Raw genomic sequence first — 144,179 nt, 5'->3', positions numbered from 1 at the left:
AATTAACTTTAGTAAACAATGTAGTATTATTGTATTGTGTACGAACGTTGGTACTATACTATGTACTAACGAGAAATCGTAGCACGATGGGTGTAAATCATTGCACAATGCTTCATATTCATAATCTAGACTTTATATGAAGATTCACAGCAAAGGAAGACATAGGAGAAGAAGAATAAGAGATGGAATGACCTTAATTGGTGATGTGGTGTACACGTGAATTTATAATTTAATGTATGTGTAAATATTTAATCAAATCATCATTGGTTCATGACAAAGACCGAAGTTGTTAAGAGAAGATAAATTCAATTTTTTTTTTTTTAGTTTTATTGTTTTTAGGGTTTATCGTGACAACACATTATACTTTCAAAAATCCAAACAAGGGTCTACTTATTTTTTTATTGAGCTTTGTCCCATTGTTTTTGCTTTACTAGTATTTTAAAAATATCCTGGTCTAAAATCTAGTATTTTATATAAATTCTTGGTCTAAAATGAAAACAAGGTTTTGGTAAAGATACAATTCATTTAAAAGTGGGTGGGGTCAACAACTATGCACACGACCCAACAAGGTTGCTTTAAATAGAAAATTACATCATCTTACTACTATTTGACATGATACCCATTACCCAATATGAACACAACGACATGGTCACTAAAAAATGAATGCAATATTTGAACTTTGAACAAAATTAATTGGAGATATTTTTCACGTTTTGTTGTGCTCCTAATTTCTTTATCAATTAAAAAAAAGTCATGCTAACAAGTGTTTTAAGGGTGTTGTTTAAGAAATTTACAACATAAAATTATGTCTTGAACAATGTTACTTATTTTAATTGTTTAAACAATATTTTAACAGCAATATTTTCTTTAAAGAAAATGAAAAAAAAAAGATGGTGTTCTTTGAAACATGAATAAACCATGCAATTTGACTACAATAAAATATTTACTCAAAAAAAATGACTACAATAAAATATATTTTTGCACAATTAAAAAAAATTTACACTTTTTGTTTAAAAAATCATTTTAATCTAAACAAACATAATTAAAATAAAAATCAAAACAAACACGAGGAAAATTCATTTAAAATGTATTCAATTCAACAAAACAACTCTCATGGAGGTCTTATAACAACAAACTCAATTTATAAAAATATTTATAAGACCCGATCAAACATGTCATCCACAAGAAAATTCTTGTTATGAGAAAAAGATTGGATAAGTTATAATTTTATCTTTACTTTGAGCATAAGATAAGTTTTTCATGGAGTGAATGTATGGAAATAAATCTTATCTTTAAACTTTTAGTTTGAAAGGAAATCTTATCTTTAAACTTTTCCAATGTTTTTTTTAACAAACAAAAATGGAATATATTAACACCGTAAACGTAATTGCTGCAGCACAAGGTGTGCCCTAACAATCACGGAAAGAAACACAGTCCAATCAATATTACAAAATAGTCAGTCTATACCCATACAAACGAGCGGGTTCGACCACCAATTATGAGTACCAAAGCTAAAAACAACATTACTAGCTTTCAACCACCACAAGGAATATGATTTTTAACATATGCGGTAGAGAGCTTTGTTTATTCCTGAAAATTCTATCATTCTGCTCATTCCACAAAACCCAAACACACAAAAGCCAAATAAGGTGAAAAAACGAGCGCCGCGATCTCAAACCACCTGCATAATTAATGAATTGCAAGAAATGTTTGAAATAACCTGAGATTCGACCCCAACCATGCCAAGCCAAGACCGAACCAACGACCACAACGCACCAAAATACGGACAAGACAGAAACAGATGATTGACATCCTCCACATGCCCACACCCATCTATAAAATTTTCCAATGTTTATTAATCATTTAATATAAAATTTGTAAGATAATACCAAATGTATTTTTTTTTTTGTTGAGGGAACCAAATGTAATCTTAAACTATCAAAATTACGAACAAAAATTGCTTTTAAAATAGACATGTATTTAAAGACAGAATGAATACTTTTTTACTAAATGTAATTTTAAACTATCAAAATTACAAACAAAAATTGCTTTTAAAAACGATTTGTATTTAGAGACAGAATGAATACTTTTTTTTGAAGTCTACTTAATTAGTTTTATAAAAAAAAGGCTTCTTAATTTGTTTTTTTTACTGGTCTTTCTAAATTTGTTTTATTTTATAAGAGTTTTATATTTATTAGAGATTCAATTGCAAAAATCAACAATCTAACAACCCTATTCAATGATTCAACAAACAAAAACAATATTCAACGTTTCCTTTTAATCCTAATGGTCGTCTTTTATAAACCCCTTTATTTTTCTTTTTCTTTTTTGGTGAATTAATAAACCCCTTTCTATTTCTCAACACTCCCATTTTTCTCAAAATTGGGTTAGTGCATCATTATAGAATATTATACAAAAGAAAAATATATATCTCAAACAAGTCTTTGCACTGAAAAGTTGGTCCATGCTTAATCAGTTGAACAAAGAAGCATTGAAACATTTAAACTACAATAAATGTTATGGACCAATTGCCATTCAAAACTATCTTTTGACAAATTTATTATAAGATTGCATAAATTCCCATCCATTCTCAAACCAGGTTCCATGATTTGACTGAACCACTTCATTCCCTCTTAACTTGGAAAGTCAAGCACAAACAATATTTTCATACCCTTAGGCTTTGTTAACTACCCAATGCACAAGTGGTGGGATTAGCATTTAGTATTTTTGAAACATATCTTTAATGAAAATTTAAGTTAAATTGAAAAAAAATACCTTTAGGTGTGTTTGATTTGCTAAAAATGAATGACAAAACATGACAACTTCAATTATAAAGTGTTTGATTTGTAAAACTAGTTTTGGGACATGACAAACTGGAAGCAAGGGACAAGACAAAAACAGAGATTTGTGTCCCTCACTAAACCACATCACAACTTTTTGTCTCACGTAAAAGGTACTTAAAATACAAATATAACTTTTTGTTGACAAAAACTCGTATAAGATGAAAAATTATTCAATACCGTAAAAATTTGTCGTGTGTTGTTCTATCTTATGTTGTGTTGTTCAGTCTTGAGTTATTCTTTCGGATACATACTCTTTAGTAAATCAAACGCACTCTTAGCCTATTTAAAATGTGTGCCTTTATTAACTAATACAATTTGTTTCACTTAATGCGAGCTAATTTTCTGTTTTTGAATCTTGCATGCTTCCTTATATTGAAGACAATTTGACCAAACAGTTGATCTCAAGTTGTTAATGAATTTCAGTTAAGAATAAATCTTTTAGAAGAATCGAAGTTCAAAATCTAACTTAAAACAATCAATGAACATATTTATTTATCTTTTCAATCAAATTTTGGATTATCGATTTTTTATTTTATAGATATAGGAGATTAAGACCAAAAAATATCGAAGAGAATTTTATTTGATTAGTCATCAGATAAAATGCATAGTTGCATAGGCATGCATTTTGAATCATACTTTGCTATTCTTTTGAGACTTTTAAACTCAACAACATGGTTGGTACACAAGACCATATGCTTTGCTATTAAATGGAAATTCCAAGTGTTGTACAATATAAACTATAATGATATCTTTTACTTTTTCTTCCTTTTCACATTTTCCTTGTCTACAATTATTAATTATTTCTCTCTCCATGTATATGTATTGTAATTATTAAAAAAATAAAATATCATACCAAGTGTGTAGTTACTTTGTAAAAAAAAAATGGTTTATAGCATAAAAATAAGAAATTTTTTTGTACGATTCATAGTCACTGATAAGTCAATATGTCAATCAAACGAAATGATAGAGACCTACCTTTTAAGTTAGACACAAACATTTATTGTATTGCGATTGAGAAGTGTTTGGACATCACCCTTGAAGTACCATTCATGTGTCATATTAAAAAAAGAATATAAGTTTTGAGCATATAGTTACTTAAGATTACTTGTTATATAAGATAGATAGTTGACTAATTTGTACTATCTTTTTTAATTGTATCTCAGTTCTTTTATCATAATACAATAAGTTTTAACAATTTTCTTTAAAGATCTTAAGTTTAAAATCATAATACAAATGAATTATAATCGTCATACAGTCAGACGGACGCAAAATTAATTGAATTTTGTTATCAAATATCGCGTGTTCTTTATTTGCGTTTTGTCATTTCTTTATTCGTTTGCACTAAGATTGTTGTTTCAACAAAGATTGTCACAAATGCATTAAATATATTACTCTTAATCAGCAAGATAGGAATAAATGAGCTTATCCAAATAACCTAAAAGATAAAGAATGACCAACATGACTATGTTCTTAGTCACCACAAAATAATACTAAAAAACTCAAAAGCATACAAAGATTTTGATCAATTCTGTCGTTGTTAGGCTGATAGAAGACATGTTTTTGGAAAAGCTATGGGTTCTACATTTTTCCATGGATAACTAAGAGAATGTTGACATCAAATCTTTGAACAACGGTAGAATAGAATAAACTAACCCATAAAACCTAAATTCTGTTTTGTCTTTTACCCACCCTCTTTATAAACTCTAACTTTTTTCGTAGAAAGACGAAATAATAAAGTCATTATAAACTTACATATAAGTGGAGGTGCCAAAATTTAAATCTCGATCATGATGTTTGACCTAACACTTTCGGTATTTTACCAATTGAGCAATGACTTGTGGACATAAACTCTCTAACTTTAGTTGCCCTCATTCATTTCCTCAAACAACCAAAATCAAATTGCCTCCGGTCCGGTCGTTAAATTTCCGCATTCACACAATCACCACATCAGAGATTGTTGAATTAAGATATACAAATTTCAATTAAATTTTTTTAAAAAATAAAATCCTAATTTGAAATCCACCAAATTTTATTTTGATCAAATGGTCACCGATATGATAATTGCGTGAACTTAAAATTTTAGCAGTGACACAGAATACACTTAGAATAATCTTCCTTACAATAATTATTGACAAAACAATTATCAAATCAAAATTAACTGTTCAAATAAATTTCTATCATCTTAATGAAATACAAAAATAAACAAATACCAAACATTTCTCTTCTTTCATTTTTTCCTACATATGTATGAAAGTAGTAAAAAATAATAGGGAAAAAAATGAAGGAAACTTAACTATTGTGTCAATTATAATTTTAAATGGCTTTGATATATCTCTCTAAGTATATTTTGACAACTTTTTTTTTTTTTGTAATACCAAGAATTGGAATGAATCAAGTTGTAACTATCCTCGTAACCACATTAAAACCGACACTTCTGATCGAAAGTATGTTTGGTATTGGATATTTAATAGCATGGTGTCTAACACTTAATAACTTCATTTCAACCATAAGGTGGTGGCGGATGGCCACTAGTATCGGACCACGTTGACGGCGGTAACTCTGTTCCACCGCCACGGCCACCACCAGGCGGTCGGTTTTCCGGTGGCCGGAAAAATCCCATTTGTTGACTAGAATACAGGGGAAATGAAGCAGAGGAGGATGAAAGTTGAGTGGAAGGTGAAAATGAAGGTGTTGATGGTAACATATTAGAATTCATAGAAAGTGATGAAGATGATGAAGATAACAATGAATGTGATTGTAGTGCAGCCATTTGTGAATTATAATACCATTGTTGAACCAAATTAGAAGCTTGTAATTGTTGTTGCTGCTGCATTTGTTGTAGTTGAAAATCACCGGAGCTTTGAAGAATATGAGAATATTCCAAATAGTCTCTGATCATGTCAGAGGTTCCTTGAACCGGCGGCTGCGGTGTTCCAGAAGGAACCGCAGTGGCCGGAAAAGACTGAAGTTGTGGTTGTTGTTGCGGCGGTGGCGGCATAATTGATCTAACATTTTCAGGGAAGTTGAGTTTTGCTCTGCTTCCTCTGAATCTCAATGCAGCTTCATCATAAGCCCTAGCTGCAGCTTCTGCTGTATCAAATGTTCCTAGCCATACTCTTTGTGCTTTGTGTGGATCTCTTATTTCTGCTGCCCATTTTCCCCATGGTCTTTGTCTTACTCCTCTGTATCGTCTCCTTTGCTCGCCGGAGTCTTCGAATGACGCGGCTGATGCTGCCGAGGTGGCTATGGTAGTACTTGTGCGAGCTTCTTCGGTCACTGAAATTGGATAAAGATTATAGTTTGATTAGTTTTATGATATTTTGTTGATGAAAATGTGTAGAAACAATAGTTTTCTTGCAAAATATTACGTAATAATAAATGAATCAGAGACACGTCAACACCAATAATAATTTGAAGAAATGAACTAATAGAACGTAGTTACATGTGTTGGTGTTAACTCAGAGTCAAACACGAGACATACTTTTGATTAGCAGTGTCGGTGCTAACGTGGGTTTAATGGTTATGCATGGAGGACTATGGTCTTGCAACATTATTGTATTATAAGGAGCTTAATAAAAAAGACATGAGTAAAATTCAAAATGATTGTTGAGTTATTTATAGAACAATTATTTTGTTTGTTTTGATTTAGTTAGAATGGAAGGGCAAGGTATGGAATTATGATTTATGACAAAATGTTTAGATTGAAGAAAAAAATTGAAAAATGAAATATGTTTGATGCATGCAGTATAAGATAGAAATGATATGCATAAGATAAGAGGTGAATAGTGAATATACTTGATACATATTCATTCTGCATGGTTTATTAACAAAAAAGTTGGTGTTATATTAACAAAAATAGAAAAATTAGCTAGATAAGTTTAAAATAATCCTAATAATGATGTTCACCATTTTTGGCTTTAGATAAAATTGAGGGATCAAAATATAAAACATTGAAACATCAAGCTTATATAAACCAAGTGATGAATATGTGCAAACAATAATGATTTGTGATCAAAAAATGAATGAAAAATGAGTTGAATCATCTACGACTGCAGTATGGTGTTGTAGCTGTGATAATCGTTAGATTTTAAGAGATAAAATCTAACTGTTCTCATAACCATGACACCATACCGCAGACGTAGACGTAGACGATGGAATTAAGAAAAAGTATGAGATAGAAAGTGCACCTGATGATAATGATGGTGAGGATGATGATTCTTGAGAAGGTACCATAACAGATCTAAAGAGTCTAGGAGGAACAACAGGTTGTGTTATATACTGATTAGAAGAACCACTACTTTCTTCATCACGCCCTCTTTTTTGACCACTCCATGATCCAGAATTCAAAACAAAACTAGAACTTGAAGCATAAGAAGAAGATGAAGCATTTCCAAAACTTGATATCAAAGGAAAACCACTCCTTTGAATCCATTCATTACTACTCATTTGATTAGACCCTGATGATGCAGCATGTGTTAGAGCTGAAACCATTTCTGATAACTCTCTATCACCATTATACCCTGAAACCATTTGGTCAAAATCTAATGATTGTGATGCATTAGAACTTCCACCATCGTCGCTACCACCACCGTTGTGATCGTGATCGCCGCCTTCGCGCTTCACCGTGTACCCGGTGAACTCACCTGAACCTCTTTGATGCGCCACAGTTAACAAGGACATGAAAAAAAAAAGTTGTTAGGTTTGTAAAATTTTCTTTGAAGACCCTTTGAAATGTTATTGAGAATAAAACTATCTAACACCTTATTTAAATACTCTTTGAAAGGAATAAAGTATAGTAATTAACTTTGTACAAAAGAGAACATGTGTTGCTTTATTATTTGACACAATCTAACATGAGGTGCTAAAATAAAATATCAGCCCCCGTTTTAATAGTATATATTTTAATAATACCACTCTTCCTATTGTTGTCTCCTTATTTATATAATCTTGTTTCCACTTTGTACATAGATACACACCCCCTTGGTTTTCTTATTAAATAAAAAATCATGGTGCACAAATTCTCTTTGGTTTTTCCAAAATATATAAAAGTGAAATATTTATTATTTCATTTTTTTACACCGTCAACAAATTACAACCAGTCATTTTGCAGGTTTAAATAGAATTTGCAAAGTTTATGGTTGTCTGATCAAGATCAGACAGATCAAATTTCAACCTCAAAATTTATATTAAACAAAATAAAAATACATTTAAAATTTGAAATTGTCTAATTCTTTTTTTGAAAAGCTAAATTAGCTCATTGAGGAGAATCGAACTCGAACATTTCAGAAGAAACACATTCTCAGGTCCCAAGTGAATACCATCAGACTAATTTAAGTGGGTCCAAATTTAAAATTGTCTAATCTTGATCAGACAATTACATGTATTAGGTACCGTGTTGACTATATACAATAGCAACAACCCAACATCTAATTTATATTCTTTTAAAAATAATTATCATTAAAGTTGAATATTTTTAATAATTTGACGGTTATGGTTGATTGACGATGTAATATTTTTTTATACCAGATGTGTGTATGAAGTAAATTTGAGGTTTTTTTAGCATTTTAGTGAACATTGTATGCGGTTCGCCGCCTCTAAGATTTCGGTATGTATGTTCACACTTATATAAGAATAATGAATTGACTATGCAAATAAAATGCAAAATGGAACTATCCAAGCAAGTAACACCTAGTTGCAGAGTCTTTTGGCCATTCGTGTAATTTGTCGGTGACTTTTTTAGAGATAGAGAGAGAAGGAAATCATGTTTGAATTGATATGTCTAAGGAGTCAAAAACAATTTGTTTATTTTATACTTTATATATGTGTATGCTTATGTAATGTTTTTTATTTTATATTTGAGGGGGACCTTATGTAATGTTCCTATCCTAAAATAAATATGCTTTTATATACCGACAAGGTAACTTTTTAGTGGGTTATTATCTTTGGGATTAAGTTATTCATGATTAGACCGTAAAACTTTTGTTTTGTGGATATTTTTGTGTGAAATGGCTTATAAGATTAGAATGGAATGAGTTGCAACTTACACAAGTTTGGTAAGAGAGCGCAATTTGCATGATTCACTAGTAAAATTTAAGTTTGTTTTTTTACAAGTCGGTCTTTCTATTTTGTTTATAGGGTCATGTTAACCAGTGTCCTCAGAGCAATGGTTATTTTAATTTACAAATAGAAATTTTGCCTTGAAGTAAGATGTTACTTTTGATAAAGTAATGATTACACAATTTTTTCTTATTATAAGACCCGACGTCTCACTTAAGACCTCAATTTTAAGTGGGACCCACATTTTTTTAATATTAAAAAAATTGAAATGTACTTATTAGGTACTACTATTGAAAAAAATATAAATGAATAACGTGTACACTTGACATCCATTTAAGTACCAAAAAATAGATGTCTCCACGGTGGATGCTTCAAGTTTTTAAGTTTTAACAGTTGTACCAATTCATTTTTTTTACAAGAAGAAGCTTATTGTATTTCATTTAAAATAAGAGTAGAGATACAAGATGGAAGCTTACTATGAATATGGAAACTAACATGACTCGGAGCCATCCTAGCAAAACTATGAGCGACTTAATTGGCTTGTCTCCGAATAAACTTAACATCAGAGGTTGTTAAATCAGAAGCTAACAGACGTCTACAATCATTTATCATTGCATTGTGATTAGAAACAACACTTTTACCACCATAAAGACGGTCAACCACAATTTTTGAGTCAAGCTCAAAATCTACAATACACAACCGCATATCACACATCCATTGAAGTGTTGATAATAAGCCTAGAGCCTCCCCCAAATTAACATCAATGAGTGGTGTCAGCCATTCAGTTTTGGCAAGCACAAAACGACCTTCATCATCTCAAATACACATGTCAAGGCCAACCCGATTCAAAAAAAAAGGAGAAAGAAATGTCTACATTACATTTGTATGTGTCGAGACTTGGTTTGTGCCATTTCAAATCTCCCTGCGTATGGGAATGCCTCGTAGTATGATTTCGAATATTTTGGGCATTCATCCAACTAGTAAGAAAAGACCCCGCACGTTCACAAATAGATTGAGCTGATTCAATGATATTATTCCAAACCTTGTTATTGCGATGCGTCCAGATACTCCAAAAGGTCATACCAAAAACTTGCATTTGTTGCTGATCCAAAAGTTGTAATATAGCAAAAACATTAGTCGGGAAGCTTGCAGCAGGATCAAAGACATTCATTAAGAGATTCCATAATGCAGAGCGCTGCCAACAAAACACACTTTTAATGCATATAAAAAACAAATGAGTACTATCTTCATCACCATCTTCACACACGGTGCACTGATCAGTACACTGAACATTTTTTACTGCAATCGAGCTCTCGTAGATAAACAATTGCAACATGATGTATCAATTCATTATTTTGTTTTGATTGATACCAATTCATTATTAGTAAGTTAGTGTTTTACTTATATTAAAAAATGTTCATATGGCTTGTCTTCCCGTTCTCATCCATTTTAGTTACATATTTACGTGCATAACTATTAAATAATCTACTTGAAAGAATGTTTTATTGCTCAACATCAGCTCTAGACCTGAGTTGACAAGAAATGAGACCACAGTTTTAGATAAAATCTAGGGGAAAATCATGTCAATTTTTTTAATATTATTTTGACAGATTAGAGTTTTTTTTTCTCTTTCAGAAAGAATATTATTTTGATAGATTAGAGTTGTAAGTTGTAACTGTTATTTTGATATAATTTTGATGAATTAAAGACAAGCAGTGGAGAAACTTGTCCAAAATATTATGGGGAGCATCAGGGACTAACAAAAATATTATAATTGAAATACATGAGCTACACTTGGGTTTGAAAAAAGAAAATAAACTTTAAGTATTTATTAAACTAAACACACAGATCATATATTGAATAATTTTATTTTCTAGACTTCACTACGAAAGTATTTGAAGAATTTGAATCACCTTAAGAAATTACCTTTTATGTTGAAATTCCATCAAATTTATAATTCAAACAAAATAATTTACTAAGAAGAATTTGAATTACCTTAAAAAAATTACATTACCTTTAAAATGTCTTCCAATTACATTAGAGTTAGTAAGTTTTGTTCTGGACTGGCCTATAGCTCAATCCAACTCCGCTCGGGTCCGACCTGAGTCCATTAAGTAGGCGACACCATATGTTGGACACACCCTAAAACTCGTCAGATCACACTACAAGCCAAGGATGGTCACGAGATCCGGGAGTTACCCACACCCACGCAGACCGAGGATAACTCGTCCAAGGCCGAGAGTTACCCACATCCATACCTGCAAGTATGATTGTCGGCTTAAAGCTTTCCAGCTAAGCCCTACCAAACCACTATTTTTACCCAGGCCTTAGCCTTGGATCAGGTATGACACTTCTTGCCCTAAATTGTGACGCACCTCTTGAACCTCCCCTGATTTAGACGTCGGAATACATGCAGATACACAATCCCCCTTTGTCTCACCGGGAACTGGCGAACAACTTCAATGAAGTCATCACCTCACCTCACCTTATCTCATCTCAATTGAATCAGGCAAACGTCGGATAGTCTGGTGGCTCAGTCCCAACAAAGTGCAGACCTAGGCAGCTCAATCATCCTTTTCGATCCGACCATATCAAACATATAAAAAATATCTTTTTTTTATGGGTGTCATTGCACATTCCCGTTCTTCTTTTATAGATAAATAAAATAGTCATTAATAAGACGATAACCTAGAGTTTAAACCTCGATCACAACGGCCAACCATTTTCATTATTTTTATAACACTATTTTTATAAGTTGAGTTATGAGTTGGATATATCTCCTCCTCTTAATTTATATCCTTTTCCACGGAAAATAAAACTTTCTTTTGATATCAAATATAGTAAATGAATCTGGTTCAACGACTTTGTTTACATTTCAAACATAAAAGATTTACTTGACAGTTGAGACACTAACTTGACATAGAATTATTTGAAAAACTACATTAATTCAAAAGTTAAAATAAATGTCATTGTATGAATGTCCACCTATATTTCCTAATGGTTAAGAAACTAAATGTCATTGTATGTATGGTCAAAACACGGCTCTCATAATTCAATCTAGAAAATCATTGTTCTCATCATATACAACAAGAATCAAACAGGACCCATACCTATATCTAATTTATAATTTTTCAAATTTGGTTGAATATTTGTCACTATTTTTTGGTAGTATGTGTTTGTTAAATATTCATGTAACACATTTATTCAAAAAGAAAAAGTGTAACACTTCCAAAGCCGGTTACTGAGGCAAGGTCAACTCGTTTACTAAGTCACCACATTACGACAGTGCCATTTTGTCAGTGTCATAAATATCTCAAGTAATCAACCCTTACGAATGTGTGTCTTAAGTTTTTTGGGATTGATATGGGATAAATTTTGGAGTTGGAGGGGGTCTTCTATTTAATTCTCTTATTCTTATATGAAAGGATTCTAGAAACTCAGTTTGATCGGAATGTAACGAAAGTATGATCAAGAATTGTTTCACTTTTTTTTGAAGGATTGTTTCACTTAATAATTAAATTCAGGTTCTTTTATATAATTTGTTAGTATTTGGTTGAGTTTATTAATCATCTGAGTTCAATTTTTGTTTGAATACTTAATAGATTACTTTCTCCATCTCATATTAATTGTCCTTTTTGGATGGTGTGTGGTTCTAAAATTAATTAATTGGGTTGATTTCAGTATTAAAATTAATATAATCTACTAAAACACATTTGTTAATTATAATTAGTTGAGTAATTAATCCCTCAAAAAAATAGTTAAGTAATTAAGTAGAGTAAACTTTAATAACTAAATGTTTATTTGTTGAAAATAATAATGTTACATTGATACTATATTAAAGTAACAATTATTTAAAAAAAATGTGAAAATGACAATTATTTTTTTTTTTTGAGGGAAAATGACAATTATTATGAAATTGATTTAGTAGAAAATCTAAATGAGCAATTGGTTTATGTTCACTCATTGTATGCTTGAACTCGGTGTGGATACATACAACTACAATTAATTACAACAACGAAAATGACACAGAAATAGATTATTTTTGGTCTTTATTGTTCAATCATCCCTCATGTGTTTATCCAACAGCTGAGAATTCATAACAAATAAATAAATAAATAAATAAATAACGGCAGTTTTGGAAAGAGAGAAAAACATAGATGAGTGGTTGAGATGATGGCAGGACAGACAGCAACAAAGAAAGTGCACGAAGGATCCAGATCCGAAAATGACACTCAGTTTTTTTTTTTTTTTTGAGGTTATGACACTTGAAGTTATCATCCGATTTAAATTGTACAAATAATTCATTTACTACAGTTTAAATATAATAGTCTTTCTTGACCAAAAAATAAAAAATAATAGTCTTTTTAATTTTTAATTTGTATGCACAAACATTCACGAGCGAAGCTAGAAGGTGTTCCGGCGATCCACAAGAATAGAAAAACAACATTCAAACAACAAAAAGTAAAGTAAAAAAAAAAAAAAAAAAAAAAAAATTACTTCACGAAACTAGAATATTACACTAAATAACATAAGGTAATAAAATTGTGTTATGCCTAAATATTGTCAATCTCTTGTTGTAAAACAAAAATTGGGGTTCATAGTCATAAAATGTTACCGAAAAACAAAATGAAAATGCAACAAGAACATAACTTAATTAAAGATTATCATTTATATATTAAAGATTAATTACACATTAATAGAAGGTAAGCGAGTATCAAGATGCGTCACTAAGCCTTTTTGGATGGTAAAATTAATCCTCGTAAACACAACATTCATGGACCTAGGAGTCATGACATTATTGTGCATGACCCTTTGAACTCTATGTAGAAGGTCAACAGTCTTTGGTGCTAGAGGTCAAAAGTATTAAAAACAAATAGTATAAAAACATGTTGATTGTCAGAACACGCTTTCTCATGTTTGACCACTTTGTTTGGCGTAGATTCTAGGGCTGCATGTCCTACCGTAAAAGCCTCGACCCCTAATCTCACGAGCGGTGAAACGCCGATCAAGTTCACACATGTCTGTTTTCCTCCTACCCATCTGTATACCATAACATCCGCAGACCTAAGTGTTAATCTTCTATCTAATGGGTTAGTCCGGAAGTTCACATGGGTCTCCTTCTTCATTGATATTCACGCCCGCCTGAATATATCAAAAAGGACATCCCTGACAAAGTCATGTCTAAACCCAGGAAGCTCCTTACAAAGATTTGCATGCTCCCCAAAAGTATTCAGGCACGCCTTACGAAAAACATGACTCACCTCATCAATAGAAAATAGTGGCATCATAAGACGATATATAAGGATAGTATGGTAATCCACTGGTGACATATGATGAGCTAACCTATCAATCGGGATAGCTAGAAGAAAATCCTGAGCATGTGTTGCTTGCAAACACTCTAAAATTATCTTCTATCTAGTGGTAGTGGTCATGTCAAACTTAACTTACATATCTTGAACACTTATACTAAAAAGGGCACTTTCCAAAACATGTTGTGCTTGAGGAGGGACGGTGTCTTTACAAGTAAAACTGCTAATGTCAAAATATGAAATTGTACCAAATTAACGGTACAACAAATGGAAAGTAACTTCAAAATCAAGTTCAAGAAAATAAAACTTAAAAATCAATCTAAAAACTATGACCCCCAATTCAACGCTAATTAATAAATATAATCATCCACAACAATTCAAAATACACACTTTTTTCCACCTAAAACCTCTCATTGTTTAATCTCTGCATGGACACAAATATAAATGCATAGTATTTGGTCACACACACATCAAAAACCTTTTTTTCAAAAGACTAAATCATTTTATTATCAAGTTTTTTTTTATTATTAGAAAAAATATTTTTATGTGTGTGCGCCTAAACATTGTACATTTATATTTGTGACCATGATAGACTTTCTCTCGTAAGAGTATACCACCAAGAAAAATACTTCTATAATCACAAACCTAAATGTAAGAGTATACCACCAAGAAAAATACTTCTATAATCACAAACCTAAATTAAAGTCATTTAGACACACACTCTTAAAATACGTATCATTTAACTATTTTAAGAATACATATTATTTTATTATTTTCTCTTTCATGCTTTTTACATTCATGTGAATGTGTCTAAATGAGAGTAAATAGTCAATTACCCTCCTAAAATTGTAACTTTCGTAAAAAGTTCTCTTGAATTTTACAAATCTTCAAAAAAAAAAACCATGAAATCGTCAAGTGTCTGTCAATTACCCCCTTCTGTTAATTTTCTCCGTCCAACATGCTGATGTGGCCGTTAATTACCCACGTGCCACTGCCACATGACCTGAAAAGTAATTGACTATATTTTTTTTCTGACGTAGCATGACTTTTCTGACCATGTGGCAGTGTCACGTGGGCAATTAACAGACACATCAGCATGTTGGATGGAGAAAATTAACAGAGGGGGATAATTGACAGACACTTGACGATTTCAGAAGGATTTTTGAAGTTTTGCAAAATTCAAAAGGGTTTTTGACGAAAATTACAATTTCGAAGAGGCAATTGACTATTTACTCGTCTAAATGAGTTTTATTTATGTTTATGTTTATGTTTAAGCAAGTCTACCTTTACCGCCAATATCAAACTAATTCAAACAATCTTTTCGATCACCTCAAATCAAGTACATATAAAGAAGAAAAAAAAATATGACCACTTCGAGGTGGTGGGTCTCCCATTTTATTTTTTGATTTTGTTATGGGGTCAGGCCGTTTTATATCTCTAGCCATTGAACCTGAACTTATTCTCTCAATTCAAAGCCACCAAAGGTACAAATTAACGATCCCGTTCGCACTATATTTATTTTGCGGATTTTGTGAAAAAGATGTATATAAGCACATTTGTGCTTATCCATGTCATATTCTCCAACCTTTTTCCTTTTTGTGCTCTTATTCTTTTTCTCTACTCATATATCTTAATTAATTTAGGGTTAATTAAGTAAATAGTCCCTGTAAATATTTAGAATTTTGTTTTTAGTCCCCATAAAATAAAATCACACTTTTCAGTCTCTATAAAAATTTTCATCAGCATTTTTAATCCCTATAAAATTTTTCCATCGGCATTATTAGTCCCTGTAAAAATTTCCATCAACATTTTTGGTCCCTAAAATGCTTAAGGAAAATGTTACAGGGACTAAAAAGTGTGATTTTATTTTGTAGGGACTAAAAACAAAACTGTGAATATTTATAGGGACTAAAAACTTAATTAACCCGTTAATTTATATAACACCATGTGGTACGATTTTGTTGTTTTCTTATAGGCGAAAGAAATCTTAGTAATTTATAGTTAAATGAAGGGTAAGTAAAATCCGACCAATAATTGTTTCACATAGATACATACATAGTTTTCATAAACAATTTGTTATTTGATGAAGTTTATTAACCAATTAAACCTGATTACTTAATTTTATTTTATATATCTAAACAGTAAAATGTAAGAGAGTTATATGTAATACAAGTTAGAAAGAAAATAGAGTTTTCTTAATTGTCGACTTAATTTTGTTTTCTCATTATGATTATCACGCTAATATGAAACCTATAGAATGATGTGCTTTCCTTTTGAACAATTTGTTTTTGATGAAGTTTATTAACTACTTGAGTCCGATACTTGATTTGTTTTAAGGGTCATGTTAACTTGTGTTCTTAGGGCACAAGTTAAGGAGCTTAAAAGAGAATTAAAAAAATAAATTTTATATTAAAAATATAACTTTTGAAACTTTTAAGACACTAAATGCACAATTTCTAAAAAAAAAACTTCCACATTTAGTTTTTTAATTTATTCATCAATGGCACAAGTTAAGTTTTCTCTTTTTTATTAGAGTTATGGTTACGAGTGTTATAAAGACACTCTTTAAGGATTCACAATTAAGAAATAAATTATTTAAAAAAATGTAATATCCCCTATGTCTTTCTAATACATTAAATGCATAGTTTTCAATAAAAACTAAATATATAAAGTTGTCAAATAGTACTCTTAAGACACACATTAACATTTTTCTTCTTAATATATATATATATATATATATATATATATATATATATATATATATATATATATATATATATTAAAAAGTTTCAGAGTTATCTCTAATCCAAGTTTAAAAGAAAATACAAAGTTTTCTTAATCGTCGGCTTAATTTTGTTTTCTCATTATCATGCTGACATGAAACCTATAGAATGATGCTTTTCTTGAAATGAAAGACATAGAGGATACATGCTTTTAAATGTTACACTCTAAAAGATTTGCATCTTAATTTTTTAATCATCAATGTCATAATCAACTGTTTCAAAAATCTGACTTTGTCATTATGTAAACTTTGGTGGTGTTTCTTCCTTGCGCATCTTGTGCGATTGAAAACACCTTTGAGTATGTGTGTGTGTCTATATATATATATATATATATATATATATATATATATATATATATATATATATATATATCATTTTGATTTGTTAAAAAAAAAACAAATTTCAAGCCAGTGAACTATAATATAAGGTGGTGTTTGATTTACCACGAAAATCTTGCGGTATAAAAGTTTGAGAGAACTTTATCCATAGTCGGACCTGAATTGCTTATTATAACTGTTCCACGTTATTTCACAAAGTATGCAATGTCGGCCACATAAATATTATCCAACGATTCAGATTTATACAATCAGTTTCACACAGTTTTAATTTTAACCTTGATTTCTGATCGAACTGTCTGTAACTGTTATTACGTTAACGCAGTTACTGCGTGATATCCGCTTCCATCCATAATCATACAAAAAGTGGTATTAACCTTTAGCTGGGACCATGGAGGGTCTAGTGAAATTTCGATGACGACAAACTTAAGATGTGGAAGAGTGGATCAAAAGTATTCAATTTCAAAACCAACTTTTATGTCTTAACGTTGCTAAACTTTTGCCACGTTTTAACATTTGAATGGTTCGTATGACATTGGAGGTGCTTAACTTTAATTTCTTTTCATTCATGTTAAATGTGGAAAGGTTGATACTTTGCACGTGTTAATTTTTTCAGTTTTTCAAAGACTTGGAATTAGATTGCAACAATATCTTATATTATGATTAAGATTTTAAGCATATAAATCACGAGTATCAATCTTCACCATCAAGAGTTGTTTGGTCACAACTCCAAATCATTTTGATTTGGACACACATTAGTGAAAAAAGTTTAAAGAAAAATAAATTAAATAATATATATTTTTGAAATAACTAATCTATATATACATGTTTATGTAAGTGTGTTCATTGTTATGTCTTTTAGTGTTTTTGGATATTTATTTCGTTGCCACTTCTGATTTTTTTTGGACTCTTCAACAATCGGTATCAAAGTATTTGTTAGACTCGATGGAGGAGCGGGAATGGAATTTGTGTGATCAGACTATTGATTTGACTGACAATGGAGATATTGTTTTGAAATTCAAGTGTGGGTAGATAAAGTCTCACATCAACTATAAATGAAGCAAATGTTGAATATAAGATAAAAGGAGTACATATATCTAATGTCTTAAGGTTTTTGGTAAAAATATCATGTCAGTGTCGCTTAGTGTTATTGTACATTTAACCAATTGTCGCTTTCACCATTCCTTAGACTCCCCAATACTAAGATATTTTATTTTAGTGATTGTGTTCAAGCAAGTGTTGCACATACAAATAAAACCGGTAAATGGTTGGCATAATCCGCATTAAATTCAACTTCAATTCCAATTTTGGTACATTTTTAATTTTTTATAAAATTTCACTTAATTTTAAAATTGTGTTCAAGCAAGTGTTGCTCCAATCTTCACATACACACACCAAATTAATCCGCCATAATTCAACGTCAACTCTAATTTTGATGTCATTTTAAATTTTTGTTTAACTCTATATAAAACTTTGATATAAGTTTCATCTTTTAGCTACAATAACATTGTCGTAATTTTGAGTTCATATCTACCGTCGCTAACTTTTGTTGAGTTTAAGTTGTTTTGGTTGTTGAAGGCTTCGAGTGTGGGTGGCCTTGAGCTGAAGCTTTTCCTTTTCAACTCTAGTTTTGATGTCTTTTAAATTTTTGTAAAGCTTCACATAATTCTATATAAAATTTTAATGTAACTTTTATTTTATTAAGAGATAGACAAACATCTGTTAGCTATAACAACATTGTCGTATGTTTTCCTTCAAGAAAAAAACATTGTCGTATGTTTGTTTACAAATTCATGGCTATACGTCAACTCATATTGCGACAAAAAGTTACAAATGGAATGGAATGAAGTTGTTTTTTGGTTACAATGGAATGAATTATGTGTTTGTGTAAAAACAAATAAATGGTCTTCGTAAACTTAACTCAGTTGGTAAAAACAATATATAATATATCTAAGGTCTGAGATTCAAATTTCCGACCACCATAAAAAAAAAAATTAATTTGTCTTTCGGCTCCTCCTCATTCTTTTCTAAGTACGGTCTAAAGTACTTTCCTTTACTAAAATCGTGGTATCCTTATTTATTAATTTTGTTACGTCTGCAGCAACTTAACTTAATTTTTTTTCGCTCATTTGTTGTATTAGGTTTGCAATTATTTAACCTAACAAATTCCATCTAAAAAAAATGCAATGCACACCAATTTCATTCCTATCGTCTTGCCTTTTTTTTTGAAGAAAATATTTTCTACACTTATTTGATGCTGCACGTTTGTTCTAGAAACTATGAGCATATCAATGATCACGTTTGATGCCTTCTATTTTATACTTTTTTTTTTATTTTTGTTGACAATTTTTTGTACGCTTTCTTATTTAAGGAAATATTTTGTACACTTATTTAATACTAAAAAAATGGATCGCACCAATTTCATTCATATCCTCTTGCCTTTTTTTTTTTTTTTGCTATCCTCTTGCCTTTTTCTTTTTGACAATATTTTGTACACAATACTAGAAAAATTCATCGCACTAATTTCATGCCTTTTTTTTTTACATTCTTATTTATTAATTTTGTTACGTCTGCAGCAACTTAACCTAATTTTTTCCAGCTCATTTGCTTTATTAGATTTGCAATTATTTAACCTAACAAATTTCATCTAAAAAAAATCCATTGCACACCAATTTCATTTCTATCCTCTTGCCTTTTTTTTAAGAAAATATTTTCTACCATATCAATGATGTTAAAGATTATTTATTGGTCTCTATTATAGTCGAGAAAACTCGTGCGACGCACGGGTCAAAAGTCTAGTTTCTATTAAATAAAAATAAATAAAGAATTATAACCTTTCTTAGGTTACATTAATTAGTAGTCAAATTAACTGTCGTTACCATTCTTACAATGCTACACCTCTGATCCATTACACTAACTAGTAGTTATATAGACCATGGTCCAAATTAAGAGCATGTTAAATTTGTTTAATTATTTAATTAAGTGAACTTGATCAACTTATGTCCCATATTAGTCCCCTCAAAGAATAAAAGTTTCTATAAAATCGGCTAGAACGTGACAAATGTTCCCTCAAAGAATAAAAGTTTCTCTTTAACACATTCTAAGCCTAAATTAACTATAATGGGTGTTATATAATCCAAAAAAATGTTTAATAAATTTGAAGTAATCAATGTTTCCAAGCGTGCAAATTATAAGAAACTTTTTGACTAGAGGGCTGGTCTAGTCTTGGATTTGAGTCCCTCAATGTCTTTATTTTTATTTTTTATATGAAAATCAATGAATCTCTCTGTTTCTTTTCTCAAACAAAGTATCTATCCACCTAATATATTGAGGGTGTGTTTAATCCGTTAAACATGTAAAACAGTAAGTATTAGACAGAACTACATAAGACATAACAAGACAACACAAACTAAAAAAGTATAGGACAAACTTTTATGATATTGATTAATTTTTTTCTCATATACGATTTTTAGTGAACAAAATGTTATTTTGGTATTTTAGATAACTTGTATGTTGAACAAAAAGTTGTATTATGGTTTAATGAAGACAAGAATTTCAGTTTTTATCATGTTGCTTGCCTCCAACTTACTCTGTTTCTGAAATAGTTTTACAAATTAAACACCGTACAACTGAGTTGTCAGACCTTTCCTTTCATTTTTTAGCATATCAAAAACACTCCAAAAAACTCTTTTGTTTTATTTTTTGTGGAGATGTGTCTGTTTTCGGTACGTTTAATTTAAAAGTTATCAATAATCAATAGTGTGTGTGTCTATATATATATATATATATATATATATATATATATATATATATATATAAAGTAAGGTTTTTTATGTCACGTGTCACTTCCACATTCATTCTCAATATTTTTATTACTTTTTTCTATTTTTAAAAATCAATATTTTATTTAACATAAATATCTCAACAAACTTTTGATCTTTTGCACTCAGTATTTTTTTAAATTTTTTATTGAATTTCTAATATTTATGTAGCAGAAATATCTCAACAAACTACACATCAATCAATCAATCAATCAATAGTATAGTATATATATAAAGTAATGGTTTTTATGCCACGTGTCACTTCCACGTTCATTCTCAATATTTTATTATTTTTTCGATTTTTAAAAACCAATATTTTATTTAACATAAATATCACAACAACATTTTGATTTTATCCACTCAATATTATCTTTAAATTTTTATTTAATTTCTAATATTTTATGTAGCAGAAATATCTCAACAAATTACACATAATACTTTCAACAAAGTTTACTTATACGATCTTATTTTAAATTTAAATAAATTCAATATAATATACTGACACTTGTATTCGTGTACACAAACTTATAAAACTTATTTAATATCTAACCCGGGCAACGCCGGCTCTCTAAACTAGTATATATATATATATATATATATATATATATATATATATATATATATATATATATCAATAGTATATATAAAGTAAGGTTTTTTATGCCACGTGTCACTTCCACATTCATTCTTAATATTTTTATTATTTTTGCTATTTTTAAAAACCAATATTTTATTTAACATAAATATCTCAACAAACTTTTGATCTTATGCACTCAGTATTTTTAATCTCAACAAACTACACATCAATCAATCAATCAATAGTATATATATAAAGTAAGGTTTTTTATGCCACGTGTCACTTCCACATTCATTCTCAATATTTTTATTATTTTTTCTATTTTTAAAAACCAATAATTTATTTAACATAAATATCTCAACAAACTTTTGATCTTATGCACTCAGTATTTTTTATCTCAACAAACTACACATCAATCAACCAATCAATAGTATATATATAAAGTAAGGTTTTTATGCCACGTGTCACTTCCACATTGATTGTCAATATTTTTATTATTTTTTCTATTTTTAAAAACCAATATTTTATTTAACATAAATATCTCAACAAACTTTTGATCTTATGCACTCAGTATTTTTTATCTCAACAAACTACACATCAATCAATCAATCAATCAATAGTATATATATAAAGTAAGGTTTTTTATGTCACGTGTCACTTCCACATTCATTCTCAATATTTTTATTATTTTTTCTATTATTAAAAACCAATATTTTATTTAACATAAATATCTCAACAAACTTTTGATCTTATGCACTCAGTATTTTTTATCTCAACAAACTACACATCAATCAATCAATCAATAGTATATATATAAAGTAAGGTTTTTTATGCCATGTGTCACTTCCACGTTTATTCTCAATATTTTTATTATTTTTTTATATTTTATTTGACATAAATATCTCAACAAACTTTTGATCTTATCCACTGAATATTTTATTTAATTTTATATTTAATTTCTAATATTTTATGTAGCCAAAATATCTCAACAAACTATATATAATACTTTCAATATTATCCATTAAATCTTCCTTCTTCTTCTTCTTTTTTTTAGGAAAAGAAGTTTCAATTAGTTATTATATAATCTTTTAGCACCATATTATTCAATTAGTTTTTTCATTGTGGGAAAAAAGGTTTAGGTTTGTTTTTTTTAGCTATAAATAAATGAGATTTTGTTAATCACCAAAATCACATATTTTGAGCAGAAACCGAAACTCAAACCTTCTTTTGATCTAAGCTTTTTTTTCCTTCATATTTAACAAACACCTATACTATCGTTTCTTCTACTTATGCTTAGATTGTTTTTTTTTTCTTTTTCCTTTCAGGTCCTTGAACTATTGTTTATGGTATCCATTACAAACACCTACGAATTTCAGGTCCTTGAACTAACACCTATACTATTGTTTCTGTTTCAGGTCCTTGAACTAACACATATACTATTGTTTTTTTTTTCTTTTTCCGATTCAACAGGACCGCTCTTCTCTCCATTCTTATTCATAATTCATAATTGAGTTTGTGGCATCCATTCCTATTTTGTATTATTATTATTATTATTATTATTATTATTATTATTATTATTATTATTATTATTATTATTATTATTATTATTATTTCACCAGTTCCGTAGTTTAGCAATAGGTATTTTTGCATATGTTGATCTTTTATGTTGTTTTGTGCATGAACCCAGTATAGCGGACATTCATAATTGGTGCGTGCCGTTATAGCAATAGATATTGGCATCCATTCATAACTGGTGCATGCCAATATAGCGGACACCGTGAACCCAATAGTGTATAGGAATACACAGTCGTTTCTAAATAACAAACCAATCACAGTCGTTTGTATTTCTAAATAATTATCAATATCAATCAATCAATAGTATAGTATATATATAAAGTAAGGTTTTTTATGCCACGTGTCACTTCCACGTTTATTCTCAATATTTTTATTATTTTTTTATATTTTATTTGACATAAATATCTCAACAAACTTTTGATCTTATCCACTAAATATTTTATTTAATTTTATATTTAATTTCTAATATTTTATGTACCAAAATATCTCAACAAACTATATATAATACTTTCAATATTATCCATTAAATCTTCCTTTTTTCTTCTTCTTTTTTTTAGGAGAAGAAGTTTCAATTAGTTATTATATAATCTTTTAGCACCATATCATTCAATTAGTTTTTATGTTTGAGGAAAAAAGGGTTCGATTAATTTTTATTTTTGATAAAAAAAAGGTTCGATTAGTTATTATGTTATCTTTTAGTAGCATATTCTAATGTAAATGTTAATTATAAATAAATAAATTTTTTTAATCGCATATTTACATATTTTGAGCACAAGCAGAAACCGCAAACCTTCTTTTCATCTAACATTTTTCCTTTTTCAGGTTTGCCAAACACCAATTTTATTCCCTTTCAATATATTTTTTTCTCTCATACGCATGGGCCACGAAACAAACCCATGACCACATGTTTAAAGGGACTTAAAACTCTTACCACTTGGACTAATTCATTATTGATTTTGTTACACTTATCATTCTTGCGTTGGACATTCATCTCATCATTTATATTTATTTTTAAGATATTATTATAATTGTAAATTTAAATAAATTCAATCTAATATACTTACATTTGTATTCGTGCACACAACTTATAAAACTTACTATTTAATATCTAACCCGGGCAACGCCGGGTCTCTAAACTAGTATATATATAAAGTAAGGTTTTTTATGCCACGTGTCACTTCCACATTCATTCTCAATATTTTTATTATTTTTTCTATTTTTAAAAACCAATATTTTATTTAACATAAATATCTCAACAAACTTTTGATCTTATGCACTCAGTATTTTCTTTAAATTTTTATTGAATTTCTAATATTTTATGTAGCAGAAATATCTCAACAATCTACACATAATACTTTCAACAAAGTTTACATATATGATCTTATTTTATGATTAAAAGACTCCAATTTTTTTATTTGTTTTTAGGAAAAGAAACTTCAATTAGTTATTACTAATCTTTTAGCACTATATCATTCAATTAGTTTATATGTTTGAGGAAAAAAAGGTTCGATTAGTTTTTTTTGTTGATAAAATAAAGGTTCGATTAGTTATTATGTTATCTTTTAGCAGCATATTCTAATGCAAATGTTAACTATAAATAAATAAATTTTCCTTAATCACATATTTACATATTTTGAGCACAAGCAGAAACCCCAAACCTTCTTTTCATCTAACATTTTTCCTTCTTCAGGTTTGCCAAACACCAATTTTATTATTTCTCATACATATACTTTGATATATATATATCAAAGTAGACTACTCCCTAAGCCCAAAATAACTAATCTATTTTACCAATTTTCATGGATTAAAAAAATTATAAATGAAAGGGAAAGAAGAATACTTTTACTAAAATATGCTAATCAAACATACATACATATGTAAAGTGAAAATATTGAATTTAAAGTGATACAAGTAAAATTAATTAGAAAGTATGATTGAAAACAATATTCAGATTTGTATTTCAATATATTTTATAAAAATTGATTACTGTGATTCTGACATACTTATTGTGATATTTGATTTCTCCGTATGACTCTCTAATTTTTCTTTGAGATAAGAAACTTTTGCCTTGAGTTGATTTAGTAGAATTTTGCTATTTTGGCCGTAGAGAGTGAGGATTTGCCCTTGACTTTTCACCTTATTTTCTGTTGGTCTCAATCTCATAGCAAAATTGGTTTTAGACAGGTTCGACAGTGTTTTCTTTATAAAATTCAAATTAAACCGTTAAAATTAGTCACTGTATTTTTGTTATTAGTGAGTGAAAATGGTAAAAAAAATAATTTATAAACCACGAAAAAAATTATATTTCAGTAAAAGATAATATATTTTAGGCCAAATACCTCCCTGGGTCTTTAAGTTTCATTTTTGTTTCAGACCGGTCCTTTATATTTCTAAGGTTTCAGATAGGTCCTTTAAGTTTCGAGTTTGTTTCGGATAGGTCCTTTAAGTTTCTAAGGTTTCAGATAGGTCCTTTAAGTTTTGAGTTTTTTTCGAGTTTGGCTTAACGGACAGATCAACTTTGGCTTAACGGAGGTTGATAGAAAGGACATATCTGAAACAAACTCGAAACTTAAAGGATCTATCTGAAACCTTAGAAACTTAAAGGTCTTATCCGAAACAAACTCAAAACTTAAAGGACCTATCTGAAACCTTAGAAACTTAAAGGACCTATCCGAAACAAACTTGAAACTTGAAGGACCCGGGGAGGTATTTGGCCTATATTTTAATTTCATTCTTTATAATAATGTTTTTTAAACAAGGGTAAAACTTAAATGTAAAAGTTTTAACTTATTCCTTTGAATGAAAATTTATTAATTAACATTATAAATTACTAGCGAAAAGACGGGCACTCACGTACCCGTCTTTCCACTTTTTTATTACGATAAAATTTGAAAATTATGAACGGTGTTTTTATATGAAATTTTGATTTTGATTAAAAATATAAATATAAATGTTTTTTGCTTTTAAGCTATAACAAATCAAACTAATCATGATTATCTATTTCAATGACATCAACAAATAACAAAAAAATATAATCTACATTCTTATTTTTCTAATGACACCAACAACAATTTTTATTATAGAAAAAGTTTTTTAAGGGCATAATTGGGATAATGAAAAAGTAAGTATCGATATACTCATCTAATTTGTTACACTTTTTAAATGATAAAGGAAACAAAGTAGACATATATATAATCATATCATCTTTAAAAAAAATATAATCATATCGTGTTTGTTACATTTTTATTTTAATACTTGAATTTACTCTTATCTATTTGTTATACGTGTTATTCGTATTTGAAAAGAAAAAAAGTCAGTCTAAAAAAGACAAAACGTGCTATTTTCTTTATATATCCAAACAAAGAAATGAATTTTAATCCATTTACTTCACTATATTCCTTTCGAATCTATTCCGCTCGTTGGTTTTGAAATATCCAAACATAGCCAAAAGAAATATATTAGTGAAGTATTTTTTTTTTTTTGGAAGAGGCTAAAAACATATTAGTAAAGATTGATGTGAAACATCTTTTATTTTGTTTATTTTTTGACATTAATTTTTTTATTTTATTTTAAATACTAAATATTTGATTTTCACCATATGTGAATCAATACAATTGTAAAATAGTTACTAAGTTACATCTTTAAGTTTTAGCAATTATTTTATATAAAAAATTGTTGGCTTAATTGCACTTTCCCCCTATCTTTTACCAATTGTGCGATTTTGCACCCCCCTCTTTTTTTTTTGAGCGATTTTGCACCCCATCTTTTTGCCCCCTTTCTGATTTTGCACCCCATCTTTGAGTTCAATTGCACTTTTGCCCCCTATCTTTTTGCTAATTGTGCGATTTTGCACCCCTCTTCTTTTTTTGAGCGATTTTGCACCCCATTTTTTGCCCCTTTCCCCCTCTTTTAATGATGATTTTGAACAAAACACAGTTGGCAAAAGATGGGGTGCAAAATCGCTCAAAAAAAAAGATGGGGTGCAAAATCGCACAATTAACAAAAGATAGGGGAAAAGTGCAATTAAGCCAAAATTGTTTTACAATTATTATTGAACTATAGAATTCAGTCAGAAGAAGACATGCAAATTGCACTCTAATTTTTGTTGACAAGTAAGTTCTAAAAAATACTATAGAGGTGGAGGCATTCACAAATCAATTATCCCTAAGAACTTATTTGTCAAACAAAATCAATTATACCTTAAGTCATGATGGATTATGCTTTATGAAAAAATATGCACGGAGAAGCACAATTTTGACATAGATTATGCTTTGATGAGGTAATTAGAGGAATAAAACCCATAGTAGACTTACCTTAATGACCATATGAGTATCATGTCAAATAAATTAATCTACTTGTAATCACATTTTTAACATTGGCTGCCTAATTTTGATTAATTGTCTTTTTGTGAGGGCCATTTGACTGAGTATGCATTTACTATTCAATTTAAACTTGAACAAACTAATACAGATGAGAATATCTAGAAGAAATCCAAGTATGAGTCATCCACATCTTTAGTATTCAAAATCTACCATGTGACAAGAATGTGAATAATAATATGATGATGCCATATTCTTTGGAAAAACAAATTAAAAGTCTCTAAATTATACAGTGTGACAAGGAAAACAAAGTGAATAATTTGACGGATTTGTGACTAAAATATCAAAAGTGATTAAGATATTCCTTTAGACAGTTTTAATATTTCATTGCTCATTACTAATTATGTTTTACATCAAACCTGTTTAATAATATTAATATTTCCCTTAAACATTGTTAATATTGATATTTAAATACAACTATAATATAGTCTTCAAGAGAATTTTTTTTTTTTGAAGAGGCTAAAATAGAATATATTACTAAATTAAAGTGTTTTTTCTAACACAAGATGTACTAAGGAGAAGACAACAAAGTCAACAGAGTATTTACAAGCAGAACTTGTACAAAAATAAAAACAAGAGAATATTTCTTTAATCCATAAATTGTTAGGGACATAGCTTGTTGCCTGTTGGCATTTTATTCCTATGTAATTTTCTTAAAACTCCGATGTTACAATATAAAAAAACTAATTCAAGTCAAACCCATTTAATTGAATCAAATTTTTAAATGAATTATCCAAACTGAACTATATGTAATTTTATTTTTGAATTTAATTAATTTTTGCTTTAAAACCAATAAAGAACCTTCAAGGTACCTTCCAAGAGGTCTTTGGATGGTGGTGAAGAGTGACTTTTGGACGTAGGACCTTCATCCGTATAAATCTTCTTCTCCATATGGCGTGGTGTATCTGCACACACTCTGACACTTAAGTCAGGAAGCGCCATGGGTGATAGAGATATTTAGAGTAAAACGTGCAGGTATATGGACTAATGCCATGAGTAAAAAGTGAAGGTATATCTAGACGGGATATGATTAGGAATGACACCATTAGAGAGAGTGGGATTAGCACCATTAGTAGAAAAGTTGGTGGAAAATAGGTTTAGATGGTTTAGGCATCTAGAGAGAAGACATGTAGATGTCTTCGTAAAAAGAGTAGATCAGATGGAGGAGAGTCGGGTCAAAAGAGGTAGAGGAAGACATAAGAGAACTAAACGAGAAACTATTAAAAAAGATTTAGAGGTCAATAAGTTGGATCTAAATATGGTTTATGATAGAACACTATGACGTAAGTTGATCTATATAACCGACTCCACTTAGCGAGATAATGCTTGGTTGTTGTTGTTGTTGTTGTGGTGAGGTGTCTAACTTTAGGCGTATTAATGTAATAAAAATGATTTGAATTTTATTATAATCCAAACGAAGTTAATGAAAAATATGTTGGACGACGAGAAGCTATGGGAAAAGAAATTCTATATGACAAAAAAACTTGTCTAATAATTGTCATTTCATCGTTAGTTTATAACTTATTTTTAAAACGTCATTTCAAATAGAGTTTGAGCTCATAGCTAATAACATATCGTTTTTCTTTCATTTTCATCTTTGTTATTTTACCTAAAATCCATTTTTACCCCTTTAAAATTTAGTGTTACTTTTATTATTTTTACTCAACATTTTAAACCTCTTCTTATACTTGGTAGTTAGAAGTGGAAACACTGAATTTGTCCCAAAATGGAAGGAAACACAGACATTACGATTATGCTATCCATGGAGAAATCTTCGATGCGAGCTGATTCGAAGGGCGAGAATCCGAAACCTGTTCATCATCGTATTCCCAATTTCGTTGCTGCTTCTCATAAGGTAACAATAAACGTAATTCAATTTTGTTTCAACACGTTTTAGGGATTCCATGTGTTCAATCGAATTATATTATTCAATGATTTCTGTATCCGACACTGATACAGACGCATGCGATTACATTTAATTTTGTCAGTTTTCTTAAATTACTATCAGTGTCGATGTGTCAGTGTCAGTGTCATTGTTATGTGTTCGGTTGCCGTGTCTGTGTATGTCAGTGTTTCATAGTTTTGAAGTGAATAAAATTTTGTTTTCAAGAAATTGTTGGTGGAGAAATTTGGTTCTACATTTGTAAAATGCTAAATTACTTTCCCAAATTGAATAACATTAATCAATTCATATTAATTTATATGCAAATGCAGTGTTGTTTCTGTTAATTGATGACGGCATAGAATGTGATATGAGTGTAATTTTCATTGAAGTTGTTTGTAATATGGATACCTTCACTTTCTTTTTAAACTCGGTATCCAGTCGGGGACCAAACCCACCGTCCGTTAGCAGGACCCAATTGAAGTTAGAACAAAGCTCTGTATGGACTGAACCGACACATGAATTTTTGACACTGGGGATTCAAAATTGAGACCTAGAGAGGAGCAAACTTCTATGTCTCACTCTCATGCCAACCCCTAGGGGTTTAGAATACCTTCATCTTATGAGCTAGCTTTTGAACGTGAGATTCAAAGTTCATTTAATAATTTGATTTGTATTAGAGATCTAGAAAAAAAGGTATATAAATGAATTATATATGCTCATAATAGAGGGGTAACCTTGGCGCAACCGGTAAAGTTGTTGTCATGGGTTCAAGTCCTGGAAACAGCCTCTTGTGTAAAAAACAGGGTAAGGCTGCAAACAATACAGCAAATGGTGGGACCCCTTCCGGGACCCTGCGTATGCGGGAGCTTTAGTGCACCGGGTTGCCCTTTTTTATGCTGTGTAAAAAACAGGGTAAGGCTGCAAACAATACAGCAAATGGTGGGACCCCTTCCGGGACCCTGCGTATGCGGGAGCTTTAGTGCACCGGGTTGCCCTTTTTTATGCTGTGTAAAAAACAGGGTAAGGCTGCAAACAATACAGCAAATGGTGGGACCCCTTCCGGGACCCTGCGTATGCGGGAGCTTTAGTGCACCGGGTTGCCCTTTTTTATGCTCATAATAAGTAGGAGATTATGCTTATACTCACATTCAGAGGCCATACACAACTGCACCAGTGGCCCAATTTGATGTAAACGGGCTGGCTTAAACTTCATTGTGTAAAATTCAGATGTTTACAAGTTGTGAACAAACACGATTACAAGGGTTGTCGAAATCACCACATTATTTTAATTAGAGGATTTTATAAGTTGTGAACAAATGAGGAGGATTTTATATTATCAAGAAAAATGAACTCCCAAAGCTTTCCCCTCTTAACATCATCTATCTCTTCCACTTGCTCCTTTCTTTTTTTCCAAACCCCTCCCTTCCCTTCCCTCCAAACTCGCAAACTATGCCCAAGTAAACTTGAGGAGAATATATAGACACATCTGATAATGGATAGTAGTAGCTAAGTTTTTGAGAATCCTCATTCTGTTGATGGCATGGTGTCTTTAATCCTTCGGTTTTGAGGACAAGATAGTCCTTTGTGATATCATGTTTCTGTTAATGTAATAGTTGACAATTTGATGTGAATTTTTGAGTCTTTATCATGTTGGATGTCAAGTTAGAACATGCAAGACCTTTAGAATTATGAAGGTATGACTATGATGGTTTTTCACTGAAATTATGCATCCTACTGTCGGAATAAGTTGTCTAGATTTTGTATAATTTGTTGTGGATAGTTCTCTGTTTTACTAATTTAAGTTCGGTGAAGTTGTACAAAGCACCGACACAAAGACAGGCACGATACTGACAAGTCGATACTGGTAATAATTGGAGATAACAAATTAATTGAATGTAATCACATATGAAATCAAAGTTATATATTATATTCAATCTTGGTTCTCTTTTAACTTATTATCAATATGCGCGTAATCACAAACAGGTTTTTATCTATGTAATTGAGTCCAATATGTTAACTTTAGGTACCATCAAGGAAGCATGTACTCATGTTGGTATTGCCAAATATGGACGACCAATTGGATTAGATGAAAAGATGAAGGTGGATCTTATTGTTATTGGATCTGTTGCCATTGACCCGACAACTGGTGCTCAATTGGGAAAGGGAGAGGTACATTTAAATGCCCTTTTACATTTCTTATGTTTATGTTTAATAAATCTCATGTTCATTTCCTATTATTCATCAAAAGGATAGAAATACAAAATTAGATTATATTTCACTGGAAACCTATGTGAATAGTGTTGTTTAGATGTCAAGTTAAATTGCACTATGGTTTTACGAACTTACAACTACTGGGTGATCTAACTCGGATGTAAAATCAGATTCAGGTGGGATCTCTTGTATCGGTAGGCCTCACTTAAAGACCGGCCCAACCTTTAGACAAGTAAAAAGACTTTAGGCCCACCAATATTTTAGCTTAATATACATGTGTAGTGTTAGGTAGCCTAGGTAAAAAATGGCCTCTAGCCTTATGGTTAAGGTCTAGCATTGTGGATTCGAATCATATATGCTTCTTATGGCCTTATGTTAATGTCCTTTGGGCCTACAAGTATGTTGGGCCAGCTCTGCCTCACTTCTAGAAATATGAAATTAGATTATAGTTCCTTTGCAATTTGTGTGATCCTGGGTAGAAAAGTTTACTTTTGCACGGTGTTTCACCTGCTTGTTTAAATATTAAAATTTTCTAGCCAATTAGTTCATAGCTCACAAACACAATTAAAATTTTCCAACCAATTGATACATGAGTAATGCTGAATATAGCGAAAAAGCAGATAGCAAGTTTGTCCCGAATGACGATGCACCATCCATTTGCATTATTATTAATAATTGAGCTTCTCTCTTTTGTACCAAAAAAATTGAGCTTCTCTATTTAAATGACGAGTTTCTCTCTCCACTATTATTTCACGCCTTCTTTAGTCTAGAAGATCGTGACCACTTAACCTCACATCACCGGTGACGATTCCGTGGTAGCTGCCATCACCTGCAAACTTGACTCACCTCTCGTGTATTTTGAAGTTGCTCTTAGTGCTTATGAAACCGCATCTAGTTGGGTTAAACTAATTATATAGCTTCATATGTGTGCAAGTAGATCGAGTTAGACAATGGTTTAAAAGGTAAGGTAAACTTGGAATGACGGTGTGACGGTGGATTTTTCATTCTTGAAGACATGTCTTTTTTTTTCTTTTTCTTTTTGATAAAACGCATGGTCTGTTTTTAATAGTAGATATAAAGAAAAAAAAAATATATAATAGTAAGGGTATTCGTGATGTTCGCGGGAGAAGCTCTTCATGAGATATAACATTACTCTTACTACATATCTCAGAAGTGTACTTGTAATTTCTTACTTCTCTAGACATTATTTACCAATAGTAATTGTAGATAATAGTTGATCTAGCGGATGAATGACATTTTGGTTGAGCAATTAGAGTTGTGAGGTGAAATTCTGCTAACTCATAGGTCTAATTTATAGTAACCATAATTAATTTGTCCAATAATTTAGTACCTTTTTTTGATATGGAAAACGAAACGGATCCAATTAATTTGATTTGAGTTTAATTAGACCTTGTGAGCTTAGCTCAATTGGTATGGACAATGCATAAAAATATGCAAGGTCCGGGGTTCAAACCCCGGCCACCACCAAAAAAAGACAGAGGGTTTAATTACTAACCAATTCATCTCCAATTTTTTTAAGACCAATTTGATATGCCCAACATAAATTTTTGATGTATAAAAAACAAATTTTATTTTTTAAATTTTATATATTTCAAATGATTAATAATCATTACACGTTGCATTATGAAAATTAATTGCAACCGATCTCTCTTGACCAATTTTATTTCACAATATTTAAAACATTAAAATATAAATTATGACATTGATTTGTATCCATCTTTGTTAAAAAATAATTATTCAATGTTAGCAAGCATTAACTCAATTTGTTTTTAAAAAAAAACAATAAACTAAAATTAGATCAGAAGAAAAGTTTTAGAGCGGAATAAACTAAAATGAACTCTGTCTTTTATAAATTAGCCTAGATGAAAAGTTTTAGCTTATGAACGAAATGTTTTGTTCAAAGAAAACTTGCGATCTTCTTCTTCTTCCCAAAATTCACTTTTTTTTTTTTCAAATTTCTTTTCTTTCTTTCAGTGGCAAAGAAATCAAGTTCTTCTTCCCAAAATCCAAAACAACAATATGATAAACCCTCCTGTTCCTCAAACTCGAGCTAGAGGATCTTCACTCTCAATGACGAAATCTTTATTCTCAATCGCTTATTAGATTTCAAATCCGAAACGGGTCAAAATACTGACAAATTACACTACTTTTTATAACTCCTTTATTTATGGAGTTGCTTAGTGTGAAACCCACACAAAAGCAACTTAGAAAAAGGATCTGGAAGTTAAAACAAAAATATGAGAAGATTAAGAAGGAGGAAAACAAAAAATTTCCTCATGGATCCTATAATGTTTTTGAGAAGAAAATATTTGACCTTTCTCACATGATTTGGGGACAAGACAATGAAGAAAAGAAGGAAAATGATGCTTGATGCTAAGAAGGAGGAGCTAGAGTCTGTTGTTGTTGTCGATAAGGAGGAGTCTACAAATAATGATAAAATGAGTTTTTCTAGATTGAGGGAAATTTTACAGGAAGGGATGGAGTTGATTGGGGAATCGGATCAGGTAGAGTTGGATAGAATGTAGAAGGAATTGAAAGTTCAAGAGATGTAATTGACTTTGGAGCATGCTCAATTAGTTAAGGACTCGACTGACACCATTTCTAAGGCATTGCAAGGATCGTCTTCGTCTTAGATAGGTAAGAGCATGCAGGATAGAACAATTGTTGTTAGTGAGGTTTTGATCACTAACTAAACATCACTAACTAAACACTAGTAACTAAACATCACTAACTAAACATCACTAACAACAATTGTTATATCCTGCGTGCTCTTACCTATCCAAGACGAAGACGATCCCTGCAATGCCTTAGAAATGACGTCAACAAGTCCTTAACTAACTGAGCACACTCCAAAGCCAATTCCATCTCTTGAACTTTCAATTCCTTCCACATTCTATCCAACTCTACCTGATCCGATTCCCCAATCAACTCCATCCCTTCCTGGAATATTTCCCTCAAACTAGAAAAACCCATTTTATCAGTATTGTAAACTCCTCATTATCGACAACAATAGCAGACTCTAGCTCCTCCTTCTTTGCATCATTTTCCTTCTTTTCTTCATTGTCTTGTCCCCAAACATGTGAGAAAGGTAAAGAAATTTCTTCTCAAGAACATTATAGGATCTAGTAGGAAATTTTTGGTTTTCCTCTTCTTCATCTTCTCATATTTTTGTTTTAACTTCCAAATCCTTTTTCTAATTTGCTTTGTGTTGGTTTCACACTAAGCTACTCCTTAAAGGAGTTATAAAAAGGAGTGTAATCTGTTATTGTATTTTGACCCGTTTCGGATTTGAAATCTAAGAAGCGATTGAGAATAAGAATTTCGTCATTGAGAGTGAAAATACTCTTACTCGTGTTTGAGGAAGAAGAAGGTTTCTCATGTTGTTGTTTTGGATTTTGGGAAGAGGAAGAACTTGATTTCTTTGCCATTGGAAGAAATAAAAGAAATTTAGGAAAAGACTGGATTTTGGGAACAAGAAGTTGATTTCTTTTCTCGTGAGTTTTCTTTGAACAAAACCTTTCGTAAACTCATAAGCTAAAACTTTTCATCTAGGCATTTATAAAAGAAATAGTTCTTTTTAGTTTATTCCCTCTCTTAACACTTTTTATCTGAACTGATTTTAGTTTATTTTTTGTTTTTAAAAACAAATTGAGTTAATGCTTCCTAACTTTGATTAATTAATTTTTAACAAATATGGATACAAATCATGTCATCATTGATATTTTAATGTTTTAAATATTTTTAAATAAAATTGGTCAAGAGAGATCGGATCCAATTAATTTTCATAATGCAACGTTTAAAGAATATTAGTCATGATGATAAAAGGATCATTTGAAATATGTAAAATTTTAAAAATAAAATTTGTTTTTTATATATCAAAAATTTATGTTGGTCATATCAAATTGGTCTTAAATAAACCAAAGATGAATTGGTCTTAAATAAACCAAAGATGAATTGGTCTTAAGGTTATGGAATCCATCGAAGCAACATCAGCAAGGTTTCCTTCAACGAGGCTGCCGAGCCATGGATAAATCTTGGAGACCTGCTCATCATTGTATTCCCAATTGCGTTGCTGCTGATAAGGTAATAATAATACAAAACTCTTTAATATAGATTTCAAACTCAATTAAATTTTGTTTTCAACAAGTTTTTGGGATTCCATATGTTCAAGCCGTGTCTTAGAGTCGACGTGTCAATGCCACTATTATGTGTTCGGTTGCCGTGTCCGTGTTAGTGTCAGTGTTTATAAAATGCTAAATTACTTTCCCAAATTGAATAACATTAATCAATTTATTTTAATTTATATGCAAATGCAGTGTTATTTCTATTAATTGATGACGGCGTAGAATGTGAAATGAGAAGTTGTTTGTAATATGGATACCCTGATTATTTTTTTAAAACTCGGTATCCAGTCGGAAACCAATCGGACCGTCCACTAGCACGACCCAATTGAAGCCAGAGCAAAGCTGTATATGGATTGACCCGACACAAGAATTGTTGATTTTGGGGATTCGAAACTGAGACACAGAGGAGCAAACTTTAGGTCCCAAACCTTCACCACCAGGCCAAACCCTAGGGGTTTAGAATACCCTCATTTTATGAGCTAGCTTTCCTCATTATGTTGATGGCATGGTGTCTTTAATCCCTATGTTTTGAGGACAAGAAAGTCCTTTGCGATATCATGTATCTGTTTATGTAATAGATTACGAATGTACTTCTAAAGGTATGGATTCTACATCTTCTCATAAGTTGACAATTTAATGTGAATTTTTGACTCTTTATCATGTTGGATGTCAAGTTGCATCTAAATTTTTTATTATTAAAACATGCAAGACCTTTTGAATTATGAAGGTATGACCATGATGGTTTTTCACTGAAATTATGCATCCTACTGTCGGAATAAGTTGTCCATATTTTATATAATTTTTTGTGGATAGTTTTCTGTTTACTGATTTAAGTTTGGGGTAATTCTACAAAGCACCGACACAGACATACCCACTAGACACGGCATTTTTTTTTTTTTGAAGGACACTAGACACGACATTGACAAGTACTGGTAATAGTTGGAGATAATGAATTAATTGAATGTAATCACATATGAAATGAGAGTTCTAGATTTTATTCAATCTTGGTTCTCTTTTAACTTATTATCAATATCCGCGTAGATGGAAAGAAGTTGTTAACTCCTCAACAACGTTTGAGGACAGGTTTTTATCTATATAATTGAGTCCAATATGTTAACTTTAGGTACCATCAAGGAAGCCAATACTCATGTTGGTATTGCCAAATATGGACGACCAATTGGATTAGATGAAAAGATGAAGGTGGATCTAGGTTATGTTTCACCGGCAACCTATGTGGATAGTGTTGTTCAGATGTCAAGTTAAATTGTAGTATGGTTTTACGATCTTACAACTACCTGGTGATCTAACTCGGGTGTAAAATCAGATTCTGGTGGGATCTCTAAGATCGGTCGGCCTCACTTAAAGACCGGCCCAACCATTAGGCAAGTAAAGGAAGGACTTTATGCCCGCCAATATTTTAGCTTGATATACATGTTTAGTGTCAGGTAGCTTAGGTAAAAAAATTGCATGTAGCCTTATGGTTAAGGTCCTTATGTTTAATTTAACATTTTGGATTTAAATCAATATATGCTTCATATTTTTATTTACTGTTTTTCCTCTTATTTTATATTGTAAGGTTAAACTGTGATGACCTATAGTTAATGCCTCACGTTAATATTTTCTTTGGGCCTATAAGTATGTTGGGCCGGGTCTGCCTCACTTAATCGCCAATCGGCTTTTGATCGGTGTTTCACCTGCTTGTTTAAATATTATAAAACTTTCTAGCCAATTTCATAGCTCACAAACACGATTAAAATTTTCTAACCAATTAATACATGAGCAATGCTGAATATAGTGAAAAAGCGGATAGTGAGTTTGTCCTGAATCATGATGCACCATCGACTTGCATTATTTAATTATTAATAATTGAGCTTCTCTCTTTTGTACCAAAAAAAAAAAAATTAGCTTCTCTCTTTAAATGATGAGTTTCTCTCTCCAATATTATTTCACGCCTTCTTAAGTCTACAAGACCATGGCCACTTAACCTCACTTCGCCGGCGACGATTCGATGGTAGCTGCCATCGCCTGCAAACTTGACTTACCTCTCATGTATTTTGAAGTTGCTATCAGTACTTATGAAATTGCATCTAGTTGGGTTAAACTGATTATATAGAGCTTCATATGTTTGCAATTAGATCAAGTTAGACAATGGTTTAAAAGGTAAACTTGGAATGACAGTGTGACGGTAAATTTTTTGTTCTTGAGGACGTGTATTTTTTTCATTTTGATAAAACACATGGTCTGTTTTTAGATGTTCGCGAGCGAAGCTCTTCGTGAGATATAGCATCACTCTTAATACATATCTCAGAAGTGTAATTATAAATTTCTTACTTCTCTAGACATTATTTACCAATAGTAATTGTAGATAATAGTTGATCTAGCGGATGAATGACATTTTAATTTGTTACTGCACTTTGAACTTGAATGTTCCTTCAACTAAGAGAGGACTGCATTGCAGGGATTTACTGAATATCGTATGCTGCGGTATATGGGAGCTATTCATGATTCAACACTAATGGTTACATCTGGTAATTTTGGTTTCTGCTTTTGTATCTTTTAATTAGTCATTCCTTCAACGGCTTCTCAAAGATGATTTAATGTACATTCAGTATTCATGCTCCTTCCATGCTTCAATCAAGTTCATGAAACCACAATATTTTGTTTTTAAAAAGGAAATCTTTCTCTTCTTTACAAGGGTAATTTACCCTAGATAGTGTATATTAATTGTGTTTTACATCACATGATATTCTTTAAGATTGTAACCTTTATTACGTAAAATCGGTTAGGCTTTTGCTAAAAAAGAAGTAGAAGATATTTGTTAAATTTAAAATTTATTGATATGTAACACTATGAGAACTACCCTTACAGTGCGTGACTGCCAATTGGTGGATGATATTCCAGTCGAAAAGCTGTTAATCCATGATGTATTAGCGGATATTATGTACTCCAACTCACGTCGTTTTCAAACATACATCCATTCCAAAGCCTCAAGGTTGGTGAAAAATTTCTTGAAATACTTGTACTGTTATGTTTTTTCTGAAGTTTTCTCAATAGGTATATGGACCATAGTAAAGTAACTGTTATGTTGTCTCGTTTGTGTAGCTCAGTTGGTAGCTAGTCGCAGGGACATTATTTGCAAGGGCCGGGGGTCGAACCCCGGATTCCCCAGACTTAAAAGCATGTGAATCTAGTCACTAAGTTACTTGACCAAAAAAAAAAAAGTAAAGTTATAGTTAAATATAATTATTATTTCATTTAGATATATCATTTAAATTTATTTCTTTTTGTACATAATCTAAATTTGAATAGAATATAAATTATGAAATTAATTTGTTCAATGTATTTTTTATTTTTTTGACAGCGTGGTTCAATGTATTAGAAAGTCTGTTTTTCTTACGTTTTTATAATAGGTATATGGTTCAAGAGTATATTAACTCTTATGGTTAAATACAATTATTATTTCATTTAGATATAACTATTTCAATTTATTTCTTTTTGTATGGATTCAAAGTTTGAATAGAATATAAGTTATGAAATAAATGATTCAATGTATTTTATTTTTGACTACATGATTCAATGTATTAGAAAGTTGTCCTCATTGCTACAACCTAGTCATTTGGTTGTGCCTGTGCGGGCATTTTATGTGGAACTTCGGGTTCAAACCCGGGTCGCCACATTCCCCTCCCCGTGCGTGTATGTTTATTTGTGTATGTGGTGGCCACTAGGCCAACAAAATAACAAAAAAAGATATTATAAATAGCTTTTTAATACCCTAATCTCATAAATTTGGACCTGGATTCACTGCTGTGATATTTTCACCCAATTTGACGTTGTAATAGATCTCGACTGTTTATTTGAGATTGAACAGTTTAGATTTGAACCTTGGTTTCACACATAAAAAGAATCTCCTCTGTTTGCTTTGGTCAGATGGGTCGAAGCTGAACGATGTTCGATGAAATTCAAATCACAAGTTTTGGGCCTTGTGAGTAAATAAAGTTTTGGGCCTTGTATTGGGCAAGAAAAATACGACAGCATAAATAGCACGAGTAACAAACAGACACACTCTCTCTCTCTCTCTCTCATCAGGCAGCAGCTCTCTTTGTATCTCTCTCTCCTCAGGCAGTAGCTCTCTTTGTATGTATCTCTCTCTGGTTGCTTTTCTGCGTAACTGTCTCATTTTGTACCAAGTACTAAGATAACACCTTTTTGATGAATTGTTTGCGCCCTTTTTTACAAATTATAGATCCCCTTTTGCTGTGTATCAATTTTTTTCACCATTTATAGATTCATTTTTCAAATTGGCATTTGAGTTTTTCGTAAGTTGAATTGAGTAGCACATAAAGTTTGAAATTATATTCGATTAGCACTTTTTGAGAAGCTTCAAGATTTTATATAATTGAATATTGATTTTCTGAAAAATCGGTTTTGAAGATTAATTGCTATGATTCATATGTGCAGCTTTTTGTTTCCCTTTTATTAATTTGTGTTTTGAAGTTGGAATTGTGTTATTGAGTTTCATTGTAAGCATTTGTATGTTTGGATAAAATGTTGTTATTAAATTGTAGGGTTTGATCATTAATACTACCATCTGTGCATGTTTGGACGAACTGTGAGATTGAAAAATCATGCTAAGCCACTGTAATTTTGTGAAGCTACAAAGTGTAGCTTTGGCCAAAATCACGGTGGCTCATTGTGTTTTTGTCAATTTCACCGCTCATCCAATGTGATTAATGAGCTGAGGAAATCCGAATGAATTTTAGGGTTGAACCTTTCAAAATTAACATAATCACTAATTTATTAGTTTTTGTCGGTCAATCTATTGATGAGTTGAGGGATGTTGAGGGAATTCTAACTTAGAGGTTTTTTTTTTACAGGTAATTTGAAATGGCTGAACATTCAAAGGTCATTCACATTAGAAATGTTGGACCTGAGATAGCTGAATACCCATCTCTCTTTTTGTTTATGGTTTTTTAATATGATCATGTCATGGATTCACTTGATCAACCCGATTATGGTCTGATCTGTGTTTTTTTGTTAATATTTACTCTTGTATGCGAAAGAAAGAAGCTAGTTTAGATCCTTATTGATATTGTAATCAGTTCTATATTTCTTTTTTATGAAATTAATTGAAACGGTTTGTGCGGGCTCTGATTTGATCTATATTTAGGCTATGTTTATAAAAGAAAGCTGCAAAATCATGTCTGTAGATTATATTCTGTTGACATAATTTGAAGTTTGATTTGATCTAATTGCTATGTTTATGAAAGAAATCTGCAAAATCATGTCGGTAGATTATATTCTGTTGACAGAATTTGATGTATCTTGTGATGAATCATAAAAGATTTTAAATCATGCGATATTTGCATAAATTGGTGCAATCATGTGTCCTTGATATGAATGTACAGTTCAAAATTTTCGTTAAACTTCTTCCTATTCTTCCTTCTGTTTGCCAATTTTTATAATATAAATTGAAAATTTGTTAAATCGTACATTCATATCAATGACATAGAATTGCATCAATTCATGCACATCACTTGAATGTCAGTGATACGGATATATGTTTCATCTTATTCATCATCAATATTATTCTTGTTGCAGAACGATTTGCTTCTGCTGTTTCAGCCTTTTGGAGTCATAACAAAGCTTATGGTGCTGCGTTCCAAAAATCAGGTTTTCTTTCATTCCTTCAAATGATTTTTTTTGGTTTTTCTCTGACTCTTACAAATAGAACTCACAGATGAATTGTTTCATCTTTCTTGCAGGCCCTTCTCCAAATGCAGAATATTCCTTCTGCAATTAGGGCTGTAGAATTTTATGCAAATGCTCAACCAAGCATAAGGTAAACACAGATTATTTATTTCTCTTTATGCAACTTGACTACTATTTTGTTAACTTGGTGTTGGACTGCATATTTTTGGTAATCGAAAAGTACTATTCAATCCCATTGATGTTAAGTAATTGCAGTTTATGTAACTTACGTAATTATTGTTATGTTTCATTCAAGGGGGAGAAACCTTTATGTCCAATTTTCCTCTCATCGAGTAATAACGACAACGAATCAAAGTCAAGGCCGAGAAGATGAGGTTGGTTTTATTTTGGTTTTTCTTTATTCCAAAAATATATACCTTTTTGGTTGTGGAAAAAGAGGAGAATCAATTAGCCTTTTTCTTTTGGCATTTGTATTATCCATAATATTTTACAGTTATATAATCACATTATTTTCCATATAATGGGTTTATTGTTAAATTTTCTCTTTCCGTATATCATGTATCTTATACTTCTCTATTTATTCTCGTTTTTTCTATCTCTTTTCTTTCTCTATGCGGTCTGCGGTCGCCAACTCTTCGGATGCTCAGCCAAATCGAATTCTCTTGGTTACAATTCATCAAGTGTTGTATCCTATGACTGTGGATGTGCTACATCAAGTATTTTCTCGCCATGGAGATGTGGAAAAGATTGTAACATTTCAGAAGTCAGCTGGTTAGATTCTCTCAGATTTATTTCTTTCTCTATCTTTCTTTTCTTGTGAAGAGCATTTGAGATTATTATGCTACAACTTATTTTGAAACATATCAATATTTTTTTATCTTTCTGTAAATAAACAGGAAAAATTTATTTTCAAACATATTATGTTTTCTTGTTTCTGTAATATATGTCATGAGAAAAATCAGTCACAAATATTATGTCATTACACGCGTCAATTTTTAAGAATCAAGAATATACTTTTCAATAAGATTTTGACGAAAAACTTGGGTGAATGGCCAATAATATTATTTTGTGACACATCATGATGAACCATTTTGTGACATCAAGCAAATTCCTTATCGTAATGGATGAAGATTATCGTTATGTAGGGTTTCAAGCTCTCATTCAGTATGAGACTCGTCAGAGTGCTGTGACTGCCAGAGGTGCATTGCAGGTTGTTTTGCGATTACATGAACTTCATGCTTTACTCTTCTTGTTAATTCTGATATTGTTTTTTCTGAATGATGATGATTGTACTTTTGGAATTTTTGTAGGGACGCAATGTTTATGATGGTTGCTGTCAGCTGGACATTCAGTTCTCAAAGTAAGTTAAAGTTATCTCTTCCTCAGCAATTTCATTTTATATATTAGTTTTGGGTGTGAGTTGGAAAAACTAAAGTTCCACGTTGAAATGAGCTACGGCCAAAATATAATAGTGGATTTGGAGAATTTTGATGTGCTCCTTTTCTGGCTCATTTTGTATCCCTCTCACTGTTTATGATGGTTGCAGCCTTGATGAACTACAAGTGAACTACAATAATGATTGGTCAAGGTGATTCAATCGTTTTTTTTTAGTCAACGTGATTTATCTTTTAACATCGTATTCATCGTTACTGAGTTTATTCTTCGTTTCTTCAGGGACTTCGCAAACCCAAATCTGCCCACGGAGCAGAAAGGCCAATCTTCACAAGTACGTTCTATGTGAATTTTTTATAATCTATTTTTTTTTAATCTTTGTCAACTTCATTCTAATACTATTTTCATCTTCTATGAGATAGTCTGGTTATGGCGATGAAGGGATTCAAGGTTCTGGACCTAGACAAGGTGCTAAATATTTTTATTTTCTCGGGTTGATTTGTTTTGTTTGGTTATTGCGGTCATTTGTTATATATTAATATTTTTTTCATTTGCTTTTTACAGCTGGATCCTCACAGGTGGGTACTTTTCACGCTTAGTTGAAATCGCCATATGCAATTATTGATACCTGGTTTAATATATGAAGAAGTTGCTATCAGTTTGCATCTTACAAGAAATGTGTAACAGTTTATGTCTCTTAATTTTCTATTTTCACCAAGTTATTAAAAATCTGAACATGCTGAATACCTAGTTTTCCTAATGCCTTCCTTTTGAGAGTCCTAAATTTTAAGATGGTTTAGAGCCTATCTGAGAAGGGGAGCCTCGGCGCAACAGTATAGTTGTTGTCATGTGACTTAAATTTAAAGGTCACGGGTTCATATCTTGGTGGAACTTCTTCCCGGACTTTGCGTACTTAGGGGGAGCCTGCCCTTTTATTAGAGTCGGGTCACACTCCAAATGTCCAGTCCTGGCCACGAGGGGTTTGTTGAGAGTCCCAAGTTGGATGTAATATGACTCGGAAATGAGTTTATACGTCTTTCATTTTACAAGTCAGTTTTGTAGGATTGAGTTAGGTCCAAACGAAATTGAGTCTCCCCATTGGCAACCAATTGTGGGAATTTAGTTTTTCTTATTTTTGACAATAAATCTAGATGGGGACTGATGTTTTATTCCTTTCTTATTTTAAATATATTTACGTGCAGTCGGCTGCACGGATCTGGTTTTTTAAGGAAATAATTAAAGAGGTAATAATTCTTAAAAATGTTTTTAGGGACAAAAATATTTAGAAGCATTTTTTTTTCTCATACTGGGGTTTGATTCATAGGGAGGTTTTTATTGAGCTTTCTGCATCGTGAAACTGTATTGCATATTCTTTGATTTTGTGATTAAATGACATTATTACTTTATAAATACATTACTATAATTTTTTTGTCTGTAAATCAACTGTAGATACACATTTAATAAATTTATAATATTTTCATCCAATTTGTGAGAAATGACATAGTACTGTGCACTGCACATGCACTTAAAATGTTTTGTTTAGCTTAATTGAAAGATTTCCATTCTAAAGATTTTAATTATTAGACGTTTTAAACACATAGGTTAATCCCTCCACATACTTATCAACGTGTTTTGAATTATAGATGGACAATGCTCAAGCAATTGAAGCTGCCTTCGGGGGAGATTTGCCTCCTGGAATAACTGGAACAAATGAGAGGTGTACAATTCTTGTCACAAATCTCAATCCTGACGTAAGTACATTTGCTTGGAACTTTTCATTCTGCAAGAAAGTTGTCTCCCTTTTATTTAAATGTTTGTTTGAAATTTTGTTATTTCAGAGAATCGACGAGGGCAAACTGTTCAACTTGTTCTCTATTTATGGGAACATTGTCAGAATCAAAATTCTCCGAAGTAAACCAGATCATGCACTTGTTCAGATGGGAGATGGTTTCCAAGCTGAATTGGCGGTACACTTTCTGAAGGTTAGTTTCATGCATATCTTGGTTATTAGATAATGTTTATACTAGATCTTGTGATATCTTTTTAGTCGTGCCTGCATATTAGAATCTGAGTGTGAATGTGCAAAATTTAATCTGTTTGAAACCGTGTAGTTTGATTGATATGCACTCCTGTATTTATTAAGATGCATTCAGTTCGGCACTTAAGAATTATTGACAGTTGGCAGCAACACACTCGACACAATACAGTCACTGATTTATATAATGTACTTGTACTACATGAACACAATATTCACACTATATATGCAAATACACGATACTCTAAAACATGAGAAAATTATTATATTTTTCTATTTTTGTTAGAAGATATTACGGCCATTAGTATTATTGTTAGTGGGATTAGGCATGTACAATTACTTATACTTCGGTTGTGCTAATATTAGCCATCTTTTTCTATCTTCTCCTTTTTCTGTCTAAACCCTTTTGTCACAATGTTGTCATAATCGCGATTTATATCGCAAGATCATGCAATTCCATGATCTCACTCAAGCCTGGTGATCCAGATTGCTTTTAGAATCGTTTTCTACTGAGTTTGTGGTGAAAATGCAAAAAATCTCACAAATATCTTGCGACCTTGTTTTTGCCTGCTCTGGAAGAATCAGAGAAAAGATGGCACAGTGAACCTACTAATGGAGGTAGGTGGTTGGGGAGGAAAGAAAGCTATTACCATTTTGTTGCTTGACTTGATTCAAAAACTGAGTGGGTCTTTTTTAAAACTTTTTTCCCTTTCTTTTTTAATAATATTTTTACTGTTGTTTTCTGTTCTACATCAACATTGGTTTGGGCTGTTTTACTCGTGAAGGCCCATTAATTAAATAAGTATATAATGATGAATTAATTTAAAAATTTCCCTAACCATATTAAATTAATTTTCTTTATAAAATCAATTAATAAAATATTTCTTAACTCTACAAATAATTTTCTTATTTCCTTAAATCAACCATATTTAATGGAAAAGGAGTTAACTTAACGTGTGTGTAATTTTTCGTTTTGGTAAGACCTTACTTTCACACCATCCAAACTCCCAAACTCTCAAAGCCTTTCTTTCCCCTCCCCTCCCCTCCAAACTCCCAAACAAAGCCTAAGAGGGAAGATATGAGGAAAAAAAAACGAGGAATAAAGAGATAAAAGAAGATGAAGAGGAAGAAAGATGAGAGGTTAATGGTTGAAAAATTAAAATGAGTTCAAAGGTACTTTGTCAAATTGTAAGTGATTGAAATTTTCTGAGGTGTAACTAGAAAAATCAATTAGATTTGATAAGGGCTATTCTAGTTAAGTTGTGAGCGGCCCAATTTTGGATCTTTCTATATCCTAAAATGTCATAAACTCGGGTCGAGTTAAAAGTATGCTCCTTTCCGCAATCAAGCCCTAATAGTTGTTACAGAACTTGTTGCCTTCCTAAGCCGAAATTAGGGTTTTTACATTCGAGTGAGTCTTCATCTTCTCATCTTGAAACTTGTTGATAAGCTCTATTTTCTTCAAAATTGCCAACGCTTCCGCTGCTAGAACTTCAAGGAACCCAAACATTTCCCAGGTTGCAGTTCTAGAATCGTGTCGTTTTCCTACAATAACACCATACATAGTCCCCATCTTCCCTCATTTGATAGCTTCGTGTTTTACATAGATATTTCAGGGTTGTCATTTCTTTTCATATCTCGATTACGATTATGTTGAGTTATGATTCTGTTGGATTTTAATAATATTTATAATGTGATGATCAATATTATGCAGATCTGCTTTCTTTGGCACGGAATCTTTGCACCTATTATCATCGAGTTGGTATTTGTTTAGAAAGTTTGAAAATGCGGCTAATGAGAGAAATTTAGGGATGTCTCAAAAGTGACATAGAAATTTAATTTAGTTCATACCTGTATTAGCCGCTTTTTCAGATTTTCTGAACAAATACCAACTCGATGATAATAGGTGCAAAGATTTCGTGCCAAAGAAAGCAGATCTGCATAATATTGATCATCACATTATAAATACTATTAGAATCCAACAAAATCGTAACTCAACATAATCGTAATCGAGATAACAAAAGGAATGACAACCCTGCAATATCTATGTAAAACACGAACCTATCAAATGAGGGAAGATGGGGATTGTGTATGGTGTTATTGTAGGAAAACGACACGATTCTAGAACTGCAACCTGAGGAATGTTTGGGTTCCTTGAAGTTCTAGTAGCGGAAGCGTTGGCAATTTTGAAGACAATAGAGCTTATCAACAAGTTTCAAGATGAGAAGATGAAGATTCACTCAGATGTAAAAACCCTAATTTCGGCTTAGGAAGGCAACAAGTTCTGTAACAACTATTAGGGCCTGATTGCGGAAAGGAGCGTACTTTTAACTCGACCCGAGTTTATGTCCTTTTAGGATATAGAAAGATCAAAATAGGGCCGCTCACAACTTAACTAGAATAGCCATTATCAAATCTAATTGATTTATTCTAGTTACACCTCATAAAATTTCAATCACCCACAATTTGACAAAATACTCATTTTAATTTTTCAACCATTATCCTCTTCATCTTCTTTTATCTCTTCATTCCTCGTTTTTTTTCCTCTTATATCTTCCCTCTTAGGTTTTGTTTGGGAGTTTGGAGTTTGTGGGAAGACCTTACTGTCTCACATTTTACAATCTTAGGCATCAAATCAAAGCATTTATATTTGATTAAATGGATTCGTAAAGTTCCACATTTTAGTGATTTTAGGGGTATTCAAAGTTCTTAGGCATTGATAAAAGCATCAGTAATATTATTGACGACTGTGGTCAGTGAGTTAACAACATTCACACCATCCAAATTCAGTCCTTTTGGACCAGACATCAGTATTTGAAAAGTCACGGTCAACAAAGAACTTGTTGCATTTTTTCTTGACCCATTTATATTTGTAGAATAGGAAATGTTTTGAGCATTGGAAAGAGATTGACTATATTAGAGTTGAAAAATCATGAAGAAAGAAATGACATCGTTGATTAATCTTGACCATTGATGGAAATCTTTAACTCCGGTATGTTAAAAGGAGAAAACACAACATAAGATCCCAAAGGATTTATGAAGTATTCTTGAATGATCACCACAACATTTGGTGGAGGAGGTTCCATAGGCTGTATACATGAATTATTGACAATCAAGTTAATAATACCGAAAGCAATAATTCATGTAAGTAGCCTATGTTGTGGTGATCATTCAAGAATACTTCATAGATCTTTTGGGATCCTATGTTGTGTTTTCTCCTTTTAACACACCGGAGTTAAATATTTCCATCAATTGTTTAGATTCATCAACACTGTCACTTCTTTCCTTAGGATTTGTCATCTCCGACTATAATCTGTCTATTTCCAATGCTCAAAACGTTTCCAATTCTACAAATATCAATGGGTCAAGCAAAAACACAACAATTTCTTTGTTGACCGTGGCTTTTCAACAATTGATGCCCGGTCCATAAGGAGTAAATTCGGATGGTGTGGATGTTGCTGTTAACGCACTCTGGCCACAAACGTCAATATCATACAAAGATGCTTTGATCGGTGCCTAAGAAATTCTTTGAATACCTTAAAGATCAATAACATGTGGAAATCTGCACATCCATTTAATCAAATATTAATGATTTGATTAATTTTGCAAAACCTAAGATTGCAAGAGGATAACAAGATTGTAAAATCCTACCAAATTGATAAGTTACACATCCATAACATAAACTAAATTAACCTTTCTCCATTTAAAAGTAGTTGATTTGTAGAAATAAGAAAATTATTTGCAGTTAAGTAATATTTTATTCAAAATTATTTGATTTTATCAAGAAAATATTTAATTAATTTAATATAGTCAGAGAATAATGGAATTTATAATTCATCATTCTTTACTTAATTTACTATTGGGCTTTCGTTTTTGCTCAAGCTACTGCATAACAAAGCAGTAAAAAATAATTAGAAAAGAAATTAAATTTTTTTATTTAAAAAAGCCACTTGAATTTAGATTCAAGTCATAACATAATAGTAATGAGTTCCTAAAATAAATGTGTTCGGACCAAAAAGCCCTGTGACCTCAAACAGTAACCATGACTGGAGTCTTTATTACTCCCATTAGCTGCCAACTTTTTATCAGCAGCAGCACTGTGACATCTTTCCCCAACTTCTATAGAGAAAGCACTGTGGTCACCGCATCTTCCTCTTGTTTGAGTTTCATCTGTTCGGAACTCTGTTGTGCTTACCGGTTGCTGTTGTTTTGACAGTCTCCCCACAAATATCTTCTCTTCACCTAGTCGAGACCTGTTTCTGTGTGTGTTGAGTATTGTTCGGTACCTTTTCTTTTGTTATGTAACTTACTTGGCGGGCTTTGTTTTCGTCCCGCTCCCGCACATGAAGTATATCATTCCTTCTAATCTTATGCTTCTCTATAAATTGTAATATTTCGGAGAACAGTTTAGAGGTCACAACTATTATAGAGAACACTTACATATCAACAGACTGAAGTGTTGATAGTTTCCATATTAAGTTTTGTTGTCGGCAGTTTAAGAATTCATCCCAAATTGCCCAGTAATTTGTACAATATTAAACGATATGAAGAAATGTTGAAGAGAAAATATATCACATTTTGGTTTCAAAGTTCTGTTGTAGTAGTGAGTCTTAAGTTCAGTTTTTGACATTTCGTTCACTCCAGACACTTACAATTGACTGTTCGTACCCTAATCATGCCGTTTCTGTGTCTCCAGTACTGAAATTGTTTTCACTTTCCCACCATAAATATTTCCCTTGTAATTGAATTTGTTTTAACTTTCAATTTCAAGTGTTAGTGGATATATCTTGACACCTTTGTATGTTGCACGCAACAACAAAAAAATGGAGAAATCTATTTTGTGATTGTTTATTCTAATGATATTTTACAATTGGATAGATTGTGTGCTAAAAGTATGTGCTTCATTTCATTTCATTGATATATTTATTTAATCTAACTCTATTGTTATTGTTGCTTTTAGATTAATTTGTTTTTTTCTGCTCAAATTGATCACTACAACTTTTTCAATTTCAAATATAGGGTGCCATGTTGTTTGGAAAACATTTGGAGGTGAACTTCTCAAGGTCTCCAAACATAATCCCAGGTGCTGACACACATGAATACACAAAGTCAAATCTGAATCGGTTCAACAAAAATGCTGCTAAAAACTATCGGTATTGCTGCTCGCCGACAAAGATCATCCACATGTCAACTCTCCCACAAGACATTATTGCAGAGGAGATTGCCAGTCTTTTGGAGGAGCATGGAACCATCATCAACTGCAAAGTCTTTGAGACGAATGGGAAAGGCAAGCCCTTGTTCAGTTTGAGTCCAAAGAGGAGGCATCTGAGGCCCTAGTTTGCAAGCATGCAAGTTTAGTTTCTGGCTTTGTGGTCCGCATCTCCTTTTCACAAGTGCAAAATATATGATGCGATGCACTTTGGTAAAGAGCAAAGGAATTCTATTGTATTTGGTACAAAGGATTCTGAATTTTAGAAGGATAATTTTTATGCAGATAATCCCATCTTCATTGGTTGTGGATTAAATTATAAAAATCTGTTTGTGACTTTTACTCTTTCTTCTCATCTCCATTGCCTCTATAAGTTCTTTTAAGTTAGATTCTGACACAAAGGAGTCAGGATCCATTGACACCAGATGTCAAACTTTAGTTTGACACCAACTCTCAACTGTCTATTTTATTTAATCGAAAGGCTCGTAATTGATTCATGTTTCTATTTCATGATCATCTTTTTTCTCAATCGCATGCTATTTTTTATTTTCCTTTTTTATCATTGGAAACGTTTTTTCAACATGACTCATGCTATTCCGTCTTCTCTTCTGGATTTTTTTTTTCTCTCATCTAATTCTTCTATGGATCTCGTCCCCTTTTGGATTATTCCTCTATGGATCACGCATCTAATTCCTCTATTAAAACGATTATAATTCCTTTACGGATTCCCTCTTAGGTATTTTGAATGGGTTTGATTTTGTTTGTGGGATTTTAGGCATGACATTTGGGTTTCTGAAATTACCATTTTATTGATAAATCATGACTATGAAATGAAATAGAATGTATTGGAATAAAGCATAATTCTCATTTAGTATTTCAATTCTCAAATTCAAATTCAAACCCGTAAAGAATATAACAATGGAGAAGAAGTTGTCATTTTCATTTGAATCTAGAAAACCGATGACGAAGAGGGAGGAAATAATCTGGGAAATAACGAATAATCAATACGAGAAAAATATCGAAGATGACACTTGAATGGAGTTATGCAAAAATAAGATAAGCAAATATTCAGGAAAGTAATGACCATGTTAGATTTTGACCGAGTAGATATGAGCCTTTGATTAAATAAAAAAGACGGTTGAGATTTGGTGTCAAATTGGTGTCAACAGAACGGATCCCAACTCGAAAAACAGTTTCACAATTATTCAACTATGGAATTCCGATCACAACAATATATGTGAATTACACTCTAATTTTTTTTGACAAATGAGTTCTAAAAAATACTTTAGAGGTGGAGGCATTCACAAATCAATTATCCCTAAGAACTTATTTGACATAGATTATGCTTTGATGAGGTAATTAGAGAAATAAAACCCACAGTAGACTTACCTTAATGACCATATGAGTATCATGTCAAATAAATTAATCTACTACTTGTAATCACATTTTTAACATTGGCTGTGTAATTTTGATTAATGGTCTTTTTGTGAGGGCTATTTGACCATGCCTTTAATATTCAATTTCAACTTGAACAAACTAATGCAGATGACACTATCTAGAAGCCATTCAAATATAAGTCATCCACATATTTAGTATTCACAAGTGAATAATAATATGATGATGCCATATTCTTTGGAAAAACAAAAGTAGCTAAATTATACAATGTGACAAGGAAAACAAATGAATAATTTGTATTTGTGACTAAATGAATAATAATTATATCAAAAGTGATTAAGCTATTCCTTTAGACAGTTTTAGGGCCCGTTTGTTTGGGTTTTTTTTTATTTAAAAAATCTATTTTTTTAATTAAAAAATCACTTTTATTTTTATTTTTGTAGTGTTAGTTTTAGATTTAAAAAAAAAACCATTTTGTTAAAAAAATCATTTTTAGTCTCAAGATGAAAAGCTATTCTAAGTAGCTTTTCCAAAATCTTTTTTTTTTCCTAAATACAAGGAACTCAAGTGTAAGAACTTGAAATCATAAAAAAAAAATGATTTTTTATATTAGTAAACAAACTGAAATAGCTTTAGATTTTTTAAAAAATCTCTAAAAAAAATTATTTTAACTCAAAATCTATTTTTTTTTAAGTTGAAACAAACGCACCCTTAATATTCCATTGCTCATTACTGGTTATATTTTAAATCAAACTTGTTCAATAATATTAATATTTCCCTTAAATATTATTAATATTGATATTTAATTACTATTATAATTTAGTCAGCGGATTAATTTTTTCATCCAAAAATGGTTAGTGGTGTAGCTGGTTGAATGTTTCCGATTTATTCCTTTGTAATTTTCTTAAAACTCCGACGGTAAAATGTCAAATACTAATTCAAGTTAAATCGCATTTAATTGAATCAAATTTTTAAATGAATTATCCTGTAATTTTATTTTTGAATTTAATGAAATTTTGCTTTAAAACCAATAAAGAACCTTGATTGTGCCGAGCCAGGAAGTCCCTAAATGGTTTTGAAGAGTAACTTTTTGGATGTAGCACCTTCGTCCACATAAATCTTCTTCTCCATATGGGGTGGTGTACGTGCACACACTTTGACTCTTAAGTCAGTAAGCGCCATGGGTGATAAAGCTATCTAGGGTTAAAAGTGAGTGTATCTTGATTAATGCCACGAGTTAGCATTTATAGGTTGGGTTTAGCCTTTTGGTCCTTGGAGAGTTGTCCTTGAGGGACACCTATGAGCAAATTATAGGAACCCAACATTGGATCCGGTCCTAGGCGGTCTAGATCTTTTCATAAGACCTTGATCCATTGATATTTAGGGTGAGTCCAGGTCATGTTCCCCTTGTGTATTAGTTGTGAAGGATACTCATGTCCTATTAAGGATCGGGCCTTGACCTAGTTTGAAAATGTTGCACCCTAAGATATTAGCCGATGGAGCCAAAAGATAGCTTGTCTCCACTACTTCGAAAGTCTAGCATGTGTAAGCGATTTAATCCCCAATTTGATCCACATGCCATCAAACCCAACAGTGCATGTGTGATGTCGCCGTGTCCATATGTTACAAGGCTGTGGTGATGTGTCCAACTTTACGTGTATTAAGTATGGTTATCTTAGCCCAGCTTTAGGCACATTAATATGAAGGTGAGAAAAACACAAGAAAGGGGGGTTGAATTGTGTTAGCTTTTTCTTCTTTTTAAACTAAGTCCAATGTTCAGAGTCTGATAGTGTTCAGCATCAAAAATAAAGTTCAGAGTCTAATGCAGCAGATAAAGTAAAAGAGAGAGAGAGAGAGAGAGAGAGAAGAGAAAGACACAAAGCAATTATACAGGTTCCTTCCACAATCTGGAAGAAGTCCTATCCCCCTTGCACTTCCAAGGAGAGTTCACGTAAATCAATATCTGATTACAAATGCTCAAGCACACAAGCAAGAGACTCCGAAATACTCAAGCACACAAGCAAGAGATTTCCTATGCTCAAGCACAAAAGCAAGAGATTTCTAGACAAACAAAATTACACAGAAAAATGTTTGAGGTTAAACACTTGATATACAATCAGTGGTGTTCACAATAAAAATTAGATAAGACTCTAGAATTTCTAAGATATGAAAGTTAATAAGAAATTCTTAGTGAACTTTGATGTGCAACAATTTCAGCAGAGTTTTGACACTGGTAAATTGTTGTTTAGTCTCTTACAATCTTCAAGTCTTCACTCCTTTATATAGAGGTGTGAGAGATACATTGATGATTGCCAACACATCAAAAGAGTCGCTGTTGAATAAATAGATGTGTCTTCAGAATAACAAACTTTAACAAACTGCAGCTACTTGGCTTCAGACTCTGGCAGTCAGCTTCTGATGGTCTTCAGAGTCTGGTAGTCTTCAAACTCTGTCTTGCAACATAAGCTTCCTTTGCTAATCCCATTGCTCTCTTTTGTTCTTTTAGAACCAATACTTGAATTTAAGACTTATAATTTTTTGTCTATGGTCCTGCACACTTGAACAAATATTAGCATATCCAATTGACTTTTTTAATACCTTCTTATCATCAAAACTTAAAGGTGGTAGTGTTAAACACATTTTGTTCCAACATAATATGGTAAAAATGATTCGGATTTTATAATAGTAAGGGTCTATTTGGTAAGATAAATAAGTTAGTTTATATTTGATAAGGTCATATGACCAAAATACATGTTTGGTAACTTCCATTTCACTATAAGTTTATAACTTATTTTTCAAACGCCATTTCAATTAGAGTTTGAGTTTATAACTTATAACATATCATTTTTCTTTCATTCTTGCCTTTATTATTTTACCCTTTTATAATTTATTATAACTTAAAGTAGAGAGGTAATAGTTATTTTAATCCCTGAATGTGTAACAAGTAGCCACAATAGTTATTTCATGTATCAAAATTTTAAAATAATCTCTAATTGTGTATTTCGTTAGTCAAAATAGTCCTGACTAAAATTACCCAACAAGTAAATAGAGGTCGGGTTCAATAGCATCGAAGACGTAATATAGAAAGAAGGAAAAAAAGAGACAGAACAATATAGAAAGAAAAAACAAGAAAGAAAAAAAAAATATCGTGTGAAAGTGTTTCATCGAAATAACTACCTGGCACCACCAGAATTTTCCTGTAGCCACCAATCACCGAGATTTTAACCCGAATTATTTAAGGACCCGAAAATGAGTTAAATGGGTCGGTCAGAAATGGAGAGAGAGCACGCTAGGTTTAGGAATGTGTAAAGGCAGTAGTGATGAGAATGCGAAATGAAAAGGTGTAATTTAAGTTGTGAACCTTACCTAACTACTCACCCATTTATTTTCCTTTATAACTTTTTTATTTTTCTCTTCAAAACAAAACTTTTGGAAATTTTATTGCTCCATAATGTAGAAAGAAGGAAAAAATAATTACATTTATATATATTTATATTATCGGTGTTAAACCGTTAATTTTACCGAACATCGTTGAGTTTAATTTGTTTAGCTTATATCATTCATCACCATAAACTATTAATTACTCTCTCCGTTCCTTTCTAATTGTCACTTTTTGATTTTTTACACAAACGAAGATAATAAATGTAACATACGAAAATAAATTTTCAGGGTCTCTTGGTAAGATAAATAAGTTACTCCAAAAAAGATGTAACTGTTGGTGACTTATACGATGAATGTCACTTTTTGAAGTGAATAAAATTTTGTTTTCAAGAAATTGTTGATGGAGCAATTTGGTTCCACATTTATAAAAGGGAAATGTTAACTTGTGCCCTTAAGGCACAAGTTAATGAAACAAATATAGAAATAACTCATTGTAATGTGTGCATTACATTTAATCTTTAACTTTTTAATAAGTTGAATGCACAAAATTTTATAAAATATTTCTTTTTTTAGGTTTCTTAATATGTGCCCTAAGAGCACAAGTTAACACTACCCTTTATAAAATGCTAAATTACTTTCCCAAGTTGAATAACATTAATCAATTCATATTAGTTCATATGCAAATGCACGGTTGTTTCTATTAATTCATGAGGTCGTAGAATGTGAAATGAGTGTCATTTTTATTGAAATTTAATAATAAGGATTTCATCATTGAGAGTAAATATACTCTTAAGCGAGTTTGAGGAAGAAGAGTGTTTCTCATGTTCTTCTTCCCAAAAGTGAACAAAACCTTTCGTTTGCTCTTGAGCTGTTCATCTAGGCTAATTTATAAAAGAAAGTGTTCATTTTAGTTTATTTCCTACGTAAAACTTTTCATTTGATCTGATTTTAGTTTATTTTTTGTTTTTAAAAACAAATTGAGTTGATGCCTGCTAACTTTGATTAATTATTTTTATCAAATATATGTATACAAATCAATGTCATAATTGATATTTTAATGTTTTAAATACTGTGAAATACAATTTGTCAAGAGAGATCGGATCCAATTAATTTTCAAAATGCAACGTTTAATATTAATCATGACGATAAAAGGATCATATGAAATATGTAAAATTTAAAAAATAAAATTTGTTTTTTTATATCAAAAATTTATGTTGGTTATATCAAATTTATGGGTATGTGTTATTTAAGAGGCTACACCAAAGAGCAAGTAAATTCAATGAATAAGAAGCTTATCCATTGTTCTAGATTTTTTTTTTAAGCTTTTTGGTATGGTGATAAATTCCCAAAAACATAGATAAATGATCAAAGGAATAGATGAAGTACTAATTTTTCGTATTGATTAAGTAATTTTTTGTGTACAAAAATGATCTGAATCTCTTCTTTCATACATGCCTTCAAAAGTTGAGACATTGATTCTTTTGCTTTGATTTTGTAAAGTAGAATTGATTTTGCTTGTAGAATTGATTTTGCTTGTAGCTACAATTTATAGTTTTTGACTTCTACAATTGATTTTAACTTTAAATTCATTGCTAAATCCACTTTTACACCAATACATCCAAATATAAGTCACTTACATTCAACTCACTTTTATCTAGAATCAATTTTACAAATCAATTCACTCAAATTAAATTCTTGTAAAAGCTGAACAAAAACACACTTAGTCCAACTTTATTAATATGGTAAAAAAGATTCGAATTTTATAATCCGAACGAGCTAAAATGGAAAATTATGAGGACGACAAAAAGTTGCGGAAAAAAGAAATTCTTATGTTGTGTTTGACAAGACAAATTAGCTAGCTTATAACTTATAAGCTCATATAACAAAACAAAAAAAGACCTGTTTAAAAATTGTCATTTCATCACAAGCTTGTAACTTATTCTTCATATGCTATTTCAAACAACATCTGAACTTATAACTTATGACATAATTTTTTCTCTTTTTCATTTTTACGATTATTTTTTATCTAAAACCCCATTTTACCCCATTTGTATTATTTTATTTTTTCTCTTTCAAAAAAAGAAAACAAATAAGTTGACACAAGAATTAAGGTAACAGCAGCAAGGCTTCCTTTAACAAGGCTGCCGAGCCATGGAGGAATCTTGGAGACCTGTTCATCATTGTATTCCCAATTTCGTTGCTGCTGATAAGGTAATAATACTACAAAACTCTTCAATAGATTTTAAACTCAATTAAATTTTGTTTTCAACAAGTTTTAGGGATTCCATGTGTTCAAGTCATGTATCTAACACCGACACGACATTATGTTGTCATTTTCTTAAATTACTATTAGTGTCGACGTGTCAATGCCACTATCATGTGTTAGGTTGCCGTGTCTGTGTCGCTGTTTCATAGTTTTGAAGTGAATACAATTTTGTTTTCAGGAAATTGTTGGTGGAGTAATTTGGTTTGGTTCCACATTTATAAAATGCTAAATTACTTTCCCAAATTGATTAACATTAATCAATTGATATTAATTTATATGCAAATGTAGTGTTGTTTCTATTAATTGATGAGTGCGTAGAATGTGAAATGAGTGTTATTTTCATTAACGTTGTTTGTAATAGGGAATTGGGATACCCTCAATTTTTTTATTTAAACTTGGTATCCGGTTGGAGACCAATCCCACTTTTCACTAGTAGGGCCCAATTAAAGCCAGAGCAAAGCCCTGTAGAACTGACCCGACACAAGAATTGTTGACATTGAGGATTCGAAACTGAGACCTAGAGAGGAGCAAACTTTAGGTCAAACCCTAGGGGTTCCTTTCTTGCTCTCGGTTCCACCCAGTGCCGCTACCCACCTCTACTCTGATCTATTCCTATAGCCATAGATCATAGTTTCTAACAGTCGTCATAAAACGTTGGAAGGCCCATGTGTCTCGGGTACCCAACCGGTAGATACTGCGTAGATGGTAGCGGTACTGCCGCAAGGAGAGTGCCCTACCTCTCGGATAAAAAACTATACCTCTTATCCGATGGCGACGCAATACCCGAGTCGGAATGAAGCCGCTATGAATCAAAGCGGCTTCAATTAGCCTATCTATCTCGCTTTGAACCGAGATAGTATCGCTAATTCGAATACCCTCATCTTATGAGCTAGCTTTCCTCATTCTGTTGATGGCATGGTGTCTTTAATCCTTATGTTTTGAGGACAAGAAAGTGTAATTATAAATTTCTTACTTCTCTAGACATTATTTACCAATCCCACTTTGAACTTGAATGTTCCTTCGACTAAGAGAGGACTGAATTGCAGGGATTTGCTGAACTTGAATTGCAGTATAGGGGAGCTTTTGTAGAGAATAGTTCCCTCAACTATTAATGCTTTTGTAACTTTTAATTAGCCATTCCTTCAAAGGCGTCTCAAAGATTCATGCTTCTTCTCTAGATAATCACGGTTCATGAAACCACAATATTTTGTTTTTAAAAAGGAAATCTTTCTCTTCTTTACGAGGATAATTTACCCTAGATAGTTTATATTATTTGTGTTTTACATCACATGATACTCTCTAAGATTCTAACCTTTATTATGTTAAAAACGGTTATGGTTTTGCTAAAAAAGAAAATGCAACAGCGGGATAGCGCATAGCGCTATGACCGCTATTTGATGACTTTTTTTGACAATTTACGTAAATAATACTATAAATTATAAACAGAAATATATGTAATATAAAATTAAATATAACATTCAAATCTCATGAAACATTCATAAATCATACAAAACACCCAAATCTTATGAAAACTTTTACTCATGAATCATTTGTAAATCATACAAAACACCCATATTGTAACGCCCATACTAAACTTATCTAGAATATTTAGAATGTGCGTTAAATTTAGTACTAGGTATATTAAAATTACAATAATAAAAATTTCGACTGAATAAATATATACATCACTGCAGGATCGTACATTTGCTATCTGAATACATGTCTGGAACTGTAATGAATAATCTGAACTAGTACAACGCGAGCATGTGAAAATATATCATTCAGCCTCCTGTATTGTCTCCTTGCCACGTACAACCTGCTGATCTGAAATAAAATAAAAGGGATTGGGGTGAGACGGGATGTCTCAGTGAGTTCCACCTATCCTAGGCTGTAGGCAATCTCAGGGAACCTATGATCGCCTTCTGTCTCTAAACTCAACCCTTTTTGGGTTTATACAGTTGTGTTATGCATAACTGAGCGATCGGGGGATAACTAGGATCGCTATTTGAAATACTGATTCAATCCTGATATTAATGCTGAAATCATACTCATAACTATAGTCATAATATCTGCCATATTATGTTATAAATGTTAGCGTTGAACAAACAATATTATCTGAATTGATTTTACGGAACAAACCCAGGTGGAGTAACCCCGGAATTTATTCCACTGCTAACCGGTAATAATTTCAACTGGCGGGAACCCAACTGACAGGGATACCGGACTCCTCTGATTATCGTGGGGTCATCCTCACGGATAGTGCCCGTTCCAACTGGCGGGAACCTTTCGTATCCAACTGACGGGATAGCGAAAGCCACAGCTTAAAATGTTTTAATATTATAAACTGAACTTATTCTTATGAATACGAAATAATCTCAACTCCACTACTAACGGGGAGTTAGAGAGTCATAACTTAACTGATAAATTATATTTATACATCTGTATATAATTCTGTAACATATATCTAATATGACATGTTCTGTGCATAAATCTTATACTTTTACATGCTCGCGTTGTACTAGTTCAGATTATTCATTACGGTTCCAGACATGTATTCAGATAGCAAATGTACGATCCTGCAGTGATGTATATATTTATTCAGTCGAAATTTTTATTATTGTAATTTTAATGTACCTAGTACTAAATTTAACGCACATTCTAAATATTCTAGATAAGTTTAGTATGGGCGTTACAATTTGGTATCAGAGCAGGTCGATTCAGATCATGCCTTGGGTCATTAAGTTACAACTAAGGTAGTGGGGCCATTGGGTTGGGTAAATGTTCTAGTTGTTGTTGTTAGTTGAGCCTGATCAACTCAATTTAGCATTCGACGATTAGAACGGATGCCTGAGAGATGAATAGAACCTAGGAGGAATGAAGCATAAGAAGAAGGAAGTTAGGGTGTTACACATATCTTATTAAAGCTTTCAAGTCTCTAACGTAATATCAAAAGTCTTAATCAAAATTCAACATAGTAGTCAATCTCGGGTAGCGGTGCGTAGAGGCCGACCTCAAAAGTGGGATAGCAAATAACAGTATGACAAATATCAGTCACCGATATTATATTATTTTTTGAACAAATTACATGAATAATGGTATAAAGTATAAACAAACTTGCATAATTCTAAAAAAAAAAAACTTATATTTACTATAAAATTAAATATAACACTCAAATCTCATGCGACATTCATAAATCAAAACACCAAAAAACAAAAGATAGAGGAAAAAATAAAAAAAATCATAAAATAAGAGAAACCATAAAACAAAAGAAAAAAGATGAAGAAAATAAGAACAGAGAAACCATACAGCAGAGTCGATTTGGTTTTGAAAATCCCCAAAATGCCCTAAAATCAATTTAGAAATTTGGAAGCCATACAAAATGTTTTAAAAATGGTTTTAAAAATCCCCAAAATGCCCTAAAATCAATTTAGAAATTTGGAAACCATACAAAATGTTTTAAAAATAGTGTCAATTTGAAAATTTTCAACTCAAATCAAATAGTGGTTGAAGCGGCCATCGCCATCCGCTCCGTTCCGCTATGCCGTTATATGAAGCGGCCACTATCTCATTCCTCACCGCTACGACGATTAGCGTAGCAGTTCATCACCGCTACGTGCGGCCGCTATAGCGCCGCCATTGACTACTATGAGTAAAGTAACTGTTATGTTGTCCTGTTAGTGTAGCTTAGTTGATAGCTAGTCGCAGGGACATTATTTGCAGGGGACGGGTGTCGAACCCCGGATTCCTCACACTTAAAAGCATGTGAATCTAGTCACTAAGTTACCTGACAAAAAAAAAGTAAAATTCTAGTAAAATATAATTATTTTTTTATTTAGATATATAATTTAAATTTATGTCTTTTGGGTACACAATCTAAATTTGAATAGAATATAAATTATGAAATTAATTATTCAATGTATTTTTTATTTTTTTGACACGTGATTCAATGTATTACAAAGTCTATTTTCTTACGTTTTTATTATAGGTATATGGGTCAGAGTATATTAATTCTTATGGTCAAATATAATTATTATTTCATTTAGATATAACTATTTCGATTTATTTCTTTTTATATAGATTCAAAGTTTGAATATAATTTAAGTTATGAAATAAATGATTCAATGTATTTTACTTTTGACAACATGATTCAATGTATTAGAAAGTTGTCCTCGTAGCTACAACCTAGTAATTTGGTTGTGCCTGTGCGGGCATTTTATGTGGAACTCCGGGTTCAAACCCGGGTCATCACATTCCCCCTCCCCGTGTGTATGGTTATTTGTGTATGTGGTGGCCACTAAGCAAACAACAAAACAAACAAAAAATATTATAAAGGCCCTAATCTTACAAAGTTTTTTTTAACTTTTCAAGATTTTATTTTATTTTCTTGAAATAGTTCTTTAAAACCCTATTCTCGTAAATTTGAACTTGGATTCACTGCTGTGATATTTTCACTCAGTTTGATGTTGTAATAGATCTCCACTGTTTATTTGAGATTGGACGGTTTAGATTTCAACCTTGGTTCCACGCATTAATAGAATCTCCTCCGTTTACTTCGGCCGGATGGGTCGAAGATGCAACAACGTTCGATAAAATCCAAATCACAAGTTTTAGGCCTTGTGAGTAAAAAGAAAAACTTTTTGGGCCTTGTATTGGGCAAGAATTTACAACAGCATAAATAGGGGTAGCACTTTGGTGCCATTAATGGTACCGTGCCATTAAATTTGGGCCACACAAACACATTGTCATTGCATCTGGGTCACACAACACATCTATCTTGGTGCCATTAATGGCCCAGATTTAATGGCACGGTGCCATTAATGGCACCAAAGTGCTACCCCATAAATAGCACGAGTAACACACACACTCTCTCTCTCTCATCGTAATCTCTCTTGCTCTCTTTTTGCTTTTCTATTTAACTGTCTAATTTTCTAATATACAACCTTTTTGATGAATTGTTTGCGCCCTTTTTTACAAATTATAGATCCCCTTTTGCTGTGCATCAATTTTTTTCACCACTTTAGATTTATTTTTCAAATTGGCATTTGAGTTTTTCATAAGTTCAATTGGGTAGCAAATAAGTTTGAATTTTTATTCGATTTGCAGTTTGTTTGAGAAGCTTCAAGATTTTATATAATTGAATATTTATTTTCTGAAAATTTGGGTTTGAAGATTAATTGCTATGATTCATACGTGCAGTTTTTTTTTTTTTTTTCCTTTTATTAATTTGTGTTTTGAAGTTGGAATTGTGTTGTTGAGTTAGCATTTGTACATTTGGATAAAATCACGCTAAGCCACCGTAATTTTGGGAAGCTACAAAGTGTGGCTTTTGCCAAAATCACGGTGACTCATTGTTTTTTGTCAATTTCACAGCTCATCCAACGTGATTAATGAGCTGAGGAAATCTGAATGAATTTTAGGGTTGAACCTTTCAATATTAACATAATCACTAATTTATTACTTTTTTCCGGTCAATCTATTGAGGAGTTGAGGGATGTTGAAGGAATTCTAAGTAGAGTTTTTTTTTTTTTTTTTTTTTTTTACAGGTAATTTGAAATGGCTGGACCTTCAAAGGTCATTCACGTTCGAAATGTTGGACCTGAGATAGCTGAAGTAAGATCTCTAACCCATGTCTCTTTATGTTTGTGGCTTTTTAATATGATCATGTCATGGATTCACTTTATTTATGATATTAATTGTAACAGTTTGTGCATGTTCTAATCTAGGTATATAAAACTTAGGTGGATAGTATTAACTTCAAAAGTTGCTTGTTCTCTTCGTTATTAATTGCTAAGTTTATAAAGGAAATCTGCAAAATCATGTCGGTAAATTATATTATGTTGACACAATTTAAGTTTGATTTGATCTGATTTTGCAAGCTAGCAATTCGTATGTATTATATCTTGTGATGAATCAAAAATGATTTTAAATCATGCGATATTTGCATAAATTGGTGCAATCATATGTCCTTGATGTGAATGTTTAATTAAAAAAAAATGGTTAATCTTCTTCCTATTCTTCCTTCTATTTGCTATTCATATTGTAGAAAAATATATGGGTGATAATGTTCTAATTTATTATGAAGAAAAAGGCTCCTTTTATAGGAGAGAAATACAAAGTCAACTCCTTTATTTTAGGAGTAATATAATGACTCATAACTGATATTAAACAATAAAATAAATAATATTAATTAAGAAAAATTTCAACATCCCCCCTCAAATTGGTGCATAGATGTCAATTATGCCCAACTTGATGATCAAGTATTCAAATGTTGTTCTTACCAAGATTTTAGTCAATATATCAGCGGTCTGTTGATTGGAAGGGACAAACGGCAAGCAGAGAATACCAGAGTCTATCTTTTCTTTGATGAAATGACGATCGATCTCGATATGTTTTGTATGATCAAGTTCAACAGAATTATGAGCAATGCTTATAGCTGCCTTGTTGTCACAATACAATTTCAATGAGAGTTCTACCTCTATCTTCAGTTCCTTCAAGACTCTGAGAATCCACATACCTTCAAAAATTCCTTAAGTCATTGCTCTAAACTCAGCTTCAGCACTACTTCTTGCAACTACTCATTGTTTTTTGCTTCTCCAAGTCAATAGGTTCCCCCACACATATGTGCAATAACCTGAAGTTGATTTTCTATCTATAATGGACCCTGCCCAATTTGCATCAGTGAATATTGCCACATTTTTATCATTGGCCTTCTAGAAGAATAAACCTTTTCTAGGAGTTGCTTTTAAGTATCTCAAGACCATGTGCACAACTTCAAGGTGTTCTTCATATGGTGCATGCATGAATTGACTAACAACACTAACAGAGAAAGCACTGTCGGGACGAGAATGAGCCAAATATATTAATTTTCCAACCAACCTCTGATATCTTTGAATGTCAACTAGTATGTCCCCTTTCTACCAAAGTTTGACACTTTGGTCCATCGGAGTGTCAGCAGGCTTACAACCACTCATACATGTCTCTTGTAGGAGATCAAGAACATATATTCTCTGAGAAACAACAATTCCTTTCTTTGACCTTGCTACTTCCATGCCAAGGAAATACTTGAGGGGACCAAATTTTTTGATTTCAAAATCTGTTGCTAAGTTTCTTTTTAATATCTCCATTTCTATCGCATCATTACCTATAAGAATAATATCATCAACATAGACTATCAAAATAGTTATCATCCCATTTCGTCCTGACTTTGTGAATAAAGTATGATCTGCTTGTCCTTGAGTATATTCTTGTTTCTTCACAGACTGAGTAAATTTTTCAAACCAAGCTCTCGGATATTGTTTCAACCCGTACAAGGACTTCTTTAGTTTACAAACCTGTGCCCCAAAAGTTTCTTCAAAACCTGGAGGGCAATCCATATATACTTCTTCTTCTAGATCACCATTGAGGAAGAGATATTTGATATCTAGCTAGTGGAGAGGCCAGTCTAAATTAGCAGCAAGGTATAAGAGTATTCTGATTGTGTTAAACTTTGCAACAGGAGCAAAGGTCTTTGAGTAGTCTATGTCGTAGGTCTGAGTGAATCCTTTTGCAACCAATCGAGCTTTGTATCTTCCGATTGATCCATCAGAATTGTACTTTATTGTGAACAACCACTTACATCCCACAGTTCTTTTACCTACCGGCAGAGTTGTGGCACTCTAAGTTTTATTCTTGTCAAGAGCTTTCATGTCCTTAAAAACAGCTTCCTTCCACTTTTGAATTTCTAGAGCCTCCTATACATTCTTAGGAATTTTGACACTAGATAAACTATAAGTAAAGGCAGCAAAAGAGGGAGACAAGTTTGAATATGATACAAAGTTAGACAAGGGGTGCCTAGAACATGGCCTACCTGGCTTCCTAAAGGCTATTGGAACATTAAGATTAGTATATTGTTTCCTAATTTCTATGGGGACATCAAGGTCGGTGCATAGAGAATTAGGATCAAGGAGAGATTTACCTGTCTATGTTGGTTGACTTTCACTAGGTTCAGATTCTTGGCTGAGCTGAGGAATATGGTCTTCTACTACTTGATCATTGTTTCTTCTGGCATAAATTTTGCCTTTCCAAATTGGATTTCCTTCCTCAAATCTTTTCTGTTTCATTACAAGGATCTTTATGTGGTGCATTTTGATTAATCTTTGTTTTGATTTGTTGCCTCGAATTCTGATTGATCCTTAATGATGGAAGGAGTAGGTTCATCTAATTTTTTCAAGGCATTTTCTTTAGGTGCAGAAGTACATGGAACATAATTATGTGATGTATACACATCTTCTGAGATAATTAAGTTTTCAAAAAATTTGGGAGAATCTTCATTTGTTTTCCCCTCCTGATGATGATCATTACCAAAAAAAAAGGTTTGTTTTCAAAAAAGGTAACATCCATTGTTACAAACATTTTCTTTGTATTAGGATCAAAACATTTATAACCTTTTGGAGAAGGTGAATACCCAATAAAAGCACATAAAGATCCCTGTAATGAAACAGAGAAAATATTTGAGGAAGGAAAACCAATTTGAAAAGGCAAAATTTATGCCAGAAGAAACAATGATCAAGTAGTCGAAGACCTTATTCCTCAGCTCAGCCAAGAATATGAACTGAGTGAAAGTCAACCAACCCAGACTGGAAATCTCTCCTTGATCCTAATTATCTATGCACCGACCTTGATGTCCCCATAGAACTTAGGAAACAATATACTGATCTTAATGTTCCCATGGCCTTTAGGTAGCCAGGTAGGCCATGTACTAGGAATTGCCAAGCTTTGTATCATATTCAAACTTGTCTCCCTCTTTTGCTGCCTTTACTTCTAATTTTTCTAGTGTCAAAATTCCTAAGAATGTACAGGAGGCTCTAGAAATTCCAAAGTGGAAGGAAGCTATTTTTGAGGAGATGAAAGATCTTGAAAAGATTAAAATTTGGAGTGCCACAACTCTGCCGGTAGGTAAAAGAAGTATGGGATGTAAGTAGGTGTTCATACTAAAGCACAATTTTGATGGATCAATCGGAAGATATAAAGCTCGATTGGTTGCAAAAGGATTCACGTAGATCTATGATATAGATTACTCAGAGACCTTCGCTCTGGTTGCAAAGTTTAACACAATCATAATATTCTTATCCCTTGCTGCTAATTTAGATTGGCCTCTCCACCAACTAGATGTCAAAAATGCCTTCCTCAATGGTGATTTAGAAGAAGAGGTATATATGGATTGTCCTCCAGGTTTTGAAGAAACTTTTGGGTCACATGTGTGTAAACTAAAGAAGTCCTTGTACGGGTTAAAACAATCTCCGAGAGCTTGGTTTGAAAAACTTACTCAGTCTGTGAAGAAGCAAGAATATACTCAAGAACAAGCAGATCATACTTTATTCACAAAATCAGGCCAAAATGGGATGATAAGTATTTTGATAGTCTATGTTGATGATATTATTCTTACAGGTAATGACAAGATAGAAATGGAGAGATTAACAAGAAACTTAGCAACATATTTTGAAATCAAAGACTTGGGTCCCCTCAAGTATTTCCTTGGCATGGAAGAAGCAAGGTCAAAGAAAGGATGCGTTGTTTCTCAGAAAATATGTTCTTGATCTCCTACAAGAGACAAGTATGAGTGGTTGTAAGCATGCTGACACTCCGATGGACCAAAGTGTCAAACTTTGGGAGAAAGGGGACATACCAGTTGACACTGGAAGATATCAAAGGTTGGTTGGAAAATTAATATATTGGGCTCATACTCGTCCTGACATTGCTTTCTCTGTTAGTGCTGTGAGTCAATTCATGCATGCACCATATGAAGAACACCTTGAAACTGTGCACAGGGTCTTGAGATACTTAATAACAACTCTTGGAAAAGGTTTATTCTTCAAGAAGACCAATGATAAAAATGTGGCAATATTCACTGCTGCAGATTGGGCAGGGTCCATGATAGATAGAAAATCAACTTCAGGTTATTGCACATATGTGTGGGGGAACCTAGTGACTTGGAAAAGCAAAAGACAAGGAGTAGTTGCAAGAAGTAGTGCTGAAGCTGAATTTAGATAAATGGCTCGAGGAATTTGTGAAGGTATGTGGATTCTCAGAGTCTTGAAGGAACTAAAGATAGAGGTAGAACTCCCATTGAAATTGTATTGTGACAACAAGGCAGCTATAAGCTTAGCTTATAATCCTATTCAACGTGATCGTACAAAACTTATCGAGATCGATCGTCATTTCATCAAAGAAAAGATAGACTATGGTACTCTCTATTTTCCGTTTGTCCATTCCAATCAACAGACCGCTGATATATTGACCAAGATACCAAAATCTTGGGAAGAACAACATTTGAATACTTGATCAGCAAGTTGGGCATGATTGACATCTATGCCTCAACTTGAGGGGGGTGTTGAAATATTTCTTAATTAGTATTATTTATTTTCTTGTTTAATGATCAGTTATGAGTCATTATATTACTCGTAAAATAAAGGAGTTGACTTTGTGTTTCTCTCCTATAAAAGGAGCCATTCTCTTCATAATAAATTAAAACATTATCATCCATATATTTTTCTACATGAGAATTATATATTTTTCTATTTTTGTGACAAGATATTACGGCTATTAGTATTATTGTTTGTGGGCTTAGACTTGTACTATTCCTCATACTTCGGTTGTGCGAGTATTAGCCATCTTTTTCTCTCTTCTGCTTTTTCTGTCCAAACCCTTTTGTCAAAATGTTTGTCATAGTCACGATTTATATTGCAAATGCAGTTCCATGATGTAAAAATTACTCTATAACTTGAGTTGTTTCTTTCAATGAGAGTGGTGCTCCTTTTATAGGAGAGAATACAACTTATCAACTCGTTAATTTAAGGAGTGATATAATGAAAAATAAACTACCGTTAAACTAGAATAATAATAAAAGGAAATAATATATATTTCAACACCCCCCTCAAGTGGTGCATATATATATCAATCATGTCCAACTTGCTTATGAGATGCTCAAAACTTGTCTTTGCTAAGCTCTTGGTCAAAATATGTTTGTTGATTTGAAGGCACAAACGATAGACAGAGTGTAACACCCACAACTGACGAGGACAGGGGAGTGATCGCCAGTGCACAAGGCACGACAATGAGCGGCTCCCGACAGTTTCTAGAGGAACCGAATCACATCGGAATGAGAGGGATCCTGAGGCTGTGTAGGTGTGGGACTACATGGTTGAAGGAAGGCTTATAAGAATTGTTAGGTACTACCTATATCAACAAGATGCATCTTCTTTTCGGTAGCTCATTCCATAAGAATTCCACAGTTAAGCGTGCTTGACTTGGAGCAATTTTGGGATGGGTGCCCTATCGGGAAGTTTCCCGGTAAGTGTGCGAGTGAGGACAAAACACGCTGAAAAGACTCGTGTTGGTTTGTGGGGTCAGTCGGCAATCCTGAAAGCAGTATGGGATGTTACAAATGGTATCAGAGCAGACCTCTCCAGTACGGTGTGGTTCGGGGACGAACCAAGCGGAAGCTGGTGGGCATGTAACACCCACAGCTGACGAGGACAGGGGAGTGATCGCCGGTGCACAAGGCACGACAATGAGCGGCTCCCGACAGTTTCTAGAGGAACTGAATCACATCGGAATGAGAGGGATTCTGAGGCCGTGTAGGTATGAGACTACATGGTTGAAGGAAGGCTTATAAGAATTGTTAGGTACTACCTATTGTTATACCCTAATTTTGGACCTAAAAATACTTGTTCAAAATTTTCTTTCACCTTTGATATATGTCTATTATTCTTGAAGAATTGACAATTTGCTATTGTTTACACTGACATTTTACTCTGCTTTATCTCTCAACTTAGCTTTACAAATCTTTTCAATTGTGTATTTGTCCATGTTTTCTTGCATTTCAAGTCATCCAAAACATTTTTCTTGCATTTCAAGTCATTTGAATTTGTCTCTGATCAATTGCATCTTTCTCTGCATTTTATTCCAATATTATTTGCAAAATTCATAAAAAAAGGGGTATTTTAGTCATTTCCTGCATTCAAACTCATTTTAGTCCTTGAAAATTGTTTGGATTTTTTCAGTTGGTTTGTATAAGTCCTTGTTTCAAGTCCATGTCAAAATCCATTTCAAAAATCACATTTGAAGTCATTTTGAGTCAGTGTAGCCCCTAGGGGCATTTTAGTCATTTCCAGTGTTAGAACTCTGTGTAATCTCTAAAAATTGTCTCTGAGTTTTTTCAACTGGTTTGAATAAACCCTTGCTTTAATTCAATGTTAAAAACCATTTTAAAATTGCATCTGAGACGTTTTGAGCCAGTTTAGTCCCTAGGGGCATTTTGGTCATTTCACACAAAATTTTGGCAGAGAGAGGTTGCTTTGTAGTACCTCATTTAAGTAGTTGGTTCATTTTAGTCCATTTTGTGTTTTTTATTAGTTTCACTTTACGTTATTTTCCATTTACCAATTTTAATTCAATTTTATTTTTAATTTTCATTTTAGTCCTAAATTTTCTAATAATTGCATTTTGGTCCTTTTACTTTCGAAAATTGCACTTTTAGTCCTTCTTTTCATTTTATTTTCCTGCAAAAGTTTTTTCTTTAATTTTTTTTTATTTTGGTCCTTTAGTATTAAAAATTGCATATTAAGTCCAGTGTGTCAAAATTGCAGTCCTGTCCTTGTTTCTAACAAATTGCAGAAAAGTCCTTTTGTCCAAGTCATCAGCCCAAGGCCACGTGTCAGCTCACTATTGGTCCAGAAAGCCACATGGCAGCCTATAAAAGGCGCAGTCACTGCAGAAGTGCCAACAGATCCACACACACAGTGCCAACTCATAAACACTTTCACATTTCTCTCCCCAGAATCAAAGAATCAAAATCCAGAAAATCTCAAGAACACGATGAAGGTTTGAAGAATCTTCAAACCCTAACCGTTTCCAGAACCTCAAATTCATCACAAATCCATATCAATTTCATCACACGAAGCTTAATTCAGCAATTATTGTACGAAATCAGTTCGAATTTACACAAATTCTCAGAGATTCATCAGGAACCTTCATCATTGAATTTGTACCTTCGCAATTCTAGCGTAGATCCATCACTAACACTGACGAATCCAACGCGATCACGAAGGATTTTTTGGAAAGAGAAGAAGGAGATTGAAGTGGAAACGAAGAAGAATCAAACACCAGAAAAGTTCGAGAAACGAAGAGTGAGAAGACGAAGACACTTCGATTTATTTTCGAAGTTCGAATCAAGAAGTTCACCAGAGGCAAGAAGAAAGCATCAGAGCATTTTTTCTCACCATTCTTTTGCTCGAACCTCCAATTTCCAGCAGGTAAATCTTCAGACTCTTCTTTCTCTTTCGAAATCCCATGCTCTGTCGTTTACGAGTGCTTTTTATGCTTGAATCAGTGTAGATCGAATTATTTCCAAACCGTTTTCCTCAAAAAAGTTTCGAAATCCAAAACGTCTCGAAACCGTAAAGGTTTAAGATCAAATCTGTTCAAATCAGTGTAGATCGAAGCCTTTCAAACTGTTTTCTTCCAAAAAAGATTTCAAGATCCAAAACGTTTTGAAACCGTGAGGATTTAGGTTCGATCTACACTAATTCGTGGAGTTCTTGTAATTTACGGTTTGAAATTCATGTTCGTAGTGAAAAAACAAGTGAAAAACATGTAGATCAGAGAAGGTTAGGGTTCCACCACCATAATCTTCACCGGCGGTGATCAGATCCACCGGAGAAGATGACGGAATCTTAGAGAGAAGGAGGAGCGTTTAGGTTTAGAGAGAGAAGTGAGGGAAATATTATGAGGCTGAACCGGCCTCTTAGCTTTATAAAAGGGAGTGAACCAGACCGGTTCACCTGAACCAGTCTGGTTCACCTTTGAACCATGTGTTTCCACCGTTAGATCTAGGGTTTCACCTTCTGGATCAATCTAACGGCCTGTCTTGCTTCCTGTGTGATATGGATCTTTTTTTCTTGGGCTTGGGCCTTAGGCTTCTTTGTTTTTCTGCGTTTTTAATATTTCTTGCTACATACACATCTGAGCTTTGCTATTTGAACCTCTGTTGTGTCAAAAGTTTCTAAAACAATTCCTAAAAATTTTCTTAATGCTTTCTTGATGTTTTTTGTTCATTTTTGGTGATTCCTACCTGTTAATATTCGTGGAGTTCTTGATTAGTGTAATACCTTTAATCTTGTTAAAATTTTGTTAAAAACTTCTATAATTTTGTGAAGCAACTTTTGTGATTGGTGTGGCTACTTAAAACTTGTTTCCATGATATTTTAGCATGCTAAGAAGTGGATAGAAATATATGTGAATTTGCTTGTGATCTTTGTGGTGCCTTTTGTCTATATTTGTGAAGTTTTCTTGTATATTTTGATTCCAATCTTTTGTCCCTTGGTGATTGATACTTGATAGATAAAATTGGTGATGTGTTTGTCTTTAGTTTAGGGTATTTGGTGCTGTTTGTGATGAATGTTGTGTGTTTGCTTGCTTTACAAGTCATGTAAAATTTTGTTTGTGAAAATGAAGTGTCAAGTGTGCCTAAAAGTATACCATGATCCTTGATTTGAATATGCCCTTTTAATTCTCACATTTTTAATTCAATAAAACCTTTAGACAATTGTCATGACATGAGGATTATAGGTCATATACTTGTCTTGATGTTATGGTAAACTCTAGGTATATCTTGCTACTTTTAGGTTAAGAATCTTAATACTTTTTTTGTCAAGTTTTAGTGCTTCTTTTTTTTACAATTTCCATTCTATTATGCCTTATGCTACTAACCACTTTGTCTCATGTTTCATTCATTCATAAGCATTCCATCCTCCATCCTACATTTTTAATTCCTTATTTCTTGCACTTTAATTTCTTGCACTTTAACTTTCATGCAAAGACTTAGTATGTAAAGACCCAGGAATTTTGTAATTTCCTGTATATTTTAATTTCTTGCAAGACCATAACATGTATTTAGGCCAATGATGTAAAGGACAATGGACTCTAATGATGTACACCGACTCAAGCACCGACACATGCACACACATCACATAGATATTTTTAGATGTATGTTTAGGGAGTGTATGCCTTAGATGTATGCTTAGGAATCGCGATACTTAGAAAAATTCTCTTTTCCAAAAAAATATGAACAACATCACTCAAATAATTTCTAAATAAACCTTGGGATCCAAATTCCCATTGATTTTCCCTTTTTTTTCTTAAATAAAATCTTAAGGAATTTTAATCACACTTTGACTTTCTTTTGCAAAATAACTAATCCAACCTCACAATTTCACAATCTTATGCCCTTGAGGCCTCTCTCTCTCATTATTCAAAATTCCAATTTTCAAACTTAAAATCAACCAACAAAAACAAAAACATCTTTTGGAAGAGAACTACGGTGGATTTGATCCCTTAAAAGGGTACGTAGGCAAGGAAACAATATTCCTTCAATTCAAATAAAATAAAAAATTCAAATATCTTCTTCTCCCTCCAATTCTTCACTTAGTAAACCCTTAGGTGTAAATATCACTTTTCCAAATAGCATTTAAAAACAAAGCGCGCACGTAGAAAGTAAAGACGGTTCCTATAGGATACTATAGTCGTTATGGGTGCCTAACACCTTCCCATAGCGAAAACAACTCCCGGACCTCGATTCTCAAGGGTTTTGCTTATTTTTTCCCTTCCCAAGAAAAAATGAGATATCAAAGGTTAAAAAGGTTCAAACGTAATCAATGTTTGACACCCGAAAACCAAGATAAAACAGCTGGCGACTTCACTGGGGAGATTCGAGAGTTACGCCTAGTCTTTATTTCCACGCTTGCGCTTTTGTTTTTACTTGCTTCTTTTTGTTTTCTTATGTGAATAAATGTTTAAATTCTTGCAAACGTGTGGGGTGAGAATATCAAAAGTCCTACACCCGGGCTGAGTGAACTTAGGATTTAGAGGGGATATAATCGACAATTCATTCCGAGGGTTGCCTCGTTTATTGGATTATGCGATCAATCCCACATAGCTGAGGCATTTTGGGGGTGATGTTGTCGGCGCGTGTTGTCGCGTTTAGGCACTTTACTTCTAATTGTTCTATGACCCTATGAACCGTAGATAACCGAACCCATCCATGACCATTTTCTAGGATGTAGTGCGGAGGCTAAACCGAGTGTTGTCTCGAGTTTTAGTCGTCACGCGATACTACACTCAAGTTAGACCTTCTTACGTATAATCATGGAGCGAGTGTTTGTCTCGTGGCACCATGATATACGTCGGAGAGGTTGCAACTTGGGAACCTTTTTAGAACCCGGTTACTATTATCTGAAGCCCTAGTTTCACCGGACACCGTGTCCACCCATGACTCCTTGACTTTGAACCTCAACCCACCATGTTTTCTCCGTACTTGAACATAATCACGCATACATGCATACATGCATAAACTTTTTCCATGCATTTATTGAAGGGCTTAGACAAGTTGAATTTGTAAACATTGCAGGAATGGGGAAGACTAAGTCCTACAAGTTCAAGGAAGTGGATTTGGCTAGTTTGAGAGATTTGGCACTCAAGATCGAGGATCCGACCGGTTTCCGACATCGTTACGGGGCTTTACTTACTCTTCTGCAGACTAATGTGGATGAGAAGCTTGTGCACACTCTAGTGCAATTCTATGATCGGGACTATCGATGCTTCACTTTTCCCGACTTTCAGTTAGTGCCCACACTCGAGGCTTATTCTTGCTTGATGGATCTATCTATTGCTAAGGGGGTACCCTTCGCAGGACTTGAGAATCCTCCTACTCCATTGGTTATTGCTAAAGATCTCTATCTCAAGACCACCGATGTCTCCAAGAATCTTGTCACTAAGGCTCACATCCGAGGGTTCACTTTGGAGTATCTACTTGAGAAAGCCAACCTCAAAACTACTTGTCAAGACACTCTTGAAGCTATTCTTGCACTCCTCATCTATGGGCTTATTCTCTTTCCGAATCTTGATGGCTTCGTGGATATGAATGCTATTATGATCTTCCACTCCAAGAATCCGGTTCCTACTTTGCTAGCTGACACGTACCATGCTATTCACGATCGATCCGGCAAGGGTCGTGGATACATCCTTTGTTGTGTACCTCTTCTCTATAGGTGGTTTATTTCGCACCTTCCGATGTCTTTCCATGATAATCCAGAGAATTGGACTATTTCACAGAGGATCATGGCTCTCACCCCTAATGAAGTGGTTTGGCTCACTCCCGCTTCTAAAGTCAAAGAGATTATCCTTGGTGGTGGAAAGTTTCTTAATGTACCTCTTCTTGGTACCCGGGGTGGAATCAACTATAACCCGGAGCTCGCCTTGCGACAGTTTGGTTTCCTGATGAAAGAAAAGCCCATCAATCTTGATACATCTTCTTACTTCTTCCACTACTCCAATGCACCCACATGGATAAGAGAAGATTTCATAGAAGCTTGGTCCAAGCTTCGGATGAAAGAAGTGAAGCATATGGGTGTGAGGTCCGGTATTGCTCATGAGGCCTATACTCAGTGGGTGATAAACCAAGCTGAGAAGATCGGTATGCCTTACCCCGCCATGAGATATGTGTCTGCATCTATTTCAACCATGCCTTTGCCTTTACTCCCACCTACTCAGGAGATGTATCAGGAGCATCTAGCTATGGAGAGTCGGGAGAAGCATCAGTGGAGAACTAGATACTATGAGGCTGAGAACTTGATCATGACTTTGGATGGAAAAGATGAACAGAAGACTCATGAGGTTCTGACACTGAAGAAAGAGTTGGCTAAAGCTAGGAAAGAAATTGAAGAAAAGGATAGGTTGCTTATGAGGAACTCCAAGAGGGCTAGGGGTGCCCGTAACTTCTATGCCCGATACTGCAGCTATGAGTCTGAGTCTGAGGATGATGCTTCCACTTCCCATACTTGAGGATTTCTTTTTCCCGTCGTTATTTCCAGTTGTTATGGATGCTTTACATTTCAAAGTCTATCCCTTGGCTTAGTATTTCAAAGGGAATCATCTTGTAAGAATCTGTGATGTTTGATTGTTTGTCTGGTTTTGTTGCTTCAGTTTGTTTAGTAATGTTTACAAATTTCTAATTTGTCTAAAACCCTTCGATAACACAAAAAAGAGTCTTTTTGCATATGCATTAACACATCTCATGCATCATATGCATTCATTGGTCACAAAAGACTTCTCTCGTGCTCATTGCCTCCTGGTTCTTCTGCCGCAGTCTGAAAATTGGCTCGTGCTCGCAAGGTTTACCAACCAGATAGAGTTCATCAAACAAGATTTTACAAGAGAAGAAACATGGCTAACTTTGAAGAAGAAAATGCTCAGCTCCGTGCCGAATTGGCTGCTATGAAAGAAGACTTGGCTAAGGCTCATGACGCTATGTCTACCATGATGGCTGCACAAGAACAACCAGCCACATCCGTCCCAGCTTCTACTGAAGTGATTCCATCTATCCCACTGTCTACTGTGATGTCTGATGCTCGGTTTGTTATGCCCAATGGACGCCCTTATGGACTCTCAGCTTTCTATGCTCCTAATACTGCGGCTGGTATTTCTGGTATTGGCAATCAAGGACAGATTCCTATGACAACTTTTGCTCCTACGTCTACCTCTATGCCTCAAGTGACTACTGTTGTCACCGATCCTATTGTACACACTATACAACAGGTAATCGATGTTGACACTCTGCGTGGACAAGACCCTATAATGGAAGCTATGAGAAAACAGTTAAGGGAGTTAGCTAGAGAACTCCGTAAGGTCAAACCTAGCCGTGGGAACGGTGTTTCTGATAAGGCTCGTGATCTATGCTTGGTATCCCGATTTGAGGTTCCTAAGAAATTCAAAGTGCCAGATTTTGACAAATACAATGGAACTTCTTGTCCACATAGCCATGTCATTCGGTACGTCCGAAAGATGGCCAACTACGCAGATAATGATGCTATGATGATCCACTGCTTCCAGGATAGCTTGATGGAAGATGCGGCAGATTGGTACACTGATTTGAGCAAAGACAACATTCACACTTTTGAGGAACTTGCTGCTGCTTTTGAAAATCATTATGAGTTTAACACCCGCTTGAAGCCGAATAGGGATTCTCTTAAGTCTTTGTCTCAGAAGTCAGATGAAACCTTCCGTGAATATGCTTAGAGATGGAGAGGGGCAGCTGCCCGTGTTTCTCCTCGGCTCGATAGGAAGAACTAACACAGACATTCCTGAAAACTTTGAAGAAAGAATATGTTGAAAGAATGATAGTCTCTGCTCCAAATAATTTCTCCGACATGGTTACTATGGGAACTCGTCTAGAAGAGGCTGTCAGAGAAGGTATCATTGTTCTTGAAAAGGGGGAGTCTTCAGCTAGTGCACCTAAGAAGTATGGTAATGGCCACCATAAGAAAGAATCTGAAGTAGGGATGGTATCTGGTAACCCGTCTACAGCTGCTACTCAGTTACCCCTGCCCTACCAATATATGCAGTACTCCCAACATCCTTTCTTCCCACCGTTCTACCAGCAATATCCTCTGCCACCGAGTCAACCACCAGTGCCCGTTAATGCCATTGCTCAGCAAATACAACAGCAGCCTCCTGCTCAACAGCAACAGCAGCAACAACAGGGTCCTCGGCCCAAGACTTACTTTCCACCAATACCAATGCGGTATGCTGATCTGCTCCCAACTCTACTTGCTAAAGGCCACTGCGTCACCAGACCAGGTAAGCCTCCGCCTACGCCATTGCCTCCCAGGTTCCGGCAGGATCTCACATGTGAATTCCATCAGGGCGCTCAAGGCCACGATGTTGAAGGTTGCTATGCTCTGAAATATGTGGTAAAGGACCTGATAGACAGAGGACGGTTAACTTTTGAAAATAGTGTTCCTCACGTTCTTGACAACCCACTTCCAACCCATGTTGCCGTTAACATGATCGAGGCTTTCGAAGGAGTTCGTGTTCCTAGAGAGGCTCCCACTTTAGATGTCCATAATGTTGCTACTCCTTTGGTACCGCTACATGTCAAACTTTGCCAAGCTTCTTTGTTTGGTCACGATCATGCTTCTTGTTCAGAATGTCTGCAAAATCCTATGGGTTGTTGTGTGGTGCAAGGTGATATACAAAGCCTAATGGATGATAAGCACTTGATTGCCAGTGACATTTGCGTGTTTGTGCTAGTGTTTCATGACTCTCCTGCTGGAAGTGTATCTCAGACAAAGAATGTTGAACCCTTAGTGATCAGGTTGCCTGGTCCGGTATCTTATGTCTCTACAAAGGCAATCCCTTACAAGTATGATGCAACCATGATTGAGAATGGAGTGGAAGTGCCTCTAGTATCCCCAGCTACGGTTGATAATGTTGCTTGTGAAGTTACAACTCTGAGAAGCGGAAAAGTCCGTCCACCCTTGTTCTAAAAGAAGGTGGTTACACTTGTTGCTACAATAACTCCGCCAGTTGCTCCTCCTGTTGACAAGAACGCCGGCCCAACAGGCCAATCTATTGAAGAGTCTAATCTAGACGAAATTCTGAGGCTTATCAAAAAGAGCGATTATAAGATTGTTGACCAGCTGCTGCAAACTCCGTCAAAAATATCCATCTTGTCTCTGCTTTTGAGCTCAGAAGCTCACAGGAAAGTGTTGATGAAGGTACTGGAACAGGCCTATGTTGATCATGAAGTCTCCGTGGATCAGTTCAATGGAATAGTGGGTAACATTACTGCTTACAATAACTTGGGATTTGGTGATGATGAGCTCCCCGAAGCAGGGAAATACCACAACTTAGCTCTGCATATCTCGGTGCACTGTAGGTCTGACATGATATCCAATGTGCTGGTGGACAATGGATCATCCTTAAATGTAATGCCTGAGTCTACACTGAGACAGTTGAGTCATCATGGAATTTCTCTAAGGGGAAGCAGCTATTTGGTTAAGGCTTTTGACGGATCTCGCAAAGATGTTCTTGGGGAGGTAGACTTGCCAATTACCATTGGTCCTGAGACATTCCAGATCACTTTCCAGGTCATGGACATCAATGCTTCTTACAGTTGTCTCCTTGGAAGACCATGGACTCACGATGCTGGGGCAGTAACTTCTACTCTGCACCAGAAGCTCAAGTTTGTGAGGAATGGTAAGCTTGTCACTGTACATGGTGAAGAAGCATATCTGGTTAGCCAAGTGTCATCTTTCTCTTGTGTTGAAGCAGGGTCCGCTGAAGGGACGTCATTTCAAGGCTTGACTGTTGAAGGTGCAGAACCCCGGAGAGCTAGTGCTAGTATGGCTTCATTGAAAGACGCCCAGAAAGCTGTTCAAGAGGGGCAAGCTGCTGGCTGGGGCAAAGTGATACAGATTTTGGAAAACAAGTGCAAAGAAGGCCTTGGGTTCTCCCCGACCTCGGGCGTTTCAACAGGAACTTTCTACAGTTCTGGGTTTATCAATGCTATTGCTGAAGATGCTGCTGAAAGTAGTTACGTGCCTACGTTTGTGGTACCAGGAGGCACCGTGAGAAATTGGGAGGCCATTGATGTTCCTTTAGTCATGCATGCTTCCATGTAATGTGTCTTGTTGCTCATGTTTTTCTTCGTTTTCAAAATAACAATCCTCTCGCTTTGCGCAAGGCGAAAGTGATATCCTTGTAAGGGCATGTTTGTTTCGGCATTGCCGTTATCAATAAAAGTTGTCGTCTTTCTCACGACTCTTTGTTTTTATACTTTTTAGTGCCTTTTTCTTGGAAATAATGGTAATGCCAGAAAAAACCAAAACATCTGTATTTTCTTATTAATTTCAAAAATCTGCATGAAAAACATTTTTCTAAAATCATCCGAATCATATTATGCAGATTGAACCATAATAAACCCGTTGAACACAATGACCCTATGGTTCCTCCAAATTTTGAATTCCCTGTATACGAAGCTGAAGATGAGGAAGATGAGGAAGATGATGGAGAGATACCATATGAGATCACTCGACTGCTTGAGCAAGAAAGGAGAGCCATTCAGCCTCACCAGGAAGAGATTGAGCTTGTCAACCTGGGTACTGAAGGGAACAAGCGAGAGATCAAGATCGGTGCTGCACTCGAGCCAGAAGTGAAAAAGAAGATTACTCAGCTTCTCCATGATTATCCAGATGTCTTTGCATGGTCCTATGAAGATATCCCGGGTCTAGATCCCAAGATTGTGGAACATCGGATACCGACAAGACCAGAATGCCCTCCTGTCAAACAAAAATTGAGAAGGTCTCGTCCAGACATGGCTCTTAAAATCAAGGCTGAGATGCAGAAGCAAATTGATGCGGGTTATCTCATGACAGCTGAATATCCTGAATGGATTGCCAACATTGTACCAGTACCAAAGAAAGATGGGAAAGTTCGAATGTGTGTTGATTACAGAGATCTGAACAAAGCCAGTCCAAAAGATAACTTCCCATTGCCTCATATTGATGTGCTTGTTGACAGTACTGCTCAATCCAAAGTGTTCTCCTTTATGGATGGTTTCTCTGGCTATAACCAGATACGGATGTCACTAGAAGATAGAGAAAAGACGTCCTTCATCACTCCGTGGGGAACATTCTGTTATAAAGTGATGTCGTTTGGCTTGATAAATGCTGGTGCTACCTATCAAAGGGGTATGACCACTCTGTTTCATGATATGATTCACAAAGAAATTGAAGTGTATGTTGATGACATGATTGTGAAATTAAGTGATGAAGAGCAACATGTTGTATATTTGAAAAAGATGTTTGAAAGATTAAGAAAGTACAAGCTGCGTTTGAATCCTAACAAGTGCACATTTGGTGTAAGATCAGGGAAGTTGCTAGGCTTCATTGTCAGTCAAAGAGGCATTGAAGTTGATCCTGATAAAGTCCGAGCCATTAGAGAGATGCCGGCCCCTCAAACTGAAAAGCAAGTCAGAGGTTTCCTCGGACGCCTGAATTATATTTCAAGATTTATATCTCACATGACTACTACCTGTGGACCAATCTTCAAATTGCTCAGAAAAAATCAACCTGTTGTATGGAATGATGAATGTCAGGAAGCTTTTGATAGCATTAAGGAATACCTGTTGGAACCACCTATCCTTGTCCCACCAGTGGAAGGAAGGCCTTTGATTATGTACCTGTCAGTGTTAGATGATTCTGTGGGTTGTGTTCTCGGTCAACAAGACGAGACTGGAAAGAAAGAACATGCTATCTATTATCTGAGCAAGAAGTTCACTGACTGTGAGACTCGGTATACAATGCTTGAAAAGACTTGTTGTGCTTTAGCTTGGGCTGCCAAACGCTTGCGTCATTACATGGTGAATCATACAACTTGGTTGATATCCCGAATGGATCCAATCAAGTACATCTTTGAGAAGCCTGCTGTTACTGGAAAGATTGCACGTTGGCAAATGTTGTTGTCTGAATATGATATTGTGTACAAAGCTCAGAAAGCAATCAAAGGAAGCATCCTTGCTGAGCATCTTGCTTGTCAACCTCTTGATGATTACCAGCCAATTAAGTTTGATTTCCCTGATGAAGAGATTATGTATCTGAAAGCGAAAGACTGTGAAGAGCCACTGATCAATGAAGGACCAGATCCCAATAGCAAGTGGGGATTAGTCTTTGATGGTGCTGTCAATGCTTACGGTAAAGGGATTGGGGCTATTATTGTAACTCCGCAGGGGCACCACATTCCTTTCACTGCTCGAATAACCTTTGAATGCACGAACAACATAGCTGAATATGAAGCATGCATCTTGGGCATTGAAGAAGCCATTGAAGAAGCCATTGACTTGTTATTAATCAGATAAAGGGTGAATTGGAAACTCATCATGAGAAGCTGATCCCTTACCGTGACTATGCAAGGCGTCTGTTGACATACTTTACCAAGGTTGAGCTGCACCATACCCCTCGGGATGAAAACCAGATGGCTGATGCTCTTGCTACCTTGTTTTCCATGTTTCGTGTGAATCACTGGAATGACATGCCCGTAATCAAGGTGCAGCGTCTCGACAGACCCGCCCATGTGTTTACTATTGAAAATATGCCGAATCAAGCTGATGAAGATGTGAATAATGGAAAACCCTGGTATTATAATATCAAACAGTTCTTGCAGAATCATGAATATCCACCTGGTGCTTCCAACAGGGATAAAAAGACCCTGAGAAGATGGGCTAGTAGATTCCTTCTGGACGGAGAAATCCTATACAAAAGGAACTATGACATGGTCTTATTGAGATGTGTTGATAAACAAGAAGCTGAGAAATTGATGCATGATGTACATGACGGCACCTTTGGGACCCATGCCACAGGTCACACTATGTCAAGAAAGCTGTTAAGAGCCGGCTATTACTGGATAACTATGGAGCGTGACTGCCACAGACATGCCAAGAGATGCCACAAGTGTCAAATTTATGCTGATAAGATTCATATGCCTCCACATGCTCTCAATGTTATCTCTTCCCCATGGCCTTTCTCTATGTGGGGCATTGACATGATCGGAAGAATTGAACCAAAGGCTTCCAACGGACATCGTTTCATTCTAGTGGCAATTGACTATTTCACCAAGTGGGTTGAAGCTGCATCCTATGCAAATGTGACCAAGCAAGTGGTGGTGAAGTTTATCAAGAATAACATCATCTGTCGATACGGTGTTCCCAACAAGATCATCACCGACAATGGTTCTAATCTGAACAATAGCATGATGCAAGCTTTATGTGAAGAATTCAAAATCGAACATCACAACTCTTCTCCTTATAGACCTCAGATGAATGGTGCAGTTGAGGCCGCTTACAAGAATATCAAGAAGATTGTTCAAAAGATGGTTACTACTTACAAAGATTGGCATGAGATGCTACCGTTTGCCTTGCATGGTTACCGTACTACAGTGCGCAGTTCAACCGGGGCAACTCCTTTCTCTCTGGTATATGATATGGAAGCAGTTCTCCCTCTGGAAGTGGAGATTCCATCTCTTCGAGTGATCATGGAAGCAAAACTAACTGAGGCTGAATGGTGTCAAAGTCGGTATGAACAGTTGAATTTGATTGAAGAGAAACGTATGGATGCTATGGCTCATGGACAGTTGTATCAAGTACGAATGAAGAATGCGTTTGACAAGAAAGTCCGACCTCGTGAATTCAAGGAGGGCGAACTTGTATTGAAAAGGAGGATAGGCCAGCAACCCGACCCAAGGGGCAAATGGACACCTAACTATGAAGGTCCTTATGTTGTCAAGAAGGCTTTCTCTGGTGGTGCTTTGATTCTCACACACATGGATGGTGTCGAACTTCCGAATCCTGTTAATGCCGATATAGTCAAGAAATACTTTGTCTAAAAAGAAAAGAACAGCGTGGTAGGTCGAAAACCCGAAAGGGCGGCCTAGGCAAAAATGCGCTTCCCGGTGGATCGAAAACCAGAAAGGGCGGTCCAGGCAAAAATTAGGGACAAAAAAAATGAATATGAAAAAGCTCGCTGAGATTGTACGCAACTCAGGCAAGAATGAGCGCCTCGACGAGCTGAAAACCCGAAAGGGCGGTTCATGCAAAAATGAGGTTGACAATAAAAGACAAGTAACTATATCTGGCAAACCACCATCACCCTTTGGGGCATCTGCAGCTGTCAATGATTGTCTTCATCAGAAGCTTCTGTACTTGTGAATTCCAAATTTCTATGAAATATAGTGGTCATCGTGTTCAATGTACCACCAACCAATAAAATTACCATTTTCCAAGCTTTGTAAATCCGTGAAGTCATGCCTTTGGCTGACTCTCACTCTTCTACATCAATTTGAGCCTGTGCTATTGTTTGAAACTCTATTTTTCTTTCTATTTTCAATGCTATATACAAAATATTTCCTTTCTATTTGATAATGTCAATGTCTGAAACAAACATTTTTGAAAAATTGAAAAATCTTTTGAAAGCAAGCCTGAGCAATAGGGTACATTTCAATGAAACATGCATGAATAAATGAGTGTCAATGTCTATTTCAATACATGTTACGAGCAGGTTACTCCCCAGGATGATCTGTGGTCAATGGCAAGAATGAAAAACAGAATGAAAGTAAAAAATGCGAGTAAAAGCTCGCTAAGTTGAAAACCCGAAAGGGCGGCTTAGGCAAAAATGAGCACCCCGCTGATTGACAACCTATGAAGGCAATTCAGGCAAAATTGGGGCAATGAAAAGAATTTATTTCCGGTGAATCGAAAACCCGAAAGGGCAGTTCAGGCAAAAATGGGATTGAAAAATGAAAAAAGAAAGAATGAAATATTGAAAAGCATTGACCACAGATACGAACATCCAATGTTTACCCAGCACTGACACGCCTAACAACGGCGACCTGTATCCAAGAATCTTCCAAGGGTCCCTCCTCTACAAGTTTATATTGCCCTCAGCCATGGTTTTGATACGTCTTTCAACGACGGTCTCTCCAAAGAGGATTTCCATATGAATATGTTATAGCACGAGCCACTACGTGCCCAATATTCCAATGTTTCGTCTGTCTCTGTGAAATTTCTCTGTCAAACTACGAACCAATCATGCATTTCAAGCATTCATACATGCATAATCATGCATTTTATGTGCTCACACATTTAATAATCTTGTTATACCATACATACATGTTGCATTTCCTTTCAATTCAACTCAAGCTCCACTTTCAATTCAGTTCAATCTCAATTTTCAATTCAATTCAATTTCAATTTCCAATTCAACTCAATTTCAACTTTCCAATTCAATGTCTACGTCTCTGTGAAACTCTCAATTCAATTCAAAGTCTATATCTATGTCTTTGTCTATGTCTCCGATTGTTTTCAACTTTCAATGTCTCTTTCAATATCAACTTTCAATTCAATTCAATGTCTCTGTCAATTTTAATCCACTCCCAATTTGCTTTTGGGCCAACAATAATGGTCATGTCTATTTTCAAATCAAATCAATGTCAACTTACTCTCAATTTGTATCTTTTCAAATCAAACTTCCAATTTGTATCTGGTTATATGTCTTGATTATCGGTCAAGTGGCTAGTTCGATCCAAAGAACAGCTTGTACCTGCTTACATGCCTATGTTTCCGGTCAAACGGCAAGTTCGATCCGAAGAACAGTTTGTACCCTGCTTATGCTTTGTTATCGGTCAAACGAAAAGTTCGATCCAAAGAACAGTTTGCACCAACCTACATGTTGTGATATTGATCAAGCCGCAAGTTCGATCCAAAGAACAGCTTGTATCATCCTTTTGTCTATGCCTCTAGGTCAAACGGCAAGTTCGATCCGAAGAAAAGTTTGTACCTGTCTATCTGTTTGTATCATCAATCAAGCGGCAAGTTCGATCCAAAGAACAGCTTATATCTGCCTATATGTCTATGTCTCCGGTCAAGTAGCAAGTTCAATCCAAAGAACAGCTTGTACACATCCCCTGTTTGTACTTCTTGGTCAAGTGGCAAGTTCGATCCAAAGAACAGCTTGTACCTATCTTCTGTCCCCTGATTTGTCTACCCTGTCAATGTCTACCTGGATCCCCAGTGACATGACATGCTTTGTAGACTCCAGTTGTTTGTCTTGCATTCATAGTCAAAATGTTGCATGGCATTCATGTTTTTGAAAATGTGATAAGCGTATTTTTAAGTCCAAAAACAGTGCAAATGCTAATATTTAAGTATCTTCGTCCCGTCAAATCAAAGACTTCGTCTCTTGACTCTCCGGACAAAGAAACTTAAATAGGGGCAGCTGTTATACCCTAATTTTGGACCTAAAAATACTTGTTCAAAATTTTCTTTCACCTTTGATATATGTCTATTATTCTTGAAGAATTGACAATTTGCTATTGTTTACACTGACATTTTACTCTGCTTTATCTCTCAACTTAGCTTTACAAATCTTTTCAATTGTGTATTTGTCCATGTTTTCTTGCATTTCAAGTCATCCAAAACATTTTTCTTGCATTTCAAGTCATTTGGATTTGTATCTGATCAATTGCATCTTTCTCTGCATTTTATTCCAATATTATTTGCAAAATTCATAAAAAAGGGGTATTTTAGTCATTTCCTGCATTCAAACTCATTTTAGTCCTTGAAAATTGTTTGGATTTTTTCAGTTGGTTTGTATAAGTCCTTGTTTCAAGTCCATGTCAAAATCCATTTCAAAAATCACATTTGAAGTCATTTTGAGTCAGTGTAGCCCCTAGGGGCATTTTAGTCATTTCCAATGTTAGAACTCTGTGTAATCTCTAAAAATTGTCTCTGAGTCTTTTCAACTGGTTTGAATAAACCATTACTTTAATTCAATGTTAAAAACCATTTTAAAATTGCATCTGAGACGTTTTGAGCCAGTTTAGTCCCTAGGGGCATTTTGGTCATTTCACACAAAATTTTGGCAGAGAGAGGTTACTTTGAAGTACCTCATTTAAGTAGTTGGTTCATTTTAGTCCATTTTGTGTTTTTTATTAGTTTCACTTTACGTTATTTTCCATTTACCAATTTTAATTCAATTTTATTTTTAATTTTCATTTTAGTCCTAAATTTTCTAATAATTGCATTTTGGTCCTTTTACTTTCGAAAATTGCACTTTTAGTCCTTCTTTTCATTTTATTTTCCTGCAAAAGTTTTTTCTTTAATTTTTTTTTATTTTGGTCCTTTAGTATTAAAAATTGCATATTAAGTCCAGTGTGTCAAAATTGCAGTCCAGTCCTTGTTTCTAACAAATTGCAGAAAAGTCCTTTTGTCCAAGTCATCAGCCCAAGGCCACGTGTCAGCTCACTATTGGTCCAGAAAGCCACATGGCAGCCTATAAAAGGCGCAGTCACTGCACAAGTGCCAACAGATCCACACACACAGTGCCAACTCATAAACACTTTCACATTTCTCTCCCCAGAATCAAAGCATCAAAATCCATAAAATCTCAAGAACGCGATGAAGGTTTGAAGAATCTTCAAACCCTAACCATTTCCAGAACCTCAAATTCATCACAAATCCATATCAATTTCATCACACGAAGCTTAATTCAGCAATTATTGTACGAAATCAGTTCGAATTTACACAAATTCTCAGAGATTCATCAGGAACCTTCATCATCGAATTTGTACCTTCGCAATTCTAGCGTAGATCCATCACTAACAGTGACGAATCCAACGCGATCACGAAGGATTTTTTGGAAAGAGAAGAAGGAGATTGAAGTGGAAACGAAGAAGAATCAAACACCAGAAAAGTTCGAGAAACGAAGAGTGAGAAGACGAAGACACTTCGATTTATTTTCGAAGTTCGAATCAAGAAGTTCACCAGAGGCAAGAAGAAAGCATCAGAGCATTTTTTCTCACCATTCTTTTGCTCGAACCTCCAATTTCCAGCAGGTAAATCTTCAGACTCTTCTTTCTCTTTCGAAATCCCATGCTCTGTCGTTTACGAGTGCTTTTTATGCTTGAATCAGTGTAGATCGAAGTATTTCCAAACCGTTTTCCTCAAAAAAGTTTCGAAATCCAAAACGTCTCGAAACCGTAAAGGTTTAAGATCAAATCTGTTCAAATCGGTGTAGATCGAAGCCTTTCAAACTGTTTTCTTCCAAAAAAGATTTCAAGATCCAAAACGTTTCGAAACCGTGAGGATTTAGGTTCGATCTACACTAATTCGTGGAGTTCTTGTAATTTACGGTTTGAAATTCATGTTCGTAGTGAAAAAACAAGTGAAAAACATGTAGATCAGAGAAGGTTAGGGTTCCACCACCGTAATCTTCACCGGCGGTGATCAGATCCACCAGAGAAGATGACGGAATCTTAGAGAGAAGGAGGAGCGTTTAGGTTTAGAGAGAGAAGTGAGGGAAATATTATGAGGCTGAACCAGCCTCTTAGGTTTATAAAAGGGAGTGAACCAGACCGGTTCACCTGAACCAGTCTGGTTCACCTTTGAACCATGTGTTTCCACCGTTAGATCTAGGGTTTCACCTTCTGGATCAATCTAACGGCCTGTCTTGCTTCCTGTGTGATCTGGATCTTTTTTTCTTGGGCTTGGGCCTTAGGCTTCTTTGTTTTTCTGCGTTTTTAATATTTCTTGCTACATACACATCTGAGCTTTGCTATTTGAACCTCTGTTGTGTCAAAAGTTTCTAAAACAATTCCTAAAAATTTTCTTAATGCTTTCTTGATGTTTTTTGTTCATTTTTGGTGATTCCTACCTGTTAATATTGGTTAGGAAAATATATGAGGAAACATTGATTTCTTGATTAGTGTAATACCTTTAATCTTGTTAAAATTTTGTTAAAAACTTCTATAATTTTGTGAAGCAACTTTTGTGATTGGTGTGGCTACTTAAAACTTGTTTCCATGATATTTTAGCATGCTAAGAAGTGGATAGAAATATATGTGAATTTGCTTGTGATCTTTGTGGTTCCTTTTGTCTATATTTGTGAAGTTTTCTTGTATATTTTGATTCCAATCTTTTGTCCCTTGGTGATTGATACTTGATAGATAAAATTGGTGATGTGTTTGTCTTTAGTTTAGGGTATTTGGTGCTGTTTGTGATGAATGTTGTGTGTTTGCTTGCTTTACAAGTCATGTAAAATTTTGTTTGTGAAAATGAAGTGTCAAGTGTGCCTAAAAGTATACCACGATCCTTGATTTGAATATGCCCTTTTAATTCTCACATTTTTAATTCAATAAAACCTTTAGACAATTGTCATGACATGAGGATTATAGGTCATATACTTGTCTTGATGTTATGGTAAACTCTAGGTATATCTTGCTACTTTTAGGTTAAGAATCTTAATACTTTTTTTGTCAAGTTTTAGTGCTTCTTTTGTTTACAATTTCCATTCTATTATGCCTTATGCTACTAACCACTTTGTCTCATGTTTCATTCATTCATAAGCATTCCATCCTCCATCCTACATTTTTAATTCCTTATTTCTTGCACTTTAATTTCTTGCACTTTAACTTTCATGCAAAGACTTAGTATGTAAAGATCCAGGAATTTTGTAATTTCCTGTATATTTTAATTTCTTGCAAGACCATAGCATGTATTTAGGCCAATGATGTAAAGGACAATGGACTCTAATGATGTACACCGACACAAGCACCGACACATGCACACACATCACATAGATATTTTTAGATGTATGTTGAGGGAGTGTATGCCTTAGATGTATGCTTAGGAATCGCGATACTTAGAAAAATTCTCTTTTCCAAAAAAATATGAACAACATCACTCAAATAATTTTCTAAATAAACCTTGGGATCCAAATTCCCATTGATTTTCCCTTTCTTTTCTTAAATAAAATCTTAAGGAATTTTAATCACACTTTTTACTTTCTTTTGCAAAATAACTAATCTAACCTCACAATTTCACAATCTTATGCCCTTGAGGCCTCTCTCTCTCATTCTTCAAAATTCCAATTTTCAAACTTAAAATCAACCAACAAAAACAAAAACATCTTTTGGAAGAGAACTACGGTGGATTTGATCCCTTAAAAGGGTACGTAGGCAAGGAAACAATATTCCTTCAATTCAAATAAAATAAAAAATTCAAATATCTTCTTCTCCCTCCAATTCTTCACTTAGTAAACCCTTAGGTGTAAATATCACTTTTCAAAATAGCATTTAAAAACAAAGCGCGCGCGTAGAAAGTAAAGACGGTTCCTATAGTATACTATAGTCGTTATGGGTGCCTAACACCTTCCCATAGCGAAAACAACTCCCGGACCTCGATTCTCAAGGGTTTTGATTATTTTTTCCCTTCCCAAGAAAAAATGAGATATCAAAGGTTAAAAAGGTTCAAACGTAATCAATGTTTGACACCCGAAAACCAAGATAAGACAGCTATATCAACAAGATGCATCTTCTTTTCGGTAGCTCATTCCATAAGAATTCCACAGTTAAGTGTGCTTGACTTGGATCAATTTTGGGATGGGTGACCTACCGAGAAGTTTCCCGGTAAGTGTGCGAGTGAGTGGGATGGGTGACCTACCGAGAAGTTTCCCGGTAAGTGTGCGAGTGAGGACAAAACACGCTGAAAAGACTCGTGTTGGTTTGTGGGGTCAGTCGGCAATCCTGAAAGCAGTATGGGATGTTACACAGAGTATTCAAGAATCAATTTTCTCTTTTATAAAGTGTCGATCGATTTCAATATGCTTTGTTCGATCATGTTGAACTGAATTATCGGCTAGACTTATTGTGTCCTTGTTTTTACAATATAATTTCAATGTAAGTTCTATTGTCATCTTTAGCTCCTTTAGAACTCGATGAATCCAAAGACCCTCGCAAATTCCTTGGGCCATTGCTCTAATCTCAACCTCTTCACTTCTTCTAGCAACTACACTTGACTTCTTCTCCATGTTACCAAGTTTCCCCATACATAGGTACAAGTAATCTGAAGATGACTTTCTATCTGTAATAGATCATACCTAATCAACATCAGTCAAAATAGCCACATTCCTATCACTGGTTTTTCCAAAGAATAGGGCTTTTTCAGGGGCAGCCTTCCAATATCTCAGAATTCTATAGACGGTGGCAAGGTGTTCTTCATGAGGGGCATGCATAAATTGACTAACAACACTAACAAGGAAAGCAATGTCAGGCCGTGTATGTGCCAAGTAAATCAATTTTCCAACCAACCTTTGGTATCTTCCTATGTCGACAGGTGTGTCCCCTTTTTCCCAAAGTTTTGCATTTGGGTCCATGGGAGTATAATTAGGTCTACATCCACTCATACATGTTTCTTGCAAGAGATCAATAACATACTTTCGTTGAGACACCGTTATTCCTTTCTTTGATCTAGCTACTTTCATGCCAAGGAAGTACTTTAGGGATCCCAAGTCTTTAATTTCAAACTATGTTGCAAGGTTTCTTTTTAGTCTTTCCATTTCTATCACATCATCTCCAGTAAGAACTATATCATCAACATAAACAATTAAAATAGTAATTATTCCACTAGGATTGTACTCTAGGAATAGAGTGTGATCTAATTCCCTTTGAGTGTATCCGTGTTTCTTTACTGATTGAGTAAGCTTTTCGAACCAAGCTCTTGGAGACTTCTTTAAACCATAGAGATTTTTTCAATTTGCACACCTTTGACCCAAATTTTTCTTCAAAGACTGGAGTGCCGTCCATGGACACTTCTTCTAGATCTCCATTGAGAAACACATTTTTTACATCTAATTGATGTAAAGGCCAATCTAGATTCGCAGCAAGAGATAAGAGGATTCTAATAGTGTTCAACTTTGCAACAGGAGCAAAAGTTTCTGAGTAGTCCATGCCATAAGTCTGAGTAAACCCTTTAGCAACTAGGTTGGCTTTATATCTTTCTACTGAACCGTCAGAGTTGTATTTTACCGTTAACACCCACTTACAACCCACGGTTCTCTTTCCAGCTAGTAAAGTCATAATACTCCAAGTGTTATTCTTCTAAAGTGCACTCATATCCTCAAACACAGCTTCCTTCAGAATTGACAATGGAACCGAATATATTAACACAATTTTGGGAAATTTTTTTTATGGGAAATGGGATAGTTCATCAAAGTACATGTGTTAACTCACCCCAACAAAATAGAATTGTAGAGAGGAAAAATAGGGGCCTTCTTGAAGTGGCTCGAGCCTTGCTTTTTTTTTTTCCACTAACATTCCAAAATACTTATGGGGTGAGGCAGTTTTAACCGCGACACATTTAATAAACCATATGCCTTCTCGTGTTTTAAACCTTTAGACTCCTCTCGAAACTTTTTTAAAATTCTTTCCGATTGCCTCTATTTCAGGCGATTTGCATCTAAAAATATTTGGATGCACTGCATTTGTTCATCAACCATATTTAATGGAAATGGGGTTAACTTAGTTTATGTAACATATGTGTAATTTTTAATTTTGGTAGGATGCTACTATCTCACATTTTACGATCTTAGGCATCAAATCAAAGCATTTATATTTGGTTAAATGGATACGTAAATTTCCATATTTTATTGATTTATAAGGTATTCAAAGTTCCCAGGCATTGATTAAAGCATCAGTAATGTTATTGGTGACTGTGGTCAGTGAGTCAACAACAACATTTACACCATCCAAATTTACTCGTTTTGGACCAGGCATCAATAGTTGAAAAGCCACAGTCAACAAAGAAGTTGTTGCATTTTTATTGACCCATTTATATTGTAGAATAGGAAATGTTTTGAGCATTGGAAAGAGATCGACTATAATAGAGTTGACAAATCCTGAAGAAAGAAATGACATCGTTGATGACTCTTGACCATTGATGGAAATCTTTAACTCCGGTATGTTAAAAGGAGAAAACACAACATATTATCCCAAAGGATTTATGAAGCATTCTTGAATGAACTTCAACATTCGGTGGTGGAGGTTCCATAGGCTGCTTACATGAATTGTAGACAATTAAGTTAATAATACCGAAAGCGATAATTCATGTGAGCAGCTATAGAACCTCCTCCACCAAATGTTGTGGTGATCATTCAAGAATACTTCATACATCCTTTGGGATCCTATGTTGTGTTTTCTTCTTTTAACATACCGGAGTTAAATATTTCCATCAATGGTTAAGATTCATCAACACTGTCACTTCTTTCCTCAAGATTTGTCATCTTTGACTATAGTCCGTCTTTTTCAAATTCTCAAAACGTTTCCAATTCTTCAAGTATTAGTGGGTCAAGCAAAAACACAACAAGTTCTTTGTTGATTGTGGCTTTTGAACAATTGATGCCCGGTCCATAAGGAGTGAATTCAGATGATGTGGATGTTGCTGTTAACTCACTCTGACCACAATCGTCAATAACACAAAGATGCTTTGATCAGTGCCTAAAATATTCTTTGAATACCTGAAAGATCAATAAAGAATTTTAATTAGATAGATTGTGTGCTAAAAGCATGTGTTTCATTTCATTGATCTACTTTGTGATTGATTATTAATTTAACTCTATTGTTATTGTTGCTTGCAAATTAGTTTGTATTTTTCTGCTCAAATTGATGACAACAACTTCTTTTATGTTAGATTCTGACATAAGTTAGATGTGGCAAGGTTTATGGTTGCAGATGCATGAAGTTTTGAGGAGTAGAAAAGAGAAAATCATTTTCTTGTTTAGAGACATGTAAAAGTACAGAATTCGTTATATTTTTTTTAAATGGCGAAAATAAAAATCATAATTATAGTTAATTTTCTTTTTTTGAAAGAATAATTATAGTATTTGGTTTTTGCATATTTACTACAATCATGAAGTGGTTTTTGAAAGAATAAAATTATAGTAGTTGGTTTTTCAACATGACTCATGCTATTCCTTCTTCTCTTTTGGAAAAGTTTTTTCTCTCATCTAATTCTTCTATGGATAACATCTAATTCCTCTATTAAAACGATTGTAATTCCTTTAGGATTCCCTCTTAGGTATTTTGAATGGGTTTGATTTTGTTTGTGGAATTTTAGGCGTGACAATTGGGTTTTTGAAATTACAAGTTTATTTATAAATCATGACTGTGAAATATAATGTATTGGAATAAAGCATAGTTCTCATTTAGTATTTCAATTCTCAAATTCAAATTCAAACCCGTAAAGAATATGACAATGGAGAAGAGGTTGTAATTTTCATTTAAATCTAGAAAACCGATGACAAAGAGGGAAGAAATAGTCTGGGAAATAATGAATAATTAATACGAGAAAAATATCGAAGATGACACTTGAATAGAGTGATGCAAAAATAAGGTAAGCAAAGATTCAGGAAAGTAATGACCACATTAGATCTTAACCGAGTAAATATAAGCTTTTGATTAAATAAAATAGATGGTTAAGATTTGGTGTCAAACTGATGTCAACGAATCACGACTCAAATAACAAAATTTCACATTTATTGAACTATGGAATTCCAATCACAAGAAGATATGTGAATTGCACTCTAATTTTTTTGACAAATAAGTTCTAAAAAATACTTTAGAGGTGGAGGCATTCACAAATCAATCATCCCTAAGAACTTATTTGTCAAAAAAAAAAAATCAATTATCCCTTAAGTCATTATCGATTATGCTTTATGAAAAAATATGCACGGAGAAGCACAATTTTGACATAAATTATGCTTTGATGAGGCAATTAGATAAATGAAACCCACAGTAGACTTACCTTAATGGCCATATGAGTGTCATGTCAAATAAATTAATCTACTTGTAATCACATTTTTAACATTGGCTGTCTAATTTTGATTAATGGTCTTTTTGTGAGGGCTATTTGACCATGCCTTTACTATTCAATCTAAACTTGAACAAACTAGTCATCCACATATTTAGTATTCAAAAGTGAATAATGTTCACTATGTTGAACAAACTTACTTATTTGTGGTTGAAGGCGAAAATTGCTAATCTCTCTTTCAACTATCATGGTTGGTGGTTTAGTCCGTTCACTATGTTGGTCATCGGCTAATGTTATTTCATTCTCAGTTTTTTAGTTTCTGTTTTTGTTTTTCTGTTTCCCTTTCTTTGTACATATGTTTATGACTTGTTCATTTTATGGTACATCTTGTGATAGGAAAGAACATTTTGATTGGGTAATATATTCCATTTCAGCCTCTTCAAAAAAAAGTATTCAAAATTGAATAATAATATGATGATGCCGTATTCTTTGGAAAAAGAAAAGTCTCTAAATTATACAATGTGACAAGGAAACAAATGGATAATTTGAGGGATTTGTGACTAAAATATCAAAAGTGATTAAGCTATTCCTTTATTCCTTTAGACAGTTTTAGGGTTCGTTTGTTTGGGTTTTTTTTGAAAAAAAAAATATTTTTTTAATTAAAAAATCACTTTTTTTATTTTGGTAGTGTTTGTTTTAGATTTAAAAAAAATCCATTTTGTTAAAAAAATCATTTGTAGCTTCAAAATGAAAAACTATTGTCCTCGTGAGCTTAACTCAGTTGGTATGGACAATGAATAAAATATGCAAGGTCCAGGGTTCGATTCCAGGGTTCGAACCTCGGCCACCACCAAAAAAATAATAATGAAAAGCTATTCCAAGTAGCTTTTTTTTTTTGACTATCTTCTAAGTAGCTTTTTTAGGGGTTCGAACCTCGGCCACCACCATAATGAAAAGCTATTCCAAGTAGCTTTTTTTTTTTTGACTATCTTCTAAGTAGCTTTTTTAGGGGTTCGAACCTCGGCCACCACCAAAAAAATAATAATGAAAAGCTATTCTAAGTAGCTTTTTTTTTTTGACAATCTTCTAAGTAGCTTTTTTAAAATCTATTTTTTTTCTAAATACAAGGAACAAGTGTAAGAGCTTCAAATCATAAAAAAAAAAAAATGAATTTTATGTTAGTAAACAAACAAAAATAGCTTCAGATATTTTTTTAAATCTCTAAAAAAAATCTCTAGATTCTTTTAACTCAAAATCTATTTTTTTTAAAAGCTGAAACAAACGCACCCTTAATATTTCAATGCTCATTACTAGTTATATTTTACATCAAACCTATTTAATAAAATTAATATTTCCCTTAAACATTATTAATATTGATATTTAATTACTATTATAATTTAGTCTCCGAATTCATTTTTTTCATCCTAAAATGGTTACTGGTGTAGCTGGTTGAATGTTTTCGATATATTCCTTTGTAATTTTCTTAAAACTCCGATGTTAAAATGTCAAATACTAATTCAAGTTAAATTGCATTTAATTGAATCAAATTTTCAAATGAATTATCCTGTAATTTTATTTTTGAATTTAATGAAATTTTGGTTTAAAACTAGTAAAGAACCTTGATTGTGCCGAGCCAGGAGGTCCCTAGATGGTCGTGAAGAGTAACATTTGGATGTAGGACCTTCGTCCGCATAAATTTTCTTCTCCATATGGGGTGGTGTACATGTAGACACTTTGACGCTTAAGTCAGTAAACGACATTGGTGATAGAGCTATCTAGGGTTAAAAGTGAGCGTATCTTGACTAATGCCACGAGTTAGCATTTATAGGTTGGGTTTAACCTTTTAGTCCTTGGAGAGTTGTCCTTAAGGGACACCTATGAGCAAATTACAAGAACCCAAGGTTGGATCCGATCGTAGGCGGTCTAAATCTTTTCATAATACCTTGATCCATTGATATTTAGGGAGATTCCAAGTCATGTTCCCCTAGTGTATAAGTTGTGAAGGATACCCATGTCCTATTAAGGATTGGGCCTTGACCTAGTTTGAAAAAGTTGCACCCTAAGATATTCGCTGATGGAGCCAAATGATAGCTTGTCTCCACTACTTCAAAAGTTTAGCATGTGTAAGTGATTTAATCAACATGCCATCAAACCCAAAGGTGCGTGCGTGATGTCGCCATGTCCATATGTTACGAGGTCGTGGTGAGGTGTCCAACTTTACGTGTATTAAGTATGGTTATCTTAGTCCAGCTTTAGGCGCATTAATATGGTAAAAATGATTCGGATTTTATAATCTGAATGAAGTAAAATGGAAAATAAGGCGAGCGATGAGAAGCTACGGGAAAAGAAATTCTCAGGGTCTCTTTGGTAGGATAAATAAGTTGGCTTATATCTGATAAGGTTATATGACAAAAAAGCACTACTAGAAAATATACATTTGACATCAGGGCTTTCACATCAGTGGAGAAATACCCGAAGGGAAAGAACTTTGGAGAAGGTTTTCACATCAGCTGAGGAAATTCCTGATGGGAATAATTGGTACTAATGAGTTTTCACATCTGTGGAACTAATGCCTGAGGGCAAAGATAAACGCGGTGGCAATTTCGTAATATTAGTGAACTTTACATCAAACATTGTTCACTTCAAGGAAGAAAATTCAAATGACCTATATTAGCAAGGACGAAAGACATATTTAAGCCTAACTTATAACATACTCATTTTTCTTTGATTTTTACCTTTATTATTTTACCTAAAATCCATTTTTACCCAATTATAATTTAGTGTTTTCTTTATTTTTACCGAACATATTTTCTATCTCTTATTGTCTTGTACTTGTAAAAACCGTGAATTAGTCCTAAAATAGAAACACAAGCATTACGAATATGCAATCCATGGAGATTTCTTCGATGCGAGATGATCCGAACCGAAGGAGGAGAATCCGACGAGACCTGTTCATCTTCGTATTCCCAATTCCGTTTCTGCTTCTCTTTTGCTGTTCATAAGGTAATAATCCAAAACTCGATGATTCAATTTTGTTTTCAAGAAATTTTAGGGATTCTATGTATTCAATCGAATTAAATGATTCAATGATTTCTGCATCTGACACCGATACAGACACATGCGATTACATTTAATTTTATCGTTTTCTTAAATTACTATCCGTGTCGACATGTCAGTGTCAGTGCCACTGTCATGTGTCCGGTTGCCGTGTCTGTGTTGGTGTTTGATAGCTTTGAAGTGAATAGAATTTGTTTTTAAGAAATTGTTGGTGGAGCAATTTGGTTCCACATTTATAAAATGTTAAATTACTTTCCCAAATTGAATAACATTAATCAATTTATATGCAAATGCAGTGTTATTTCTATTAATTCACGAGGGCGTAGAATGTGAAATGAGTGTCATTTTCATTGAAATTGTTTGTAATATGGATACCCTTACTTTTTTTATTTTAAACTCGGTATTCGGTCGGGGACCAAACCCACTGTCAGTTAGCATGACCCAATTGAAGTTAGAGCAAAGCCCTGTATGGACTGAACTGATACAGGAATTGTTGACACTTCGAAATTGAGACTTAGAGAGGAGCAAAGTTCTAGGTCTCAAGCCTTCACCACTAGGCTTTTGAACGCGAGATTCAAAGTTCATTTAATAATTTGGAATTTGAGTAGAATTATTTGGCTTTGTTTCTTTTTTTTTCTTTTTTGCTGATGAGGGACCTAGGTGTGTTTAGCATTGCACTATGTGTAAAGGTTAATCCAAATTCTCCTTAGAAACAGTTCAGATTTCTCACTCTTTTAGGTTACATACGAGCTTAATTTGGATTTTGTTGTGTGTGGTGTTGAGTAGGAAGGGGGAAGGTTATTCATGAAGAATAAACACATTTGGTGATTGGTGCCTTGATGATTTTATTTCTAGTTTTCACAATTTGATTTGTATTTGAGATCTAGAAAAAAAAAAGGTATATGAATGAATTATATATGCTCATAATAAGTGCTTATACTCAATATTCACATTCAGAGGCAATACACAACTTCACCAGTGGCTCAATTTGATGTAAACGGGCATGGCTTAAACTTCATCGTGTACAATTCAGATGTTTACAGTTGTGTACAAACACGATTACAAGGGTTGGCTAAATTACCACATTATTTTAATCAGAAATTATCAAAATAAAAAGTAAATATTGCTTGACAAGTAAGTAGTGAAAGTCACACAAAATTAGATGCATGAACCTGCATGAATGACTGAAGAAGTGGGTTGCATGTAAGCTCAGATATTGTAAACTTAAATGATTCCACTTGCCCAGCTGCAAGGTTTTAAATTTAAAAGTCTAAGTAAACTTGAGGAGAATATGTAATGTAGACACAGCTGATAATGGATAGTATTAGCTAAGTTTTTGAGAATCCTCATTCTGTTGATGACATGGTGTCCTTAATCCTTATGTTTTGAGGACAAGAAAGTTCTTTGTGATATCATGTTTCTGTTAATGTAATAGATTACTAATGTACTACTAAAGATATGGATTGTACATCAACTCATAAGTTGACAATTTGATGTGAATTTTTGAGTCTTTATCATGTTGGATGTCAAGTTAGAACATGCAAGACCTTTAGAATTATGAAGGTATGACTATGATGGTTTTTCTCTGAAATTATGCATCCTACTGTAGGAATAAGTTGTCCAGATTTTATATAATTTTTTGTGGATAGTTTTCTGTTTTACTAATTTAAGTTCGGTGAAGTTGTACAAAGCACTGACACAAACACAAACACAAACACAAACACAAACATAGACACTAGACACGACACTGACAAGTCAATACGTCAATACTGGTAATAATTGGAGATAACAAATTAATTGAATGTAATCACATATGAAATGAAAGTTATAGATTATATTCAATCTTGGTTCTCTTTTAACTTACTATCAATATGCGCGTAATCACAAACAGGTTTTTATCTATGTAATTGAGTCCAATATGTTAACTTTAGGTACCATCAAGGAAGCCTGTACTCATGTTGGTATTGCCAAATATGGACGACCAATTGGATTAGATGAAAAGATGAAGGCGGATCTTATTGTTATTGGATCTGTTGCCATTGACCCGACAACAGGTGCTCAATTGGGAAAGGGAGAGGTACATTTAAATCCCCTTTTACATTTCTTATGTTTATGTTTAATAAATCTCATGTCCATTTCCTATTATCCATCAAAAGGATAGAAATACGAAATTAGGTTATATTTCACTGGAAACCTATGTGAATAGTGATGTCAAGTTAAATTGTAGTATGGTTTTACGATCTTACAACTACTGGGTGTAAAATCAGATTCTGGTAGGATCTCTAAGATCGGTAGGCCTCACTTAAAGACCGGCCCAACCTTTAGACAAGTAAAGGAAGGACTTTAGGCCCACCAATATACATGTGTAGTGTCAGGTAGCTTAGGTAAAAAATAGCCTCCAGCCTTATAGGTTTCTGTTTTACTAATCTAGATTTTTCTTTCTTGAGGACGTGTCTTTTTTCTTTTTGATAAAATGCATGGCTTGTTTTTAATAGTAGTTATATAGGAAAAGCTATAATAGTAAGGATATTCGTGATGTTCGCGAGCGAGCTCTTCGTGAGATATAGAATCACTCTTACTCCATATCTTAGAAGTGTAATTATAAATTTCTTACTTCTCTAGACATTATTCACCAATAGTAATTGTAGATAATAATTGATCTAGCGATGAATGACATTTTAATTTGTTACTGAACTTTGAACTTGAATGTTCCTTCAACTAAGAGAGGACTGAATTGCAGGGAGTTGTTGAACTTGAATATCATATGCTGTGGTATATGGGAGCTATTAATGATTCAACAATAATTGTTACATCTGGTAATTTTGGTTTCTGCTTTTGTAACTTTTAATTAGCCATTCCTTCAAAGGCTTCTCAAAGATGATTTAATGTACATTTAGTATTCATGCTCCTTCCATGCTTCAATCAAGTTCATGAAACCATAATATTTTGTTTTTCAAAAGGAAATCTTTCGCTTCTTTACGAAGATAAATTACTCTAGATAGTTTATATTATTTGTGTTTTACATCACATGATATTCTCTAAGATTCTAACCTTTATTATGTAAGAAACGGTTATGCTTTTGCTAAAAAAGAAGTAAAAGATGTTGTATCTACCACAGTCCCATGATCCTCTTTATGATCTTGTTTCATTTATTAATTTGCTTATCATATATGTGTAAAATTTGAAATTTATTGTTATATAACACAATGAGAACTACCCTTACAGTGCGTGACTGCCAATTGGTGGATGATATTCCAGTTGAAAAGCTGTTAATCCATGATGTATTAGCGGATATTATTTGTACTCAAACTCACGTCATTTTCAAACATACATCCATTCCAAAGCCTCAAGGTTGGTGATTTTTTTTTTTTAAAATACTTTCTGTTATGTTTTTCTAAAGTTTTCTCAATAGGTATATGCACCATAGTAAAGTAACTGCTATGTTGTCCCGTAAGTGTAGCTCAGTTGGTAGCTAGTCGCAGGGACATTATTTGCAGGGGCTGGGGGTATAATAGGTATATGGACCATAGTAAAGTAACTGTTATGGTTCGAAACCTGGATTCCCCACACTTAAAAGCATGTGAATCGAGCCACTAGGTTTCTTTAGTGACAAAAAAAAAAAAATGGTAAAGTTATAGTTAAATATAATTATTATTTCATTTAGATATATAATTTAAATTTATTTCTTTTTGTACATAATCTAAACTTGAATAGAATATAAATTATGAAATTAATTATTCATTGTATTTTTTATTTTTTTGACAGCGTGATTCTATGAGCAAGTCTGTTTTTCTTACGTTTTTATAATAGGTATATGGGTTAGACTATATTAACTCTTATGGTTAAATATAATTATTATTATTTCATTTAGATATAACTATTTCAATTTATTTCTTTTAGTATAGATTCAAAGTTTGAATAGAATATAAGTTATGAAATAAATGATTCAATGTATTTTATGATTCAAAGTTTGAATAGAATATAAGTTATGAAATAAACTTTTTGAGTCCTTATCATGTTGGATGTCAAGTTGCATCTAATATTTTTATTATTAGATCATGCAAGACCTTTTGAATTATGAAGGTATGACTACGATGGTTTTTCACTGAAATTATGCATCCTACTGTTGGAATAAGTTGTCCAGATTTTTTATAATTTTTTGTCGATAGTTTTCTGTTTTACTAATTTAATTTCGGTGAAGTTCTACAAAGCACCGACACAAACATAGACAGGACATTGACCAGTCAATACTAGAAATAATTGGAGATAACAAATTAATTTAATGTGATCACATATGAAATAAGAGTTATAGATTTTATTCAATCTTGGTTCTCTTTTAACTTATTATCAATATACACGTAGATGGAAAGATGTTGTTTAGTCCTCAACCACGTTTGAGGACAGGTTTTTATCTATGTAATTGAGTCCAATATGTTAACTTTAGGTTTTTATCTATGTAATTGAGTTCAATATGTTAACTTTAGGTACTCATGTTGGTATTGCCAAATATGGACGTCCAATTGGATTAGATTAACAAATGAAGGTAGATCTTATTGTTATTGGATCTGTTGCCATTGACCCGACAACAGGTGCTCAATTGGGAAAGGGAGAGGTACATTTAAATCCCCTTTTACATTTCTTGTGTTTATGTTTTAATAAATCTCATGTTCATTTCCTATTATCCGTCAAAAGGATAGAAATACGAAATTAGATTATATTTCACTGGCAATCTATGTGAATAGTGTTGTTTAGATGTCAAGTTAAATTGCAGTATGGTTTTACGAACTTAGAACTACCGGGTGATCTAACTCGGGTGTAAAATCAGGTTCTGGTGGGATCTCTAAGCTAAGCTTAGGTAAAAAAACGGCCTCTAGACTTATGGTTAAGTTCCTTGTATTTAATCTAACATTGTGGATTCAAATCATATATGTTTCTTATGGCCTCAGGTTAGTGTTTTCTTTGGGCCTACAAGTATGTTGGGCCGGCTCTGCATCACTTAACCATCAATCGGCTAGAAATATGAAATTAGATTATAGTTCCTTTCAATCTGTGTGATCTTGGCTAGAAAAGTTTACTTTTGCATGGTGTTTCACCTGCTTGCTTAAATATTAAAATTTTCTAGCCAATTAGTTCATAGCGCTCACAAACACGATTAAAATTTTCCAACCAATTAATACACGAGTAATGCTAAATATATCAAAAAAGTAAATAGCAAGTTTGTCCCGAATGACGATGCACCATCCACTTGCATTATTTAATTATTAATAATTGAGTTTCTCGTGTATTTTGAATTTGCTATCAGTGCTTATGAAACTGCATCTAGTTGGGTTAAACTGATTATATAGCTTCATATTTGTGCAATTAGATTGAGTTAGACATGTGGTTTTTTCTTTCTTGAGGACATGTCTTTTTTTTTTTTTTCTTTTTGATAAAACGCATGGTCTGTTAATAATAGTAGATATAAAGGGAAAAAAATATATAATAGTAAGGGTATTCGTGATGTTTGCTAGCAAAGCTCTTCATGAGATATAGCATTACACTTACTAGATATTTTTGAAGTATACTTATAATTTTTTTACTTCTCTAGACATTATTTACCATCCTTTCTAAAAAGACATTATTTGCCAATAGTAATTGTAGATAATAGTTGATCTAGCGGATGAATGACATTTTGATTAAGCAATTAGAGTTGTGAGGTGAAATTCTGCTAACTAATAGGCTCTGAAGCATGGGTACTCCAAACATGGAGAAGTACCGGTACCGAGTACGCACTCGTACCGGGTACGCGTATGGTACTCGTAACTTAGTACCGAACCGTACCTATTTTTACTTGGTTATTTTGTCTTAGTTGGTGCAGCAAAAACGTAAGGGCGTTGAAAAAATTACCAAAATTATCTTGCTTTTGATGAAAATAGTAGAGGGGATGCACACAAAAATAAAACTCTCAAGCAATATGATGATAGAAGTGTAGTAATTCACTTGAAAAATCTTTTTTTTTTTTTTTTTTTATGTTTTATACCAACGTACCCGTACCTTCATTTTTTTAAATTTTCCGTATTACGTACCGGTACCCGTACCGGTACCTATGCATCATAGCTAATAGGTCTAATTTATAGTAACCATAATTAATTTGTCCAATAATTTAGTACCTATTTTTGATATGAAAAATGAAACAGATCCAATTAATTTGATGAGTTTAATTAGACAGAGGGTTTAATTACTAACCAATTCATCTTCGATTTTTATAAGACCAATTTGATATGACCGACATAAATTTTTGATATATAAAAAAAATTATTTTTTAAATTTTACATATTTCAAATGATACTTTTTTTTGTTGAGAGAATTTCAAATGATACTTTTGTCGTCATGACTAATATTCTTTAAACGTTGCATTATGAAAATTCTTTGGATCCGATCTCTATTGACCAATTTTATTTCACAATATTTAAAACATTAAAATATCAATTATGACATTAATTTGTATCCATAGTTGTTAAAAAATAATTAATCAAAGTTAGCAAGCATTAACTCAATTTGTTTAAAAACAAAAAATAAACTAAAATTAGATCAGATGAAAAGTTTTAGATCGGGAATAAACCAAAATGAACTCTTTCTTTTATAAATAAGCCTCGATGAAAAGTTTTAGCTTATGTGGAAACTAAATGTTTTGTTCTAAGAAAACTCACGAGAATAGAAATCAAGTTCTTCTTCTTCTTCTCAAAATCCAAAACAACAACATGAGAAACCCTTTTCTTCCTTAAACTCACGTAAGAGTATCTTCACTCTCAATGACGAAATCCTTATTCTCAATTGCTTCTTTGATTTTAAATTCGAAATGGATCAAAATACAATGACATATTTCACTCATTTTTATAACTCCTTTAAGAAGTTGCTTGGTGTGAAACCCACACAAAAGCAACTTAGAAAAATGGTCTTGAAGTTAAAACAAAAATATGAGAAGATGAAGAAAGAGGAAAACCAAAAATTTCCTCTTAAATCCTATTATGTTCTTGAGAAGAAAATATTTGACCTTTCACACATGATTTGGGATAAAGACAATGAATAAAAGAAAGAAAATGATGCTAAGACGGAGGAGCTACATATTGTTGTTGTCGTTAAGGAGGAGTCTACAAATACTGATAAAATGAGTTTTTCTATTTTGAGGGAAATATTACAGGAAGGGATGAAGTTGATTGGGGAGTTGGTTTGGGTAGAGTTGGATAGAATGTGGATGAAATTGAAAGTTCAAGAGATGGAATTGGCTTTGGAGCGTGCTGAGTTTGTCAAGGACTCGGCTGACGCCATTTCTAAGGCATTGCGTCATCGTCTTAGATAGGTAAGAACATGCAGGATATAACAATTGTTGTTAGTGATGTTTTGATTAGATTATGTTACTAAGCAAAATTGCAATGCATAGATTGTGGATGATGTTTTGATGATGTTGCTTAATCCTTATTTATTGTGTTTCATTATATGCAAAATTATGTTACTAAACAAATTAACAATTCCAACATTACTTGCATATAAGGAAACACGATAAATTTATTGTGTTTCATTATATGCAAAATTATGTTACTAAACAAATTAACAATTCCAACATTACTTGCATATAAGGAAACACGATAAATTTATTGTGTTTCATTATATGCAAAATTATGTTACTAAACAAATTAACAATTCCAACATTACTTGCATATAAGGAAACACGATAAATAAGGATTAAACTACATCATCAAAACATCCTCCACAATCTATGCTTTGCATTATTTGCTTAGTAACATAATCTAATCAAAACATCACAACAACAATTGTTATATCCGCATGCTCTTACCTATCTAAGACGAAGACGATCCTTGCAATGCCTTAGAAATGGCATCAGCCGAGTCCTTAACTAACTGAGCACGCTCCAAAGCCAATTCCATCTCTTGAACTTTCAATTCCTTCCACATTCTATCCAACTCTACCCGATCCGATTCCCCAATCAACTCCTTCCTGTAATATTTCCCTCAAACTAGAAAAACCCATTTTGTTAGTATTTGTAGACTCCTCCGTATCGACAACAACAACAACAAACTCTAGCTCCTCCTTCTTAGCATAATTTTCCCTCTTTTCTTCACTGCCTTGTCCCCAAATTATGTGATAAAGGTCAAATATTTTTCTTCTTAAGAACATTATAGGATCAATGAGGAAATTTTTGGTTTTCCTCTTTCCTCATCTTCTCATATTTTTGTTTTAACTTCCAGATCCTTTTTCTAAGTTGCTTTTTTGTGGGTTTCACACTAAGCAACTCGTTAAAGGAGTTATAAAAAGGAGTGTAATCTGTCATTGTATTTTGACATGTTTCGGATTTGAAATCTAAGAAGCGATTGAGAATAAGGATTTCGTCATTGAGAGTGAAGATACTCTTACGCGAGTTTGAGGAAGAAGAGGGTTTCTCATGTTGTTTTGGGTTCTGGGAAGAAGAAGAAGAACTTGATTTCTTTGCCATTGAAAGAAAGTAAAAAAATATAGGAAAAGAAGTAGTGAATTTTGGGAAGAACTTGATTTCTTTTCTTGTGACTTTTCTTTGAACAAAACCTTTCGTCTACTCGTAAGTCAAAACTTTTCATCTAGGCTAATTTATAAAAGAAAGAGTTCATTTTAGTTTATTCCCTCTCTAAAACTTTTCATCTGATCTGATTTTAGTTTATTTTTTTGTTTTTAAAAACAAATTGAGTTAATGTTTGCTAACTTAGATCAGATCCAATTAATTTTCATAATGCAACGTTTAAAGAATATTAGTCATGACGATAAAAGGATCATTTGAAATATGTATGCTCATAAAAAATAAAATTTGTTTTTTGTATATCAAAAATTTATAACATGGTAGCTAGCTGCCATCACCTGCTAAAGAGGACTGAATTGCAGGGATTTGCTGAACTTGAATATCGTATGCTGCGGTATATGGGAGCTATTCATGATTCAACACTAATTGTTACACCTGTTATTTTTGGTTTCTGCCTTTGTAACTTTTAATTAACCATTCCTTCAACAGCTTCTCAAAGATGATTTAATGTACATTCAGTATTCATGCTCCTTCCATGCTTCAATCAAGTTCATGAAACCACAATATTTTGTTTTTAAAAAGGAAATCTTTCTCTTCTTTACAAGGGTAATTTACCCTAGATAGTGTATATTAATTGTGTTTTACATCACATGATATTCTTTAAGATTGTAACCTTTATTATGTAAAAAACGGTTATGCTTTTGCTAAAAAAGAAATAAAAGATGTATCTACCACAGTCCCATAATCTTGTTTCTGATCACGTTTCATTTATTAATTTGCTCATCATATGTGTAAAATTTGACAATTTATTGATATATAACACAATGAGAACTACCCTTACAGTGCGTGACTGGCAATTGGTGGATGATATTCCAGTTGAAAAAGCTGTTAATCCATGATTTATTAACGAATATTATTTGTACTCCAACTCACGTCATTTTCAAACATACATCCATTCCAAAGCCTCAAGGTTGGTGAATTTTGAAATACTTTTACTGTTATGTTTTTCTGAAGTTTTTTCAATAGGCATATGGACCATAGTAAAGTTACTGTTATGTTGTCCCGTAAGTGTAGCTCAGTTGGTAGCTAGTCGCAGGGACATTTTTTGCAGGGGCCGGGGATCGATCCCCGTATTCCTCACACTTAAAAGCATGTGAATCTGGTCACTAAGTTATTGACCAAAAAAAAAAAGTTTAGTTATAGTAAAATATAATTATTATTTCATTTAGAAATATAATTTAAATTTATTTCTTTTTGCACATATGAATAGAATATAAATTATGAAATTAATTATTCAATGTATTTTTTATTTTTTTGACAGCGTGATTCAATGTATTAGAATATCTATTTTTCTTACATTTTTATGATAGGTATATGGGCCAGAGTATATTAATTCTTATGGTCAAATATAATTATTATTTCATTTGGATATAACTATTTCAATGTATTTCTTTTTGTATAGATTCAAAGTTTGCATAGAATATAAGTTATGAAATAAATGATTCAATTTATTTTATTTTTGACAACATGATTCAATGTATTGGAAAGTTGTGCTCATTGCTACAACCTAGTAATTTGGTTGTGCCTGTGCGGGCATTTTATGTGGAACTCCGGGTCTAACCCGGGTCACCACATTCCCCCCTCCCCGTGTATGTATGTTTATTTGTGTATGTGGTGGGCTGGTGGCCACTAAGCCAACAACAAAACAAACAAAAGATATTATGAAGACCCTAATCTTACGAAGTATTTATTAACTTTTCAAGATTTTATTTTATTTTCTTGAAATAGTTCTTTAAAACCCTATTCTCGTAAATTTGGACCTAGATTCACTGCTGTGATATTTTCACCCAGTTTGACGTTGTAATAAATCTCCGCTGTTTATTTGAAATTGGATGGTTTAAATTTCAACCTCGGTTCGGTTTCACACATTAAAAGAATCTCCTCCGTTTACTTCGGCCAGATGGGTCGAAGCTGTAACGACGTTCGATAAAATCCAAATCACAAGTTTTGGGCCTTGTGAGTAACAAAAATAAAAAATAGTTTTGGGCCTTGTATTGGGCTGGAATTTACAACAGCATAAAAAACACGCGTAACACAGACACACACACACACACTCTCTCTCTCTCTCTCTCATCGTGCAGTAGCTCTCTTTGTTTCTCTCTCTCATCAAGTAATCTCTCTCCCTCTCTCTTGCTCTCTTGTTGCTTTTCTATGTAACTGTCTAATTTTCTAAGATACCACCGCTTTGATGAATTGTTTGCGCCCTTTTTTACAAATTATAGATCCCCTTTTGCTGTGGATCAATTTTTTCACCACTTATAGATTCATTTTTCAAATTGGCATTTGAGTTTTTCTTAAGTTCAATTGAGTAGCAAATGAAGTTTGAATTTTTATTCGATTAGCACTTTGTTTGAGAAGCTTCAAGATTTTATATAATTGAATATTGATTTTATGAAAATTTGGTTTTGAAGATTAATTTCTATGATTCATATGCGCAGTTTTTTTTTTTTCCCCCCTTTTATTAATTTGTGTTTCGAAGTTGGAATTTTATTGTTGAGTTTCATTGTAAGCATTTGTACGTTTGGGTAAAATGTTATTAGTATATTGTAGGGTTTGATCATTAATGCTACCATCTGTGCATGTTTGGAAGAATTGTGAGATTGAAAAATCACGCTAAGCCACTGTAATTTGTGAAGCAAAAAAGTGTAGCTTTCGCCAAAATCACGGTGGTTCATTGTTTTTTGTCAATTTCACCGCTCATCCAACATGATTAATGAGCTGAGGAAATCCGAATGAATTTTAGGGTTGAACGTTTCAAAATTAACTTAATCACTAATTTATTAGTTTTTGTCAGTCAATCTATTGATGAGTTGAGGGATGTTGAAGGAATTCTAACTTACAGGTTTTTTGTATACAGGTAATTTGAAATGGCTGAACCTTCGAAGGTCATTCACGTTAGAAATGTTGGACCTGAGATAGCTGAAGTAATATCTCTTACCCATCTCTCTTTATGTTTGTAGTTTTTTATTATGATTATGTCATGGATTCACTTGATTAACCCGATTATGGTCTGATCTGTGTTTTTTTTTTTTTTTTTTTTGTTATATTTACTCTTGTCTGCGAAAGGAAGAAGCTAGTTTAGATCCCTATTGATATTGTAATCAGTTCTATATTTCTTTTTTATGATATGATTTGATCTAATTGCTATGTTTATGAAAGAAATCTGCAAAATCATGTCGGTAGATTATATTCTGTTGACAGAATTTGAAGTATCTTGTGATGAATCATAAATGATTTTAAATCATGCGATATTTGCATAAATTGGTGCAATCATGGGTCCCTGATATGAATGTACAATTCAAAATTTTCGTTAAACTTCTTCCTATTCTTCCTTCAGTTTGCCAATTTTTATAATATAAATTGAAAATTTGTTAAATCGTACATTCATATCAATGACATAGAATTGCATCAATTCATGCACATCACTTGAATGTCAGTGATACGGATATATGTTTCATCTTATTCGTCATCAATATTATTCTTGTTGCAGAACGATTTGCTTCTGCTGTTTCAGCCTTTTGGAGTCATAACAAAGCTTATGGTGATGCGTTCCAAAAATCAGGTTTTCTTTCATTCCTTCAAATGAAGCTTATGGTGACTCTTACAAATAGAACTCAGTTGAATTGTTTCATTATTCTTGCAGGCCCTTCTCCAAATGCAGAATATTCCTTCTGCAATTAGGGCTGTAGAATTTTATGCAAATGCTCAACCAAGCATAAGGTAAGCATATATTATTTATTTCTCTTTATGCAACTTGACTACTATTTTGTTAACTTGATGTTGGACTGCATATTTTTGGTAATTGAAAAGCACTATTCAATCCCATTGATGTTAAGAAATTGCAGTTTACGTAACTTACATAATTATCGTTATGTTTCATTCAAGGGGGAGAAATCTTTATGTCCAATTTTCCTCTCATCGAGTAATAACAACAACGAATCAAAGTCAAGGCCGAGAAGATGAGGTTGGTTTTATTTTGGTTTTTCTTTATTTGAAAAATATATACCTTTTTGGTTGTGGAAAAAGAGGAGAATCAATTAGCCTTTTTCTTTTGGCATTTGTATTATCCATATTTTTGTGATCTTTACCACATACATAATATTTTACAGTTCCTTATAATGGGTTTATTGCAAAATTTTCTCTTTCTGTATATCATGTATCTTATACTTCTCTATTTATTCTCCTTATATCTCTTTTCTTTCTCTATGCGGTCTGCGGTCGCCAACTCTTCGGATGCTCAGCCAAATCGAATTCTCTTAGTTACAATTCATCAAGTGTTGTATCCTATGACTGTGGATGTGCTACACCAAGTATTTTCTCGCCATGGATGTGTGGAAAAGATTGTAACATTTCAGAAGTCAGCTGGTCAGATTCTCAGATTTATTTCTTTCTCTATCTTTCTTTTCTTGTGAAGAGCATTTGAGATTATTATGCTACAACTTATTTTGAAACATATCAATATTTTTTTTATCTTCTGTAAATAAACAAGGTTTCTGTAAGTTAACAGGAAAAACGATGAAACAAGGTTTTTACATTAGTGAAATTATTTTTCGTTGTTTTTAATGTTTCATGGAATGGTTCACTTTTCCCAACACAATAACAATATCCGTAGCCCCTATAATTAGATATGGGAAATGAAGAATATCGCTGCTTTTGATTAGTGCTATATGTCATGAGAAAAATCAGTCACAAATATCATGTCATTACACTCGTCAATTTTTAAGAATCAAGAATATACTTTTCAACAAGATTTTGACGAAAAACTCGGGTGAATGGCCAATAATATTATTTTGTGACACATCATGATGAACCATTTTGTGACATCAAGCAAATTCCTTATTGTAATGGATGGAAATTATCGTTATGTAGGGTTTCAAGCTCTCATCCAGTATGAGACTCGTCAGAGTGCTGTGACTGCCAGAGGTGCATTGCAGGTTGTTTTGCGATTACATGAACTTCATGCTTTACTCTTCTTGTTAATTCTGATATTGTTTTTTCTGAATGATGATGATTTTACTTTTGGAATTTTTGTAGGGACGCAATGTTTATGATGGTTGCTGTCAGCTGGACATTCAGTTCTCAAAGTAGGTTAAAGTTATCTCTTCCTCAGCAGTTTCATTTTATATATTAGTTTCGGGTGTGAGTTGAAAAGACTAAAGTTCCACATTGAAATGAGCTACGGCCAAAATATAATAGTGGGTTTAGAGAATTTTTGTGTGCTCCTTTGCTGGCTCATTTTGTATCCTCTCACCTTTTTTTTTTTGTCTTTACTTTTACCTAACTATTTTTTTTGTTCTTCGTTTGATTCATGTTAATTGCAGCCTTGATGAACTACAAGTGAACTACAATAATGATTGGTCAAGGTGATTCAATCGTTTTTTTTTTTACTTAACGTGATTTATCTTTTAACATTGTATTCATCGTTGTTGAGTTTATTCTTCGTTTCTGCAGGGACTTCACAAACCCAAATCTGCCCACGGAGCAGAAAGGCCAATCTTCACAAGTACGTTCTATGTGAATTTTTTATAATCTATTTTTTTGTTGATCTTTGTCAACTTCATTCTAATACTATTTTCATCTTCTATGAGATAGTCTGGTTATGGCGATGCAGGAAAGTATGAAGGGATTCAAAGTTCTGGACCTAGACAAGGTGCTAAATATTTTTATTTTCTCGGGTTGATTTGTTTTGTTTGGTTATTTCGGTCATTTGTAATATACTAATATTTTGTCATTTGCTTTTTACAGCTGGATCCTCACAGGTGGGTACTTTTCACGCTTAGTTGAAATCGCCATATGCAATTATTGATACCCGGTTTAATATATGAAGAAGTCGCTATCAGTTTGCATCTTATAAGAAATGTGCAACAGTTTATGTCTCTTAATTTTCTATTTTCCTAGTTTTCCTTTCTATTTTCTTAATTTTCTGAATATGCTGAATTCCTAGTTTTCCTAATGCCTCCCTTTTGAGAGTCCTAAATTTTAAGATGGTGTTAGAGCCCCTCTGAGAAGGGGGAGCCTTGGCGCAACAGTATAGTTGTTGTCACGTGACTTAAAGGTCACAGGTTCAAATCTTGGTGGAACCCCTTCCCAGACCCTGCATATGTGGGAGCTTTAGTGCACTGGGTTGCCTGCCCTTTTATTAGAGACTATCTGAGATCTGTTGGCGTACCTGCTATTCGGAGAGTCGGGTCACACTCCAAATGTCCAGTCCTGGCCATGAGGGGTTTGTTGAGAGTCCCAAGTTGGATGTAATATGACTCGGAAATGAGTTTATACGTCTTTCATTTTACAAGTCAGTTTTGTAGGATTGAGTTAGGTCCAAATGAAATTGAGTCTCCCCATTAGCAACCAATTGTGGGAATTTGATTTTTCTTATTTTTGACAATAAATCTAGATGGGGACTGATGTTTTATTCCTTTCTTATTTTAAATATATTTACGTGCAGCCGGCTGCACGGATCTGGTTTTATAAAGAAAAAAATTAAAGAGGGAGTAATTCTTAAAAATAAATTTTTAGGGACAAACATATCTAGAAGCATTTTTTTTTTCTTTCGCATATTGGGGTCAGATTCATAGGGAGGTTTTTATTGAGCTTTCTGCATCGTGAAACTGTATTAGGATATTCTTACATTTGGTGATACACATTTAATAAATTTATAATATTTTCATCCAATTTGTGATAAATGACATAGTACTGTGCACTGCACATGCACTTAAAATGTTTTGTTTAGCTTAATTTAAAGATTTCCATTCTAAAGATTTTAATTATTAGACGTTTTAAACACATAGGTTAATCCCTCCACATACTTATCAACGTGTTTTGAATTATAGATGGACAATGCTCAAGCAATTGAAGCTGCCTTCGGGGGAGATTTGCCTCCTGGAATAACTGGAACAAATGAGAGGTGTACAATTCTCGTCACAAATCTCAATCCTGATGTAAGTACATCTGAGTGTGACATTTTTCATTCTGCAAGAAAGAAGATATCTATCCTTTATTTTAATATTTTCTTCAAATTTGGTTATTTCAGAGAATCGATGAACATAAACTGTTCAACCTGTTCTCTCTTTATGGGAACATTGTCAGAATCAAAATTCTCCGAAGTAAACCAGATCATGCACTTGTTCAGATGGGAGATGGTTTCCAAGCTGAATTGGCGGTACACTTTCTGAAGGTTAGTTTCATGCATACCTTGGTTATTATATAATCTTTATACTAGATCTTGTGATATCTTTATAGTTGTGCCTACATATTAGAATCTGAGTGTGAATGTGCGAAATTTAATCTGTCTTAAACTGTATAGTTTGATTGATATGAACTCTTGTATTTATTGAGATGCATTCAATTCAGCACTCTAAGAATTATTGAGAGTTGGCAGCAACGCAATTAACACTATTGATGACTGTTGGCAGCAACGCACTTGGCACAATACAGTCACTGATTTATATACAGTGTACTTGTACTACATGAACACAATATTCACACTATATATGCAGATACACGATACTCTAAAACATGAGAAAATTATTATATTTTTCTATTTTTGTTAGAAGATATTACGGCTATTAGTATTATTGTTAGTGGGCTTAGACATGTATTATTACTCATACTTCGGTTGTGCTAGTATTAGTCATCTTTTTATATCTTCTCCTTTTTCTGTCTATACCCTTTTGTCACAGTGTTGTCATAATCGCGATTTAGATCGCAAGATCATACAATTCCATGATCTCACTCAAGCTTGGGGACCCAGATTGCATGGAGAATCGTATTCCACTGAGTTTGTGGTGAAATTGTAAAAGATCTTGCAAATATCTTGCGTCCTTGTTTTGGAAGAAGAATCAGAGAAAAGGGGATGAAAGAAAGCTATTACCATTTTGTTGCTTGACTTAATTCAAAAACCGAGTGGGTCTTTTTTTAAAACTTTTTTTTCTTTCTTTTTTAACAATATTTTTACTGTTGTTTTCTGTTCTACATCAACATTGGTTTGGGCTATTTTACTCGTGAACACCCATTAATTAATTAAGTAAATAATGATGAATTAATTTAAAAATTTCCCTAACCATATTAAATTAATTTTCTTTATAAAATCAATTAATAAAATATTTCTTAACTCTACATATACTTTTCTTATTTCCTTAAATCAACCATATTTAATGGAAAAGGGGTTAACTTAGTTTATGTAACATGTGTGTAATTTTTCATTTTGGTAGCATCTTACCATCTCACATTTTACGATCTTAGACATCGAATCAAAGCATTTTTATTTGATTAAATGGATACGTAAATTTCCTCATTTTAGTGATTTTAGGGGTATTCAAAGTTCTTAGGCATTGATTAAAGCATCAGTAATATTATTGACGAGTGTGGTCAGTGAGTTAACAACAACATTCACACGATCCAAATTCACTCCTTTTGGACTAGACATCGATAGTTGAAAAGTCACGGACAACAAAGAACTTGTTGCATTTTTGCTTGACCCATTTATATTTGTAGAATAGGAAATGTTTTGAGCATTGGAAAGAGATTGACTATATTAGAATTGACAAATCCTGAAAAAAAGAAATTACATCGTTGATGAATTTTGACCATTGATGGAAATCTTTAACTCTGGTATGTTAAAAGGAGAAAACACAATATATGATCCCAAAGGAGTTGTGAAGCATTCTTGAATGATCACCACAACGTTCGGTGGAGGAGGTTCCATAGGCTGCTTGCATTAATTATTGACAATCAAGTTAGTAATACCGAAATCGATAGTTCATGTAAGCAGCCTATGAAACCTCCTCCACCAAATGTTGTGGCGATCATTCAAGAATACTTCATAGATCCTTTGGGATCCTATGTTGTGTTTTCTCCTTTTAACATACCGGAGTTAAATATTTCAATCAATGGTTATGATTCATTAACACTGTCACTTCTTTCCTCAAGATTTGTCATCTCTCACTATAGTCTGTCTGTTTCCAAAGATCAAAACATTTCCAATTCAACAAATATCAATATGGGTCAAGCAGTAACACAACAAGTTTTTTGTTGACCGTGGCTTTTCAACAATTGATGCCTGGTCCAGAAGGAGTGAATTCGGATGGTGTGGATGTTGCTGTTAACTCACTCTGAGCACAATTGTTAATAACATCAAAGATGCTTCGATCAGGGCCTAAGAAGTTCTTTGAATACCTTAAAAATCAATAAAATGTGGAAATCTGCACATCCATTTAATCAAATATTAATGATTTGATTAATTTTGCAAAACGTAAGATTCCAAGAGGATAACAAGATTGTAAAATGTAAGATCCTACCGCATTGATAAATTACACATCCATACCATAAACTAAATTAACCTTTTTCCATTTAAAAATAGTTGATTTGTGGAAATAAGAAAATTACTTGTAGTTAAGTAATATTTTATTCAAAATTATTTGATTTTATTAAGAAAATATTTAATTAATTTAATATAGTTAGAGAATAGTGGAATTTATAATTCATCATTTTTTACTTAATTTATTATTGGGCCTTCATTGATAAAACTTTAGCTCAGCTCCTGTGAAATAATTTTTTTTTAAAAAAAAAAAATTAGAAAAGAAATAATTTTTTTTAAAAAAAATGTAACATAGTAGTAAAAACTAACAACGGCTGGAGTTTTTATTACTCCCATTAGCTGCCATCATCTTATCAGCAGCAGCACTGTGACATCTTTCCCCTTCTAGAGAAAACCCAAAAATGTCCGTGCACTGATTTCTCAATTTTGTCTTTTCTTTTTTTCAAAATATGTGCCGGGTGAAATTTTTGTCTAATTCTTCTCTGCTTGCTAAGTGCAAACTCTGCTATGCTTGTTGGTCAGTGGTCACCCCATCTTCCTCTAGTTTGAGTTTCATCTGTTTGGATCTCTGCTGTGCTTACGGGTTGCTGTTGTTTCGACAGTCTTCCCGCAAAACTCTTCTCTTCACCTAGTTGAGACATGTTTCTGTGCGTGTTGAGTATTGTTTGGTACCCTTTCTTTTGATATGGTACTTACTTGGCGGGTTTGTTTTAGTCCCGTTCCCCCACATGAAATATATCATTCCCTCTAATCTTATGCTTCTTTATAAATTGTAAACTGGCCTATTCCTTTAGGATAATTTCTTCTTTTTATAATCACCTGTTTCTGTTACCTTGTTAATGCTGATAGGGATCTCATTTAGTCTGTGAAGTTTATTTTGTTTGGGACACTAATAAACTACCCGATTTGTATTACGGGAGCTACAAAGCAAATTAGAAGACATTACTAGGTGTTATGATACTCATATCTATTTTGGCGAACAGTTTAGAGGTCACAAGTACTATAGAGAACACTTACATGTCAACATTCTGAAGTGTCGATAGTTTCCATCTTAAATTTTGTTGTTTGCAGTTTGAGAATTAATCCCAAATTGCCAAGTAATCTGTTGAATATCAAACAATACGAAGAAATGTTGTTGAAGAGAAAATATATCACATTTTGGTTTCAATGTTCTGTTGTAGTAGTGAGTTTTAAGTTAAGTTTTTGTCATTTCGTTCACTCCAAACACTTCCAATTGAATGTTCGTATCCTAATCATGCCGTTTCCGTGTCTCCAGTCCTGACTTTGTTTTCACTTGCCCATCAGAAATATTTCCCTTGTAATTAAATTAGTTTTAACTTTCAATTTCAAGTGTTAGTGGATATATTTTCTTGATACCTTTGTATGCAACACAAATGAAATTGACATTATACTATTAGATAGATTGTGTGCTAAAAGCATGTGTTTGATTCCATTAATGTACTTTGTGACTGATTATTAATCTAACTCTATTGTTTTTGTTGCTTGTAGATTAGTTTGTTTTTTTCTGCTCAAATTGATCACTAAAACTTTTTCAATTTCAAATATAGGGTGCCATGTTGTTTGGAAAGCATTTGGAGGTGAACTTCTCAAGGTCTCCAAACATAATCCCAGGTGCTGATACACACGAGTACACAAAGTCAAATCTGAATCGGTTCAACAAAAATGCTGCTAAGAACTATCGGTATTGCTGCTCACCGACAAAGATCATCCACATGTCAACTCTCCCACAAGACATTACTGCCGAGGAGATTGCATGTCTTTTGGAGGAGCATGGAGTCATCGTCAACTGCAAAGTCTTCGAGACGAATGGGAAAAGGCAAGCCCTTGTTCAGTTTGAGTCTGAAGAGGAGGCAACCGAGGCCCTAGTTTGCAAACATGCAAGTTTAATTTCTGGCTTGGTGGTCCGCATCTCCTTTTCGCAGGCGCAAAATATATGATGCAATGCACTTTGGTAAAGAGCAAAGGAAATCTATCTGTATTTGGTACAAAGGATTCTCAATTTTAGAAGGATAATTTTTATGCAGATAATCCCATCTTCATTGGTTGTGGATTAAGTTATAAAAACCTGTTTGTGACTTTTACTCTATCTTCTCATCTTCATTGCCTCTATAAGTTCTTTTATGTTAGATTCTGACATAAAGTAGATGAGGCAAAGGTTTATGGTTGCAGATGCATGAAGTTTTGAGTAGAAAAGATATAATTGTTGATGTATATTATTTGGAATTCAGACTTTTAGTTGGCCTTTCTGTTTTATTATTTGGAATACAGGCTTTTTAGTGTTTTTGAGGTATTTATTTATCTTTGATCTCTCTTGCAGCTAAATCTCTCTCCCTCTCCCCCCCTCTCTATATCTTTCTATCTTTCTCACACTATTTGAGGCAATTAGAAGCTTCTCACGGTGCAATGTGATTTCGCTTAGTAAGCTACAATAACACACTAGCCATTTGTTTTTGTGCAGCTGTTCTGCCATCATGATTGATGAAAATTGAGTAAACATTTTACACCTTTGTATTATCCAATCCAAAAGTGTTACTGAAAATTGCATTTTAGCTCTCTGCGTCGGTCGATTTGGAAGTCTTCAAATTTTTTTGAAGTTTCACATAGGCATGGCAATGGGGCGGGGTGGGGACGGGTTTTACCTTCCCCGTCCCCATACCCGATTTGAATATACTTACCCGTTACCCTACCCATACCCAACGGGGTGAGAAATTGAATCCCATCCCCGTCCCCGACGGGTTCGGGTATCCCCGCCCCATCCCCGTCCCCGCATTGAATAATTTTTTTCAATAAAAAATAGAAGTTTTTTTCATCCCCAAAAGCAACGTTGTAACACATTATCCAACAATACACTCACTTTAACATTTGTTAGACAGATTGATTCAGTTGATCCTTTAAACATCAATGGTAGTTTTTATTAAAATGACAATTATCAAATAAAATAACATGACATATCATCATAAAGTAATTTTTTACATTTGGGACGGGTTTGAGTATGGGTTCGGGGTGGGTACCTATATACCCGTTACCCGTCTCATACCCGTGTTTTGAAATCGGGGAAAACCCATACCCATACCCAAACCCAGTCAAAACGGGGAAAACCCGTCAAATTGGGTTTGGTTCGAGCGGGTAACCGCGGGTATGGGTTTTGTTGCCATGCCTAGTTTCACAGAAGATGTTAGATTTATTATAGTTGTCTGTATTGTGTAATCTGGAGGTGGGTAATTTTGAGAACATTGGGGAAGGAGAAACTTCGAGGACATAGAATGAAGAATAAAAAGATATAAAGACAAAAAATAAGGAGAGGAAATGAGAAAGAGGGACATAGACAGAGGTGAATAGATCAAAGAAAAAAATGTGAAGACAACAAATAAGAAGAGAGAAGAAAAAGTGGAAGGACAAAAAGAAAGAGACATGCAAAAGCACAAAATTCATTATTATTTTTTTAAATGACCAAAATTCGAGTGTTGAGTTATTTATAGACAATGAGGGAGGTTGGTTGCTCATAACCTTGTTAAGGAGGTTACTTCATCAGTTAGTATTTAGATATTTGTCGATTTATCACGTTGTATCGAACATATTCTGATTAACAAAATGTTATAAGTTTCTTTTCTTCAAAAAAGAAATACAACATGCTTCATAAAAAGGGTACTTGCAGTGATACCCTTGAATTTGGTTGAGTACATACCCATCATCAAATTATTCAATATTAAGTTATATTTTTGTATTAATTTATTTAAAAATAAATAATTTTTTTTAATGAGGTTTACTTACAGGGTACCAATAGCCAACCAAACTTTAGATTAAATAGGAATTGAAAAAAAGGATGGTTGACAAAAATAAAATAAAATAACAAGAGATACATATAACTTGTCTAAAAAACCGTATTTGTTATAAGTAACTCTTGTTTTTCTCGGACCTTAACTATTCCTAATTTGAAAGAGAATCCGTTGCAAAGTGGACACTCATCAATACTACCACCGCTATCAACTACCAACTACTACTATTGAAAAACACTGTCTCCTCTTTGGGCTCGCTCTGAGTGGTTCACCTTCGACGCGAAAGCTCGATGAGTTATGACATTTGAGGAGGAGGAATCTTCTCTTTGGGATAATTCGAAAGCTTGGAAATGGTAATTCGAAAAATAATTTGGAATGTTATGGAAACCAATACTTTTCGTATATTAACCCATTTGAGTTGGTTTGATGATGTTGGCTTGAGACCTTAAACCGTGCTCCTCTCAAAGTCTTTGGTTTGGTTTTCCTTGGCACCAATATTAATGGGTTAAGTTCATATAAAGTCAATTATGCTCTCTCTTTAAATGAGATTCCTATAAATGAATAGTATGATTGAACTCATCAGATCTAAACGAGTCCTCCAAATTGAATGAAATCACATATAATTTTGTTTCATAATATTTTTTAAATTGCATGTAATTTTATCTTTTAATCAGATGATTTTTTTTCTTTAAAACCAAACAAAAAACAACACAATTTCTATTTTTATACTTCTAACTAACTAACCGAATTTTTGTTCACCCAAAATGGAAACACAAGCATTACGGTTACGCTATCCATTCACTCTCTCTCCTCTTTACCGCTCTCTCTCCACAAAACAACCCACTTCCATTTCATTCAAACTGGAAGCCACCAACAGCAACAACAACAAAGCTTCCTTCAATGAGGCTGCTTTCGAGGCGGAGCGGCTCACACTCGACGCAGAAGCTCGTCGAGCAATGGCTGTCGAGGAGGAGAATTCTTCGATGCGAGATGATCCAAAAGCTTGGAAATGGGTAATTAGAAAGAGGATATGGGATTTGATGGAAGGGAAGAATTTTGCTCAGAATCCTAGACCTGTTCATCATAGGATTCCTAATTTTGTTGGTGCTTCTCTTGCTGCTGATAAGGTTAATGCAATTTTACACACATTGATATTGATTTTCAAGTGTTTAGAATTAGATGTATATTTAGTGTATGTTGAATTCCACTTCTAGAGGGACTATAGTTGATTCTGGAGGTGTAGAATTGGTTCTGACATGTTTGGTTGTTGTCGAGTAGAATTGATTCTGCGGTGACAGAAATTGGTTTTGTTAAATTTATTTTACTTAAATGTGACTTGAATGTAAAGTGATTTATGTTTGTGCGTGTGTTTGGTTGTGTGCCGGAGAGAATTGATTTTGATAGAATTGATTATGTAAAATTGATCATGGTTAAAAGTGATTTGTGTTTGGATACATTCATGCAAAAACTATAAATCAATTTTAGAATCAAAAACTGTAAATCTTAGCTTCAAGTAGAATCAATTCCACTCAACAACAACCAAACATGTTAGAATCAATTCTACACCTCCATAATCAATTCTGGTTCGTCCAAAAGTGGAATCGAATATATACATATATATTTACTTAAAAGTTAGTTGAGAAATAAATTTCAGTGTAAAAGTCACGTTTAGACTCAAAAGCTATAAATCCTAGTTTGTTAGAATCAATTTTGTAAGGTTGAGCAATTTTTGTCCCAAATTCAAAAACTAAATATTGATTTACTGATACATTTTGTTTCTCAAAATAAACTTATAACTACTTTATCATCTATTATACTTGTTATCAAAATCTCATCTCTTGGTTGAATTCCCTTTTCAAACAATAGTTTATCTCTCCATTTTATCGTCTAAACTCTTAAAGTGTAGAGCTTAATCCCTTGAATATTAGATGTAACAAAGGGAAATTGAATTGAATTACATGATTAAAGGATGTAATAAACTTACAATATCCATAACTATATTTTCAAGAATTTTTTTTGGTGTAATTCTCCTTAAATATACTCCACAACTTCAATGCAAATAATATACCTTTCAATTTGATTTGTAATCTCAAACTTTGAAATTTTCCGTAAGTTCTGCACTGTCGCGGGTTAACTGAACATCATTCACATATAGAAAAATGATTTCAAATTTATTGTCAAGTTTCTTCCTTCATACTGTTGGCCTAAGAAAGTATCATACACTTCCAGTCACTCTAATGTGTTCAGCTGAAGTATTGACACCAAACCAGGTTTCTGTTGGTGTTTTATGTTAGACAACTGATAGAAGTATGCAAATCACACTCCAGAGTCCAGATTGTTAAGCGTAATCCGTGATTAGAACATTTGCAGTGGTCTAGATTTTCCTGTTATTTATGAAAGCTAGGCAAAAGTAACTGCTATTAAGTTGCAACTGTCTCAGTTAGTTAGTAGCATAACAGTTAACATTGTCACTGTTTGTTCTGTTAGGTTATTAGGCTATCCTATAAGCTTCCTTCTGATTCATCTTTTTAGTGAAAGTTTGGTAGGGCATGGAATGGGAAACAAGTGTTACTTGTGATTTTGAGTAGGAATTAATTGATGTGTGTGGATTTTTATGCAGATGAGGGCGCTAGATGTGTTCCGCGATGCACAATGTGTGAAGGTTAATCCAGATTCTCCTCAGAAACAAGTCAGATTTCTCACTCTTTCAGGTTAGATAGGTACTTTATTCGGAGTTTGTGTATGGTGTTGAGTACGGAGGGGGAAGGTTGGTTACTCAAGAAGTATAACACCTTTTCATGATTGTTTCCTTGTTTATTTTATTTCTAAGTTCCGCAATTTGATTTTTATTAGCATTATTAGATATAGAAAATAGCAGAAGAGTAAAAGGGTTATTAAAATCAAAGTTCCACAATTTGATTGTTAGAACATGTAAGATCTTTTCAATATGAAGGTATCTATGACTATGATGGTCTTTCACTGAAATTACGCATACTTCAGCAACAAAGAAGAATTACAGGAATAAGAGATTAGGATCCTCTAAATGGTCTAATCTTGATTTTTAAATTAATGGTTGATGTTTCTCACTTTACACTCTAATGTGAATTGCTCACTTTAGAGGAGCCGGATCCAGAAGAGTGTTTCAAAACAAAAGTTTCCAAGGTGACAGCTGAAGCTGAGGCAAAGTCCTCAACATGAAGAGTCCTCTAGCCAAACGTTCAGCATCCTCCAAAAACAATTCCAAACATGCTATAAGTTGTTCAGATTTTATATAATTTTTCGAAGATAGTGTTATATTTTACTATTTTAACTTTACTATAGATGCGTTTTAGACTTATGGTGATTGTTGGTACCTGCTTTATGTAACATAGACCACAAGTACAATTAAGAAATTAAGCTTAATAAAATAGAAATTGTGTTCGATGATAATTAAATTTCCAACTGCTGAAATGAGAGTTATATATATTATCAAAACTTGCAGTATTTTTCCTTTTGGTTCTCTTTTAATGTTACTATCAATATTTGTGCAGATGGAAAGAAGTTGTTAACTCCTCAACCACGGCTGAGGACAGGTTTTTTCTCTGTAATCGAGTCAAATATGTTAACTTCGGGTACCATCAAGGAAGCCTGTACTTCTGTTGGTGTTGCCAAATATGGACGGCCAATTGGATTAGATGAAAAGATAAAAGTAGATCTTATTGTTATTGGATCTGTCGCTGTTGACCCGAACACAGGTGCTCGATTAGGAAAGGGAGAGGTACATTTAAATGCCTTTTACATTCATTTCCTATGGTTATGTTTAATAAATCTCATGTTCTTTTCCTTTTATTCATCAAAAGGATAGAAATTTTAAACTAGATTATATTTCACTGGCGACCTATGTCAATAGTGTTGTTAAGATCACAAGTTAAATCATAGAATCACACAATTTTATGAACTTACAGCCACAGGGTGGGGCGATCTAACTTGCTTGTGAAATCCGATTACTTGCAAAATTGTTAAGATTGCGAGATTGGTCAAGCTTACTACTTGATTCCTTAAACCAGTCTTTTAACCTAATCAGTACCATAAAAATTACTCATTCTTATCAAGACCGGATCTTACAATGCTTTTACGATCCTACATTTTATGATCATACTACCCCCCTTCCTCATGATCCTAAGTAGGATTTTGATCTTGACAACCTTGTCTCTGATCCTGGTTAGAAAAGTCTGCCTCGGCACGCTGTTTCACCTGCTTGTTTAAATATTATAAAATTTCTAACCGTTATCTAATATCGCACAAGCATACCGACAAGAGTATTGTTTCAAGGCCTTTTATTGTAACTATATTGTAGCAAATAGTTGATTTAGTTGATGAATGACCTTTTGATCTGTTAGACTGTTACTTCAATTAAGAGAGGACTAAAGTGCAGGGATTTGCAGAACTTGAATATGGTATGTTGCGTTATATGGGAGCTATCGATGATTCAACACTAGTTGTTACCTCAGGTAATTTTTGTTCTTGCTTTTGTAACTTTTGTTCGACGATGTTAAAATCAACTTTTGTTGTTTCCAGAAACCGACTGGTCCGACCCAAATTCTAAGATGGTATAAGAGTCTATGTTTTGTAGCGAAATCTCTTCTATACAAGGACAACAGAAGATACCAAAATGTTTTGATATCTACCGCTGTCCTTTAATCCTGTTTTGGTTCATGTTTGATTATTTAATTTACTCATATGAAAACTTTATAATTTTCATTTATTGATATTATACCACAATGGGAACTTCTCTTACAGTGCATGACTGCCAATTGGTGGATGACATTCCAGTCGAAAAGCTGTTAATCCATGATGTACCAGTGGATATCATTTGTACTCCAACCCAAGTCATTTTTACAAATACACCCATTCCAAAGCCTCAAGGTTGGTGATTTTTTTTTTGTCCAACTTAGCATTTTCATTTTGCTTATAGTGCCTTCCTTCTACTGGCTTCTTTGATTGTGTTATGTTTGTTATAAAATAGTTTTACAAAACAAATTAATCAAACAAGTTTTTCGGCCTGATTGGATTGACATAATTTAGTTTATCTATTGACATAACCACTTGTAAGACTGTTTGAGAGTGCTTACCGAGAAAACTTATGACTTGTCTAGAAGTTATGTTTAGCTTATTTCCATATGCTTTTTAGGATAGCTTATCAAAATAACTTAAAACTCATGAAAACAACTTGATTTTATTTTATATTTTGTTATAGAAATAGTTTGTACATAAGCACTTATATGATAAACACTTAGTTATAAGCACGCTAATAAACTGTTTATCCAAACTTGACCTTTTAGTTTTGTTCGGTATGGCTCATAGGCACTGACAAGTGGGCAGGGTTGGAGACGTAGGCATATTTAGCTGACACCGCTAATAATTTGAGAAAATCACATAATTCAGTGTATTATATGTGTCGTGTCTTACACGACAAGTGTCCGACACCGGGACATGCCTAATCTAAAGAGGGTCTGTGCTTCATAGAAAAACTGATTGTTGTTCTAACAATTTTTTAATTTTTTTAAAAACTAAAAATAGTTTTTGAAAAAAAATTCAAGCAGGCTCAAACTCAACTTACTTCTTTTACTACAGGAATTTATTGGGACAAATTGTCTCCTGAAAAATTGGGACAAATTCGTATACTTAGAGAGCTCAAGAGGAGGATTGAATTAGAGACTGGAAAGAAGCTTCCTACTGGTCCATCAGAGAAATTACCCCCTACTGCTCAAAGAAAGAGAAGAGGTTAAATAGTAAATATGAGTTTTGATGGATTTATGTACATATTTGAAATGTTTAACATATACTTCAAAAGGAAATGTTGTATAAGGCTATATGAATACCAGTTCTTAAGTAATTGAAGCAAGCACTTGCCCAATCTAAATATTGCTTATTGTTAAATGTTACTAAATAGATTTCATGGAGCTAAGGAGCATATTGAGATGAGTGTTTATATGTTTTATGTCAGAATATAAAATGATGACGAGGATATTATAAGTTGTATTCTTATATTGTATTTTTTTTCTTCCAGTGACTAGATTCACAGACTTGTAAGTGTGGAAAATCCAGGGTTCGAACCTTAGCCCCTGCAAATAAGGTTCTTGTGAGCTACCAATTGAGTTTCACTCATAGAACAGCGATTACTTTACTATGGTCCATATAACTATTGAAAAAACTTTAGAAAAACATAACGGTAAAAGTATTTCAAGAATTTGTTTGATTAATTTGTTGGAGTAAGCCCTACTAGCCAATCTATATTCATTGGGTTTAGATTTGTATCATGATATTGATGCAAATATATATTGTAAATATATAATAATAAGACATTTATTTATTTATTTTGTTTTGTTTCAAAATAATGAAGTCTTAGAATAGTTAGTCCGTTTAATGGAACATTAAGTATACCTAAATCATGAGACTCCATTAAACATAAGGACACTATTCTTAAAGTATCCGTAGTAAAACTTTATTGTGACGTGGGACAACATTAAAGCGTAGAGACTATTATATGGGTAGACTGATGATCACATCTCGCAGATCATGGATAAAAAGTTATCAAGTCTTCATATAGAAATAAATATTAGGAGTAATATTTATATTGAATTGACCCACTGTGAGAATACTACATTGAAAATTATGTAAATGTCATAAGTTATTCTCATAGTGATAAGTGGTGTATTCCACCCTTCGGCTTGAAACCACTCTGTACCCTAGATATATTAGTCGAGTATTTTGTTGTCGTACAAACGTCGTCCGTAACAGGATGACTATAAAGTCGGTTGATGGGAACTCAACGAATCATGCTGAGGGACATGAGTGACTTAGATGGAATTTGTCCCTCTGGAGAATCGTCCAAGGGCCCAATATTGAATTGAACAAGGATGACATACTATGCCTTATGTTCAATATAGACATGAGGGCAAAAAAGTAATTATACACATAATTGTTATCATGGAAAGGTTTGTCAGATCACATGACATTCTCGTCACTTGGGTAGCAGTGATGTGTTGCTAGATACCGCTCACTGTTTATAGTATTAAGTGTGTGATTTAATATTATTATCAACGTTATAAGAACCTAAATGGTCACACACAAAGGACATAGATGAGAGAAATAAATAAATAATTAAGTATGACTTATTATTTAATTTACGAAAAATAGAAGAAGGACCAAGTAAAAGTACTTTGATAGGTGGCCCTTGTGTTATGAGCCCCTATTTCTTTACACCTTATTACTTTTCAAATTTGCCACTCTAACTTAGGTTACTTTTTGTGTACTTTAGACTTATATTTACTAGCACAATTCTTATTGTTTCTTGTTATGCTAATCTATTCACTATATAAAGTCATCATAAGCCTTCAACTCAATACTAAACCAAAAGCTTCATTAATTAATCAGCATCCTACAATTAAAACCTGAAAAAGAAAACTACTTAGGGCCTACAACTTCTAATCCCTCCTCCAAACATAAAATGAGTTGTGTAAACAAACTCACTTTCAAAGTTTGTAATAAGGAGTTGTGGCTATCTAAACTAAGAATTAAAATTGCAGAACAAAATTTCAAATTGCAGAAATATAAACTAAAATTTAATTCAAAACATAAGTGAAAGGGAAATTTGTTTTCCAATGATTGTTGAGGGACAAGTCCTCTTGGCTACACTCCAGGTGTAGGTATTCTGGTGTTTTGCAGATATCTTGAAACAAGACTCTTGTGGGTATGCTTGTGATCTATCAGTTAATTTGGTAGAAATTTCATAACATTTGAAAATACCATTCGAAAGCAAAGTTTTCTACCCAAGATCACATGCAAGGTTGTCAAGAGCGAAGTCCTACTAAGGACCATGAAGGGGGGAGCATGATCGTAAGATCCTGTATTGCGTCTCAAAAATCAGTTTTGGAGGATAAAATGGGTTAAAAGACTAGTTTAAGGAGTCAAAGAGTGAACCTGACTAAGAAAAATTAAACTTTTAGGATCGTGTAAGATCTCCCAGTGGTTGTAAGATCGTATAATTGTACGATTATATGATTTAAAATTTTGATCTTAACAACTCTATTCACATAGGTTTCCAGTGAAATATAATCTAATTCATATTTTTAACCAAAAGAAATGTAATAAGCATTTAATCGTATACAAATCCAATAAGAAATTGATTTCATATTTTTGAAATGTAAGCTAGAAAAAGAACATTAGAATGATTAAACATAACCAAAAGAAATTTAAAAGGCATGTAAATGTACCTCTTCTTTTTCCAATCGAGCACATGTTTTCGGATCAACGACAACTGATCCAATTACAATAAGATCTACCTTTAGTTTTTCATATAATTCAATTGACCGTCCATATCTAGATCACCAGGCTTGAGTGAGACAATGGAATTGCACGGTCTTGTGATATAAATCGCAATTATGACAAGATATCACAAGATCTGGACAAGTGCATGACCTAGTTTACTTCGAAGATGTTTGATTTTGAAAATTGTTCCCATAAAGAGAAAACAGGTTTACCCGTTTATGCTCATCGATTGTCTGTAATAACCAAATTTGAAGAAAATATTAAAATAAAGGGAAGATATCTTTCTTGCGGAATGAAAAAGGTTACAATCAAATGTACTTACGCCAGGATTGAGATCTGTAACAAGATTTGTACACCAAGAGGCAAATTTCCCCAGAAGGGAACGATTCAAGCCGTAAGGGACCCGCATGTCACTGAAATAAGCAAGACGTAGGTGCTTGTGTCTCTTCTTATCCACGCTAGGGGGATACGGGAGGTTCTCGACCTAAGGGGAACGGTTTAAGCCGCAAGGGACCCGCACGACACCGAGGGAGTCCGATGTACGTACATCGGTCATGTATGGGATTGATCTTGGGGTTACTCCACCCGGGACTATCCGTAAAATGAATCAAGATAATAATTGTTTGTTCAACGCTAACCTAATGAATGAGCTTAGATACGTTTATGCATGATATGAATACGATTATGTTCCTTATGATTATGTTATGGCATGTAGTATGATTCATGTAAGACCATGTTAAGGACAAGAGCATTAGATGCTTTAAGACAAGTATAAGTTATGAATAGAGCAATATATGAACATGATATCGATGACGATCTTAGGTTTCCCCTAATCGTCCGGTTTAGAATCGTGTCATGATTAAGTTATGTTTAGACCTCGATACGTAGAGCGTATTCTTGGCAATGCGGTCCTAGGTTCCCTCGGCCGCCATGACACGTATAGGAAGTGAAGCCTATAACAAGTTAAGGTGAGACTATGACGGCCCTAGTATGCACGACCGTCTAGTATGCAAGTCCTCACACACGTATAATCAACCGTCAGGTTGTAATGTAGACACGTGGTGACCGTAGGTTTCCCCTGAGGTTACCTATAGCCTAGGATTTAGGGGAACTCACTGAGACAATATGTCTCATCCCAATCCTTATTTGTTTCAGATATCAGGTGGGACGTCAAGGTAGTGGCCGGATGGATTTTTCAGCAAGAGCTCGTTCGTACTCGAAGCATGAAGAATATGGATCTCAAGGATGTATTTATTTTTAACTAAGATAAGATATGATGTATTGGCATTATACGAACGCGTTTTGTTGTATATAAATTCATTCGAAGTTTTTATGTTGTATATTTTAATGTATCCTGTACTAAATTAAACACACGTGCCAGACTTTCTAGATACGTCTGGTATGGGTGTTACATTTGGTATCAGAGCAGGTCGATTCAGACCGTGCCTTGGGTCATTAAATTACAACAAAGGTAGTGGGACCATTGGGTTCCAGGTAAATGTTCTAGTTGTTGTTGTTAGTTGAGCCTGATCAACTCAATGTAGCATTCAACGATTGGAATAGATGCCTGAGTGCTGAATAGGACCCAGGAGGAACGAAGTATGTGATGAAGATGCAGTGGAAAGTGTGGACTCAGAAGTAAGAACTCAGAATGAGTATAAGTAGGAAGTTCACTCGTGCCAAAAGGTGGCCGGTGAACTAATCAAGTAGTAGTGTGAATCCTCCGGGAATGTAAGGTATGTTAAGAAGGAACGTTCTGACCATGTCGGGTAAGATGTTAGCAATTCTTCATGTACCCGTAAGTGGAGAAGTTGGATATATGTATTTAACCATGACCGAAAGTTTCGGTAAGAGTTGTAGTTGGAACGGGTTTATGATATTATGGAGTGTCAGAACAAGATAACGAGAAGTCGACATATGTTAACGGAGTCAGCGGGCTCTCAGGAATAGTAGTATGTGAATAAAGTTAAAGACATGTATGTTCGGAAAGTTGCGTAAGTGGCAACGTAATGAGGTAAGCTATTTGTAGTGAAGGAAGTTTAGGATTCAAGAGAAAGGTTTATGTTATCAGGATTAAGGCATTGATTTCCGACGTGCCAAGAATTGTATCGAAAAAGGTTGATGTTGTCGTGCATATGTTATAGAATATTTCACGAAGATAGGAATGAATGATGTGCATTATATATTTGAGAATAAGAAATTTTATGCAAAGAATGTTTTCTGAAAAATAGAGTTGGAGAAGCTCACCAATAGCAAGCCTGGGATGAAACTTTTCGGTTTTTTTATGAAACCTATTGGTTCGTTCCTATGGTTTGCAATGACTATTGGAGAGATGTCTTCATAATAACCTTTTATGAGATGAAAATCTTTTCTGACATCAAGTAATGAATGCATATCATATCCTAAGATTTTTCAAGGAAAAGACATGGGCAACCATCAACGAAATCGATACGGTTTAAGGTAGCTTTGGAGGTTAATGTGTCAGGAGTCAAGAACAAGCCAAGACCAAGAATATAGAAGTTCCGGTATTTAGAAGGAAAGTCACGGATGTTTATGTACGAGGTATGAAGAAGAAGTTTAAGCGGTGCAAAGTTATGGGAATTCACATGGTTCACGGATTGTGTGGAATTATGACGTATCTCTCGAACCTATGTTTTGCTTAATTAACTTGTTAAGGCTCGATATGATGTTGAGTTATAAAGTTTAAAAGAATTTTAGAAAAGAATTACGCGTATGGGTGATTGAAGTTGATATTTTGGAAATTCACAAGAGATTTCTAGGAACCGGTTTGCTACGACACTCGTAGAGTGGGCTAGACTTATTAGAGTCTAGGATTGGTGGCACATATGTGTTATCGACTCGTTCTATGATTTTAGAGTAACGACCGGGGCCTAAACTCGATATAATTATAAAGTAGAAAATCATCAACGTCAATGACCCGTGCGCTGGATTACGAAGTTTTCCTTTAAAAGAAAAATCCACGAGCAAGCATTGGTATGATTAAGCAAAATATAGTATGCGAGAATGCAAAGGTACAAGGTTAGATGTTCAAGAAAGATGTGTTCAAGTACGACATGTATACCCCAGCCGGAAAATCCAACTAGCAAGAATGTAAGGTTTACCCCCAAGTCAAGTATTATGGGCATAAGATAAGTTATCATGAGATTTGAATTTACAAGACAAGTGTAAGGTTGTGACATTGGTTGCAACATGGAAAATCTCAAGAAGTAAGTAATTAAGTGATAAGCATGCATTGAAGTCTCAATTGCTCCAACGGATTAGAGTAATGGTTTAAGCCAACCGGTGGGAATCAGAGTAGCGCCATGGAAGCAAATCGTTAATCATAAAACATGGAATTTTAGTATGGAAGAATTTTCGGTTGGTAATACAAGTTAACAAGAATGCATTATAAGACAAGTGAGGAGTTCTCGATGTGAAAGGTAAGAATGGATGCATGAATGATGATGATATTGGAAAACATGTGAGGTTCAGAAGGTTTCCTTTTGAGATTCAAGTTTAGTGTTCCTGAAGAAGAGGAACAAGTTAATGTTAAGAGGTCCAAGGATTTCTTATGGATATGTAAGCGGTATGGCAAGTATGTATATCGGTTAAACAAGGGAAGAATCTATCTTTGAAGTTAAGCATGTTATCATGAGAGGGAAGCAACTTTTGAGCGATGTGTTATAAGATTTATACTCATGTGTGCAATACTTGTTGAGTGAAAACGATATTTGTTAAGGCATGTTAAGTCATGATTTTATAACTTTTAAAAAAAATTGGTATCAAGGAACTTGGGAACGATGGTTATTTTAAACATGAAAGTTTTCATTGTCAAAACTGAGGAGGTACGTCGTATACAAGTAAATTCACTTAAGACGTACAAACTTCAGGACCAACTTGTTGTGGGCAAGTTTGGGGCGAGTTGTAAAATCTTTTTCAAAATATAAAGACTCGTCCTGTGGTTCTGTAGTATCATTATAGACTCAGTTTTGAAATGATAATTCTTTTAGCCATATGTTTATTTGTTCCAAGAACCCGTATACCAAAGTTTAGAAAAAATTTCTTAACGCAAGATGATGGAACACGTATCGTTATCATTTAACAAGAAGTGGCACTTGGAAGTATGCACATGTTATAGAAACAACAATGTTCGTATGAAACCAATATTATACAGGATACTCGGAATTGTGTTAAGAGTATTCAACGTATGTGCAAGTGGAATTACTAGAAAGTTTCAAGAGCACGTGAACCACGACGTTGGTGATTAATTGTCCGATGAACGGTATTGTTAATTTCACATCTTCATGTCAAGTTATATGAGTTACCCTTTATTTCGGGTGCGATAAGATGCAATAAGTTTTCAATGAGAACGGAAGATTTCTTAAGACTCGGAAAGAGATTCGTGGAATCGTCTAGTTGAGTAATGGAAGTAAGAGGCATATGTCTCAAGGTGCAGTACGTAAAATGATTCATGAATTATGTATTCAAGATAAGATGTATGTATGAAAGATGTTAATATGTTACAAGTAAGCACTGCAGGGCAAACCTGGCTTCCGGTGGGATTCCAGTTAAAAGGCAAATCCTGAGTGTTCATGTTTATGTTAAGATACCTATTATGAATGGTTATGCTAAGCGGGTAAGATACGAGTCCAAGACAATACATCTATGTGTACCAAGGAATATTTTAAATCATGATGGAGCAAGTTAACTCTAAATTCTGAGTAGCATTAAGATGAGGACGTGATATGACAAACCCTTTGAATATGTATGAATAGAAGAAGTATGGCTCAGACCATAGATGGTAAGTTTTTGTCAGGATGATTGGTAGTTGATCTCTAAATTTTGAGGACGAAATTTTTTAAGGGGGGTAGAATGTAATATCCCGCCTGAAAGTATTGGTATATTACCCGTTGACCGTGTCAGATGAATTAATTCATGGAGAATAAGTTAATGGAAAATATTTTATGACATGTCAGTATAATACAGATAAAGTATCAAGGTCGTAATTAATACGCCTGTGGCAAGGGCATTTTTGTAATTTCACGAAAAGGGATATTTATATGTTTTGGATGGGAAAATATCTCATTTCCCTTATCCTTTTCTCTCTCTAGGTTGAAGGAAATATTTCCTCTTCCTTCTCTCCTCTCCATCGGCCTTCTCTCTTCTCTCCCTACTTCTTCAATTCATCAAATCTTCTCCCTTTAACATTCAAGATCAAGAATTGGTTCCTCCATCACCCTTTATGAAGTTGGTAGCTTAGATTGAGGATTGATTTCAACTCTTCTTCTTCTCTAGAAGTCATCCAAAGCTAGGGTTTTGATTGAGCAAGAAGTTTGGGTTTATAGCATGGTACTCTCAAGAGCAAGGAACAAGTAGAAGCTCTATTTGAGCTTGTTTTCCAACTTTATCTTCACAAGGGGAAAAATCATGAAATTAGGGTTTTGGTGAAAGAAGTTTTGGAATGGATTAGAGATGAGCTAGCAAAGATTCATGATGCTTGAATTGCAAGAAAAGATAACAAGATGGTATGGTTTGAGTCAAAGAAGCAAGTAGACAAAACTAAGGTTTTGGGCATGTTTGAGCTTGGAGCTTGGAGTTGCTTCAAGATTAAGATTAGGTGAGTTCCATAGCTAGTTCTCCTACACTTTGGGATTATGTTTATGCCATGATTAGTTTATTATGTAAACTATGGAAAGTCTAGGATTATGTATTGTGATAGTTGCCCTTTTTATGCCATGCATGCAAACATGTTTATACTTGCCAAATGAAGGTTTTATAAGTTTCCAATGATCAAATATGTTCCAAAACACATAGAGACACTTGGTTTGAGGTTTTTGGGTCAAAAATACCATTTTTAAGTGTTCTGGACTGTCCTAACTCGCCACGGCGAGCTACTACTCGCCACGGCGAGCTAGAACTGCGAATGGGGGGTCCTGCTCGCCATGGCGAGCTACCACTCGCCTCCCCAGCAAATCTACTCGCCTAGGCGAGTAAGACAGTGAGAAATCTCACTGTTTTGCTTGCTTCAGGCAGGCATGGGGATTCGCGACGCGGTTTTCTCCGTGGTGACTTTTTACGAATGTAAACCCCTCAAACCAAGGTCCCAAATGATGATCAAGGAAAGCAAGATTCTTATGTTAAGGAGGCAAGTATTAAGCATGTTAGTAAGGCATGGCATATGAGAGAATAAGTTATGAGTCGGGTAGCAAGATATTCATCAAGCAAGGGAAAACTAGAGCCTCGACATAGTCGTCGAGAACTAGCAAGTTAGCAAGATTCCTAGAATGCTAAGACGCGAAGTATAAACTCTTCGCATATGTTTAAGAGTGTTTAGCAAGCATGTTAAGTCAGGGTTTGGTTAGTTAATCACTCCACCATGATTAAGATTTTGCAAGCATGAACAAGTATAAGATTACCGCTAATCGGATCGACTCATGGGTCCGAGGTATTAAGCAAGCAAGTATGAATATGTTAAGTATACGTACGACAAGACTATGAATATTAAGAAGGTGGCATGTCTCTTGCTATCCACATCAGGGGTATACAAGAGGTTCTCGATCTAAGGGGAACGATTCAAGCCGTAAGGGACCCGCATGTCACTGAAATAAGCAAGACGTAGGTGCTCGTGTCTCTTGTTATCCACGCTAGGGGGATACGGAAGGTTCTCGACCTAAGGGGAACGGTTTAAGCCGCAAGGGACCCGCACGACACCGAGGGAGTCCGATGTACGTACATCGGTCATGTATGGGATTGATCTTGGGGTTACTCCACCCGGGACTATCCGTAAAATGAATCAAGATAATAATTGTTTGTTCAACGCTAACCTAATGAATGAACTGAGATACATTTATGCATGATATGAATACGATTATGTTCCTTATGATTATGTTATGGCATGTAGTAAGATTCATGCAAGACCATGTTAAGGACAAGAGCATTAGATGCTTTAAGACAAGTATAAGTTATGAATAGAGCAATATATGAACATGATACCGATGACGATCTTAGGTTTCCTCTAATCGTCCGGTTTAGAATCGTGTCATGATTAAGTTATGTTTAGGCCTCGATACGTAGAGCGTATTCTTGGCAATGCGGTCCTAGGTTCCCTCGGCCGCCATGACACGTATAGGAAGTGAAGCCTATAACAAGTTAAGGTGAGACTATGAAAGCCCTAGTTTGCACGACCGTCTAGTATGCAAGTCCCCACACACGTATAATCAACCGTCAGGTTGTAATGTAGACACGTGGTGACCGTAGGTTTCCCCTGAGGTTACCTATAGCCTAGGATTTAGGGGAACTCACTGAGACAATATGTCTCATCTCAATCCTTATTTGTTTCAGATATCAGGTGGGACGTCAAGGTAGTGGCCGGATGGATTTTTCAGCAAGAGCTCGTTCGTACTCGAAGCATGAAGAATATGGATCTCAAGGATGTATTTATTTTTAACTAAGATAAGATATGATGTATTGGCATTATACGAACGCGTTTTGTTGTATATAAATTCATTTGAAGTTTTTATGTTGTATATTTTAATGTATCCTGTACTAAATTAAACACACGTGCCAGATTTTCTAGATACGTCTGGTATGGGTGTTACAATTATTGTCATCATGTTGTAAAGGTACATCACAATTATGGTACTATATATGGTACAATTATGGGAGAGAGCTTGGAGCTTCAATTATCATCAACATAACATGATGGACCAACTCAATATACAACTTATTGATTATGCACTCTAATTAAATTGACCAAAACCAATAAGTTTTGCATTTGCATAATTTGAAGTTTCCTCATAGCACTGTCTTTGATGTTTGGTACTGTCTTTAAAGTTTACCAAACTTCAACTTTAATACTAACAGGACCATTAATGTAAACCATTCCCAACACAACTTATTCGAACAAAGGCATAGAAAGTGACATAAGAGACTTGTCCTCCTTGGATTATGATATGCCTTATCAATGAAATAAGGACAATTATTTTTACTTTGTATAGGCTTTTCAATTTTCAGTACATTGATAGGCATACATTATGAGAAACTAGCTAGCCATTTATTTTTCCAGTTAAGATATTTATCAACCTGCATGCATAAAAAACAAGTGGAATGAACAAAGCGTGAAAATTTTCAAAACTGTATATCCTTGCTATCAAGGAAAATTGATGAAGCAAAATTGATTTAGAAAATTTTCAACCTGCAAGCAAACCACTAAAGATTAGCATATACCTGCAGGTTTGGTAACTATAAAACTTTATGTAGTAAGGAAAATTGATTTAGAAAAGTCTTATATTGTGAAATTAAGCCAATTAATTTTAGATAAAAGTGAGTTAAATAATGAATGTGAATATAAAAATTATTATATGTCAAAAGCTGTATTAAAGATTAGTTTCAAGTTAGAATCAAAACATGTCAATAATCAATTTTTCACCTCTAGATTCAATGTTGCTTCATTTAAATTTGAAACCAAACATACACAAAGTTTAATGCTCACTTACTTAGGTTCCAACCAATAAGGTTTAAGTTTACAAAAAAAAAATTCATGTTAAGTATCAATTTTAAAACAATTTTAGAAAACTGATGCATTATTGTAGAAAGTAAAATAGTAAATAGAAGTAAATCCACCCCACCAAATATCAATTAACCAGGCTACGTACTCATATTCAATTGAAATCTATGAGATGATAATAACTTGCTCCATTTTAGAAAAGTAATGCATTATTGTACACAAATGTAGAACATTTGAGTTGGTCGTGAGAGTTAAATGTTTCTTAAATGCTTTGCCTGGTGGTCTAGCAGCGTGTTTGAATGGTCATGTCTATTTATTTGGAATTAAATGTAGTTGTGACATGAATTTATAATTAAATTAAAATTAATTTAAAATATCTTTGTTACTGCAACCTACTCAGTAGTGTTAATATTTTTAGTTATTTAAGGACATTTGTAAGTAAGTATTGGACAGTTTTATTTAAAGCATTTCATAATCACATTTAAGAGATTTAGGGATGACATTTAAGAGTCATGATTTTAAAACACATCAATATCCAAGTTAAGCCCTTTAATTTTTTTGGTGCACTGATGAACAATTCTTACAGCTAAATGTCACCTTTGAAATTAAGGTCCTATTTTGCATTGTTTAGAATTCATATATGTCAGCTTCAATTATTTATTTATTTTCGAATAAATGTCAGCTTCAATTATTGTCATCATATTGTAAAGGTACAACACAATTATGGTACTATATATGGTACAATTATGGGAGAGAGCTTGGAGCTTCAATTATCATCAACATAACATGATGGACCAACTCAATATACAACTTATTGATTATGCACTCTAATTAAATTGACCAAAACCAATAAGTTTTGCATTTGCATAATTTGAAGTTTCCTCATAGCACTGTCTTTGATGTTTGGTACTGTCTTTAAAGTTTACCAAACTTCAACTTTAATACTAACAGGACCCTTAATGTAAACCATTCCCAACACAACTTATTCGAACAAAGGCATAGAATGTGACATAAGAGACTTGTCCTCCTTGGATTATGATATGCCTTATCAATGAAATAAGGACAATTATTTTTACTTTGTATAGGCTTTTCAATTTTCAGTACATTGATAGGCATACATTATGAGAAACTAGCTAGCCATTTATTTTTCCAGTTAAGATATTTATCAACCTGCATGCATAAAAAACAAGTGGAATGAACAAAGCGTGAAAATTTTCAAAACTGTATATCCTTGCTATCAAGGAAAATTGATGAAGCAAAATTGATTTAGAAAATTTTCAACCTCCAAGCAAACCACTAAAGATTAGCATATACATGCAGGTTTGTTAACTATAAAACTTTATGTAGTAAGGAAAATTGATTTAGAAAAGTCTTATATTGTGAAATTAAGCCAGCTAATTTAGATAAAAGTGAGTTAAATAATGAATGTGAATATAAAAATTATTATATGTCAAAAGCTGTATTAAAGATTAGTTTCAAGTTAGAATCAAAACATGTCAATAATCAATTTTTCACCTCTAGATTCAATGTTGCTTCATTTGAATTTGAAACCAAACATACACAAAGTTTAATGCTCACTTACTTAGGTTCCAACCAATAAGGTTTAAGTTTACAAAAAAAAAAAAAAATTCATGTTAAGTATCAATTTTAAAACAATTTTAGAAAACTGATGCATTATTGTAGAAAGTAAAATAGTAAATAGAAGTAAATTCGCCCCACCAAATATCAATTAACCAGGCTACGTACTCATATTCAATTGAAATCTATGAGATGATAATAACTTGCTCCATTTTAGAAAAGTAATGCATTATTGTACACAAATGTAGAACATTTGAGTTGGTGGTGAGAGTTAAATGTTTCTTAAATGCTTTGCCTGGTGGTCTAGCAGCGTGTTTGAATGGTCATGTCTATTTATTTGGAATTAAATGTAGTTGTGACATGAATTTATAATTAAATTAAAATTAATTTAAAATATCTTTGTTACTGCAACCTACTCAGTAATGTTAATATTTTTAGTTATTTAAGGACATTTGTAAGTAAGTATTGGACAATTTTATTTAAAGCATTTCATAATCACATTTAAGAGATTTAGGGATGACATTTAAGAGTCATGATTTTAAAACACATCAATATCCAAGTTAAGCCCTTTAATTTTTTTGGTGCACTGATGAACAATTCTTACAGCTAAATGTCACCTTTGAATTTAAGGTCATGTTTTGCATTGTTTAGAATTCATATATGTCAGCTTCAATTATTTATTTATTTTTGAATAGATGTCAGCTTCAATTATTGTCATCATGTTGTAAAGGTACAACACAATTATGGTACTATATATGGTACAATTATGGGAGAGAGCTTGGAGCTTCAATTATCATCAACATAACATGATGGATCAACTCAATATACAACTTATTGATTATGCACTCTAATTAAATTGACCAAAACCAATAAGTTTTGCATTTGCATAATTTGAAGTTTCCTCATAGCACTGTCTTTGATGTTTGGTACTGTCTTTAAAGTTTACCAAACTTCAACTTTAATACTAACAGGACCATTAATGTAAACCATTCCCAACACAACTTATTCGAACAAAGGCATAGAAAGTGACATAAGAGACTTGTCCTCCTTGGATTATGATATGCCTTATCAATGAAATAAGGACAATTATTTTTACTTTGTATAGGCTTTTCAATTTTCAGTACATTGATAGGCATACATTATGAGAAACTAGCTAGCCATTTATTTTTCCAGTTAAGATATTTATCAACCTGCATGCATAAAAAACAAGTGGAATGAACAAAGCGTGAAAATTTTCAAAACTGTATATCCTTGCTATCAAGGAAAATTGATGAAGCAAAATTGATTTAGAAAATTTTCAACCTGCAAGCAAACCACTAAAGATTAGCATATACCTGCAGGTTTGGTAACTATAAAACTTTATGTAGTAAGGAAAATTGATTTAGAAAAGTCTTATATTGTGAAATTAAGCCAATTAATTTTAGATAAAAGTGAGTTAAATAATGAATGTGAATATAAAAATTATTATATGTCAAAAGCTGTATTAAAGATTAGTTTCAAGTTAGAATCAAAACATGTCAATAATCAATTTTTCACCTCTAGATTCAATGTTGCTTCATTTAAATTTGAAACCAAACATACACAAAGTTTAATGCTCACTTACTTAGGTTCCAACCAATAAGGTTTAAGTTTACAAAAAAAAAATTCATGTTAAGTATCAATTTTAAAACAATTTTAGAAAACTGATGCATTATTGTAGAAAGTAAAATAGTAAATAGAAGTAAATCCACCCCACCAAATATCAATTAACCAGGCTACGTACTCATATTCAATTGAAATCTATGAGATGATAATAACTTGCTCCATTTTAGAAAAGTAATGCATTATTGTACACAAATGTAGAACATTTGAGTTGGTGGTGAGAGTTAAATGTTTCTTAAATGCTTTGCCTGGTGGTCTAGCAGCGTGTTTGAATGGTCATGTCTATTTATTTGGAATTAAATGTAGTTGTGACATGAATTTATAATTAAATTAAAATTAATTTAAAATATCTTTGTTACTGCAACCTACTCAGTAGTGTTAATATTTTTAGTTATTTAAGGACATTTGTAAGTAAGTATTGGACAGTTTTATTTAAAGCATTTCATAATCACATTTAAGAGATTTAGGGATGACATTTAAGAGTCATGATTTTAAAACACATCAATATCCAAGTTAAGCCCTTTAATTTTTTTGGTGCACTGATGAACAATTCTTACAGCTAAATGTCACCTTTGAAATTAAGGTCATGTTTTGCATTGTTTAGAATTCATATATGTCAGCTTCAATTATTTATTTATTTTTGAATAGATGCACTACAAGAAAAACTGCATTTTGCGACTTTTAAAAACGCAGATTGCGACTGTTAGAAGGGTCACAAATGTACATTTGCGACTGTTCCCCAACAGTCACATTTGTTGGGGTCGCAACTGTCTTTTGCGACCCTTCGTGGAACAGCCGCACCAACAGCCGCAAAGGTGCTGCGACAGTTGCTAACAGTCGCAAATGAGGAGATTTATATGGAATTTAAGGGACTTGCGACATTTGCTAACAGTCGCAAATGTCTAATTAAAAATTTATTTTATTATGGCTGCGACTGTTTGAACAGCCGCAAATGTATATATATTTTTTTTTAAAATCACAAATGCGACTGTTTGAACAGCCGCAAATGTTTTTTTTTTAAATCACAAATTTATTTATTTTTGAAATTGATATGCCCTGATTTAGAATTTTTTTTCTCTACAATTTGAAGACAATCTCAAAATATATTACTAAAGACTTAAAATGCAAAATATACATAATTCAAGAGTAAGAAGTTTGATCCATACATCAACTTAACTAAAACAAAAAATATATAGTACCAAGTTTAAACATTCAAAAAACCGAAACACTAGTGACTGAACATTCAAAACAGCTGTAGCAAAATTAGAAGTTCCCTAGTGATGTTGCTTCAATGATCCTCAAGGCGGTGGCTAGACTCAGATGAATGTCTACCATCTCTTCCTTCTAAATTTGTTGGCTGAAAAGAAGAAAAAAAATAAGACAGTGATCAGCAAATATACCTAGTGATTGTGTCTTGAAAACAACCAAAAACTTTCAAGGATCTTATAAATGCTAGTTGAGGCATAAGTGTAGCAAATACATAACCTGAATATGCATGTATTATCTACTAAAAGTTTCAATTTCATATTATCAGAGAGGACTTGCACCTAAACTTGGATTGTCTTAGATTTACAATCTTCAACAAATGCAATAATAGAACAACACTATTTAAAAGCATTGAAATAATAAATAACTAAAAAAGGCATAAAAATCATTAAGACAGGTTTTGCTCACAAAGACCAAACCTCAAAACATGATAAAAGAACAAAGGCAAAGAAACATTAATATCAGAGATTGGATTCGCCAAACCCAACTTGGGAAGATGTTACTAGTATACAAAATCAGCATATCTAAAGAGTTACCTAACTTGCACTGTTCCAAACTATAGTACATTCATACCTACCTTCTAAATTTTAAATTTCTGCATTTGTATTTCCTATTAGGCAGTAATAACAGCCAGAATATTGTAAATCAACGGCAAAATAAAGCACCGGGTAGCAATGGAGTCTTTTAGACATTCCATGTCTCAAAATCTATAATAATAGATTCTTGTTAACTAGACTAGTCTTATATGTGTATAAGATGGCAAACTTAAGAAAATTAAGATGGATAGCCCTCAAATCTTAAACTTGAGTTGTTTTGGTATATTATTCAATCCAAGTGAGGAATTAAACAATACTGCAAGCAGTATGGTTCACTGCAGGCAGTAGTGATACATTCACTCTTTCAACATGTACCCGAACATAAATGCATGCACAATCACACATTATTTAATACACTTGCCATCTTGAATCTCGGAAAACATATAAAACCTTTTGGAGAAAACAGAGAAACTAAACTATGTATGCAGGGGAATATAAAATCAGTCATTCATAAAACCTATTGTCTAAAACAGAGAAGCTGAACTATGTATGCCGAGGAATATAAAATCAGGCATTCATAAAACTTCACTTTAGGTCCACTCAGGCAGTTGATTTAGGTCCAGTCGGGATCGATTAAAGACTTACATAAACAGCAGCAGACTTAAAAAACCAATAGCGCGCAGAACAGAGAGCCAGCCAAAAACACAAAGTAAAAACAAAACAAAAGTTGGTTCCTACTCCTCAAACATTAGACTACCTCACTTGAATCAAAATCACACATGTATAGCCAGCCAAAAACATAAGATGAGTGAGGGGAAAAGGGACCTACTGGTGGTGATCTGGTTGGCAGAGTGGTGTGAAAATGATGGTGAGTTATGGCTGGAGAAGTTTGCTGCACATATTATAAGCAAGTTTTAAGAAAGATAGAGGCTTCATAGTGTTAGAACTTAGACCCTAGTATGCCTTTATAAAGAGAAGCAAGTTTTGTGTATGAGTTAATTGTTGTGGCATGTTAATCTAAATTGTGTGAGTTCTATGAGCAGTAATAGTAAATAATAACATGTGAGTGGCAGAGAGATATATACATCATACATAAAAATGGATAAACTGCAGAGAGTGGCAGAGAGATATACACCATCATACATCATACATAAAATGGATAAACATGCCTAACCATTACTGAATGACTCGTTCCTTTAAAATTAAAAGGTGTATCAGTGAATGCTACAAGTTACAACCAATCCAAAACAGGTCAACACACAAAACACTAACTCTACTAAACCAACCATGTAGTACTACTAAATACATTAAGGCAGCAGCATATAATGACTACTTTAGATAAAAAAAAACTTTAAATAAGCCACCACCAAAACACTCAGACTGTATATAATCCAATTTTGTCACACTTGCTTCTCAAACCATTGTCAATATCTAAGTTATCTTGATACTAATGACAAAAATTGTTTTTGCAAATTTTGGATTTTCTGAACTCTGCTACATCAAACACTATATGCTATAAAATAATCTAGAAATCCATGACATAGGGTGGGACAAAAAGTAAAGGATGATGACTCAAAAGCTATCACAAAGTACTCAACTCATACCTGTTCTAGTGTTAAAAACATGATGACATTCCATGATCCTAGCCGTCCGAAATTTGGTATGAACCCCTTATAAAAGGCTAAAGGTCCCTGCAAAGCCAATTGAACGACATAAATGATATCATTGGCATAATACACACATAATAGACAGATGCAAGCCATGTAAACACTGAAGCAAATCACGAGTTCTGGCTTTAATACTTCTTCAATTAAAACATAAAATTGTAACAAATAAAATAGCAAATGTTACTGTTTAAGAAAAGAGAAAATCCATTCGTGATGTGTTGTGTTCCCACTAGATATGGAAGGGAACAAGAAAATGGGACGGGTGAATTAAATCGGTGACTGACAAGTACATCATGTAATAATAATGAAAAATTCTTGGACTATTCACATACAGTTGATGCTTAAAATTAAAGAAAAACAGGGTGAGAGAAAAGTAATGATAGGAGAAAAAACCATACATCGTTTTTTAATGTTTTGACGAAACAATCAATGGTGCTTTTGTAACTAGAATCTCCCATCATTCTTGACTTAACCTGCATATACACAAGAAGGAAGATGGAATAATTTAATCAGGGGAATGATAAGGCTGACTGCACAGTGAAGAAGCTCACTAAGCAACTGAATGGCGATAGAAAAAAAAAACTGTCATTCGCCCAAACGAAACTTAAAACGATCAGCTGTCAAATTTTTTTTTATTTGTATTAAGCATTAGATTAGATGTCAAAATGAAGCACAAAATTTAATGTGAATGGTAGTATATAAATTAAAGTAATCAACACACTATATATAAAACGATGAGACAATAAAAAGTTTCCAATCAAATATTGCTTTTCACAAGTAAACACCAAAAAATTACCACATCAACTGGAGAACCAATACAGACTGCAAAGAAACCTGCCCCAAGACCAGAAAGAAGATGTGTGACAACATTATCGGTGAATCCTGGAATTTTCAAAATGGTCTGCAGTAAAAAAGGTCAGGTTATTAAAATTATGAATGATAAATGATGACAAAATTTTAATAAAAAAATGCAGTTTAGTATTTTTCACATTACCTGTTTCACTTGATCATAGCTAGCTAGCTCAGCAGCATTAATGATAGCATTTCTTGCGACATTAGGGCCAATGCCAGTCCAAAGAGCTCTGATTCCTTCCTGTTTGTTTGATGCAGATTAAGAAGACTTATTCGTATGAGTTTAGAGCCAAAAAATGACTTACCACATCTTTATCTTTCACAAATCATACAAGGTTAAAGGAGTAGACCTGTTTCATAATTGTTGAATATGCATTCAATGATCCAGTGTATCGACTGGGCACGCCTGGAGGCAATTTCCCTTCCGCTTGAAGTCTAACTTTGACAAGATCAGTAGGATTTGCCACCACAATTGCCACAACACCTGTCGATAAGACAAATTCAGAGGGTTCAATATCATAATATTGCATTATATATCGAGAGTTTTAGAAGTAACAATGAGATTAATCACCAGTTGTTAGTGCAGCAAGAATTTTTTTTGCCAACGGAGCATCTCCAACACGGTCTTTCCCAACATACAAATTCTTAACCTGTTAAATTCCAAAGTAATTAACAAATCAGATTGCATATACAAAAGGTAGATATGAACTCTAACAAATGAACAATCTTTGAGACACTGTTGATTACTCACAGGCTCGTATAACCCAATTCTTAATCCACCATAGACCATACAAACATTGACGGTGTAACCCTGGCACAATTCCCTTCCAGAATGCTGAAAGACCTTCTTCCCTGGCAATGGTTCCAACTGTTCCCAGCATACCCTTGTATTTAGGTAAGCTCAGCGTATCACTGGCTACAGCTTGCTTTTGAACCTGAAGCCTAACTTTGGCAGTGTCCAGAGGAATAGTACATATCTATTTCAAAAATAAATTTGAAGACATAATTTCATTATATGATATCACCGAGTTCTTGTAAAAGACTAAACGCACTATGACACGACATCTAACAAGTGAACATAACATGCCAAAAAACAGCATAGTTAATATATGACAAGCTGAGCCAATCTCCACAAATAAGGAGAATTTGTGAATAAACCAATAGCTGATTCAAATTTGATAAGGAACCGAAATAACCTGGAAAAAGGGTCGAGAAAAGGAACGGTGGAAAAAGGAATGTTTAACATTGATTGAGGTGGAGAAATATGCTTCGACAGAGACAAGGGTCGGTGACGGTGAGATTGAGTGAGGTGGATAACAGTGAGCTTCGATTTAGTGGGATTTAATTTCGATTGAGTCATGGTGAGATTGAGTAAGGCGGAACAGTGAGCTTCGATTGAGGGCGGAAGAGATCAGCTTCGATTGAGGGAAGTGAGATTCAAATTCTGGAGATTGAAATTGAAACAGTGAGATTGGGGGAAGTGAGATTGGGGAGGTGGATAAAATTGGGTTTAGGGTTTTGAAATTGTGGGAGGGAGAATGAAACTAAGAAAGAGGGAATGACAAAATATTTGGGGCAAAGAGCAATTTAGATATGAACGCGCTTGAAAAAAGTAATAAAACCTGCGACCGCTGACTCTACGTGTCGCAATAACAGTCGCAAAAGTGTACTCTGCGACAGTTTCTAGGCAAAGGTCGCAGTTGAAGTGTCGCAAAATGCCATTTTTCTTGT

At 33.6% G+C, this 144,179-nt stretch overlaps 3 protein-coding genes, 1 long non-coding RNA gene and 2 pseudogenes across 9 annotated transcripts; 4 read left to right on the top strand and 2 right to left on the bottom strand.

Annotated features, from left to right (window-relative positions):
- Positions 1-4,920: 4,920 nt before the first annotated feature.
- Positions 4,921-7,582, bottom strand: LOC146914432 (uncharacterized). Its single transcript, XM_085717297.1, has 2 exons — positions 7,031-7,582; positions 4,921-6,119 (listed from the first exon to the last, which is right to left on the bottom strand). The coding sequence occupies exons 1-2, from the start codon at positions 7,521-7,523 to the stop codon at positions 5,344-5,346; spliced, it is 1,269 nt and encodes a 422-aa protein (XP_085573423.1). The 5' UTR covers positions 7,524-7,582; the 3' UTR covers positions 4,921-5,343.
- Positions 7,583-29,235: 21,653 nt separating this feature from the next.
- Positions 29,236-50,607, top strand: LOC146914431 (polypyrimidine tract-binding protein homolog 3-like; annotated as a pseudogene). The gene is made up of 18 exons (XR_015014192.1): positions 29,236-29,534; positions 31,588-31,733; positions 38,379-38,448; positions 38,789-38,912; positions 40,795-40,861; positions 41,519-41,590; positions 41,683-41,759; positions 41,925-42,003; positions 42,277-42,400; positions 42,775-42,839; positions 42,940-42,989; positions 43,176-43,217; positions 43,304-43,355; positions 43,444-43,489; positions 43,586-43,599; positions 44,665-44,772; positions 44,860-45,003; positions 50,076-50,607. The product of XR_015014192.1 is annotated as a polypyrimidine tract-binding protein homolog 3-like (transcript).
- A 12,236-nt stretch (positions 50,608-62,843) lies between these two features.
- LOC146914430 (uncharacterized) lies at positions 62,844-92,357 on the top strand. Its single transcript, XR_015014193.1, has 2 exons — positions 62,844-62,917; positions 92,196-92,357. It is a non-coding gene; the product is annotated as an uncharacterized LOC146914430 (long non-coding RNA).
- Positions 92,358-99,119: 6,762 nt separating this feature from the next.
- Positions 99,120-116,606, top strand: LOC146914429 (polypyrimidine tract-binding protein homolog 3-like). 4 transcript variants are annotated; one of them, XM_085717294.1, is made up of 17 exons: positions 100,856-100,983; positions 105,763-105,889; positions 105,994-106,110; positions 107,837-107,903; positions 108,470-108,541; positions 108,623-108,699; positions 108,865-108,943; positions 109,221-109,344; positions 109,849-109,913; positions 110,014-110,063; positions 110,301-110,342; positions 110,431-110,482; positions 110,572-110,629; positions 110,725-110,738; positions 111,810-111,917; positions 112,010-112,153; positions 115,864-116,606. In XM_085717294.1, exons 4-17 carry the CDS (start codon positions 107,847-107,849, stop codon positions 116,251-116,253), a joined length of 1,332 nt encoding a protein of 443 aa, XP_085573420.1. In that variant the 5' UTR covers positions 100,856-100,983; positions 105,763-105,889; positions 105,994-106,110; positions 107,837-107,846; the 3' UTR covers positions 116,254-116,606. The 4 variants fall into 4 exon arrangements, with proteins under 4 accessions (XP_085573419.1, XP_085573417.1, XP_085573420.1 ...); XM_085717292.1 differs by lacking the exon at positions 105,994-106,110; XM_085717293.1 differs by lacking the exons at positions 100,856-100,983; positions 105,763-105,889; positions 105,994-106,110 and adding an exon at positions 99,120-99,187.
- Positions 116,607-118,845: 2,239 nt separating this feature from the next.
- Positions 118,846-124,061, top strand: COG0212 (NagB/RpiA/CoA transferase-like superfamily protein). Its single transcript, XM_085717296.1, has 6 exons — positions 118,846-119,219; positions 120,713-120,803; positions 121,623-121,849; positions 122,507-122,582; positions 122,872-122,997; positions 123,706-124,061. The coding sequence occupies exons 1-6, from the start codon at positions 118,857-118,859 to the stop codon at positions 123,858-123,860; spliced, it is 1,038 nt and encodes a 345-aa protein (XP_085573422.1). The 5' UTR covers positions 118,846-118,856; the 3' UTR covers positions 123,861-124,061.
- A 15,149-nt stretch (positions 124,062-139,210) lies between these two features.
- On the bottom strand, positions 139,211-143,779 carry LOC146914427 (mitochondrial uncoupling protein 1-like; annotated as a pseudogene). Its single transcript, XR_015014185.1, has 10 exons — positions 143,645-143,779; positions 143,200-143,425; positions 143,020-143,098; positions 142,799-142,932; positions 142,591-142,689; positions 142,393-142,497; positions 141,995-142,069; positions 141,534-141,620; positions 140,759-140,821; positions 139,211-139,484 (listed from the first exon to the last, which is right to left on the bottom strand). The product of XR_015014185.1 is annotated as a mitochondrial uncoupling protein 1-like (transcript).
- Positions 143,780-144,179: the final 400 nt, after the last annotated feature.

This window comes from Medicago sativa, chromosome 6, assembly GCF_051527215.1.
Source record: "Medicago sativa cultivar Bolivia chromosome 6, Bolivia_mono, whole genome shotgun sequence".
NCBI lineage: Eukaryota > Viridiplantae > Streptophyta > Magnoliopsida > Fabales > Fabaceae > Medicago > Medicago sativa.
Note: the sequence above shows the minus strand (reverse complement) of the source record. Positions and strands in the feature narration are given on the sequence as shown.

What these genes read in the sequence shown, in the direction of transcription:
- LOC146914432 (XM_085717297.1), bottom strand. Translation starts at nt 7,523, where the DNA reads ATGTCCTTGTTAACTGTGGCGCATCAAAGAGGTTCAGGTGAGTTCACC. An exon ending in CTCACCATCATTATCATCAG is followed by an intron (nt 6,120 to 7,030) that starts GTGCACTTTCTA and finishes ATCCAATTTCAG; the next exon opens with TGACCGAAGAAGCTCGCACA.
- LOC146914429 (XM_085717293.1), top strand. Translation starts at nt 107,847, where the DNA reads ATGGCTGAACCTTCGAAGGTCATTCACGTTAGAAATGTTGGACCTGAG. An exon ending in TGATGCGTTCCAAAAATCAG is followed by an intron (nt 108,542 to 108,622) that starts GTTTTCTTTCAT and finishes TTATTCTTGCAG; the next exon opens with GCCCTTCTCCAAATGCAGAA. An exon ending in AACATTTCAGAAGTCAGCTG is followed by an intron (nt 109,345 to 109,848) that starts GTCAGATTCTCA and finishes ATCGTTATGTAG; the next exon opens with GGTTTCAAGCTCTCATCCAG.
- COG0212 (XM_085717296.1), top strand. Translation starts at nt 118,857, where the DNA reads ATGGAAACACAAGCATTACGGTTACGCTATCCATTCACTCTCTCTCCT. An exon ending in CAGATTTCTCACTCTTTCAG is followed by an intron (nt 120,804 to 121,622) that starts GTTAGATAGGTA and finishes ATATTTGTGCAG; the next exon opens with ATGGAAAGAAGTTGTTAACT. An exon ending in CTCGATTAGGAAAGGGAGAG is followed by an intron (nt 121,850 to 122,506) that starts GTACATTTAAAT and finishes ACTAAAGTGCAG; the next exon opens with GGATTTGCAGAACTTGAATA.